Below are 144,179 nucleotides of genomic sequence, written 5' to 3' on the forward strand. Positions count from 1 at the left end.
GATCAGGCCAGATGGGAGGAGGCAGACCAGAAGAGTCTGAGGAACATAGTGAGGTTGAAAAAAGACACCAGTCCAACCTATGATGTGTGTGTTTATGTCAATAGTACATCATATACCTCTGTATGTTGTGGTCAATAAGATTCCCGCCCATCTAATAGTTTTTTGAAACTATCGATGCTCCTCGCTGCTACCACAGCTTGTAGAAGAGAATTCCACATCCTTACCGCTCTGACGGTATATGGAACCTTTTACGCAGTTTAAGGTTAAACCAATTTGCTTCTAATTTTAGCAAATAGCCACAAGTTCTTTTATATTCCATTTTACTGAGTAGTTTGTTGCCTATGCTAGGGTCACCAGTACGGTATTTGTACATTGATATCATATCCCCTCTCAAGCGAGAATAAGTTCAATGCTTGCAGTCTTTCCTCATACGCGAGATCCTCCACTCCTTTTATTAGCTTTGTTGCCCTTCTCTGAACTCTCTCCAGTTGCAGCACATCCTTCCTGAGGACCGGTGCTCAGAACTGGACGGCATACTCCAGATGCGGCCGGATGAGAGTCTTGTAGAGTGGAAGAATTATTGTTTTATCTCTGGAGTGAAGCCCCTTTTTAATACATGCTAATATTCTGTTGGCTTTTCTTGCAGCAGCTTCACATTGCATGCCATTGCTGAGCTTGTCTACTAGGAGCAGGTCCTTTTCCATCCTAGATTCCCCCAAAGGCTCTCCCCCTAGTGAGTAACTTGCATTCGTATTTCTGGCACCCAAATGCATTACCTTACATTTTTCAACATTAAACCTCGTTTGCCATGTAGATGACCACCCCATTATTTTGTTCAGGTCCTCTACACAGGATGTGGAAATCTTACAAGAAGTTATTGCCCTGCTTAATTTAGTATAATCTGCAAATACTGAGATTGTAAATTTATCCACTCCTCTAGGTTTTTTATGAATAAATTAAATAGGAATGGTCCCAGGACAAATCCTTGGGGGACCCCACTTTCCATACCAGGCCATTTTGATTACTCCCCATTCATCACCACCCGTTGGACTCTCTCCTGCAGCCAGCTTTTAATCCAGGTACTCACTCTATGGTCCATACCTATGTACATAAGTTTGTACAGTAAGTGTTTGTGGGGAACTGTAACAAATGCCTTTGCAAAATCCAGATACACCACATCCACAGGCCTTCCTTTATCTAGATGGCAGCTCACTTCTTCATAGAAGGTTAATAGATTGGCAGGAGCGATTTTTCATGAATCCATTGATTTGTAATGTGTTGTATATAGAGTTGAGCGAACACCTGAATGTCCGGGTTCGGTGGGCCCGGCCGACTTGAAAAAAAAGTCTGGGTTTGTGACCCGGACTTAACCCAAATTTGACCCCGATCCCGAACCCCATTGAAGTCAATGGTGACACGAACTTTTGAGCACTAAAATGGCTCTAAAAAAAAACATGGAAAGGGCTAGAGGGCTGCAAATGGCAGCAAAATCTTGTTAAGAGCATGGCAAGTGCTCTGCAAACAAATGTGGATAGGGAAATAACCATTTGCCCCTTAAATTGGTGCTTTTTGAATAGCAGATTAGAACAGCAGTGTCTAAACGCTGTATGTCACAGTAAAGTATGAATGAAAAACTGAAAAATAATTTTCCCCTTAAATTGGTGCTTTTTGAATAGCAAAATAGAACACAGCAGTGTCTAAACGCTGTATGTCACAGTAAAGTATGAATAAATAAAACTTTTTTTTTTTTTTAAATCCAGATTAAGCAGACACATATGCACTGAGCTTGCATTAAATGGCCGCTGCACGCCGCCCACCTAACAGACTGATAAAAGTTTTTTTTCTCCCTCCTCCTCAATGGGCTCAGGTCAGGGCAAAAAGAATGTGCACTGCACCCCCACACTACAAAATCGATGTAGATCGTTGTCTAATAAAAGAAGATTCTTCTGTCCTGTGTCCTATTCTTTCCCTGAAAGCAATCTCCAGCCTGCCCCTACAATAATCTCCTATCTCTCCCTTAAATCAGCAGCATCAGGAACCTCTCCCTACAGTAGTTAGAGCAGAGTGACGTGCGGCGCTATGTGACTCCAACTTATATAGAGGCTGGGTCACATGCTGCACTGGCCAATCACAGCCATGCCATTAGTAGGCATGGCTGTGATGGCTTCTAAAGGCACACTAGTTAAATGCTTGTTGATTGGCTGCCCTGCAGCTGTTCAAACCGCACCATTAAAACCTCGCCAAAACATGAAATAAATTACCGAACAACGGACTGTATCCCGAATATACAGTAAAATGTTCGGGTCCGGTACGATCCCAAACAATACAGTCCGTGTTCGCTCAACCCTAGAGTTGTATATAGTCCCTTATCCTCCCCTCCAATATCTTACAGACTATTAATGTTAGGCTAACCAGCCTGTAGTTCCTAGGGATATATCTTGGCCATTTTTTTAAATATTGGTACCACGTTAGCTTTTCTTTTTCCAATCAGCTGGTACCATTCCCGTCAGTGGACTATCCATAAAAATTAGGAACAATGGTCTTGCTGTCACCTGGCTGAGTTCTTTTAGGACCCTCAGGTGTCAGCCATCCGGTCCTGGTGACTTATTTATGTTAAGTTTTTCAAGTCTAGTTCTGAATCTGTCTTCTGTTAATCATGAGGGTGCTTCCTGTGACATGTTATTACCTTTAACATTAGAAGCTGGGATAATGTAGCCCCCCCCCCCCCCCCCAAATCTTTTGAGGATTGAGGAGAATTTATTTAGCGCCTTCTCTCTGTCCTTTATAGCCAGATTCCCTTTGTCATTCTTTATGGGGGGCAATGTGTTCTGGCCTCACTTTCTTACTATTTATATACTTAACCACTTAAGCCCCGGAAGATTTTACCCCCTTCCTGACCAGACCCCTTTTTTCAACTTGGCACTTTGTGATTTAACTGACAATTGCACGGTCATGCAATGCTGTACCCAAACGAAATTTACGTCCTTTTTTCCCCGCAAACAGAGCTTTCTTTTAGTGGTATTTGATCACCTCTGTGCTTTTTATTTTTTGGGATATTAATAAAAAAAGAGCAAAAATTTTGAGAAAAAAATGACATTTTCAACTTTGTCTTGAAATGTCAAGATACCACAAACCCCCTACCCCCCCCCCCCCCAAATGACCCCATTTTGGAAAGTAAACACCCCAAGCTGTTTGCTGAGAGGCATGGTAAGTCCATGGAATATTTTATATTTTGCTACAAGATTTAGGAAAATTAGTTTTTTTTAACACAACGTTGTCACTAAAAGATACATTTCTCACACATGACATGGGTACATGTGGAATGACACCCCAAAATACATTCTGCTGCTTCTCCTGAGTATGGGGATACCCCATGTGTGAGAATTTTTGGGAGCCTAGCTGTGTACGGAACCCCAAAAATCAATTACCGTCTTCAGGTTTTCTAATGGCGTAAATTTTTGATTTTACTCCTCACTACCCATCACAGTTTCGGAGGCCCTGAAATTTCAAGATAGCACAAAACCCCCCCCCCAAATGACCCCATTTTAGAAAGTAGACACCCCAAGCTATTTGCTGAGAGGCATGGTGAGTCCATGGATTATTTTATATTTTGCCACAAGTTCCAGGAAATATATATATATATATATTTTTTTTTTTTTACACAAAGCTGTCACTAAATGATATATTGCTCACACATGCCATGGGTATATGTGAAATTACATCCCAAAATACATTCTGCTGCTTCTCCGGAGTACAGGGACACCCCATGTGTGAGACTTTTTTGCAGTCTAGCCGAGTACAGGACCCCGAAAACCAATCCCCACTTTCAGGCTTTCCAAGGGCGTAAATTGTTGATTTCACTCCTGACTACCTATCACAGTTTCGGAGGCCATGAAATGCCAAGACAGCACAAACCCCCCCCCCCAAATGACCCCTTTTCTGAAACTGGACACCCTAAGCTATTTGCAGAGAGGCATGTTGAGTGTTTTGCAGATCTCACTTTTTGTCACAAAGTTTTGGAAATTGAAAAAAAGAGGGAAAAAAAATGAGTTTTCCTGTTTTTTCTTAATTTTTCCAAAAAAGAAAATGAGAGCTGCAAAATACTCACCATGCCTCTCAGCAAATAGATTGGAGTGTCTACTTTGCAAAATGGGGTCATTTGGGGGGGTTTTGTGCCATCTTGGCATTTCATGCCCTTCAAAAGTGTGATAGGTAGTAAGGAATGAGATCAACAACTTACGCCCTTAGAAAGCCAGAAGGTGCGGATTGGTTTTCCGGGTCCTGTACGCAGCTAGACTGCCAAAAAGTCTCACACATGGGGTATCCCCTGTACTCAGGAGAAGCAGCAGAATGTATTTTGGGGTGTCATTTCACATATACCCTTGGCATGTGTGAGCATTTACTGACAACTTTGTGTAAAAAAACAAAAAAAAAAAATTTTTCCCGAAACTTGTGGCAAAATATAAACTATTCCATGGACTCATCATGCCTCTCAGCTAATAGCTTGAAATTTCAGGGCCTCTGAAACTGTGACAGGTAGTGCAGTGGTAAAATCAGCAATTTACGCAATTAGAAAACCTGAAGATGGGGATTGGTTTTCGGGGTCCCGTACACAGCTAGGCTCCCAAAAAGTCTCACACATGTGGTATCCCTGTACTCAGGAGAAGCAGCAGAATCTATTTTGGGGTGTCATTTCACCTATACCCATGGCATGTGTGAGCAATATATCATTTAGTGACAACTTTGTGTAAAAAAAAAAAAAAAAAAAAACAAATTGTCATCTTTCCAAAACTTAGGGCAAAATAACGGAATTTTTGTAAAATCTTACCCAACGAAGGATGCTGGCCACTTCCATGGCCGCCAGGACACTCTTGGTGCCCCCCTGGTGATTGACGTAAGCCACGGCCGTGGCATTGTCCGACTGGATCCGCACTGGGCTGCCCCAGAGCTGCTCGGTCCAGTCAATCAGACAAAGTCTGATCGCTCTCAGTTCCAATACATTTATCGGTAACCTGGATTCTTCCAGGGACCAGAGCCCCTGAGCAGATCGTCTGCCGAGAACCCCACCCCACCCGGATAGACTGGCATCCGTGGTGACAATCGTCCAATAGATTGGAAGAAATGACTTCCCCCTGACTGAGCATTGGTGACCGAAGCCACCAAACCAGAGATTCCCTGGTCCGTTCGCTCAGCCGGATCCGATTGTCCAGGGAATCGGGATTCCGGTTCCATTTGAGAAGAATCTCTTTTTGAAGAATCCGGGTATGAGACTGGGCAAACGGTACTGCCTCGAAGGAGGCCACCATCAGTCCCAGAACCCTCATGCATGTTGGCAGGAAAGGCCAGTTGACGGTCAATAATAACTGAGTCGTCGACTGAATCTTCCGGAGTTTCTCCGGCGGGAGAAACACTTTTGCCAAGGATGTATCCAGAGTTAGGCCCAGATAGTTCAGTCTCCTGGTGGGGACAAGGGATGATTTCTGCCGTTTCACCAGCCACCCGAACTCTTCCAAAGAGATCATAGTGATCTCCAAGTTTAGCAACAGAGCCTGTGGAGACTCTGCACGGAGTAGAGGGGTCGTCTAGGTAGCCTAGAACCTGAAATGCCCCGCTGTCGCAACAGTGCCAAAACTGGGGCCAAGACCTTTGTGAAGACCCGGGGAGCAGAGGTGAGACCAAAGGGTAACGCCGCAAACTGATAATGGTTCTCTCCCACGGAAAAGCGAAGAAAACGCTGATGTCCTGCGTAAATGGGAATGTGAAGATAGGCATCCTTGATGTCTATGGACGCCAGAAAATCCCCCTGATGCAGGGAGGCCACTACTGTGCGAATGGACTCCATCTTGAATTTTTGCACCTGGACAAAATGATTGAGTGCTCTCAAGTCCAGAATTGGACGTGCCTTGCCCTCTTTTCTGGGTATTGTGAATAGGTTCGAATAGAACCCCTGAAAACGTTCTGTCCAAGGAACGTGGACCACCACTCCTTGTTGCATTAAATCCGTCACTGCCCCCCGCAAAGCTTCTAGCGGTCTGGGGATAGTCGGATATTGGAAGGGAAGAACCGCACCGATGGAAGTGATCGAAATTCGATCTTGTATCCCGACCGTATGACCTCTTGAACCCATTTGTCTGGAATCCTGGAGAGCCATGGGTCCGGAAACTGGTGAAGACGTCCCCCCACCCCAGATATGGGTGGGGGCGTACCTTCAGGCTGTATTGGTCTTATCTTCAGGTCTGGCAGGGCCAGACCTTTGTTTACTCGACCAGCGCCCTTTGAAACCCCCTGGGGGGGCTTTGGAGGACTTCGCCTTATCGCCCGCCCCAGAGGAGCGAAAAAACTTCCTCTGAGCGGAAAAAGAAAGGTCCCCGTCTGCGACGAGGTCCTTTCCCCTTAGTAGTCTGTGGTAAAAAAGGTGCTCTTGCCACCAGTGATACCCTTGATGATCTCATCCAAGGTGGCACCAAACAGGCGATCCCCTTGAAAGGGGAGATTAGTCAAAGCTTTTTTGGAAGCTTGATCCGCCGACCAGCATTTTAACCACAGTATGCGCCGAAGGACCACCGCCAAGATTGATATGCGCCCCATTAATGGAGTGGCGTCCAGGGCAGCGTCACAGACAAACTGTAGCGCTTGTACCATCTGCTCCAGCAAGTCCGATACTGCCGGGGTGAGACTTCTCCCCTCAAGATCTCGGCGTAACAACTTGGTCCACTCTGTCAATGTTTGTGCAACCAGAGCAATGGTGAACACTGGCCTTAAGGCTGACCCTATCAGGGAAAATATAGAGCGGGATATAGATTCCGCTTTACGGTCCACCGGATCCCAAAAAGACGGAGCGTCCTCCACCGGGATAACAGTAGCTTTATTTAATCTGGAAATCGGTGAATCCACCGACGGTGGTACCGTCCATTTATTAAGGAGGGATTCTTCAAATGGATAGCGTCTAGCAATCCGTTAGGAAATACCAGGGGTTCGTTTTGGACAGACCCATTCTTCCTTAATTATATCTTGAAAACATTTGGGCAAAGGAAACACCTTTGCCATCTTGGTAGGCTTGCGAGTACCAAAAGCAATTTCAGTATCAACTGCTTCCGTAGGTATAAGCTCAAGTCTTAAAGTTTCCCTCACAGACACAATCAGTGCATCTACCAGCGCTTCATCTTGCGCTATAGCGGAGGGAGAAATGTCTTCCTCGCTATCCGAGTATATGGGATACGAGGCACTAGCCCCAGAAGAGGGACCTGCAGCCGCCGCGACAGGCTCAGAATCTGTATCTGAAGTGTCAGACGAAATAGGGGAAGGCGGGGGTCGCTTTTTAGCCCCCCGTCCCTGACAGGCCACCTCCACCCGGGATACAAAATACTCCAAAACCGCTGACAATGCATCAATAGTAAGTGGAGAACTGGAGGGTCCTGCGGCCACCTCGAGGGGATCAGGTGGGGATACATGTGTGGCAGGGTCCATGACAAATCCAGGAACACTTGCCAGCAAACAAGGATTGCAAAAAGAAAATACTTTTTTTTTTGTATGTAATCCCCCAGCGCAACAGCGCCCCTCAGTACCACCTGCTTCGGACCCCCACAGAGAGAGAGAGAGAGACCCCAAAGGCTCACCACCTGATGCACAGAAGCTTCTACCGAACTGCTCTCAGCGCTGTCCTTACAGAACAGGAAGTCTTGTGGATCGATTTACCCGGGTAAAGGAGGCGGCTCAGCCCCTTTACACGCCTTCCGGCACTCCCACCGCTACTCCTCGAGGTAGCTGGGTGTCCAAGATGGCCGCCGCCATACAGGAGACATTAGGCCAAGCCAAAATGGCGGCCCCGGAGAAGTATGGCAGCCCCGCGCGGCCTGCGGCAGTATGGCGGCTCCGTGATACAGCTGCATCGCTATTAGAGGACTCCCGTGCGATAGGTAGGTGCCTGATAGTATCACCCCTCTGCACGACTGTTTTAACAGTAACGCCAGCGGCGCCCTGTCTCCATCCCTGACCGCATCAGTCATGGATCCTTAGTCCCCTGGGAGCTCCAGTTTGTCTGCCAATGACTCTACTTGCTGAGCCACCTGGAATGCTATTTTTACAATGCAGACTTTCCTTGCAGTGACAGACTCGTATAGATTGTCAGCTCCCAAACCAAGCCTCCTGGAATGGTATACCTTACTCACCACTCACACTAGCAAGGGGGAGATCTGTGAAGTGTGTCACTGGATGGAGGGGAACCCCGGATCATGAGGGTCCGACCATCCACAGAGGGGCCCGCATCTATTCCCAAAACCCGACAGGGGGAGAGGGGGAACATTCTACTCACCATCCTCCCACGCACCCACTCCTAACAGAACCCCTCTCCACCGAGGTGGGGGGCTGTCGACCAATACGGACGCCGCGACTCAGTTTCCTGACTGGTCGTAGGCGACCTGGCGAGATGTTTAACTCGCGGGGCCAGTCCCCGTCCAGTGGGACTATGTCGCGGCCGACCCAGCGTGGAGATAGGGCCTGCACACGCTCGTAGGCTGGCTGGGGTGAGAAGTCATGAAATGCTCGTAGCTTCCGGTATCTTAGGCCATAGAGATGATTGGAGCCATTCTCATCTCCAATCAGCTCTATAGTTAGATAATTGAACCACCGGCTGCACTCTCGGGTTAACCGGTGGGACAGGAGAGCCCGAGAAAAACAACGGAAGGCCTGTGGGCTGAACGAAAAAAAAAAAGAGAACCTAACAGAAATCAGCACAGGAATATTGTGTAGTATTTCTCATCATTAACCGCCCAAACAGCCACCCACTGAATTTAATGATGGGTATACATGACAATATTCCACGTATACCTAAAAGGTATTTTAACTGCAGTGCTGAAATCAGCCTATCACCACAGCTGCTGCCAGCAAAGGTATCCATATATGCTAAGCGCAAACACTGTTTGTGTCAGAATATATAAAAATCAATGTGGCAGCCGACGAGTACCTGCAAGAGAAACAGGTTAACAAAAGAATGAAAAACAAAGTACAGTAAAAAGAGTAGAAGAACATAAAAAATGACTGACACGACAACTGTTTTTGGATTTTTGTTTTTGGAACATTTTTTTTTTGTGAACTGCGATTTTCCAGCTTGGGTCTCTCAAAATGTCGATAGCCATTCAACATCTTTCGAGAACCTGTAATTGTGTGCCCTACACTAATACTCTACTAGTGTATGGTAGCGCTCGAAACATTCCCCGATGCAGAGACCAGGTTGGTCAGGACATCTGGGACAATAATAGCGGGCGTCACGCCTAAATCCGCACCTGCTACAGACACGACATCTTCTTTGGGGGTAAGTTTGGGTAGGGGTACGCAGGAGGACATGTGGAAAAGGTCTCTCATGCAGCCGGCTCACTGCATCTGGAAGGGGAAGTTGGGCAGGCATGCCTCCTGGGTACAGGTAGGCAAGGATGATCTCTTCCTGGAATTCCTGGAAGCAAAAGGGGGTGTGGGATTGGATGTATTAGAAGAGGTGCTGAGTCGATTGTACCCTCATCCCTTAGCTAATAAAAAGCATGTACATGGAAAGGATCCCCCTAATTGGGACTATAGCGGGTAACGACACAGGTAAATATCAAAAAAGAATATTTATTTTGTATAAACAGTGTGTACAGAAATTGGCAAGAGAGCAAAATTATACACAATTGCACAATTGAAAAATGTTAAAAAACATAAACGACTCTTTTGCAATATCAGATTAAAAGTGACTATTCCAACATGGAGGAACCCGAGGTATGGTGCTGGAGACCCTACGCGTTTTAATATCAATCTTCCTCAGGGGTCTTTTTGACCGTGGTCCCAATTTTTTTATACACAATTGTTTTAACAATATTCTATGAAGGGATGAGAACAAAAGATTAGTTTTGCATTATAGTACACATTATATTCATTATCATCTAATATCCTTTAGATATCATTTATTATACATCACCATCCACATACCATGTATTTTTTGTCACTGAATCTGAAAGAGTCGTCTTGATTAAAAAATCGATCGTTTAGGCACCACCAGGGAGAGCATACCAGGAGATGTCCCGGAGAGCCACACTGAAAGTCCTGATCCCTCCCACTCAGTCCGAGGAGGAGAGTGTGGGCCGATCAGTGCTGGGTGTGAAGCTGAAAAGGAGACGGACAGAAGGGACAGACTGTCATAGCATCACACGGGGTCCATACCCAAGATGCACCAAATCCTCCAATTTGTAATTCTGAAAAAATTAGATCAAAATATGTGTAATGTTATATCTGTACTATTGAGAGTATGAGTCAGCAATATGTGACAGCAAAAATAGCTGTTTGTTATTAATTTTTTTGAAAGGATTTAAATTTTATACCTTCACATCTATTCACATTATTCCACAGCATGCATATCATGCATAGGTATATATGTCTAGCATTAGATATGATCTATATCAGAAAATGTTTCTAATATTGTTTCTAAAAGCACATATGCATTGAAATATATATCCACCTTTAATTGCTATATTTGAGGGAAAAGGTGGAGGGGAGGAGGCAAAATGGAAATGATCACACTTGCAATCTGATTTTCCAATAGGTGTGGTGTTTCCAAGGAGGAAGAAAAACCATCTGTTTTAAATACAAAAAATATATATATGTCTAATGAGGGAAGGTATTAACCAGTATCCCAATATGTCATAAACAGCAGGACAGAGCTACATGTAGTATTGCTGGTAATCAATATATTATTTATCTCCTTTAGATCGTCAAGCAAGTCACAAGTGTGTGTCCCTCTCCTCCCAGGTGGAGAGCCTTAATGCTACTGGGGAAACTAACCTTGTTTGTATGTGCCAGATAGTAATTGCAGAGTTGGAGCAGGTGTCTGTTGGAGGGTCCCCTGAGTGGGCGGTGCGGAGGGCGGCCCCACGGAGCGCAAACCAATCGGGGCCGAGTGCCATGACAAGTCTGTACAGCGTCCAGACTGTTGCCATGGCAACCCCGTTGTATACACTCCCGGGGTCTCGATCCGCATCACCCGCTCACCAACGCACAGAGGAGGGAGGAGGCGGTCGATTCGACCATCCCAACCCGCATTGCCATCCATCTCCAAAGGCAATGGATTGCCAGAGAATGGATGGCCTACGTGCGCCGGGCGATGCCAATGAGGAACGCCCACCCCGAAATCGCTCCGCCCCAGCTCCTCCCAGCGGACGTGATGTAAAGAAACAGTGCGGCGCCCCGAGGCATTCCCCTGCATACAAGTCCCAGAATGCATCTTACTTGCCAAACGATCTTCCAATCTATCTTTAAAAGAACACTAAAGGAGAGAGAAAAAGTACACAGAGTGGATATGGGGCATAAACACATTCGAGAACAGATCTCATAACATAGTTGTGACCTTGTATTAACTGTTATTTCACACATGTCCTTATTTGATTGTTTTATCATTATCTTATTGCTTACAAATCAAACATAGAATAGTTGGTATACATAAGGATATAACATTTAAATCATATTAGCTGTAGTATCACAAAAGCATCTATTGACAGACGTATAATTTTATACTAAAACATGTTAACAATGATTATGTATACATGTGATAGATTACACAGGCTTTCTACATATTTTCAGCTTTACCAAACAAGCTCAAGCACAAATGTCACTAGCCCTTCAAATAATATTTGTGCCGCTCTGTTGATTTTTTAATATCAAACAGTCAGCACAAAATTCTTTTATATGTTGTTGTATATATAAGACATATATTAGTACTATGCCAACTTCATGTCCCAAATGGCTTTTTTCTAAATCATTTGGGAGGTTATTTTAATAGCTTTATCTAAATTTAAACAGAGTTGTCATTCGGAACATTTGAAGTGATATGAGCTAGATTGCATATATCGACCATGACATCACAGCTTGAGCTTCTGGGTATTACATAGTTTGACCTATTCACCCATGGGTTTTCAGTAAGGGGAAAAGGGGAAGGGGAGAAACGGAAGATTATATGAAGGGATTTTTATGTCATTTTCCATTCTGATTTTCTCGACACAAAGCCTTCTAAGAAGGGTTTATATGAGATCTTCTCATTTAGGCCTGGGGGGGAGGTGGAGGTGAGGAGGGGAGAGATTTGATTTGTAAGCAATAAGATAATGATAAAACAATCAAATAAGGACATGTGTAAAATAACAGTTAATACAAGGTCACAACTATGTTATGAGATCTGTTCTCGAATGTGTTTATGCCCCATATCCACTCTGTGTACTTTTTCTCTCTCCTTTAGTGTTCTTTTAAAGATAGATTGGAAGATCGTTTGGCAAGTAAGATGCATTCTGGGACTTGTATGCGGGGGGATGCCTCGGGGCGCCGCACTGTTTCTTTACATCACGTCCGCTGGGAGGAGCTGGGGCAGAGCGATTTCGGGGTGGGCGTTCCTCATTGGCATCGCCCGGCGCACGTAGGCCATCCATTCTCTGGCAACCCATTGCCTTTGGAGATGGATGGCAATGCGGGTTGGGATGGTCGAATCGAACGCCTCCTCCCTTCTCTGTGCGTCGGTGAGCGGGTGATGCGGATCGAGACCCCGGGAGTGTATACAACGGGGTTGCCATGGCAACAGTCTGGACGCTGTACAGACTTGTCATGGCACTCGGCCCCGATTGGTTTGCGCTCCGTGGGGCCGCCCTCCGCACAGCCCACTCAGGGGACCCTCCAACAGACACCTGCTCCAACTCTGCAATTACTATCTGGCACATAAAAACAAGGTTAGTTTCCCCAGTAGCATTAAGGCTCTCCACCTGGGAGGAGAGGGACACACACTTGCGACTTGCTTGACGATCCAAAGGAGGTAAATAATATATTGATAAATTACCAACAATACTACATGTAGGTCTGTCCTGCTGTTTATGACATATTGGGATACTGGTTAATACTTTCCCTCATTAGACATATATATATTTTTTGTATTTAAAACAGATGGTTTTTCTTCCTCCTTGGAAACACCACACCTATTGGAAAATCAGATTGCAAGTGTGATCATTTCCATTTTGCCTCCTCCCCTCCACCTTTTCCCTCAAATATAGCAATTAAAGGTGGGTATATATTTCAATGCATATGTGCTTTTAGAAACAATATTAGAAACATTTTCTGATATAGATCATATCTAATACTAGACATATATACCTATGCATGAGATGCATGCTGTGGAATAATGTGAATAGATGTGAAGGTATAAAATTTAAATCCTTTCAAAAAAATCTAATAAACAGCTATTTTTGCTGTCACATATTGCTGACTCAAACTCTCAATAGTACAGATATAACATTACACATATTTTGATCTAATTTTTTCAGAATCGCAAATTGGAGGATTTGGTGCATCTTGGGTATGGACCCCGTGTGATGCTATGACGGTCTGTCCCTTCCGTCCGTCTCCTTTTCAGCTTCACACCCAGCACTGATCGGCCCACACTCTCCTCCTCGGACTGAGTGGGAGGGATCAGGACGTTCAGTGTGACTGTCCTTGACATCTCCTGGTATGCTCTCCCTGGTGGTGCCTAAACGATCGATTTTTTAATCAAGACGACTCTTTCAGATTCAGTGACAAAAAATACATGGTATGTGGATGGTGATATATAATAAATGATATCTAAAGGATATTAGATAATGAATATAATGTGTACTATAATGCAAAACTAATCTTTTGTTCTCATCCCTTCATAGAATATTGTTAAAACAATTGTGTATAAAAAATTGGGACCACGGTCAAAAAGACCCCTGAGGAAGATTGATATTGAAACGCGTAGGGTCTCCAGCACCATACCTCAGGTTCCTCCATGTTGGAATAGTCACTTTTAATCTGATATTGCAAAAGAGTCGTTTATGTTTTTTAACATTTTTCAATTGTGCAATTGTGTATAATTTTGCTCTCTTGCCAATTTCTGTACACACTGTTTATACAAAATAAATATTCTTTTTTGATATTTACCTGTGTCGTTACCCGCTATAGTCCCAATTAGGGGGATCCTTTCCATGTACAGGAATTCCTGGAAGGATCCAGTTCGTCCTGACGTCCTGTATAGGACAAAGGTGTTCAGCATAGCCAATTGGAATAAATAAACAGACACTTTTTTGGACCAGAGTCTGGCTTTACGGGCAACTAAATACGGCGCCAAAAGCTGGTAGTTAAGGTCCACCCCTCCCATATTAAAGAGGAAGTAAACCCTCATCTGACACTTTTACCTATAGGTAAGCCTATGATAAAGCTTACCTATAGGTACTGTAAATATCTCCTAAACATGTAGCGTTTAGGAGATATTTACCTTACATGCAGCCAGTGACGTCACTGGCGCATGCGCTCTGAAGAACGGCCTCTGAAGAACGTCACCGCGGCTCCGGCCAATCAGATGGCTGGATGCCGCGATCCCAGAAGACGGGCAACTGTACATGTCGCCCGTCAGAGGTGAGCGGACGGCACGGCGGGGGCTCGTTCTAAGGTAAGCATACTAGCTCATTATGTGTTTCTCTTTCAGCTTGTAAAAAAAAAAAAAAAAATTTAACAGTTTACAACCTCTTTAAGGTTGTAGTCGTGGACACAGAGGTTTCTCCATAACGCCAGTTGCCGTAGGAATTTGGATCGTCGTGTCTGCATGAAGGGAGGACAGAACGAAAACATCCTGTGTATCCCTCCACTTCACTGCAAGCAATTTGTCCGTTTTCAAGCAGGCTCTCTCCCCCTTGACTAAGACGGGAATCTACAAGCTGTTGGGGGAAGCCCCGGCGATTAGGTTGCACAGTGCCACATGCGCCAATTTGTAATCAGAGGAGATGACTAAATAGTGGCACGCTATTGTAAAAGTTGTCCACGTACAAATGGTACCCCTTTCCGGATAAGGGTGACACCCAAGTCCCAAACTATCTTGCCGCTGCTCCCTATGTAGTCTGGGCAGTTGGGGGGCTCCCTCATAGACCCGGAAACTAACTGTATAACCTGTGGCCCTGTCACACAGTTTATACAGCTTGACCCCGTACTTGGCACACATGCTGGGGAGGTACTGTTTCATAGCAAGGCGGCCAGTAAATTTAATCAGGGACTAGTCAACGCAGACAACTTGTTCGGGGGTGAACAAGGCTGCAAACCGCTGATTGAAGTGGTCTATGAGGGGCCGAATTTTGTGGAGCCGATCATATGCAGGGTCTCCCCGAGAACGACAGATTTCATTGTCGTTGAAATGCATAAATCCCAGAATTTGCTCGTATCTCGCCCTGGACATGAGGCAGAGTACATGCGCATATAGTGAAGTGGGCTAGTGGACCAAAATAGCCGCAATTCACTCTGTTTGCTTATGCCCATGTTGAGGGAAAGGCCCAGAAAGATTTTAAAATCGGAAACAGTTATTGATTTCCAGCTGCAAAGGGCGAATTTGGGTTGGCGGAGATGAATTGTTGTGCGTATAAATTTGATTGATCCACAATAGATCTGAAAAAATCTTCCGTGAATAACAGCTCAAAAAAGTTCAGGGGCATAAAACCAGCTATCTCCACGTGGATTCCAAGTTGGGCAGTGAATGGGGGAAGTACTGGCGCTGTAGAATCAGTGGCTGCGGGCCACTACTCGTGCTAGCCACCGCACCAGCTTCAACTGCACTTATGGGACTCGCCACGTCACCAAGTGTTACTGCAGTGCTGGTTGTACTAGGTCCATGGTGTACTAGGCCGCTGGTGCTTGCCAGGTCACCAGAAGGATGAGCTGCCATAGTACCAACACTCTGCTCCATACGAGCACCCTGCGATTCCTGCATCTCAACAACTCCAGAATGGGGTCGGGTACGCCTGGGTCTAACAGGGACCCATCAGTCGTCGGAGCTATCTGTCAGGGAGCCGCTGCCGTCATCAGGTTCGTATACTGACCCCGATTCTGCCAATGAGGCTTCCCAATCGCTCTCATCTGACATGGCCAGTATACTAAAAGCCTCTGCACTACTGTACAAACGTTTAGACATTTTGGTAACTAAATTTACCGGCACAGTAGTGTGACTACTAGGTAATAAAAGAACCTGGTTGTCGAGGACTATTTCAAGCGCTACCAAAAAAAACTGCTAATGCAGTTTTATCAGGCCTGACTCTGCTAACACAGCGGTTTTGTGTGTTGTGTTTTTTTTGTAAGTGACAGTAATCTATTGATTACTACACTTGCCTGGGTGGGGTGGGCTGAGCAGAGGGGTTAAACGCAGGTGCTGGCAGGAATCAGTGCTGATCGTGCAAAAACTGCGTTTTGGGAACCCTAAACTATGGGGACGCTAGTATAGTTCTGATCAAATCAGATATTGATCTGTTCAAACACTATACTAGTAATGGAAGTGTATATGCGTGCGTGTGTGGTAATCAAGGGGTTATTTCTAACTATGTGCCAGGGATCTGCGCTATTTTAGACTGACACTAACACTAGCTAATGTCACTTGTGTCACTAATAATAGTGATCAGAAAAAAAACTGTACACTATAAAAGTGACACTGACAGGGCAATGAAAGTGTTAACTGGGGGTGATGGGGGGGGGGGGTCAGGGGGTTAAATCTTTATTGGGGGGGTGGCGGGGACCCTAAACCTTTGGGTTAGAAACTAACTCGGTAGCGCAAACTCAAGTCACAATCACACTAATACAAAATACAGTAAAACACTATATTAAGTGTGTATTTGTGTGCAATGTGACAGGGGGGAAGGGGATAACTGGATGTGATCAGGGGGTTAAATCTTTACAGTGTGTGTGGTGACAGGGGGTGTAGGGGTGATCAGGGGGGTAAATATTTATTGGGGGGGGGGGTGGCAGGGACCTAAAACCTACTTGGGATAGAAACTAAGTCGCTAGCGCCAAGTCAAGTCACAATCGCACTAATACAAAATACAGAAAAAAAGCGCTACACCTGGTCACAAATCACACTTATACAGGCATATAAGAAAATGCTATATGCTGTATACAGTGTGTGTGTTGTGACAGGGGGTGTAGGGGTTAACTGGGGGGGGGGCACGATCGGGGGTTAAATGTGCCTATCTAAGTGTACGAGTGTGCTTGGTGCAGTACTTACAGTTAGATGTGCTCTCCTCTCGAGATGAATCCAAAGGATCATGGGAGGGGAGGGCACATCTTTTCTGAGCCTGCGTTTACATTACACAGGCTCAGCATGGAATCTGAAAGGGCAGGACCGATCAACAGGTCCAGGCCAAAAATCATTGGCCTGGACCTGATGACTGATTGGGTTCAGAACCAATCAAGCCATCGGCGGTGGGGGCGCGCGCACCAGACCGGGCGGGAAGTAGCGACGTAGACCTACATCACTTTGCCTGGCCGGGGCTGACTGCCGACGTAGATCGTCGTGCGGCGGTTGTGAAGTGGTTAAAGAATTTCTGGGGGGGGTTCTTTTTTACTCTCATTCGCTATGTGCCTTTCCTGTTCTATTTTAGCTGCCCTGATTTCATGCTTACATTTCTTATTGCATTCTTTGTAATTTTGGAATTCTGCCACTGACGCCCTCAGCCTTGTATTTTTGGAAAGCCTTTCTTTAGTTTTTATATGCATTTTTACGTTGGAGTTTAGCCACCCAGGGTTTATTTTTAGCTCTTTTAAAAACTTTTACCCTGTTGGAATACACTGGCCAATACCTTTATTCAGTATGTTCTTAAAGCACTTTATTTTTCACATTTAATATCGTTTAGCATAGAGCACAGTTCAGTGTCCTTGTAATACCCTTGAGTTTCCTATTTCCATGATTTATACTGAAACTAATTGACCTATGGTCACTGTTTCCTAAGCTGCCCCGTATTTCTACATCCACAATCAGGACAACGCGGATGATTTGCTGATGGTGGCTGAATTGGAGTGGACTTTCATCTAAGCATTTTCTTAAGACCAGGAGGACAAGGGATCATCTTCTGGGACTCTCTTTCCAGACTGCCAAGCACATTGCTAACCCTGCTCAAATGAATAATGCAGCCTTCCAGGGACAATAAATAGTCTGACTGCCCAGAAAATACAGGGGCCGAAAAGCATTTTTTTCCCCCTCTCATTTACAATACAGGAGGAATATTTCCCCCTTTCCTGGACACAAAGGCTTTAAAAAGCTGTTTAAGTTTTTTATTTTTCCCTTTTCTGGGCACAGTGAACAGGTTCAAATAGAAAGCTTATTTTTTCTCTTACGTCCTCTGACAGACGCTGCCCTTCCAAGTGTTCTTCACTATTGGGATGTCCCAAAAGCAGGGCAGGTGTGAGGGGTGGGACAAGATGTAATCAACAGAACGGTAACGTGCCAACAAGGCCAGAACAAAAACGTGGCCAACAGGGCAACAAAAGCTCAACCAACAGGAGCTAACCCCAAAACAACAAATTCACCCCGGGAAAACATGTCTCTTCAACAAACGGCAGCGCTCAAAACTCTGCGGCCAAAAGGAAGCATCGGAGGATGCCATCATGTCAATCTTGTAGAATTTTGTAAAAAAGTATGCACAAGACGACCAGGTCGCCGCTTTGCACACCTGAGCCAATGAAGCCTGATGGCGAAAAGCCCAAGAGGCACTCACAGCTCTAGTAGAATGTGCCCTCACAGGGAAAGGAGGCACCTGACCCTTAAGTGAATAGGCCTGAACAATAGTCTGTCTGAGTCATATTGCAATGGTTGCAGCGGACGCAGCAGAACCCTTCCGAGGTCCCTCAGGAAGGACAAACAGGGCATCCAAAGAATGCAAGGCAAATTCCTTGGGATGCCTAGGCTTCGCACAAAGTGAAGGCAAAACAATATCTTCATTGAGGTCAAAGGCAGACACCACCTTAGGGAGAAAAGACTGGTTGGGTTGCAGAACAACCTTATCCCCATGAACGACCAGGTAAGGCTAACGGCAGGACAGAGCCGCCAATTCAGACCCTGTGTGGGCAGAGGTGATAGCCACCAGAAAGGCAACTTTCTGGGACAACACAGGCAGAGGAATTTCTCTGATATTTTCAAAGGGAGGTCGTTGCAAAACGGACAAAAACCAAATTCAAATTCCACGGAGGCAAATGGGCCTTCCATGGGGGAGCCAGATGACGCACTCCTTGAATTAAAGGTGTGAATCAAGGAATTAGTCGCCAAGGGACACTGGAAGAAAATGGCCAAGGCCTACACCTGACCTTTAATCGTGCCAAACGTTGTTCCACACCTTGCTGCAAAAAAGCCAAACACCCTTGCCACCGAAAAGGAGCAAGGATGCAACCCCTGTGACTCACACCAGGCAATGTAGGCCTTCCAGATACAATGATAAATCTTTCTGGGAGGTAGCCTTCCAAGCTCTCTGCAAGGTAGGAACAGCAGCATCAGAGACCTCTGTCTCTCAACACCTGGCCTTCAACCGCCATGCAGTTAAAGCCAGAGGCCGTAAAGCAGGATGGAAGATCGGCCCGAGACAGCAGATCTCTCAGAGGTAGCCGCCAGGGAGGCTTGACGATGTCTGCGTACCAAGACCGAAGAGGCCAGTCTGGGGCCACCAGAATCACTTGCACCTGTTCCAACACTAACCTGCGGAGGAACCTGGACAACAGTTGAATCAGGGGAAAGGCATAAATCAGCTGATACCGGTGCCAAGGCACAACCAACGCATCCGTGGCATCTGCCAGAGGATCTCGAGCTCTGGCCATGAACCAGACTACCTTCTTGTTGAGACGAGACGCAAACAGATCCACGTCCGGAGTCCCCCACCGGGCACACAGGAGCCAAAACGCCTCGGGATGCAGGGACCATTCCCCCTGATCCAAGGACTGACGACTTAGATAGTCCGCCTGCCAGTTCTCCACTCCGGGAATGTGAACAGCAGAGATAGCTGGAACGTGTGGCTCGGCCCAAGACAGAATCTTGGCCGCCCTGGTGCCCCCTTGGTGATTGATGTAAGCCACTGCAGCAGCATTGGCGGTTTGAAACCAAACTGGGCGACCGCGCAACTGAGTCGCCCAATGAAGCAGGCACAGTTTTATCGCCCTGAGCTCCAGAACATTTATCGGCAGGGAGAATTCCTCCAATGACCACGTCCCCTGGGCACAAAGAGTGTCCAGTACTCCACCCCAGCCCGTCAGGCTGGCATCTGCGGTGAAGACCGTCCACAACAGGGGCAGAAAAGACCTGCCCTGGTTCAGAGTGGGTGACAGAAGCCACCAAGAAATCTCCGTCCTCGCGAGACGGCTCAAACACACCATCCTGTCCAAGGATAGGGGATTCTTGTCCCATTTGGCAACAATTTGCTTGCACAGTCCTTGTGTGAAACTGGGCTAATGGTATTGCCTCGAAAGCCGAAACCATCAGCCCCAGGGACCTCATGCAGTTCCGCAGGGAGGAGAGATCGATGTACCCGAGGGACCTGATCTCGCCCTGCAAGGTCTGGAGTTTGGTCCTGGTTTTTCTCCCGGAGGACATTCTCCGATACTGCAGTGCCGACTTTTGGAAGTTGATGGTCTACCCGAACTCGTGGAGCGCCTGACCCGTGATTGTCAGATCGCCCGACAGAGTGGCACACGAGCGCGCCATCAACAAGAAATCGTCCAGATAACTGAGGACTGCAATCCCCTTCTTGCGCAGCAGAACCAGCACTGGGGGCCAAAACCTTGGTGAAGACCCTGGGAGCCAAAGCTAGACCAAAGGGTAATGCCACAAATCGAAAGTGCTCCTCCGCCACTGGAAAACGGAGATACCGCTGTTGACCTTTGTAGATAGGGATGTGCAGATACGCATCCTTCAAAATCGATGGAGGCCAGAAAATCCCCTTGACTTAAAGCGGAGTTCCAGCCTAAACACGCACTCACCTGTCCCACGGTCCAGCGATGCACCGTCTTCTCCCTCTCTGCTCTGCGGCGCTGGCATCACTAATGTGGGCACCCGGCTGTGACAATTTGCGGCTTCACAGCCAGGTGCGAGTTGCGCTACGCGTCGCGATTGGCCGGCAACTTTCTGGGATCTCTGACATGTCCCAGAAGATTGCAGGGAGGGAGGGAGGGGGAGAGGAGAACTTCCGCTCAGGGCGCCCCGAGCAGAAGTGGGAGCGGGTACCTGTCAAAACTAGGTACCTGCCCCCCCCCCACAAAAAATGACAAGCCAAATGTGGCATGTCAGGGGGTTAGAACTACCTAAAGCGAAGTTCCACTTTTGGGTGGAACTGCGCTTTAAAGGCGTCACCACCGACCGGATGGATTCCATCCGGAACTTCTGCACCCACACAAAGCAGTTCAGGGACTTGAGGTCCAGGATCAGACAAACCTTGCCCTCCTTCCTGGGCACTGTGAACAGGTTTGAATAAAACCCGCAAAATCTCACCCGCTGCGGAACCGGGATAATAATGCCGTGGGCAAGAAGGTCTTGCACAGCTCCCCTGAGATCTGTTAAGTAATCAGGAGACAGACGGAGATATGATAGAAAGAACCTGTCTGCGGGGCGAGACCTGAAACGGGTGAGAACGTCCCTTCATGCGGAAGAAGACTGGGCCGTAGCACCGGACTGACCGGCCTTGGGCTTACCAGACCAGGACTTCTTGTTACCGCCGAGGGCTTTGAAGGACTTCCCTTTTTCCTGCGTCCCTGAGGCAAAAAGGGCCCCTGATAATCCTTGAAGGAAGGACCCCGCCGTGCGTGGGGTGTTCTACCCTTAGCGGTTTGGGGTAGGAGTACTTTTCCCCCTGTGATATCCTTGACAATCTCATCCAAGGATTCCCCAAAAAGGCATTCCCCCAAATAGAGGGTATCAGACACGGTCTTTTTTGAGGCATTGTCTGCCAACCAGCTCTTTAGCCACACCATGCGGCGGAGTGCAACTCCCACCGCAGACAATCTTGCGACCAGGGGAGGCTCATCCAGGGCCGCGTCACACAGGTACACCATGGCCTGAGCCATTTAGTCCATGAGCTCAAAGAAAGTTGGAGGAACTGACACCAAATTGCGCATAAGCACCTTAATCCACTCTGTAACCGTCTGAGAAACCAGCACGGAAGCGAACACAGGCTTGAGGAGTGAGCCCGCCACCAAGTAAATGTGGCGGGAAAGTGACTCCATGCGCCTATCCATGGGGTCCTTAAACACCAGGGAGTCTTCCACAGGCACCACCGTGGATTTATTTAACCTGGAGACAGTGTGGTCCACTCTAGGTGACACCATCCAGTGATTGGAAACCGGATCCGCAAAGGGGTAACGGCGTTGAAAACGCCTAGGCACCGCCAGCACGTGCTTCACGCGACGCCACTGTTCATTCACGATATCGTGAAACTCCTCCGGGCAGGGGAAACCTGACCTGACTTCTGGGCTTTGCAGGATCTGAAGGAAACCCGCTTACCTGACTGGGTGGGCTCATCATCAATGTTCAAAGTCTCCCTAATGGTTCGAACAAGTGTTTCAACTAAAGCGCGTTCCCTCTCTACAGCGGAGGATGACTCCTCCTCCTCCCCATCTTCAGTGTGCGGACAGGGAACCCTCAGGGAAGCGCAGTGTCCGTGGCAACCAAATCAGGCTCTGAATCAGAAGACAGAGGGCATCGGCCCTTTTTGATTATCTAGTGACATCATAAGATCCACTTTTGGACGCCAAAGTTTCAATGGCTGCAGATAAGGAAGCTAGGGAAGGTGATCTGGATGTCCCGGATGCACAAAAAATATCTCTGGGGAAATTGTCACCCTGGGACTCCATTTGGCAAATTTACAAAAAAGGAACACTGGCCCTTTAAATCAGCGATTGCAGTCCACACTGAGATCCCGCACTGCCGTCGGAGACCCCCTTTATAACATGAGAACAACTGTGCAAGCAAGTGCCTTAAGGAATAATGCCTAAAGCAATAAAAAAACCTTATAGTGCTAAAGAGATAGAAAAACAGACCACTCTCCACGATTCCTCTGCAGCAACTAAAAGATGGATGAAGTTACTTAATCCACTAGAGGCCGAACAGTGCCCTGAGCCACACAAAACATGGATGCCAATAGAAGTATATGGAGAAAAGCACAGGGAAAATTGCCACCGCCCTTCCAATGCGGCTGCCCACATCCAAGATGGCACCAAAAGCATGTTGGACAAAAAATGGCTGCTGCCCATACTGTGATGCAGCCAGGCTTGCCCTCACCCAAAATGGCGGCCGACAGTCAGGAGCCCAGGAACGCGCTGGCCACCGCTAGGACGCCCCCCAGGACAAGGTAATATCCCCACCCCCACGCAGCGGGCGCCACCAGAGTGCCCCAGAAGGAGCAGGGAGGCAGAGACCGTCCAGACCAGACACCAGAGACACAGCTCTGACATCCCCATGGAGTGGGCCCACATCACCCCCCCCCCCCCCCCCCCCAGATGACTGTCCCAGGGACACGGGGGGTGGCATCACTCACCATACCACGGACTCCGCTCCGATACAGGTCACCTCCCACCCCGAGTGGGGGAGAAGTCAGCCAAGAGGGGACGCTGCAACACAGGGCGTTCCAGGGTTGATGCATCCCTCCAGAAGATCCCCCTGACTAGTTAGCGTTAGTAAGAAAAAAAAAACATTTTTCAAAGAAAAAATAAAACTGAGACCGGAGTCCCAGCAGGGTATCCTAGGTCCTACTCCTGAGCTAGGTAGCAAGAAACTTTATAGTAGATCCGAGGTCTGAGGGTAATGTCTCGAGGGACAGCCCTAAGGTGTGTCCAAGTAAAAGCTTTTAATGAAGTTTTCACTACCTAGCCTGCTCCTGCAGATGGGGCCATTACGCAATAGTGAAGAACACTTGGAAGGGTTGCGTCTTGTCAGGGGACGCAAGAGAAAAAATGTTTGGGAGCAGAAAAAGGAGGGACCCTGCTTAGCACGGGGCGTCTTACCCTTGGAGGATTGAGGAAGAGTACTCTTCCCACCAGTCAGTCCTTTGATGACCTCATCCAATGAGTCAGCAAACAACCTGTCTCCCAAAAAGGGGAGATCAGCTAAGGCCTTTTTAGAAGCTTGGTCAGCCGACCAGTTCTTCAACCAAACCATGCGCCTTAAAACAATACCCACGGCCAAAAACCCTGGCAACCAGGGAAGCCGCATCCATAGACGCATCACACAGGAACACCAGAGCCTGGATCACCTGGTCCAACAGTTCCAGAGGAACAGTCTCGGGTTCCAAAGACTCCCGCAACCCCCTAATCCATTCTGTCACTGTCTGTGAAACAGGTCTCAAAATGGAACCCGCCAGCACATGATCCATCAAAACTGGGGAATCCTCCACAGGCACAAGGGTAGATTTGTTCAATCTGAAAAAAGTATGGTCCACTCTAGGTGGCACCGTCCAAAAGGATAATCGGCGTTTAAAGCGTTTTAGCACCACTAACATGCGCTGTCATTAGTCATTCACGATAATCGTGAAAGGTGTCAGGACAAGGGAAAACCTTGCCAGATTTCTGTGACTTATGCCCCATACACACGTGCAGATTATCTGCAGACTTTTGTCTGCAGACTTACCTTTTCTATGTAGTGCAAGGGCCTGCCGGATTGCATACAAATTGAAAATGTTTAGGTTTGACCTCATATTATATGGTTTTGGTAAGTCTGCAGACAAAAGTCTGCAGATAATCTGCACGTGTGTATGGGGCATTAGGGATGCGGTTGGCTTTTGGCTCCCAGCCAACGTTGGCTCATCAGCCAATTTTAAAGTATCCCACACTGAAATAATCAGGGATTCCACTAAAGCGTGTTTCTGCGCCGCAGCTGAAGAAAACAGGTCCTCTTCACCATCTGACTACGAGGACAGCGACCCCTCAGGTGGTGCGTCCGGGGAGACCCCATCAGCCTCTGAATCAAAGGACACCTCTATAGGAGAAGGCAGCGTAATCGGCTATCAACCTTTTTCATGACTAAATCAACTTTAGTCACCAGGCTTTCCAGTGCAGCTGAAAATGAGGCCAGCGACTGCGATCCGGACTGTCCGGGAGTCGCACAAAGTGGCTCTGAGGGTGATTTTCCAGCTAGGGACTCCATTATGCAAATTGTAAAAAAATGGAGTACTATCGCTTTAAGAGCCAAGCGCAGCGTTCTGCAGGGGACCCCTTTAACCCAAACTGATATCAAAAGTATAGGTATACGCCCGCAGGGACCCCCAATTACGTTACCACCTCAGACACTCTTCCTCCTGAATTCATCCCAGCATGAGAGAAAAGCAGGAAGTGACCTCTGCACTGCAGCAGGAAATTACCACACAGGAAGTGATGTTGCCTGATAGGGAAGTACTGCCGAGTATAGCACCAGGGCTACACAAAGCTGGACGCCCATACAAAGTAATAGGAAGCTGCAGGGAAACTGGCTGCCCCATACAAGTCTATGGGGGAAAAATGCTTTGCCCACACTTAAGATGGCGGCGCCCATGGCTTACCATGCGGCTAGGGACCGACACATGCAGGCCTCAGGAACAACAGGGACCAGCAAGCCCAAGGTACCATCCCCCCCCGAAAGAGTGCCAGAGCAACAGGGAAGGACATCGGACAGACCAGAGGGATCTCTTGGGAGGAACAAATCCCATTATCCCCAGGGGAGGGCCCACATCCCCCCCAAGGCCAGCAGGGGCAAAGGGGGGTACATTTACTCACCATACCATGGACCGGGTGGGTGGGCTCCACTCTGGGCAGACTGCCTCCCACCCGAAGTGGGGGTGCTGCCAGCCGATGGGTATGCTGCGACTCAGGGCGTTCCAGGTTGATGCATCCCAGCGAGGCATACGCTCACTGGCTCGTCCCCCTCCGGACCAGGGGGCTCAGTCGTGGCTAGGCCTAGGCCGGGAACTATAACCGGCTCACGCTCGTAGGCCAGACTGGGGGGGACCATAAGGATCTAGAGTATCCAGTACGAAGCCCCAGCCGGCATCGTTGCTTGTACATTACCAGGAAATTTCTTCCCTGAACACTAGCTAGAAAGTGAGTAAAGAGAAATAAAAGAAAATATTCTGAAAAGAATAACCTGAGACCAGGGTCCCAGCAAGAAACCTAGGTCCTGCTCCTCTAGGCAGAAACAAACTGATGTGCTGAGTCATGCAGTGGGGGGTTTATGCAGAGAGGGACAGCCTCCCGGGGCGTGTATATTTAATTTTATTAATGCCTAGACTACTCCTGATGGGAGGAGCATAAACCCACTCAGTTCATGGAAATGAGGCTGCGTCTGTCGACGGATGATAGAGAAAAGTGGCAATACAAATTAGGTTTATTTCAAGATATGATAGCCATCTACAGCATTTAGGTATTGACTATTTTTTTTAATCCATTTGATGGAATCTTGAGTTTTAAAAAAGTTAAGCACTTGTATTAAAAAAATAAATAAATAAATAAAAAAAAAAAAGGTTTGGGATTCTAAAATTTCAGAACACCAGTATACAGTGAAAAAATAAATGTACACATCTGTTATCAAAAGCAGTTTAACTTCATTTCTATACTATCACATGGCTCATAACAAATAACTAGTATACTCTGAACAGTGCTTTGGTGAACAAGATTTTTTTTTAATAAACATCACCCAGTGGTTCAAATTACATCAATAAATTTTACAATTAAAAAAAAAAAAGAAGAATAATCTCAAAGAAAATGAGTAACCAGAGACAATTTACAATGTCATAAAATGTATTTGGCGTTTTTTTTTAACAAGTGCATACAAATACAGCTAAAAGCATATCTGTTTTTCCAAGTGCTCTAAAAAGCATCTCAAGTCACAGCCTACACTGAACAGTCACTGTCACTGTATAAGAACAAACACTTGCAATATAACATTAAGAATACCTTTCTGATCAGTACATACCTTTTGTTTTCAGGAAAGGAACAAAAAAAAAAAAAAAAAAATCAAAAAAAAAAAAAAACAAAGAAAAAAAACAACAAAGAAAAAAAAAACCAAAAAAAAAAAAAAACACATTGTATTCAGAAATTAAGAAGTATACAGCGATGTTTAAGCAGTCTATACGTTGTGTGTGTAAATATATATTTTCTACATATCACACACACAAACACACTGTAAGAGGTTTAGTAAGATTATGGTGGCTATAAAGCAAAAATAAAAAAAAAATTGTACAGTCAAGAGTCCCTCTCCTTTTTCACTTTGACATCCCCAGCAAGAATTGTTGCAATTTCTCCCTGCATGAATGCCCATGGTACATTTGATCCCACCAGGGGACATTTTTCCCCACTTGGACAATACACTTCACCTGATGAACCTTGTTGTTTAATACTTTGCCTTGAACATGGAAAGCAAAATTTGTGAGAAGGTACTGAAGGGCACTGCACAAAATGTGTGTCCTCAAGACGCTCATGGCATAGAGTGCAACACAGTGGTATACTGTTTGGTATGGAAGAATCAGGAATGCTTTGGGGGTGCACTTGTTCCATTCCTGTATGGGAAGATGTTCCACCACCAGGAAGTTGGCTTGGAACTTCCCTTGGAGCCATTCTTCTTTGGTTCATAGAGGAAGGTGAAGGTGGACTGGTGCTGTTTCTCCTAGTTGTAGAGTGAACCTGGTTGGCATCTTTAGAGGCATGGCTGCCACCAGCATTATCAGCCACTAATATTAAGGCAGCCATTGGAGACTGGCCATTTTGTGCAGCTTCAGGTGGTGTGGTGCGGTTGGAATGAGGAGAAACTGTTGCAGGTGAGGATATGAATGAAGAACCAGTCATTGTAGTAATCTTAAGACTATCTGCTGCTGGTAACCAGGACTGTCCTTCACCATTCATTTTAACAGAACCTCCTTCTTCAGGCTCAGGAGAGGTCTTTCGCTTCCGAGCTGCACGGGCACCTGTGGGGAAAAACAAGCGATTAGAATTTAAATACTATACTTGAAATGGTTTAAATCCATTTGGTATACACATACATAGAGACAGACAAAATCTAAAATCCAGGAGTTAGTTAGGCATTTTTATTTAAAGAACAAATGTCCACATTTCTAAAGGACCTTCATAGCAATCCTTTACTGACCTCTGTAGCAGCTGAGCAGCATGCACTGTGAAGTAACTCATCCTTAAAGTTGCATATACAGCAGGTCAGCTCATTTTGCCATTCCTTTGCTCTCAGTAAACCTGAACTGTGTTTACATCAGCGACAGAATGCCAAATCCGAAAATTGGACACTAACAAATTTCACTGCTTTGAGAGAACATCGAGGATGAAAAGTTCCACATTGTCAGCAGCTACAAAATCAGTGAAGGATTGTTTAGAATATGTACATATGTTAATGTCCAAAATCTGGGCACAGGTTTGATAGACACCATGGTCAAAGGTATATCAGTAGCGTTTCCATAGGTGTCCATGGTTTTTAACTGTTAAGCTTATTTCCGGTTACGCTATAAAACTAAATGTAAGGGAACACATGGAAAAAAGTGTACTACACTGGTTTATGGAGACAGTCAATTCCATGAAAGAACAAAACAATTGTATTCGGAATATCTAGTGTCACCATTAGGCCTCCGACTCTTAAGAGTCTAAATAGATTACAAAAAGAAAAATCTTTTTTTTTTTTAACACACAAGTTACCAAGAGGTGAACTTACACTTTGTCAATGAACATCAGAGAAATGGATTTTACAGTAAGTCAAAGACCCCATTTATCTGTGGTAGGTTTGCTTCAGACACAGCTCCTTATGCTCTTGACCATTGGGTTATACTGCCCCCTACAGGAGTAGGACACTAGGCAGACAAAAAATACACCTATGGGGCAGTCCCAGGGAGTATACTCCCACTCTCTGCTATAGGTATTCAGTTTTGTTACAAGCAGTGTCAGAAGAAAAGAAACCCAACTCCATAGAGGGGCGGGTGCTGAGTCTGTCAATGATCAGAGAAATGGATATTAGAGAAAGTCAAAGATCCCATTTTCTCTTTCGTTCAATGACGGACACAGCTCCTTATCTTGACCATTGGGATGTCCGAAAGCAGTGTCAAACGTGAGGGGTGGGAACAAGAAAAAATTCCCCAATGTTAAATCGTAGCCAACCAGGTAACATGGAGCTCAACCATAAACAACTGGAGCCCACCTAAAAAAATACACACTCAAAGAGGACCAGGTCCTAAACAGCAGCCTGCAAAACCTTGCGGCTGAAGGAAGCATCTGTAAATGCCAACACATCCACCACCTTATAAAACTTTGTGAACATGTGCATAAAAACGACAAGTTGGCCTCCTTTAAAACCTGCATCACTGACACCTGATGACAGAAGGCCCTGGAGGCACTAAGTGCCTGGGTACAGTGCACCTTAACAGGTAAAGGAGGAACCTGACCCTTAATGGAATAAGCCTGAACCAGTCTGTCTGAGCCATCTGGAAATGGTCACAGCAGAGGGTTCATCCGTGAGGAAAAATAGCGAGTCTGACTTTCTAAAAGACTCCATAGCTGCCAGGTACACCCTTATTGCCCGAACCATATCCAGGGAATGCAAATCAATTTCCTTGAGATGTTTAGACCTGGGACACAGGGAAGGAAACACTGTCTTCATTCAAATGAAAAGACAACCTTTAGAAGGAACAACGGACATGGACAAAGAACCACCTTATCCTTTTGAACCACCAGGTATAGTGGACAAGACAGCTTCGCCAGCTCCTGACACCCTGCACGCAGAAGCAATAGCCACCATAAAGGCCACATTCTGGGATAACTTAACCACTTTACCGCTAAGTACTGTAATAGTACTGCGGCAAAGTGGCTCGTTCCCGTCTGACGACGTAGACCTACGTCGTCAGACTCCTCCCCTGTAGGCGGCGCTCCCGCTGTTTTCATTCACAGCGGGAGTCGGGCCAGGGGAGGAGCAGCGGCGATCGCCGCTGCTCTGCCCCGATCGTCGGGGATTTAGTGTGGAGATCCGCCCGCCTGTGTAAACACAAGCGGGCAGATCTCCTCAGTGACAGGGAGTGACAGATCGGACTGTTCAGCATAAAAAAAAAAAAAAAAAAAAAAAATCGCAGATCGCCGCCATTACGCGTAAAAAAAAAAAAAAAAAAAAAAAACACCAAAAATGACAAAAATCTTTCCCTTTGTTAGTAAACGCAATAACTTTTGCGCAAACCAATCAAAATACGCTTATTGTGATTTTTTTTACCAAACATAGGTAGCAGAAAACAAATTGCCCAAAAATTTAAAAAAAAATGGTTTACATCTTTTTTGGGGGGAATTTCATATAAAAAAAAAAAAAAAAAGTGAAAAATATTGTTATTTTCTCAAAATAAACGCTCTTTTTTTGTTTATAGCGCAAAAAGTAAAAATCGCACAGGTGATCAAATACCACCAAAAGAAAGCTCTGTTTGTGGGAAAAAAAAAAGGATGTCAATTTCGTTTGGGTACGGCGTCGCACGACCGCGCAATTGTCAGTTAAAGTCGCACAGCGCCGAATCGCAAAAAGTGGCCCAGACGTAAGACAGCAAAATGCTCTAGTGGTAAAGTGGTTAAGCAGGGGAACCTCCTGAATATTTCCAAAGAGAGGCTTCTGGAGAACAGTCAACACTAAATTGAGGTCCCACAGCAGCAACGGAGACTGCACTGGAGGAACCAAGTGTCTCACTCTTTGGATAAGAGAGGTACACACCAAGGAATGTGTGGCCAACGGACGTTGAAAGTAAACCACCAAGGCTTGTTGTTGATGGTACTAAAGGCCAGACGCTGCTCAACCCCTTGGAGGAATGCCAAGATTCAAGTCACCGAAAAGGGAGCGAGGGTGAACCCTGAGGAATTCACACCAACCAATGTACAACTTTCAAGTGCGATGGTAAATCTAGCCTAGAAGTATATTTTCTAGCTTTTAACAGCGTAGGAATCACTCTTTCAGACAACCCTCTATCCTTCAGCACCTGTCTTTCAACAGCCAAACCAAGCAACTGTAAAGCAGGATGGAAGATTGGCCCTTGGGACAGCAGATCTTCCCCCGAGAGGAAATCTCTACAAAGAGCATCTTCAACCAGCCCTACCAGATCAGCGTACAAAGACCGGCAAGGCCAGTCTGGAGCCACTAGGATGACCAGAATTCCTTCTGCCTCGATCCTGTGCAGGAGTCTCGGTAGAAGCTTTAGAGGAGGAAAGGCATAAATCAGACAGTGCCGACTCCAAGGAGCCACCAATGCGTCTGTTAGAGGATCCCGAGACCGTGCCACAAACCTCTGCACTTTCCTGCCGAGATGAGAGGTCAACAGATCCATCTCAGGAGTACCCCACCAGAGACCCAACAATAAAAACGCCTCAAGATGAAGTGACCATTCCCCGTGGCCCAACGCCTGTCGACTGTGGTAATCCGCCTGCCAATTTTCCACCCCTGGAATGTGTACAGCAGAGAGGGCTGGAACAATTTGTTCTGCCCACTTTAGAATACCGGCTACTTTCTGAGCTGCCAGGACACTTCTTGTGCCCCCTTGGTGATTGACAGACCACAGCCATAGCATTGTCTGATTGAATCCGTAGCAGACACCCATGGAGATGACTTGTTCAATGATCCAGACAAACTGATCGCTCGGAGCTCCAGTACATTGATCGGTAGGCTTGGACTCTCCAAAATCCAGACCCCCCCCCCCCCCCCCCCCGAGTACACTCTGTGCCGAGGACGCCTCCCCACCTGGACAGGCTGGCATCTGTGGTGACAACCGTCCCGTACAGGGTAAGAAATTTATTATTTTCCCTGACGAAGTGCAGGGGAACGAAGCCACCAAACCATGGACCTCCTCATACTCCGGCTCAACACGATCAAATTGTTTAGAGCAGTGTTTCTCAACTCTGGTCCTCAGGGCACACTAACAGGCCAGATTTTAAGTATTACCTTGGAGAGATGCAGACTAGAATACTGCAATCACTGAGCAGCAAATTATATCAGCTGTGATGCATTTCAGTTTTCTTGTAAACCTGGCCTGTTAAGTGTGCCCTGGGGACTGGAGTTGAGAAACACTGGTCTAGAGACTGGAGGATCCTTGTTCCATTTCACCAGAATCTCCTTTTGCAGAGATCTCACGTGGAACTGTGCAAATGGAACCGCCTCGTAGGTGGTAGACACCATCAGGCCCAGCACCTGCATGCAAGTCTGAAGAGATGACCGTCTGCTGGATAGCAGAAGCTGAATTGCCTGAATTGAATTTTCCTGAGGAAGAAACACTCCGGCTGAGGCCATGTCCAGTGTCAGACCCAGATAGTCCAGACTTGTGGACGGAATCCGAACAGACTTCTGAAGATTCAGAATCCAACCGAACTCCTTCAGAGTTCGCAGAGTAATCTCCAAGAGCAGTCGAAGACTCTGCTCGCAAAAGCAGATCATCCAGATACCCCAGTACCGCTATCTTCTGCTGACGCAGCAATGCTAGCACCAGGGGCCAATACTTTTGTGAATACCCGAGGAGCAACCAAAGAGTAACACCACAAACTGATAATGCTCCTCGCCCACGGCAAAGTGGAGGAAGCGCTGGTGGGTCGTGGAAAATTGGAATGTGAAGGTAGGGGTCCTTGATGTTGATGGAGGCAAGGAAGCCCCCCTAATGTAAGGACGTCACTAAATCCATTCGGAACTTCTGTACCCACACAAAACAGTTTAGCGCCTTGAGGTCCAGAATGGGACGCACCTTGCCTTCCTTTCTGGGAACTGTAAACAGGTTTGAGTAAAAAACCTTGAAAATGTCGGAACCAAAACAATCACCCCTTGAAGTAACTGCTGTGATAGAAGGCCTTCTATCAGTGTAAATGTAGACTGCTCCACCATACACAGACTTCCATTTATTGATGGGGGAGAGGGAGAGCCGGGACCCCAGGAACATAGACATACACACACACAGGTTACGCTTTGCCAGAGGGACAAGGCTTTCCTAATAGATCAAGGGATGAACACATGGAGCAGCCACCAGAGACATCACTAGTCCCATGTGGGAAGGACAAGTATATTTCCAAGTGAATACTTGGACATCGAACTGAGCGTGTGAGCAAGTAGACTCATCCTATTCAACCAAAAGTTTTCAGGTGAGACGGAAGGAGTATACCTCATAGCCTTAGAAATTTGGGATCTGGTAACAAGCCCCTTTGTATAAAGGTGTGGGAATTGATCACTCCTATTCTGGCTTGTCACAAGAGGTTCTCCCTGAATTAGTTTCTGCCTTTCTACATGCCCTTTACACTGCATTTGCTGGTAAGAAGCAAACCTGTGAGGTGGTGGGAAACTGTCACATCCTATGTTGGATCACTCTTTGCCTTTTTTCAGCACCAGTTTATTTCATCGTTTTTCATGTTTATCACACTTCGCACATTTGGACTTTGAGTTGAATTTTTGAGACCATTTGTACCACTCCCAATTGGGAATTTATATCACTAAGATATACACTTTTGTTTTAGTCAATATGTAGATTATTGTATTATAAATAGGTGTGTTTTCCATCACATTCATTTGTCCATGATAATTTACCTATAGCGCACCATATAGTTAAGTTTTTATCTGCCTAGTGTTCTATCAATGGTTAAGATAAGGAGCTGTGTCCGTCAATGAACAAAACAGAAATGTAAAATTTCCCAAAAACCTCTCTGCAAAAGGCAACTAAACAGTCACCTACCTATACACCTACCCATTAAAATAGTAATTGTCCTTTCACAGGGAAACTTAATTTTGCAATATTGCTTTTATGTACCTACAAGTCTATAAACAGATAACCATTTGAGTAGTCAATGTCTATATTTGCAAATGTGTTCGTCACATTCTTTCATAACATTAAAAGCTTCCTTACTTAAAAGTCCTGAGTTTGAATAGGTCAATGTCTGCAGATTCACTTCTGTGCAAATAACTTAGTCATTCCTATAAAGTCCATGTCAACACACTAGGAATAACGGAATTTTTGTAAAAACTTACCGTAAAATTTCTTTCTCTGAGTCCTCCGACAGTCGCCGCCCACTCACAAGTCTTCACCAATGGGTATTGACCTTTGCTACGTAGGAGTAGCTAGGCAACAAGAATTGTTAATACAAAGCTTTTAACATAGACACACCCCTAGGGGCTGTCCCCTCAGTCAATACCTCCCTGCACCAGCATTCCCAACTCAGTTTGGTAGCATAGCAGTAAGAGTACACAAAAACCCCAAAAGAGGGGCAGGGGGCGGCGACTGTAGGAGGACTCGGAGAAAGGAATTTTACGGTAAGATTTTACAAAAATTCAGTTTTCTCTTACGTCCTCCGACAGTCGCCGCCCACTCACAAGTCTTCACCAATGGGATGTCCCAAAGCAGTGTAGACATGAGGGGTGGGAGACGCAACCGTAGAAAGGCAACGCAGTACCCACATCAGAGAAAGGAACCTTACCACAGTAAGAGAACCAACTGGGCAACAGGAAAAAACGTGCTCAACAGGAGCAACAACCCAGGAAAAACAAGTAACCCAGGGGTAAAAACACCCCAACAACCAAGGGCCCATGAAAACAAGGGTCCCTAGGAGGAGACTGCCGCACTGAGAACTTTACGGCCAAAGGAGGCATCAGCCGATGCCTGAACATCCACCTTATAGAACTTTGAGAAGGTGTGAACGGATGACCAAGTCGCCGCCATACACACCTGGGCCACAGAAGCCTGATGACGGTAAGCCCAAGACGTACTCAAAGACCTGGTAGAGTGCGCTTTCACAGGGAAGGGAGTAACCTTCCCCTTCAAGGCATAGGCTTGTTCAATGATCTGTCTGATCCATTTGGCGATGGTCGCAGCCGACGCCGCCATGCCCTTTCGAGGTCCCTCAGGAAGGACAAAGAGGGAATCCAACTTGCGAAAAGATTTAGTGGACGACAGATAAACTCTGATCGCCCGGACAACATCCAAGGAATGTAAGGCAACCTCCTTTGGATGCTTAGGCTTCGCGCAGAGCGAAGGCAAGACAATGTCCTCATTCAGGTGAAATTCCGATATCCTTTTCGGAAGAAAAGATGGGTTAGGCCGCAGGACCACCTTATCCTTGTGGACCACCAGGTAGGGAGAATTGCAGGACAAAGCTGCCAGCTCCAACACCCTGCGAGCCGAAGTGATTGCCACCAAAAAGGCAACCTTCTTGGACAACAGAGACGAGATCTCCATGATCTTTTCAAAGGGAGCCTGTTGCAACACGGACAGAACCAAGTTCAAGTCCCATGGAGGTAAAGGGTCCCTCCTAGGAGGGGCCAAAATGTCGCACCCAAAGGTGAACAAAGCTAACCAATGAATTAGACGCCACAGGGCGTTGGAAAAGAACGGCCAGCGCAGAAATCTGACCCTTAATCGTGGCCAACGCCAAACGCTGGTCCACGCCCGTTTGAAGAAAAGCCAACACTCTCGACACCGAGTATGAGCGAGGGGAATACCCCCTGGACTCACACCAGGCAAAATACACTTTCCAAGTACGGTAGTAAATCTTCCCCGAAGAGGCTTTCCTAGCCTTGATCAAAGTGGGAATGACCTCAGGTGAGAGACCCCTATCCTTCAGGACCTGGCTTTCAACAGCCAGGCCGTTAAAGCCAGCGACTGTAAAGCAGGATGGAATATCGGCCCTTGAGACAGGAGATCTTCTCAAAGTGACAGATGCCACGGAGCGTCGACCGCCAGATTTACGAGGTCTGCATACCAGGACCGGCGAGGCCAGTCCGGTGCCACCAGAATCACCGTGTGCGGTTCCGAGGCTAACCTGCGAAGAAGCCTGGACAGCAGCTGAATCGGTGGAAAGGCATACATCAGACGATACTGATGCCAGGGCGCCACTAACGCATCTGAGGCGTCTGCCCGAACCTTTCCACATTGTTGTTCAGAAGAGACGCGAACAGGTCCACATCTGAGAAACCCCACTTCGCGCACAACATCTGGAAGACATCCGGGTGAAGGGACCATTCTCCCTGGTCCAGGGTCTGGCGACTCAGATAATCCGCCTGCCAGTTCTCCACCCCCGGAATGTGAACTGCCGTTATCGCCGGGACGTGCGTCTCGGCCCAAGACAAAATGTCGGCTACTTCCCGAGCCGCTCGGGCACTCCTGGTGCCCCCTTGGTGGTTGATGTAAACCACCGCGGTGGCATTGTTCATCTGAACCCGAACCGGACGGCCCCGAAGCCGGTCCGTCCATCTCAGAAGGCTTTATCGCTCTCAATTCCAGAATGTTGATCGGGAGGGAGGACTCCTCCTCCGACCAAGTTCCCTGGGCGGACAGAACGCCCAGAACACCACCCCAGTCCGACAGGCTGGCATCCGTGGTGAGCACCGTCCACGATAATGGACGAAAAAGACTTGCCCCCCCGACACCGCCGAGGACTGGAGCCACCACAGAAGATCCCTTCTGGTGTCGTGGCTCAACGAGATCAGCAGATCCAGGGATTGCGGCCGCCCGTCCCACTCGGTCAGAATCTCCGCCTGGAGACCCCGCGTGTGAAACTGGGCAAAAGGGATCGCCTCGGAAGACGAGACCATTAAACCTAGACATCTCATGCATGTCCGGAGAGACGATTGTCGGTTGTCCCTGAGGGACCTGACCTCGTCCTGAAGAGTCCGAAGCTTGTCCTCCGGCAGGAAGACCTTCGCTTGGACAGAGTCCAGAATCATTCCCAGGTAGGGAAGGCGAACCGAAGGACACAGTCGACTTCGGAATGTTTATGGTCCAACCGAACTCCTGCAGAGTCCGCATCGTGGTGGACAGGTCGGTCACCAGGCTCTGACTGGCGTTTGACCTTATCAGGATATCGTCCAGATACCCCAAGACAGCAATGCCCTGTGCTCGCAACAGGGCCAGAACCGGTGCCGGCACTTTGGTAAAAACCCGTGGAGCCGAAGCGAGACCGAAAGGTAACGTCACGAATTGGTAATGATCCTCCGCAATGGCGAATCGAAGGTATCTCTGGTGACCCTCGAAAATGGGGATGTGTAGGTACGCATCCTTCAGATCGATGGAGGCCATGAATTCCCCCGGACTCAGGGCAGCCACCACTGAGCGCAGGGATTCCATGCGAAACTTGCGAACCCGCACAAAGCGGTTCAGAGCTTTCAAGTCCAGAATCGGACGCACTTTGCCCTCCTTTCTGGGCACAGTGAACAGATTGGAGTAAAACCCCCGAAATCTGTCCCGATGAGGCACCGGAACCACCACCCCTGGGCCCGCAGGTCCCGCACCGCCAGGTGCAAATCCTGCAAGCCCACCGGAGACAGCTGAAGATTTGAGGGAAAAAATCTGCCCGCCGGCCGAGAGAGAAATTCGATCTTGTAACCAGATCGAACGATTTCCTGAACCCACCTGTCCCGAACGCGGGCCAGCCAAGGTTGTAGGAAACCGCGCAGACGTCCCCCCACCCCAGAAACGGGGGAGGGCGCCCCTTCAGGCGGAAGTGGTATGGGAAGTTAAACCGGACTTCTGCTTTCCTGCCCACGGCTTCTTCTGGGAGCCTTGGCCCTTGAAGGGCTTGCCCTTGGACTGCGACCGAAAGGCACGAAAGGACCCCTGAGAGGGCCTAGACGAGGAATTCCGCTTACCACGGAAAGACTTATGCTTGAAAGACTGGGGCAGGAGAGTACTCTTGCCCCCCGTAACCCCTTTTATCAGGGTATCCAAAGGCTCGCCAAAAAGGCGAGACCCCGCGTAGGGAAAATCCGCCAGCGTCTTGCGAGAAGATTGGTCGACCGACCAATTCTTCAGCCAAATCAGACGACGGTTCAGTACCGCCACGCTAGACAGGCGTGCAGCCAAGGGAGCTAAATTCAAGTCCGCATCGCACAAGTACATGACACCCTGATGGATCTGGTCCACCATAGCCAACGTGGTAGGCGGAGCGGAATCAGCCGCCAAGGTGCGCCTGAGCATCTTGGTCCAATCAGCAACAGCCTGTGCCGCCATAATGGAAGCAAAAATAGGCTTCAGCATAGAACCAGCCACCATATAGGCATGACGGGCAAGAGACTCTATTCTCCTGTCCGTAGGGTCCCGGAAAACCGGGGTATCCTCGGAAGGCACCGCAGTAGCTTTGTTCAAAACGGCTACCGCGTGATCCACCGGAGGCGCCACACACCAACGCTCGTCGGTGGCAGGTGCAAACGGATAAAGCAATTTAAACTTATTTGGCACAGTAAAGGGCTTCTTTAAATTGCGCCACTGTTCATTAACCGTATGGTGAAATTCAGCAGGACAGGGAAAAACCTGCGCTGATTTGCGAACCCTCTGTGTTCCAAAGGAAGACATCCTAGCAGGAGGAGTAGGCTCATCCTCCAGGTGCAAGGTGTCCTTTATGGAAGCAATCAGCTCATTCATGAGTGCAAGCTCTTCAGGCGAGCCAGGGGGAGAAACATCAACCCCCCTCCACTTCAGGCTCCCCCTCAGACCCCATAAGGTCCAAAGATGAGCGGGACCCCGAGAAGGGTACGCCAGCCACAGCAGCCACATCGCCCTCTGAATCAGAGGAAATGGATAACCTGGCCCTTTTTGCGGATCGTTCAGCCAGCAGCATCTGCACCTGAGACACCAAGGAAGCCACTACAGTGATCAGATCGGCCCCCTCGGGGGGTGCAGCAGCCCCCTGGTCCCCCACCAGGGCGGGGGGAAACTTGCTATCCTGAGAATCCATGCCCCAGTACAGAAAAGTATAAAGGAACTGGCCCTTTAATACCACGGTGAGCGCAGCCCACCGCACACTGCTGTATGCACTGACCCCGCAGGGATAGACAATACTGAGCAAGGAATGACAGGACAAGAAGGTAAAAACCTGGGGAGATCACACCAGACTGCTGCCACCGATCTCTGTTCCCAGAGAAAGAGGAAGTGATGCAATGCTGACCGACTGATATAGCCTATGGAAGGCTCCAGCAAAATGGCCGCTCGGCCGAGGAAAAAGGCTACAATAAAATGGCGCCGCCATGTGCATGATGAGTATCGCCCGCCAAAATGGCGGCGAATGGCGCCAAAACACGGCGCTGCATAGGGTCAAGGCCGGTCACAGTATACAGGCAAATAAAATGGCGGATCGCCACAGCGACCTCCGCACACACACATGTCTGCACACAAACTGCACCCAGAGCATAATAAACAGCAGAGCAGGATGGCCCCCGCAGCCCAGCCACACAGGGATCAGACAGGGAGCCCGCAGTTACACAGACATGGAGGGTAATACACAGCCACAGACTGACACCCATACAGAAGGTCCCCACACAGAAGGTGCTTACCGTACCAGATGGCGTGGGGAGCCGTCTCCAGCGACAAACCGCTATCAGGGCAGACAGGGAGTGCCGCAGCCAGGACGCTTGTGGACCGCAGTCATGGCATCCAGTGAGGTAGCCACCTCACAGGCAGCATCCCTGCAGCGAACAGGGATGGGTCGTTCAATGTGCCAGGGTAAAACCTAAGCTGAACGCTCGATGGTAGGCTGGGGATCCATCTGGCTCTCAGCCCTAGGATCAAGGGCGACCAGTCCGAGACCCAGCTCCGCATGATTCTTCATCAGAAGATCCCTAAACTAAGGCTGACAAAATAACAGCTAGCAAGGAAAAGAGAAAAATACTTGAAATAAAATCAAAGAAAGGGTAGAAGGCTGAGACTGAGCCCCAGCACAGGATAGCCAGCTACTCCTAAGCTAGGCAAAGTCAAACTGAGTTGGGAATGCTGGTGCAGGGAGGTATTGACTGAGGGGACAGCCCCTAGGGGTGTGTCTATGTTAAAAGCTTTGTATTAACAATTCTTGTTGCCTAGCTACTCCTGCGGAGCAAAGGTCAATACCCATTGGTGAAGACTTGTGAGTGGGCGGCGACTGTCGGAGGACGTAAGAGAAATGTAAAATTAAGGATTAGATGAGCAGCAGTCAGCAATGCTAGGGACTATGTAATGTAGGCCTGCACGATATTGGAAAAAAAATATATTGCGATATTTTTTTTTCAACAATATATATTGCGATATTGAGAGACAGGTACAGGGTTAATGTTACTGTAGGGATTCAGTGCACACTGCAGTCTTGTACCTTACACATTATAGGGTTAATGTTACTGTAGGGTAGGGAAGTAGTGCAGCCTTCTGATTGTACAAGGGACAGCCAGGGTTAATGTTACTGTAGGGATGAGATGAGTTTTGCAGCAGCCCTTCTTCTGATTGTATATATACTGCACTGGGAGTCCGGAACAGCCAGGGTTAATGTTACTGACACTGTAGGGAAGGATGCTGGGAGTGGATGGAAATCATATTGCAGCAGGGCATGCAGGCAGCAGCACAGCCTTCTGATTGTAATTGCAGATACAGGGCAGGCCAGGGTTAATAATGGTATACTCTCAGCGACAGTCAGCGTGCAATTGTGTGGATTATTCACAGTCTCTCACTCTCGGGACTCACAGTGGTGGTAGGAGGACTAGGAGCCGGTAGAAGAACACAGCCATACAGTGACTCACTCAACTTCTGTGCAGCCCCACGTTCAGTCTCCGCCCTGCAGCTAGTTTTCTTCAATGGCACAGCGAACCAATCACGCCGTGAGTAGCGGCACAGGGAACCAATCAGGTGTGCAGGCAGGCGTGATTGGTTAGCTGTGCAGCTGCTCACGGCGCACTGCTCACCGCTGAACGTGTGGGATGGATGTAAATCACTGAGTCCTCCCCCCGCCTCCCTGCCTAATGCTAAATATCGTGTCTTCGGCGATCTAAATATCGCCCATGCCCGCAGAACGATAGTCGATATCATATCGACTATCGTTCAGCCCTAATGTAATGTAAAGCATTCCTTGCAGAGTGTAGGGGTCAAGAGTGGGCACAACAACAAACTAGGGATCGACAGATTGGTGCAGCAGATATTCACTTTTTTTTTTTTTTAAGTACCTGTAACAATCTTGCCGATATGTCCAATATTGCTTCAAGTAGTTATATAGAGTGATGCCTGCAGCTGCAGGCACCACCTCAGTACCATTTTTTGTTTTAGAGCCACCGGTTGGCTATTAATACCAACCGATGCGGCTAAGCAGCCGCTCGACTGTTATTACAAGCAGCGGGAGGGGACATCCCTCCCATCCTACCACTCCACCCGGGTTGCTCGTCCCACCAAGAGGCCCGAGTGATCTGCCGGCTGGCCAAAGATCCGAACAAAGCCAGAATTGTCTCTTTGGTCTCCAATGTAGTAATCCGAAAGCGATGTCATGACATAACTTCCGGTTACTGAAGCCTTAAACGCACCAGATTTGAAAAAAAAATTACAGTATTCAAAACAGCCAAATTTGGCGTTTTGAATGCTTTTAAGTGCAGAGGAGGGGTTTGGGGTCTTATAGACCCCATTTCCCGCCATAAAAAGAGTACCTGTTACTGCCTATTACTGTCACAAGGGATGTTTACATTCCTTGTGACAGCAATAAAAGTAATCAAAAAAAGTAAAAGGACAGTGTAAAATAAAAATGCTAAATGTACAGAATATCGGAACCCAATATCGGCCTATCTGCCTGAAGGGTGGCCAGGGGAAAAAAAAAAAAAAGTATCGGGCTTCTGCACACTTGCGAATGAAGCAGACTATGATTTCCTATGGGAGACGCTGAGCATGTGCATTCAAATTCTTTGGTCGCCCATGGCGAGGCCTGTTTTTAGCGGAACCTGTCCTGTTAAACCACTGTATGGTCTTGGCCACCGTGCTGCAGTTTCAGGGTCTTGGCAATCTTCCTATAGCCTAAGCCATCTTTATGTAGAGCAACAATTCTTTTTTTCAGATCTCAGAGTTGAGTCTTTGCCATGAGGTGCCATGTTGAACTTCCAGTGACCAGTATGGGAGAGAGAGCGATAACACCAAATTTAACACACCTGCTCCCCATTCACACCTGAGACCTTGTAACACTAACGAGTCACATGACAACGGGGAGGGAAAATGGCTAAATGGGCCCAATTTGGACTTTTTTATTTAGGGGTGTACTCACTTTTGTTGCCCGCGGTTTAGAAATGAATGGCTGTGTGTTGTGCGCTGAAGGGACAGCAAAATTACACTGTTCTACAAGCTGTACACTCACTACTTTACAATGTAGCAAAGTGTAATTTCTTCAGTGTTTTCACATGAAAAAATATAAAAATATAAGGGTGTACTCACTTTTGTGAGATACTGTATATATATTTTTAGCAGAGACCTTAAGGCTACGTTCACATCTAGGCATTGCTATTTTACAGGCGTTTTTACAAACGTTTTACAGGTAAAACGCCTGTAAAAATGCTCTATATCGCCTTTCCAGCGTTTGCATTAAGTCTATGGGGCAAAAACGCCTGTAATCTGTCCAAAAAGAAGCTCATGGGGCGTTTTGCTTAAGGCGTCGGAACGCTCAGATGTGAACAGGGGCCATTGAAATGAATAGGATTGGTCTTGTTGGGCGTTTAGGCTGATCCTTAGAGCTGAAAAATGCCCCAAAACGCCTACATGTGCCTAGAGAATAAAACAGCAGTCGTTGAAATTTTTCACAACGATTTTGGGCAACTTTTTTGGGAGAAAATACACTAACGAATTAAAAAAAAAAAAAAAAATAATGTACTCCAATTTGTTTGTATAAGATGAGGTTACACCAAATGGATACATAACATTATGCGTTAAAATTTTGCATGCTCGTGGAATGGCGCCAAGCTACAGTACTTAATCTCCATAGCCGACACTTTAAACATTTCTATAGGTTACCAGTTCAGACGTTCGGGTTGATACCTCACATGTGTGGCCATGACCTACGTATGCGTTCACTACTGCACGTGGGGGCGGGGGTGGTTTAAATTTATTTTTTTAGTTAAATTTTTTTTGTCCACTGTCCCTTTAAAAAAAAAAAAAAAAAAAGTATGACAGGTCCTCTTTATGGAGAAATCTGGGGTTTCCCACCGCCAAGAAAATGTAAGCTGCAGAAATCACTTTAAAAAGTAATTAAAAAAAGGCTCAAACAATTAACAATACTGGAGAAGATGCTGCTCCAGATTACCTTTATTGGTTGGCTTATCCATGAGGGCCAGATATGACTTTCAATAAAAGGCAATATACAGTGCATCCAGAAAGTATTCACAGGACAGGACTTTGTTACAGCCTTACTCCAAAACAGATTAAATTCATTCATGTCCTCTAAATTCTACAAACCATACCCCATAGTGACAACATGAAAGAAGGTTTTTTTTTACATCTTTGCAAAATTTTTATTAATTTTTTTTAAAAAGCCCATGGACATAAGTATTCAAAGTGTTTGCTCAATACTTTGTTGAAGCACCTTGCTTCACTGTAGGGATGGTATTGGCCAGGTGATGAGCGGTGCCTGGTTTCCTCCAGACATGACACTTGCCATTCAGGCCAAAGAGTTCAATCTTTGTTTCATCACACCAGAGAATTTGGTTTCTCATGGTCAGAGTCCTTAGGGGGGTATTTTTGGAAACTCCAGCCGGGCTGTCATGTGCCTTTTACTGAGGAGTGGCTTCCGTCTGGCCACTGTACCATACAAGCCTGATTGGTGGAGTGCTGCAGAGATGGTTGTTCTGGAAGATTCTACTCCCTCCACAGAGAAATGCTGGAGCTCTGTTAGAGTGACCATCAAGTTCTTGGCATTTGCCAGCTGTCAGCTGAAAACAAGTCAGAGTGCAGAACGAACAGAACTCCTGTGATCCATAAGAGAAGCATAGCCAAAATAGCTTTGGCTATACTTCTTTAACCACTTAAGCCCCGGAAGATTTTACCCCCTTCCTGACCAGGGGGTATTTTGCGATTCGGCACTGCGTGACTTTAACGGACAATTGCGCGGTCGTGCGACGCTGTACCTAAACGAATTTGACGTCCTTTTTTTCCCACAAACAGAGCTTTCTTTTGGTGGTATTTGATCACCTGTGCGATTTTTTGATCATGTGCTATAAGCAAAAAAAGGAGCGTCAATTTTGCAAAAATAGCAATATTTTTCAAATTTTTTTATATAAAATTCACAAAAAAAAACGCAAAAAGCGTATTTTGATTGGTTTGCGCAAAAGTTATCGCGTTTACTAACAAAGGGAAAGATTTTTGTCATTTTTGTTGTTTTTTTTTAACGCGTAATGGCGGCGATCTGTGATTTTTTTTTGCGGGACTGAGACATTGGGGCGGACAGATCGGACCCTTGACTGACATTGTCACTTTTGGGGTTACCAGTGACATTTCTACAGTAATCAGTGCTATACATATGCACTGTTACTGTAAAATTACACCGGCAGTGAAGGGTTAACTTTTTTGAGAGGGAGGGGCTGTGTGTGTCCCTAGGGGCGTGATTCTGTGATTGGCTGTGGCTTGGGCTGTAGGAACAATGATCAACGGTCCTACATAGTAGAACCGTATGATCATTGTTTCTACACAGGGGAGAATGACAGGCGGCTTGTTTACACTAGCCGCCTGACTTTCTCCCTCTGCAGCGGCGATCGCACGCAGAGTGACCGGCGGACATCGGGTCCGCCGGTCACGCGCGCGCGGTCCGTGACCATGCGGGGGCGCGCACTCGCTCCCTAGACCCTCACAGGCTAGTGACGTACCCCTACGTCACTTTGCTTGTGAGGGGCTGACTGCCGACGTAAATCGTCGTTAGGCAGTCGGCAAGTGGTTAAAGTGCATCTAAACCCGAGAAAAAAAAACAAAAGAAAGTGTAATTTATGGCAACATACCAGCCTTTAAATTTGGTGTTTGTGTGAGTTTTCTGTATTCCCTTTTTTCCTAGTGATTCTACGTAGGCCTCTGCCTGACCATCCTATGGTGATGACAATGATATTTCACTGTACAGAATCTATGAATGAGCTGCAGTGTCAGCTTTAGACAAGGGTGTTCTGCAATTTTAGCAAGATCAATTATTTGATCAATTTTCTGTACTTGCAGTGTTTAACAAAAAATAAATAAAAACGGGGGGGAAGACTGCGCTGGAGAGTTTATTGATCTTTTTTGCCTTGGAATCAACTTAAACAGCCCATTTATTCTGGGTAACAAATCCAAACCAGTCCATTACAATGCACATGTAGTAAAAGATGTATGGCTCCACCCCCCCCAATTCTACTTATCTAGGTTGATGCATCAGTCCGATGCTCATCTGTCTCCCCGACACTGAGGCCTGAGCAATCGAACACCGTGGATCGCTCGGTTCTGACAACTCCCTGAACAGAGAGCTACTGTCAGCAGCTCAGTGCCCTGCCCCCTCCTCGCTCACTGGAGCGCTGAGCTGTGGAGGGTCGGGGAGCGGCCAGCTAAGACTCCCTGGCTTGCTGAGAGGCTGAGCCAGGTGTCAGTCCAAGCACCTGGCGGATCCTGGCTTCCATTGTCGCAATGAGTTGGTGCCTGGAATGACATCTCTGACATAAGCATAGAGCGGACTTCAGTCTGCTCTCTGCTGAAAACCGGTCACAGAAGTGCACAAAGAATTGCACTCCTGTGATCCATAGGAGAGGTAAAGCCAAACGAGCTTTGGCTGTACATCTCCATTAACTTTGACAGACTGTGCGGAAATAAAAACAGGGTGCATGTACTTTTTTTTGTGCTTGTGGTACACAGCCCATTCAAAATACATATGCAGCACTCCTTTGTATGAAAGAAAGTGAATGTCCCTTAAGGAAAAAGGGTCAATCCTCTTGATGTTTATACTCCAAATTTACCAAACTGTCCACGCCCTAAATTAAAATAGGCTTAAATTACAGTATAGCAACAACCATAACAAAAAACACCCTTTTAACAATTAAAGGCAAAGTTTATGTTAAAGAGGGAGGGGGGGGGGGGTGCACATTTTTGCAGAAGAGAAAAAAAAAAAAGTTTTTCCCCTACAGAGGTCTGCAAAGCATTGAACCTGTGATCAGTGAATCATGGATGCAATGTCAGGCTCCTGCACACTCTCCCTCCAGCTTCATGCTCGTACCTCGGTACAGGCTTTCAGCTAGAAAGCCGGATGAATTATGAATGGATTGTTAGCGTGCCATCAGCACACTCCGTGCACTGAGGACTACAAGCCCTTTGATGGGACTTTGTTTATTTGCAGATCCCTGTAAATGAATGACGCGGCTGTGAGGGCAGAGCCCATGTCAACATTAAAATGCGACAGCAGCTGCGAGAAGGTAGGCATATATCGCCGGAACATAGAGCGTATAACATGTTCCAAAAGGTCAGCTTAAATTGCCTATACATGGTTCAGTTTTTATTTCTCCCCCCCCCCCCCTTTTGTTTCTTAGCTCGCTGAAAGAAAAGAAATTAAACGGATTCCCCCATCCACACATTTGGTGTGGAGGCGGGAATCCTCCCCACAGTGTCATTGTATTCTGACAGTGGATAGACTACCCCTCCTTCCTGTCAGAATACAGTGCTGCAATGCCAAGTCAATTTTCCAGCAGATCATTGGTAAAAAGTCAGCCATACATGGATCGAAATTCAGAGAGTTTAACCACTTCAAAACCAGGCAAATTTTGACATTCCTCTCATACATGTAAAACTCCAAACACATATCTATCTATCTCTCCACACACACGTGTATATATATATATATATATATATATATATATATATATATATATATATATATATATATATATATATATATATATATATATATATATATATATATATATATATATATATATATATATATATACACACATACACATATACATACTTTTTTTTTTTTTAAAAGCAGAGGCCCTAGACTACAGAATAAAATGGTGGGTGCTGCAATTTTTTAGGTCACGCAGTATTTGAGCAGTTTTTTTTTTTTTTTTTTTTTTTTTAAAATGCACTTTTTTGGAAATAAACACACTTTAATGAATTTTAAATGCACAAAAAACACAATACCCAATTGTTTAATAAGATATAAAATGTTGTTATACAGAGTAAATCAGATAAGAAACAGGTCAGGTTTTAAAATGACATGCTCATGGTACAGCTACAAATCACGTAAATTATTTTATCCATAAAAAATTTATTTTATCCATATTAGTGGTTACCATTTAAGATTTACATAGGTGATCTGGTGCTAGAATTGTTCGCCATCTGCCGTTCACGGTGATAAATCACTGTTTACATATGACGCATGTGTTTGTCTATACAGTTTGGGAATCCACTGCGCCTTTTTTCCACTTCATTTTTCTTCTGTACCTTTCAATTTTTTTTTTTTTTTTTTTTTATAACAAGGAATGTACATATTCCTTGTGAAAATTAATCTATTAGGCCTCATGGTCGTTATCAAAACGCCAGTAGAAAGCTGTAGCTATAAAAAGGAGTTTTTCAGCTGCAGCATTTTTTTTTTTTTAAGGTTTGTTAGCAAAACTATACTCCCACAAAAGCTTATGGTTCAAAAAAATCTGAACACAGAAGAGCCGTGTTTTTTAGCTTTAATCAGAGTTAGCGCGTTTTTACAGCTGAAAAAATACTCTCAAAACCCACTAGTTCTGGGGTTTTTTTCCAGCCAGAAAAACGCCCCTGCCAAAAACTGCTGATAACAGCCTATGTGTGCATGGACACATACAGTGGGTACGGAAAGTATTCAGACCCCCATAAATTTTTCACTCTTTGTTATATTGCAGCCATTTGCTAAAATCATTTAAGTTCATTCTTCTTCCTCATGAATGTACACATAGCACCCCATACTGACAGAAAAACACAGAATTGTTGACATTGTTGCAGATTTATTAAAAAAGAAAAACTGAAATATCACATGGTCCTAAGTATTCAGACCCTTTGCTGTGACACTCATATATTTAACTCAGGTGCTTTCCATTTCTTCTGATCAACCTTGAGATGGTTCTACACCTTCATTTGAGTCCAGCTGTGTTTGATTATACTAATTGGACTTGATTAGGAAAGCCACACACCTGTCTATATAAGACCTTCCAGATCACAATGCATGTCAGAGCAAATGAGAATCATGAGGTCAAAAGGAACTGCCTGAAGAGCTCAGAGACAGAATTGTGGCAAGGCACAGATCTGGCCAAGGTTACAAAAAGATTTCTGCTGCACTTAAGGTTCCTAAGAGCACAGTGGCCTCCATAATCCTCAAATGGAAGACGTTTGGGACGACCAGAACCCTTCCTAGAGCTGGCTGTCCGGCCAAACTGAGCTATCGGGGGAGAAGAGCCTTGGTGAGAGAGGTAAAGAAGAACCCAAAGATCACTGTGGCTGAGCTCCAGAGATGCAGTCAGGAGAAAGTTGTAGAAAATCAACCATCACTGCAGCCCTCCACCAGTCGGGGCTTTATGGCAGAGTGGCCCGACGGAAGCCTCTCCTCAGTGTAAGACACATGAAAGCCTGCATGGAGTTTGCTAAAAAAAACACCTGAAGGACTCCCAAGATGGTGAGAAATAAGATTCTCTGGTCTGATGAGACCAAAATAGAACTTTTTGGCCTTAATTCTAAGCGGTATGTGTGGAGAAAACCAGGCACTGCTCATCACCTGTCCAATACAGTCCCAACAGTGAAGCATGGTGGTGGCAGCATCATGCTGTGGGGGTGTTTTTCAGCTGCAGGGACAGGACGACTGGTTGCAATCGAGGGAAAGATGAATGCGGCCAAGTACAGGGATATCCTGGACAAAAACCTTCTCCAGAGTGCTCTGGACCTCAGACTGGGCCGAAGGTTTACCTTCCAACAAGACAATGACCCTAAGCACACAGCTAAAATAACGAAGGAGTGGCTTCACAACAACTCCGTGACTGTTCTTGAATGGCCCAGCCAGAGCCCTGACTTAAACCCAATTGAGCATCTCTGGAGAGACCTAAAAATGGCTGTCCACCAACGTTTACCATCCAACCTGACAGAACTGGAGAGGATCTGCAAGGAGGAATGGCAGAGGATCCCCAAATCCAGGTGTGAAAGACTTGTTGCATCTTTCCCAAAAAGACTCCTGGCTGTATTAGATCAAAAGGGGGCTTCTACTAAATACTGAGCAAAGGGTCTGAATACTTAGGACCATGTGATATTTCAGTTTTTCTTTTTTAATAAATCTGCAACAATGTCAACAATTCTGTGTTTTTCTGTCAGTATGGGGTGCTATGTGTACATTCATGAGGAAGAAGAATGAACTTAAATTATTTTAGCAAATGGCTGCAATATAACAAAGAGTGAAAAATTTAAGTGGGTCTGAATACTTTCCGTACCCACTGTAGGTTAACATGCTGGGGAGTTTACTGGCTGCAGAAAAAAAAAAAAAAACATCTGAAGCTAAAAACAGCAGCTGTAAAAACGGCCATCGTGCCCTAGGCCTCATGCACACTGGATGTTTTTACAGCCGCTGCTTTTGACCTCAGCTGTCTCCTTTGCCCTTAAGGCCCATACACACAATAAGAAAATCGGATTTAAAATTGAATCCCAAAGATCTGTTGATTTTCAGATCGTTAGTATATTGCTTTTGACAGCAGATTACGAATTTTCGTACGACAAAAACTGGATGAGCAGGCTATACATTTTTTAATCGTATGTGAGCACAACGTCCGATTTTTATTTAATTTAGTGCAGTTTGTCGTCAAAAAAAGATCATAAGAGCAAGACTAGGCATGCTCAGAAACTAAAGAAAACATACAAAAACAATTCAACACATGAAATCACTTCCATGAAATCACTTCTGAAGTTGAATTCTGTCGTACGAGAATTTTCATATGAAAGTAACCTCTTCACTTTCCATATGAGACTAGCATGCAACAAAAAAACTAGAATACACGTCCGAAAATCTGATTGTGTGTACAAGACCTTAAAAGCTTTAAAATCATACCAAGATCAGTACTGAGCCATTGCTTTTTTCAAACCAGTGATGGTTTGTTTACAACCGGGGAAACCGGAAGTGGCATAATACTTGGTGCTTCCAGTTTCTTAAACCAGAGATGATCAGGGCGGTTCCAGTCTCTGATCAAGCTATATGGTTAGCTGGCGTAACCCCGGAAAGGACTTGTGCTTCGGGTTCTGGGGCAACATGGTGCTCTTGCCCCCCGTGACGCCTTTTACCAAGGTATCCCAACGCCTCGCCAAAAAGGCGAGAACCAGCATAGGGAAAATCAGCAACAGTTTTCCGTGATGTCTGGTCACGCGACCAGCTCTTCAGCCAGATCAGTCGACGGTTAAGCACCCCGACACTAGATAGGCGTGCTACCAAAGGGGCCTCATTTAAGGGGCCGCATCGCACAAATACATGACTCCTTGGTGAATTTGATCCACCATAGCCAGCCTGGCAGGTGGAACAGAATCAGACACAAGGTTGCTCCTAAGCACCTTAGTCCAATCAGCCACCGCCTGAGCCACCAGAACGGACACAAAAACAGGTTTGAGCAAGGAACCCGCCACTGTGTAGGAATGGCGGGCCAGAGACTCCAACCTCCTGTCCGTGGGATCCCGAAAAACCGGGGTCTCCTCAATAGGAATCAAGGTAGCCTTGTTCAAAACTGCCACAGTGTGATCCACCTGTGGAGGCACACACCATCGCGATACCGTAGCCGGTGCAAAGGGATAAAGTAACTTAAACCGACTAGGTACCATGAATGGACATTTTAAAGTGCGCCACAGTTCATTAATAGTGTAATGAAACTCAGCGGGGCAGGGAAAAACCTGCGCCGACTTGCGGGTCCTGTGTGTCCCAAATGAGGACACAATGCCCGGAGGACTGGGCTCATCCTCCAAACGTAGAGTTTCCTTTACAGAAACAATCAACTCATCCATGGTCGTGCGTTCTTCAGGTGACCCCGGGGGAGAATCATCAACCCCTCCACCTCCGCCTCCCCCTCAGACCCCAGCGGGTCTAAGTATGAGCGAGACCCTGAAAAGGGCAAACCCGCCGCAGCAGCCATATCACCATCTGAATCAGAGGAGAGAGAGAATCTGGGCCTCTTCCTAGCAGCACGTTCAGCCATCAGCACCTCCATTTGGACAAAAAGGACGCCACTACAGCGGTCAAATCAGGCATAACAGGGACCACAGCAGAACTGGGGTCCCCCACCAGGGCTGGAGGGAATTTGCTGTCCTGAGATTCCATTGCCCAAGGTGAAAATAACAGCGCAATAAAAAGGGTACTGTCCCTTTAAAACTGCTGCGGAGTGTGCAGCCCACCGCTATATGTACAGTGACAAAAGACCCCCCAATAGGAGAAGAAAACTGAGCCAGAAATGACAAAACAGAAGGTTATGGAAGAGAAAGTCTGCAGAGCCCCAGCGTGTTACCACCTAGATCGCTGCTTCAGAGGAAAAGGAAGTGAGGTCATGAGAGGCTGAACTATAAGCTGCAAATGACCCAGGGAAAATGGCTGCCCATAGAACTGAATGGGAGACTCAGGGAAAATGGCCGCCGACATGTGCATGGAACGATCGTTCTGCCACACGCAAGATGGCGCCGGATGGCCCCTAAACAGCATGTAAATCAGCCCACAGAGAAGCCAGACATGCTTGCCCACATTAAAGATGGCGGACGGCGCGGTTTTTCCCCGCTGCGGCCGCCACACACATCGTCTGCACCCCCAGTGAAAACACCTAAGTGACACAGGAAAAAAGGGGCTCCCACAAACACACAGCACCATAGCGCAGCGTATGTACAAAAGACCCCCGCAGGGATCACAGCAGGGAGTCCCACACCGGCACAGACATGGGGGACACACAGCAACACAGGACTGCCACCCCAGACAGAGGCCCCACACAGGACTTACCTGTACCAGATGGCGTGGGGAGCCTCTCAGAACGGAAAGCCGCTGTCCTCATCTGACAGGGAATGATGTTAGCCAAGGACATTACACTGCAGCACCGCAGATGTGTCCAGTGAAGTGGCCACCTCACGGCTGCATCCCTGCTGCGAGCAGGGATGGGTCGTTCATAATGCCAGGACAAACCACAGCTGAACGCTCGATGGCGGGCTGGGGGTCCCTCTGACCCTCTGCCCTGGAGAACCAGGGCGGTCAGTCCGATTCCCAGCTCCGCATGAATCCATCTTCATCCGAAGAACCGACTAAAAACCTAAAAGCTGACAAAATAAACAGCTAGTAAAGAAAAAAAAAAAACTGACATTTTCAAAGAAAATCAAATAAAAAAAAAAAAGATTAGAAAGGCTGAGACTGGAGCCCCAGCACAGGGTAACCTAACTACTCCTGACGCTAGGCAGAAAGAAACTGAGTTGGGAGTGGTCACTGCAGGGGGGTATTGACCAGATGGGACAGCCCCCATGGGTGTGTATATGCAAATGCCTTTGTTCTTTTGAAGAAGTCTTATGCCCAGCTACTCCTGCGGAGCGAAGTCAATACCCAATAGTGATGACTTAAGAGGAGCTTTTTTGGTGGTATCCAATTACCACTGGGTTTATTTTTATTTTTTTTGCTAAATAAAGTCAAACAAATAAAGAGGCCTTATGACCCATTACCCCTATACCCCCCCCCCCCCCCGCCCTGTCTAGCCCCACACTATGAAAAAGGTGAAGTCTGTACCTCTTCAATCAATTGTATAAAAACCTGTCCTCATTTTCTGCCTTTTGATCTGTTAAAAATATACAAGAGGGAGCCTTTTATATCAGTTTGAAAAGTACGGAGAGAAAAAAAAAAAAAAAATTGTAGGCTGTCTGTAGGCCTGCGGAATATAATCGCCGAATCGATGCATCGCGATGCGACCCTTCGCGATTCTGCATCGATTCGGGTTGACTGCACAATCGATTAGCTTGACGTCACTTCCGGGGGTGGGTGGCGCTGGCGCTTGATGAGAGTGGCCGCGGCGGCCGGGCTTGCGGAACATGGAGTTCCTCGTGGGAGAGGAGAGGAGGAGAGCGGAGCCTGCAGAGCAACCCGACCCGCAGACTGCCATCCCCCCAATGGACTGGCCGAGGAGGCCCTGCTTTCCGCCTGTACCGTGCACTGCACGATATCCGCTACGAGTCCGAGCTCCAAATGCCCGACATGAGGCTCCTCACCCAGGACCTGTCCGAGCCCTACTCCATACACCTACCGCTACTTCACCCACAACTGGCTGCAGCTCTGCTTCCTGGTAAGTCGGGGCACTACAGGGCCCAGCATTACTCCTTACCAGGGCCTGTTATACTACAACTAGGGGGACTACAGACTCTTTAGTCCCCCTAGTTGTAGTATAACAGGCCCTGGTAAGGAGGAATGCTGGGCTCTGTAGTCCCCCTAGTTGTAGTACAGTAGGCCCTGGTAAAGAGGAATGCTGGGCTCTGTAGTCCCCCTAGTTGTAGTACAGTAGGCCCTGGTAAGGAGGAATGCTGGGCTCTGTAGTGCCCCTAGCTGTAGTACAGTAGGCCCTGGTAAGGAGGAATGACGGGCTCTTTAGTCCCCCTAGTTGTAGTATAACAGGCCCTGGTAAGGAGGAATGCTGGGCTCTGTAGTCCCTAGTTGTAGTACAGTAGGCCCTGGTAAAGAGGAATTCTGGGCTCTGTAGTCCTCCTAGTTGTAGTACAGTAGGCCCTGGTAAGGAGGAATGCTGGGCTCTGTAGTCCCCCTAGCTGTAGTACAGTAGGCCCTGGTAAGGAGGAATGCTGGGCTCTGTAGTCCTCCTAGTTGTAGTACAGTAGGCCCTGGTAAGGAGGAATGCTGGGCTCTGTAGTCTCCCTAGTTGTAGTACAGTAGGCCCTGGTAAGGAGGAATGCCGGGCTCTGTACAGCATTCCTCCTTACCAGAGGGTGTTCTACTACAACTAGGGGCACTACAGAGCCCAGCATTCCTCTTTACCAGAGCATGCTATACTACAACTAGGGGCACTACAGAGCCCAGCATTCCTCCTTAGCAGGGCCTACGGTACTACAACTAGCATCAGGTAACTCTAACCTGATGCCCGTGCCTGCCATGATCGGTCTCAGCAGTGCGCAGCATGCCCCAGCCCGCCCGGGTTCCAGCTTCTCATAAGAGACGTCACGTGAGTAAATCAACTCTTCATTCATTCTGCATTGCAAGTGTCCTATAACAGCGATTCCAGACTTTAAAATTGGAATGGATCATTAAAGGAGAAGTGGGGGACCCTGCCTAGTGCCTTGTTTGCTCTAAAGGGAATATATGGGAGGACCCTATGTGGCCTGCTCTAAAGGGGGGATCTATGAGGGGACCTGCTCTACTAAAGGGGGGGGATCTATGGGGGACCTGCGCTACTAAACTAGGGGACTAGTTTAGTCCCTCAGACTTGATAAAGCGCATAGCGCGAAACATGTAGTCATGGCAACCATATCGCTTGTGGTCCACCCTGGTTCCTGGTACTTCCCCGCAAGTGGCGCCTGTCTGGCTGATGTCACCGCTACGGAACTACAGCAGAGTCCTTTCATCCTTACACCGGCTGGTTTCGGGCTTAGTGCACACACTGCTCAGCAGTCCTGGGAGACTGACCTCCTCGCACTCGTGTTGCTTGCTGCCAAGTGCCTGGTCTTGTTGGAGTGACTGTTTGCGAGGGGGGGGGGGGGGGTGCTGGGATTGGAATTTCCAACATCTTTTCTATATCTGTCTGTTGCCAACCATCCCGTTTATGGTTTTAATTTGTGGTGTGTTCTTAATGCTTCTAAAAACTTTCATTATGTAAGTATACATGGTTGCCACCAGATGCTGTGTTGGTTGCTATGAGAGTAGCAGCTCTACATAGTTCATTATGCATCTACTTGTTCTAAAATACAATTATTTTTTCTATAGAAGCAATCAGGCTATTACAAGACGTATGATACCCCTGAAGAAGGAATAATCAATTATTTCGAAACGTGTTGGGTCTGTCAGCCTCTGAGCTACATTTTTTCCCATCCTTGTGTTCTCCATACAAGATAATGGCTGATTAGGTTTTGCATTCATGTACCAGACATGTTTGTCTTTGCTGTATGAACTACGTTCTGTTTTTGAATATATACATGCTTTTACCAAATAAAATTCATATTTTTATACAAATTTCTAAACTTACTCTCTATACTCTACATGTAGGTTATTATAGTCCCAATCAGTGGGGAATTTGCTCTTTTCCAAAACTACAGGGATGACACCTACCTCTACTTCCAAACTATAACCCCCCCCCCCCCCCTTTTTCTTCTCTTTATACCTACAGTTATAATTACATGAGTATTTAATTGTAGTTCAGACAAGCAGTGTCACATCTGCACATTTGCATACACAACCAAATGAGCCCTTCAGCAGTGACATTTCAAATAAGTTATATTCATTGCAGTGGCAATGCTATAGGGTTAAGCACTGCAACCATGCACTACCCTCTTCAGTGCATACCAAAGCAATGCTGGGATGTGAATTGATAGCATTGTAAACAAATGTATTTTGCCTTGTCTATGCATTGGAAATCACAGCCAGTGTAGTTAAAACACATCTGCTGAGAATGAGTCTTCACAGATATGAAGGGGGGGGGGGGGGGGGATTTAAACAGCAGCTATCTGTGGTTCCACTGGGAAGATTCTCCATTAACCGGTTTGCCGACCGCCGCACGACTATATACTGCGGCGGTCAGCCCCGGCCAGGCAGAGTGACGTACCGGTACGTCACTTGCCTGTCACTTCCTTGTGAGCCAATAGCGGGCGAGCGCGCGTCCGCGGCCGCGGCAGCCACGGCTTGTTCACAGGGAAGTTAGTGCGTGTGACCGGTGGACCCGATGTCCGCCGATCACTCGCCGATCGCCGGTACAGAGGGAGAAAGTCAGGCGGCTGATGTAAACAAGCCGCCTGTCATTCTCCCCTGTGTAGAAACAGTGTTCAGACGGTTCTACTAGAGTGAAATCAACAGGTAAAACAGTTCTACACACCAGTTAAGCTTGGAAAGGTCCAGCAATGAAATCAAATCACTCTCTATTTCAGGGTTTTCACCATATAGAATATGTAAAAAAAAAAAAAATAAATAAAAACTTAGGATCACTGTCCTGCTCCACTACATTTGACCAAACAGCAGCTGACAAGACCTCGAAGAACAGAAAACTTTATTCCTTGCACCTTACTACCACCAAAACAGCCCACATATTAGCTTTTCAGCATGTCATTTTTGTCATAGATGACACTGGTGTTATGGAGGGTTACAGTTTAAATGCTGGACTTCTACAAATCAGTAGTTTAACATCCACAGAGAGAAGTCAGGGACTGGGAACATGAAAGTTCCACATTTGTCATCAACTGCTCTGCATTTTCACTGAATAGATTGAGCATTTTTGCAAAAAGCTTTTGCCCTTAGAGAAAAAAAAAAAAAAAAAACAAACACACACGTTAGAATCTGGAGCAGCTCTGCATGGCAGCCAATAGCTTTCATTTTCAAACAAGCCAACTACTACTGCACAGCTGCTGCAGGATTCTGACTTAAAGGAGAAGTTTCCTTTAAAATAAATAAATAAATGCACTTTTTTGGCAAGGAAAAAAAGAAAAAAAAAAAAAAAAAAAAAAAAAGGAGGCAGCCTGGAAGTGTTACACTCTGCAGGACACCTGCATGGCATCGCTGGTGCAAGCTGTCTGACCTGTACATTGTACAGCCAGGGAGTTTCACACTGACAGACTTGAACTACCACAGCACCATGGTAAATCATTGAACTACAAGTACAGACATTCTTTGCAGCTGTTAGCTTGTAGTATGTTTCAGACACAGAACTCTGAATGAATGACACGGCCACGCTGTTTTTAAAAAGTGACAGATAGCAGTATGGGGAGACGTTCCCCGTACTGTCACAGGGAGAGAGGGCCGTGGGGAGCAGATGCAGCAGTAGGAACGTTTCACCCCAATAACTCATCCTAAGTTACATGCTACAGTTTCCTTTAATGAGACATTGAGTCTAAAGACAGTGCATGTCTCCCCTGTGCTCCACTGAATGTAATGCAAATCTTACTGCATTACATTCTTTCCTAACCTTGATAGCCAGGGAAATCTTTAACATGGACCTGGAAGTGACATCACTTCCGAGTCAACAACTAGAAGGGGAGGAGAGCGGATGTGTGTCCACTCGCCTTCCCCTCTCTACCTGGCAGCACCCGCTATGCCACTCTCAGGCCCACAGCCGAGCCAACAATACATAGCGGGGGGCATGCAAGCAGCAGCCCAGGCGCCAGTAATGAAACTTCTTGTTGCCATAGCGACTTGGCGTCTGGGGTTTGTCAAGCCCTGGACATGCCTCTCCCTTCATAAAGATACTGCACAGTTTAATCTGCAGGTGCAGTATGTTAAGAAAAAGCTTCTGCTGTCTAAAACATTAGAGCAGGACTACAGTTTGTCATAAACTATAGGCAAAGGTCAGGTTTTTCCCCAACATTCTGAAGACTGATCAAAGTTAAAAATATGTAGTCACTGTAAATCTAACCATACATGGATCGAAATGTCCGCTTTTCGTTCAACCTTAAAGCAAAAAACACAAAAAGGAGTCTTCTTAATACAATAATGATCCAGAGCGCGCTACGGAACGCAAAGAATGGTTTAGAAACAAGGCAGACATCCCAAGTCTCCCGCAACTTGCGGGAGTCTCCCACCTTTTGGCACTGGCTCACGGACACCCGCAAGTGCCGTGCAATCTCCCGGCTGCCGCGGGAGACTTAGGATGTCTTCACCTCTCACAAGTACACACAGAACTCCCAGTGTAGTCACAAGCCTGCCGCCCATCCTCCCCTCTCTAGAAAACGCACACATACTGCGGTGAGCACTCTGAAGTCATCTCTGGACAGATACCGAAGCAAAACCACATTCAGCTTCCCCACGCCGAGCCGACTACCTGGCAGCGTGGAACGCACAAACTCACACATGCGTTCCATGCAGACTTCAAGACCCGAGGAGTCCTTACAGGGCGATAGTTAACATGACGTTAGTGCTAGTGTTAACCTTTACCTGAAACGTCCTAACGTACCATGACTGCCGTTGGTGATGTGAATAATATTATTATCTGGAAATATGGCGTGGTTGATTGAGGGCTATCTTCTTAGGGAAGGGTGAATGTGGTTTGCTGTTGGTATATGGCGCTGCCGAGTCCCTGACTGCCTAGGAGAAAACTGAAAAGTTTGAAGTGGGCGGGAACAGAGGGGAGAGGCAGAGAATCGCACAGCACCAGGTATAAGGAGGTCTGGGATTATTTCTCTTATTACACACTGATTATGGGGCAAGTATTAGTGCAATGGAGGGTCTATGCTAGGCCATGCTGGGACTTGTAGTACAGCCCACAGATGTCTGTAATATGAGAGTCATTGCAGACTGGGGCTCATTACTGGGCTGGTGGGGACATTTCTACAAGGGCTGATCACTGGCTAAGCTGTGCTCTGCGTGTTAATATTATCTTTAATTTTAATATCTCTCAGAAGAAGTAAACCTCGGTATACTGATTCCATTTAATTTGAGCATCCTATAGTTGTGTTAAATTGGTTGGGGGGGGGGGGGGTGGCACGGGAAGGGCGCGGCGGCGCGGAGTGCCACCTCCCTGAAATGAGTTTGTGCAGGAGGAAAAGGAGGACAGAAAACGCATACGCCATGGTTTGTTTTTTCTATTTTGCAACAATATGTCCCGAGATTAAGTGAAGTGAAGTCAAATTTAAAAAAAAAAGGATTTTCATAAAATGACTCGACAGTCATGTGAAAAATGGGTAACTTCAGTGGACATTTTTTATTTTTTTTTAACATTTGAACAGGGGAGCATTGGCTCTTTATTCAACAGTGAATACAGATTAAGGTGTTATAATGTGAATAAAAACAAAAGAAAATTTTGCCTTTTTGATCATTTATATAACAAAAATATCAGTTGTAACGGTGGCTGAGGAAATCTCCCTTTTAGCAGAAATTACTACTTTTACAAGATTTTGTATAATTGCCCATCAGTCTCGGATATTAAAATGTGTGACCACCTTGGTGTAAAATTTTGCTTCAGTTGCAAGATTGTGTGTTCCCATGCATGAGCTACCCATTTCAAAATCAACCCAACAAAGTTTCTATAGGAATCAAAGTTAAGAATTTGACTAAGGCTGTCCATAAGGGACTCAGAAAGGGGGAGGGGTGCCTGAAGGAGGGGAACCCGAGGGTCCAACTGCTCCAACGAGGGGCCCAAGCCCACCCCAAAACCCTCCAGGGGGAGACAGCTAATCACCATACCAGTCAGGCACCGCTTCAAACAGAACCCCTCTCCATCGAAATGGGGGGGGGGGGGGGGGGGGGAGAGGTCTGTCAGCCAGGTGGAACGCTGCGATTCGGGCCGACCTCACAAGGCGTTTAACTCACAGGCCAGCCCCATTCTAGTGGGGCTATGTCGCAGCCGACCTAGCGAGGAGATGAGGTCTACACGCGCGCTGGCCAAACTGGGGTGACCACTGGATCTAGATTCATCCAGCCCGTCGCCGTGTCTGGCAGTTGATTGTAGATCTCACAGGAAAAATCCAGGAGGAAAAAAAAAAAAAAAAAAAAATTTCTGCCTAAAAAATGTTGCCAGGACCAAAGATCCCAGCAAGGAACTAGGTCCTTATTCCTGACTAGGCAGAACAAACTTAGTTACTATAGTAGGGAGAGGGAGTATACCCCTGGGACTACCCAGAATTTTTTTCTGCCTAGTGTCCTACTCCTGTAGGGGTCAGTATAACCAATGGTTATGAATACAGGAGCTGTGTCCGTCAATGAACGAAAGAAATGCATAATACTATTATTATTTTTAATAATATTATTAAGAAATAGATGCAATGATGTGCAGTGGAAAAAATAAGGACACATTCTCCGAAGCCAGCATTGCCTCTAGGAGAAATGGCTTCTTGTAAGTGTTTTGCATAACCTGCCTATTCCTCCAGGAAAAATTCCTTCAGCTGCAAGAGGTTTGTGGGTTCATTTGCATGGACTGCCTATGACATTACCCCACAAAATTGCAATAGGATTCAAAGACCGACTGCAATCAAACCATTTCATAACCTTCCATTTCGTTTTGGACCATTCCTTTGTGCATTTGTAGGGGTGCTTCAGATCATTATCCTGTTAAAAAGACATCTACCCGATCTTCGTTTCATGGATTTGAAAGTGATGGCAAATATAGGAGTGTACTCTTTTTTTCCCCCTTGCTTGACAAGTCAAGACAAGTTAAATTTACAGATAAGGAGAATGAATGCCCCATGTCATATTTATGTGTCATTTAATCAAGTATACAAAATGTATCTATAGCCACTCTTTGAACAAAGATTTAGACCCCATTCACACTGGGGCGACGCTACTTGCCGGGGCGACCTCACAAGTCGCGGTGCGCAGCTCGCACCGCGACCCCGTCGGAGAGGCCGGCAAGGACTTCATATCATTGAAGTCAATGCGGGTCGCTCCAGGTCGCCCCAAAGAAGCTCCGGACCCTTTTTCCAAGTCGGAGCGATTTGTGTCGCTCCTATTAGAACGGGTCCACAGCTACTCTATGGCAGGCGACCTGTCAGGTGACCAGGTCGCCCCAGTGTGAACGGAGTCTTAAAGTTTACTGGATAAAACATGAGGAAAATTAGTCCACTTACACAATTGAGTAAACCTCCCAATGCCAACAAAGTTTTTGCCACAACTGGCACCTAAACAGATCACAATGCTGGGAGGTGCCTTTTACCCTTACAAAGGTTCAGCTTTCCATATCCAAAATTTGTCAAGGCTAAGGCCTCCAGAATCTATGGTTTACCAATAGAGTTCTATGTCACTTATACAGAGATCCTTGGCACCTGGCTTTATATGAACATATGCGACTTTTATACCATCTCGAGAGCTTATTCTTATCGCCAAGAAAAAAAAAAAAAAAGACCCTCCTGATCTGGCACCCAAGACCTATATCTTTACCACAAAAGGTTAACATGTTAGCGAAAATCCTTTCCCTCAGGCTTAATCAAGCTAAGCAAACCACACCCTGATCAAAACTTACTTTATGCCTGGTAAAAACCATCTCATTTAATGCAAGACCTTTGTTCATGAATTTACAAGCCCCTATGACATGGAGGGCACCAAGACCATGGCAAGTCTGGATGCAGCAAAGAATTGGAATCTGTAGAATGGGGCTACTTGTGGCAGTCGTTACACCGCTTTGGCTTAATTCTTAATTTGCAAAAGGATTTGCTAACCTTAAGGCACCTTTCACAAGGCTTTCCGATCAGGTCCGTCTGTCAGTTTTTTCAGGCGGACCCAACTGGATGCTCCATGTACCTCTATGGGGCAGCGGATGTCAGCGGTGATTTGTCCGCTGACACCCGCTGCTGAAAACAGGCAGTTGGTTTTCACCCCATCTTCCATAGAGAGGAGCGGCGATCTGACAGCTCCGTCTCTGCAAATAAGAGTAGACGGAGCCGTCATCCGCCTGCTCAGCGGATCGATCCAAGCTTAACAAAACGGAGTCCGCCAGGCGGAAAACCTGTGTAAAAGGACGCTAAAAGTATGTTACCCCAAAAAAAAAAAAAAAAAAATGGATCTTGTTCCTATAAAGCAGGTTATGTAGCACAGTATTTGTGGCGTGAAATGTGGCCCCCTGTACCATTCTAATCAATGCAACATTGACTTTGTGGCACCACATATTTACAAAAGTAGATCCTGCACTACTTTTGGCGACTTTGAGGGCAACGTCAATAGACATCTGTGCATGAACCTGCACAGATGTCTTCCAAGTTGCCCCAAAAGCCGGACTGAAATGCGGCTTTGAAATCGTGCAAGTTCAGGAAGTCACACGGTTTCAAAGCCATGTTCAATGTGAACAAGGGCTTATGATCAAAGCCTAATTGAACAAGCTGTATTTAGATGCAGATTGCTTACTGTGCACAGCTGCACCAGATTCTGTGTGCATTCATTTTAGTAAATTGCCGTGTGACCAAGCTCTAATGCCCTGTACACACGTGCAGATCGTCGGCCGAACGATCGGCCGTCTTTTGTTCCCGGGCTGTCATGTCTGTTGAAAAGTGCAAAAGACTGCACAAGAATTTTGTCCGCCGACTACAGCCGAATGCAGAAGTGATTTCATGTGATGGTTAACTTTCCCTGTGTTTTTTCTTTTCTGAGCATGCCCAGTCTTGCAAATCTGCTGTCTGTTGGCCGAATTCTGTATTGACTGGCGAACAATCGGCCGCTCTGGTGTCGGCATACAAAAATTTTAATGCTTGCACGACAGATTCTGTTCGGCCGAAAGTGCGCTGTCGGCTGTCGGAAGCATCATACTAACAAGCCTACAATCGGCCGATCGGTCGTCGGCCAAAGCTTTTCGGCCGACAATCTGCACGTGTGTACGGGCCTTTAGGAGTCAAAGCTCAAGATTTCAGGGCAGAACAGCACTGTCAGTCATCAAAAAAGGAATTAGGAACAAATTGGTTAACAAAACAGGTATTTTTAACCACTTCGCATAGAAGGCAATTTCTAATTTTTTTCTCTCCACACAAAAATCGGCCTCTTTGAAAAAGTTACCTAGTACACACAAACAAAATTCAATACCCATTTTTATTTTTTTTAAATATGTGGTCGTGCCAAGTAAATCCACTGTTCAAAAAAAAAAAAAAAAAAATGAGAGGAACACACTTTAATCAGAGTATTACATCAAGTCAATTAAAGCGGAGTTCCGGCCTCAGGGGTGAAATTTAGATAAAAATACCCCCGGGACAGTCATGGCTAGTACATTCCACAATGGATAGCCTCTGAACTGTCCCGAGTCGCACTTACCTTTTAGAAGAAATACTTACCTGGAAAATTTCTTCTCTAGCGCTGCCATCTCAGGTGTGGGCAGCTGAAGCCAGTGGGTCCTCTTCTCCCAGAATGCTCCTGCACCGGCCCTGTTCATCACTTCGGTGCGGGCGCGTCATCCCTCCACAGCTTCTGGGCATGCCAAGAAGCTGTTTAGCAGGGAATGACGCACCCGCATCGGAACTGACGAGCGGGGCCAGTGCAGGCGCATTGATTCCTGTGAGCGATGACGTTCAGCTCCCAGGAATCAATGCAAAGAGGAAGTGATGGCGCCGGCCGTGGCCGCAGAGGGAGGAAGGGAGTAGATTTTTTTCAATATCAAGGTAAGTAAACAAAAAAAAAATAAATCGTAAATATCCATTTATTTTTCAGGTGACCCAGAGCAAGCGGATGGCCCAAAATCGATTGTCGATTTTGAGGCTGGAACTCCGCTTTAAACTCCTGGGATATTGATCTGGCTAGTTAAGTAGAAGAGGGGGTTGTTAATCAGTTTCAACTGCTTTGGTGTTAATGAATTTAACAGGTGCACTAGATGGGCAACAATGAGAACCTCAAAAAAAATGAATGGTTTTACAGGCCACTGACATTTTTTTCCCTACGCATCTTTGACAGTTTTTCACTAGTTTTGCATTTGGCTAGGGTCAGTGTGTCACTACTGGTAGCATGATGCAATACTTGGACCCTATAGAGGTTGCACAGGCAGTCCAACTCCTCCAGGATGGAACATCAATACGTGCCATTGCCAGAAGGTTCACTGTGTCTCTCAGCACAGCAAGAGCATAGAGGAGATTCCAGCAGACAGGCAGTTACTCTAGGAGCGCTGGACAGGGACAAAGAAAGGTCCTAAAACCCATCAGGACTGGTATCTGCTCCTTTGTGCAAGAATGAATGAACAGGATAAGCACTGCCAGAGTCCTACAAAATGACCTCCAGCAGGCCACTGGTGTGAATGTCTCTGACCAAAACGATCAGAAACAAACTTCATGAGGGTGGTCTGAAGGCCCGACGTTCTCTAGTGGGCCCTGTGCTCACTGCCTGGCGCCATGGAGCTCGATTGGCATTTGCCATTGAACACCAGAAATGGCAGGTCCGCCACTGGCGCACTGTGCTTCTCACAGATGACCGCAGGTTCACCCTAGAGCACGTGACAGACGTGAAAGGGTCTGGAGAAGCGGTGGAGAACAATATGCTGCCTGTAACATTGGTCAGCATGAGCGGATTAGGGGGTGGGTCAGTGATTGTCTGGGGAGGCATATTGATGGAGGGACGCACAAGACCTCTACAGGCTAGACAATGGCACCTGGGCTACAGTATTGGGGATGAAGCCCTTGGATCCATTCAGACCCTATTCTAGTGCACTGGGTCCTGGGTACCTCCAGGTGCACGACAATGCCCGGCCTCATGTGGCGGATTAGGAAATTGAGGCCATTGAATGGCCCACACACTTGCCTGACATAAATCTAATAGAACACTTGTGGGATATTACGTTTCGGTCCAACAGATGTCGACAGGTTGCAACTCAAATCTGTTCAGGAGCTCAACGATGCCTTGAACCAGATCTGGAAGAAAATACTCAAGGGCACCATAGGTCGTCCCATGAGGAAGCTGCCCCAACGTTGTCAAGCATGCATAAAAGCATGTGGGGGCCATACAAACCATGGCCTCCAGGCTCTGAGGAAGAGGCACGGCCTCGAAACGCGTCAGCCCTCTGCTTCCAGTAAAGGACGTTGATCTTCTGGCAAGAGCCAGATGTATGGAATTGATGTGCCTGAATTTTACGATTGTTTGTGAGTAGCTGATTTTTATTTTTATCTAAATAAACTCGCTGAGGATAATGCGCTAGGCTGGTGCGCCCTTTTCTTTGCTTTGTATTTTCAGTGTTTGGTCGACCGCCCTGGTCGTAAGGGGCAGCAAAGCCTAGCCATCATGGATGCCTAATATTAGCACGAGTTCCGGGATTGAGGCAGCCTGAGGACCAGGTTCCGAGCGCAGGAAAAAAGGGGGTGCTATATAGCACTTATCTTCTTTTGGGGGCCATACAAACTACTGAGTACCATTTTGAGTTGCTGCAATGAAAGCAAAATGGACTAGCCTGCTGCATAATTTTTTACTTTGATTTTTGGGGTGTCTTTAAAATTCAGCCCTCTGTAGGTTAATATTCATTTAACAATGTGGCATTGAGATCTGATTCTATCAGTGTTCCTTTAATTTTAAGGAATTAGCATTCCTTTAATTTTTTGAGCTGTAATTTATACTATAAATACACACATACCGGAAGTGAAAAGACTTTTTTTGGTGAAAAATCAGCCACGACCATGTGCTACCTGCAGGATTTCTGAGAGAGTGAAAATTATCATCAGAAGAGTTGTCCAAGAACCAATGACCACTTGTTGAGAGCTTTAGAAAGACCTGGAAATAGCAGGTACATTTCTTTCACATAAAATAAGTAATGCACTCAACCACCATGGCCTGTATGCACACTCCACACGCAAGACTCCATTTCTGAAGAAAAAAAAAAAAAACGCATGTTGAAGTTAGTTTTAAGTTTGCTGCACAACATTTAGGCAAGCCTGTGAAATACTGGGAGAATATAGTCTGGTCAGATGAGACCAAAATTGAACTCCTTGGATGCTAGAATACACACACCATGTTTGGAGGTCAAATGGCACTGCACATCACCCCAAAAAACTATACCAAGAGTAAATGTTCGGTATGTGGAGAGCTTCATGGTGTGGGACTTTCAGCATACGGTACTGGCAAACTTCATGTCATGTAGGGATGAATAGAAAAATGTACCAAGACATTCTTGATAAAAATCAGCTGTCTTCTACAAGGACGATGAAGATGAGACAAGGGTGGACATTTCAGCAAGACAAAAACACAAAGCTAAGGAAACTCAATTGGTTTCAAAGAAGGAAAATGAAGCTACTAGAATGGCCAACCAACCTGACTTGAATCCAATAGAAAAACTATGGGGAAAAAAAAAAAACACACACTAAAAAGATCAAAGTTCATAGAAGAGGCCCATGGAACCTTCAAGATGCAAAGACTGTGTAGAATGATCCAAAAATCACACCTGAGCACTGCATGTGACTAGCTTCTCCATACGGGAGGCATCTTGAAGCAGTCATTGCCAACAAAGGATTTTGTATGAAGTATTACATTTAGGTTAGAGTGTCTAAGTACTTTATTCCTGTGTCATTCCATTTTATTACACATAAACGTAATTTCTGAACTTGTTTTGGTTTCATTGTACAGATGCAGCTCAAAAAATTAGAAAAATCAAAAAAAAAAAAGTTAAAAATTTCAGCAATTCAAATAAAAAAAAAAAAAAAAAGTGAAACTCATTAGATTCAACACACACACACACACACACTTCAAGCATTTATTTTTAAATTTTGATTATGGCTTACAGCTAGCGAAACCCCAAAATTCAGCATCTCAGAAAACTTGAATATTGTGAAAAAGTTAAATAATGTAGACTCATGGTGTCACGCTAATCACGACCTTACGGAGCACCGCTTTGTCCCTGTGAACCACCAGGTAAGGCGATCTACAGGACAACGCAGCCAGCTCTGAGACCCTGCGTGCAGAAGCGATGGCCACCAAGAAAGCCACTTTCTGTGAATAGTAGAGGAATTTCATGAATATTCTCAAAGGGCGGTCTTTAAAGAAGCGACAGTACCAGGTTAAGATCCCACAGAGGCACTAGGGACCGCACCGGAGGGGTCAAATGACGAACTCCCTGCACAAAGGTGTAAACCAAGGAATTTGTTGCCAACGGTCCTTGGAAGAAAATTGTGAAAGCTGAAAACTGGCCCTTAATGGTGCCCAGAGCCAAACGCTGATCTACATCTTTTTGTAGAAACTCCAACAGACTTGATATCAAAAAGGAGCGCAGGGGAACCCCCCCAAACCCCCCCATCTTTCACACAAAGTATTATATGATTTCCAAACTCAATGGTGAATCTTCCGAGAAGTAGATTTCCTAGCTTTTAACAGAGTAGGAATCTCCGATTCAGACAACCCCCTATCCTTCAGTATCTGGCTTTCAATAGCAAGGCCATTAAAGCCAGCGACCGTGAAGCAGGATGGAAGATTCATCCTTGAGACAGAAGATCTTCTCAGAGGAAGCCGCCAAGGGGCATAAGCTACCAGTCTTACCAGGCCTGCGTACCAGGACCGATGAGGCCAGTCTGGGCCACCAGAATAACTGGAATCCCTTCTACCTCGATGCTGCGCAGAAGTCTCGGCAGAAGTTGTATTGGAGGAAAAGCATAAATCAGACAATACCGGCCCCCAAGGGGCCACCTTGTCTGCCAGAGGATCCAGAGACCTCGCAAAAAATCTTGAAACCTTTCAGTTGAGACGTGAGGCCAACAGGTCCACATCAGGGGTCCTCCACCGGAGACACAGTTGCTGAAAATCTCCTGGGTGAATGGACCATTCGTCTGGACACAGTGCCTGATGACTGAGGTTGTTCGCCTGCCAATTTTCCACCCCTGGAATGTGCACAGCAGAGCGCTGGAAGAAGGCGTTCTGCCCACCTTAGAACACTTGGCCACTTTGGCCATCAATCACCCTTGGTGATTGATATATGCCACAGCCGTGGAGTTTTCTGACTGAATCCTTACCAGACACCCCTGCAGATGATCCATCCACTGGGACAGGCAAAGCCTGATCACTCAAATTTCCGGAGCCAAAACTTTTTTGAACACCCGAGGAGCTGAGGGGAGACCAAAGGGTAATGCCACGATTTGATAGTGCTCCTTGCCTATGGCAAAGCAAACGTTGATGCCCGATGTAGAACAGGACATGAAGGTAAGCGTCCTTGATGTCGATGGAGGCTAGAAAGTCCCCTTGATGAAGGGAAGCCACAACTGTGTGAATGGATTCCATTCTGAATTTCTGAACCCGAACAAAGTGGTTCAGGGCCTTGAGATCCCAGAATTGGACAAACCTTCCCCTCCTTCCTGGGGATCATTAAGAGGTTTGAATAAAACCCCTGAAAACGTTCTGACTCTGGAACTGGGACTATGACCCCTTGTAACAACAAATCCTGTACCACTCCTAGAAGGCCTTGAAGCTGATCTGTGGACAGATGCAAATTGGAAGGGAAGAACCTTGCCGGGGGCAAGGATCCAAACTTGATCTTGTAACTGGACCAAATCAACTCGGAATACCCCATTTGTCTTGGATAAACAAGGTCCATGGGTCCGGAAAGAAACAAAGAGGTCCCCCCCACCTCTAGTACCGGTGAGGGCATCCCTTCCAGCGGAGGAGGGCTTATCCGTGAGGCCAGAGGTGCCCGCCTTTGACTTCCCACCCCAGTGTCTCCTGGAAACCCCTGTGAAGTGGCGAGAGGATTTAGAACCTTTGTCCTGTGACCCTGTGGGACGAAAGGGTATGCTTGTGGGCCAAAAAAACAGGACCACGTTTGCGCCAAGGCACTCTGTTCTTAGAACCATGCACAAACAAAGTGCTCTTGCCTCCCGTGAGACCTTTTATGATCTCTTCCAAACAAGCGGTCCCCTTCAAAGGGACAATCCGTCAGAACCTTTTTTGGAAGCCAAAAATGCAGATGAACTTGTGTGCAAAAAACAATTGCTCTGGTAGCAAACTGGTTATTCTGGTAATGCAACATCAATCTTGTGACATAACGAGACACACTGAAACATGCACATTGAGACATCTAACATGAGATTGCAGTTTGTTTCATAACTTCTTGCTCTAGTACAAGCACTGTTCAAATACAACATTCCCATGATCACTTCCTAGGAATGCATGTGAAGTTAACAATAGAGCCATCACAAACACTTGAAAAAGTGTCAGTCAGTATTGTAGGTGACCCAGTTGCCTGACCATATCACATCAAAGAGACCATAGAAAATTGTCCAGCACCAAAAATGTTTGGATTTCAGCATGTTTTATTAAAAAGGAATTGTAAAGTCTCAAGGTTTTTCACCTTACTGCATTCTATGCATTAGGGCAGGGCTTGACAAAATGTGCTTTGAATATAGGAGCCAGTATATAAAAAAAAAAAAAAAAAAAAAAAAAAAAGTTAGGAGTCGGGTGCCGCCCCCCCTCCATTTATTGGCTGTTGGGCTTTAAATTTCCCACCCAAACATCTTAGGACCCTGGGCAAAGTAATGCACTGGAGCCCCTATAAGCCTGCCATAATTGATGCACCTACTCAAGAATTACAACCCGCTACTACTGAACGCAACCCATTCAAATAAAAGGGTCCATGCTACAGCATTTACGTGGCCATATCGCCTCCTTACTGCCTGTCAATTGTCTCTGAAAATAAATCTGTGCGGATTGCTTTTTAGAGGAGGAGCGGCAGTCTTTTTTAATCAGAGACTCATAGCAGAGGGAGCATTCGTGCAATTGTCAAGGGGAGAGGTGATGTTTAAATTCACCAATTTTCCAGCCTCTAATGTGCATGTACTCCAATTTGTCACCTGTCCTGCACACCTTAACATACACACAGAAAGCGTGTGTGCGCATTAGTGGGTGGAGTATAGACGGGGGCTGATGGAGCAGGCACAGCAGAGTTCGGGTAGATCATAAGGAGGCAGGGCAAAATCATTGGCTTCTTCAGCAAACTGGACTGTTCACTCTGAATAGTCTGTGTACTTAAATGGACAAAAAAAAAAAAAAGAAATAAAAAATAAAAGCAGTCAGTCAGTCTTATGTAGTCAGCAGGATAGACAAAATCCAGACTGATCTATAAGGCTCCTTTCACACACACACACGGAGTCCGTCAGGCGGACTCAGTTTTTCTCAGCGGGGGATTGATCCACCGATCCTCTGCCGAGCAGGCGGATGGCAGCTCCGTCTCCGCGCTGTGTGCGGAGACACAGCTGTCAGGTCCCCATTCTTCTCTATGGGGGAATTGGATGGGAACGGACTGTCTGTCCGGTCTGATCCGATCCGCCAGACCGATGGAAAATAGGGTTTCCATCCGTCCGGGTTTGACAGATCGGATGTCAGCGGACATGTCTCCGCTGACATCCGATGCCCCATAGAGATGCATGGGGCGTCCGTTCAGATCCGCCAAAAAAACGATAGGCGGATCTGAACAGACTCCCTGTGTGAAAGGCGCCTAAATCAGAAACTACACTTTTCTTCATATGTCAGAAGGCAGCATTAGCCATATAGTCCCAGGTAGCTATGAAGGGTTAACCAGATATACAAGCAGGCACAAATGCCATTCATACCAGAAGCCAAAGCCTGCAGATGTTAAGCTGTGAAGAGTTAATCATTTAACCATTTATGTAAGTAGCACTTTAAATGAGCACAGTCCTCCCCTAGCATCCAAGGAGAGGGTTAATTGCCAGAGAGTCCGATGCAGATAACAGGGGTGAAGGAGAAACAAAAAAAAAAAAAAAAAAAAAAAAAAAAAAAGCAGCATGAGGTTTGCAAGGAGAGACAGATTGTAAGGATTGGTAGTCTCAGCACCTCCAGGATATATGCAACTACTGTATTTTTAGACTGGCTTTTTGCACAAACCCACCCAACAACACTCCTGGCTCTTCCTTTGGCAAGTGCCCCCTTAGCAAGCTGCTTGCTATGGGAGCACTTGTAAGAACTTGATCCCGAGCCGCAATGCCTGCATCCATAGATACAGACAGCACGGCTTGGCTGTGCCTCTGTACTGTCAGACAAGAGCTGTTGCACTTGAGCACAGTGAAGGATTGAGAACAGGTTCAGGCGTTATAGGGATTGTGGGGGGGGGGGGGGGGGAGAGAGAGAGAGAATCTTGATCACAGAAAGTGTTTTACCTTAATGCAGAGCATGTATTCCAGGCTAAAATACTTTAGAACCACCACATTCCACAAGAATTATCACTAAAGCGCTTTTACATGAGATCATTTTCCCATTCCTGCATGCACTTTACAATCCAGCTGGCAGAAAATGTGACTTAATGTGCACCTCTGCCTAGACTATGAATAGCCTTTTCTTGACTGCAATTTGAATATTTAGGTTTCCTGTCAATATGCCCATGCAGGACACATTTATAATGTGCTTACAAAAGGCCAGCAACTACCACTTCCAGCATTTGCCAGCTGTCAGGTCCCCATTGAAGATCAGGAATCAGAGTAGATCCTCCTCATGTGATCATTATGTCACCTCTAACATAGAAACCATTAGATTGCATGCAGGCTGGAGGCAATGGTGAGCAAATCCTCAGCATGGAACAGGGGATTAAAGAGATTGTGGAAAGCTGCATGATAAGAAATGAAGTCCAAGTTACTGCATGTTTTATATAGTGCTAATTTGCACTATTTTTAAGTGCAGCTGTGAAGATATTTTAAACCATTGTGTTTTTTTTTCTGCTTTCGGTTTATAAGGTGATGTGCTAAATAGGGGAGTCAATTTAAGGAGCCTGTCACCTGGGATCTTGCTTTGCTGGAAATTATTCTACTATAATGGATAAACTAGTTTGGGGGGGGGGGGGGGGGCTTTTGTCTGTCTTGAAGGAGGCTGATGAGAGGGTGAGTGAAATTCCCCTATTGCTGGTGGAGGTGTGTTAAGTTTTAGGACCAGTTCACACTAGGAACCGCACAATGCCAGTCATTTTGAATGGGCTCAAATCACAAATTAGGAAACTCACTACAACCAGAATACAGGGTACTTCGGTATTATGCAATGTGATGCAGGCAAACCCAGTGCAACCAGCATTTAGGGTGTCGATAACATTGACACCTACTGCAGATTTCAAATGCAGTGCATTTTCAATGCAGCGCAGGAAACGTGCATGAAAGCGAGATTTTCACATGGTTTGGTGTGAATAGGGGCCTTATGATGAAGAAATACGGCACTATGAAAAATCTTTAACAATGTTAAAAGATAGATATACACTTTTTCTGAATGGTAAATGTTTCTTGCACGGTTATTCTTTCATTTGTTATTATTAAAGTGGAGTTCCACCCTAATTTTATACTTACCTCCATCTTCTCGCTCCGGGTCACCTGAAAAACAAATGGATAATCGCATTTTTTTTTTTTTACTTCCCTCGTATAGAAGAAAATATACTTACCTTACTTCCTTCCTCCTCAGCGGCCACGGGCTGTTGTCACTTCCTGGCTTTGCAATGATTCCTGGGAGCTGAACGTCATCGCTCCCAGGAATCATTGCGCCTGCACCGGCCCAGTTCCGGTGCAGGCGCGTCATTCCCTTCTAAACAGCTTCTGGGCATGCCCAGAAGCTGTGGAGGGATGACGCGCGCGCAGCGGAAGTGACGTCGGGGCCGGTGCAGTGCATCGTGGGACCGAAGAGGACGCAGAAGAGGTTCGCGCTGGCTTCAAGCTGCCCACACCTGAGATGGCAGCGCTGGACAATACTTTTTCAAGGTAAGTATTTGTCCTAAAAGGTAAGTGCAACCCGGGACAGATCAGAGGCTAGCCATTGTGGAATGTACTAGCCCTGACTGTCCCGGGGGTATTTTTATTAAAAAAACTATTCCCAGGGTGGAACTTCGCTTTAAAAATTCATAAGCGCTGTCCGTTTATATTTTGGTAGGCTGGAGACTATTTTTTGGTGTGCAAATTAATTATAGGCTTACTGTTACATTAACTGACCACGCAAGAAGTCTGCAATCCAAATATTCATCCCTTGGCACATACTGCCCTAAACGTTCACTGCCCTGGTGCAGAAGAGGTCAGCTTCTCATGATTTGGCAGACTGCCAGCAACATAGCTGGACTGGGCATCTGTGCACTCCACCCACAACTAAACATCAGACATGGTTAACCACTTAAGGACTGGGCCTATTTTCTGACACTTCTTGGTTAAAATCAGTTTTTTGCTCGAAAACTACTTAGAACCCCTAAAACAAAAAACACACACCAACCCAATTCCAAAAAGAGTTGGGACACTGAACAAATTGTGAGTGAAAAAGGAATAGACTAATTTACACATCTCATAAACTTATATTTTATTCACAATATAATATAGATAACATATCAAATGTTGAAAGTGAGACATTTTGAAATGTCATGCCAAATATTGGCTCATTTTGGATTTCATGAGAGCTACCCATTTCAAAAAAGTTGGGATAGGGAGCAATAAGAAGCCAGAAAAGTTAAATGTACATATAAGGAACAGCTGGAGGACCAATTTGCAACTTATTAGGTCAATTGGCAACATGATTGGGTATAAAAAGAGCCCCTCAGAAGTCAAGCTGGGCAGAGGATCACCAATTCCTCCAATGCTGCGGCGAAAAATAGTGGAGCGATATCAGAAAGGAGTTTCTCAGAGAAAAATTGCAGAGTTTGAAGTTATCATCATCTACAGTGCATAATATCATCCAAAGATTCAGAGAATCTGGAACAATCTTTGTGCGTAAGGGTCAAGGCCGGAAAACCATACAGAATGCCCGTGATCTTCGGGCCCTTAGACGGCACTGCATCACATACAGGAATGCTACTGTAATGGAAATCACAACATGGGCTCAGGAATACTTCCAGAAAACATTGTCGGTGATCACAATCCACCGTGCCAACTATATGCCAAAAAAGTCATATCTAAACATGATCCAGAAGCGCAGGCATTTTCTCTGGGCCAAGGCTCATTTAAAATGAACTGTGACAAAGTGGAAAACTGTTCTGTGGTCAGACGAATGAAAATTTGAAGTTCTATGTGAAAAAAATGGGACGCCATGTCATCCGGACTAAAGAGGACAAGGACAGCCCAAGTTGTTATCAGCGCTCAGTTCAGAAGCCTGCATCTCTTATGGTATGGGGTTGCATGAGTGCGTGACGCACGGGCAGCTTACACATCTGGAAAGGCACCATCAATGCTGAAAGGTATATCCAATTTCTAGAACAACATATGCTCCCATCCAGACGTCGTCTCTTGCAGGGAAGACCTTGCATTTTCCAACATGACAATGCCAGACCATATACTGCAACAATTACAACATCATGGCTACATAGAAGAAGGATCCGGGTACTGAAATGGCCAGTCTGCAGTCCAGATCTTTCACTCATAGAAAACATTTGGCGCATCATAAAGAGGAAGACGCGACCTAAGACAGTTGAGAACTAGAAGCCTGTATTAGACAAGAATGGGACAACATTCCTATTCCTAAACTTGAGCAACCTTTCTTATCAGTCCCCAGACGTTTGCAGACTGTTATAGAAGAGGGGATGCCACACAGTGGTAAACATGGCTCTGTCCCACTTTTTTGAGATGTGTTGATGCCATGAAATTTAAAATAAACGTATTTTTCCCTTAAAATGATACATTTTCTCAGTTTAAACATTTGATATGTCATCTATGTTGTATTCTGAATAAACTATTGAAATTTGAAACTTCCACATCATTGCATTCTGTTTTTATTCACAATTTGTTCTGTCCCAACTTTTTTGGAAATCGGGTTTGTATATAGACATACACATACTTTTTTAGCAGATACCCTGGAGAATAAAATGGAGATTGTTGCAATATTTTTATCACACCGTACATGCGCAGCGGTCTTACAAACGTAATTTTTTTTTTTAATACACTTTTTTGAATTGAAAAATAAGAAAAAAAACAGTACAGTAAAGTTAGCCCAATTTTTTTCTAGAATGTGAAAGATAATGTTATGCCGAGTAAATAGATACCCAACATGTCATGCTTCAAAACTGTGGAATGGCGACAAACAATGGTACTTCATAATCTCCATAGGCGACACTTTAAAAATTTCTACAGGTTACCAGTTTAGATTGAGGCCCCGTTCACACTGGGGCGATGCTACTTTGCCAGGCGACCTCATAGGTCGCGGCGCGCTGCTCGCCCCGCGACCTCGGAGCGGCCGGGACGGACTTCATAACATTGAAGTCTATGCAGGTCGCTCCGGGTCGCCCCAAAGAAGCTCCGGACCCTTTTTCTAAGTCGGAGCGACTTGTGTCGCTCCTATTAGAACGGGTCCGCAGCTTCTCTATGGAAGGCGACCTACGGCGACCTGTCAGGCGACCAGGTCGCCTGACAGGTCGCCCCAGTGTGAACGGGGGCTTACAGAGGACACTGTTTACATATGTGGGAGAGACTTGCGTATGTGTTCGCTTCTGCGCGCGAGCTAACAGGGACAAGGCTCTTTAACTTTTTTTTTCCTATTTATTTTCTCTTTTATTTTTACACTGTCCGTTTTAAAAAAAAAAAAATTTTGATCACTTTAATTCCTATTACAAGGAATGTAAACATCCCTTGTAATAGAAATAAGCAGGACAGGTCCTCTTAATGTGAGATCTGGGGTCAAAAAGACCTCAGATCTCACATCCACATAAAGGCAGTTGGGAATAGAGATGTGCGGGTTTTCGGTAATGCGATAAATGGTGGTAATGAATAATACCGTGTTATCGTGGGCAATTTAAAATACCGCGTTAGATAAAAGTATCTAAACCAGGAGTTCCCAAACGCGTGCTGCATTCCAGTGGGTCGCCGTCAGGCCTCCCTCATTATGCCTGCGGCTCACTGACACCCGCAAGCGCAGCCCGATATACCGGCTGGATTTGTCAGCCGTCAGTGAACCTGTCAGTCAAGAATTGAGCGGCGCCACTGCTTCCATCCTGTAAAGTTCGGCTCCTCCTGTCACAGTCAGATTCAGTAATATTGCACTATGACAGAAGGAGCCATGACACGATTTGCTAAACAGCGGGCCACTGCACTCTGACACCTGCAGCTATCCTGTCAGTCGGGAGTCCCCTGCCTGGAATCAATCCTTCCACATGCTGATGAGAGGTGGGGGATGGATGGGACCAGCATGTGATTGTGAAGAACACACGTGACAAACACAAAGGTAACCGAAGATGGGTCCCCCTGTACCCTTCAACACCTCTACCTATGTAGCCAAGCCACCTCTTGTTCATGCCATGCTTCCATCGTGCCTTGTATCCTTCATGACATGAAGGATGAGACAAGGCATGGAGACAAGACATGGAGGAGAAGGCATGATGCCCCCTTAATGACCAGGTCATCGGATCGGAGCCGAGTGCCAGGACCAATCACCAGGTAGGCCTGACACTGCTTGATGGCTTATTTTAGGCCTGGTTCACATGTATGCAGGTTGGCGACCCACATTTGCACAGGCATAGCAGCCCATTGATTTGAATAGTCTGCTATGCCTGCGTTTTCCGCAGAAAAAAGGTGCATGCAGAATTTAAAAAAAATGCAGTGGCCGTGAAATCCATCCTTCTTTTGCACCATGTGAATTACCTGCAGTTCCTGCACAGGCAAACTGTTTTTAAATGCTGGGCCCACGTATATATAAAAATGCAGAGCAGGAACTGCAGGTAAGTCACATGGTGCAATAGCAGGATGGATTTCAAGGCCACTGCATTTTTTTTATACCGTATATCATGGCAAAACCTTAATTAATTGTAGCATGGAAATTGGATACCGTCACATGCCTAGTTGGGAGGAAGGGACGTATGACGTCGCTTCAGTCCTTTCAAGGTCATACAGTCGAGTGGAGGCCATCTTGTCCTCACTCGACTTCCTGCCTGGGAGGAGAAAGGTCTGGATCGTTTTCCCGCCTACCGAAGGCTACGGTAGGCGGGAAAAAACGACCAGGAAACGGAGGGAGGGGGGCACCTCTCTCGCCGCCCATAAAAGGTGATCCCGCGGCAAACCCCCTGCTGGGACCACCTTTATGTTAAAGCGGACCAACCGTCATTTACAAAAAATACCGGGGTTAGAGCAGCTATCTGCTGCCATAACCCCGGAATTTAACACCCAAGTACTGACGTATACCGTATTTAAAATGGGTGGTCGAGAAGTGGTTAATCATACACCCATGGGAGGGCTGTGTTGCCTACATAAAGTGTTCTGTGCATCTGAATGCAGGCAGTCCCATTCATGTGAACTGGGATGCAGCTGCTACTCCCAATTCCCTGAATGCAGACAGTGTGCAATCAGTGAGCTGCACGCAAATGTCAAAATTCTGGTGTCCCCCACCTGACATGAATAGGAATGCCTGCACGTGAATTCAGGAAACACCTGTGCATCCTGGGTCAAAAATTGTTGGCTTTGGATAGAGTTGTTCGGGGTAAGTACCACTAAATTATTTTTTGCTGTCTGTGTCCCAGTTAGGAACATTCACACCCTTTGTCCTGGTGACCCCAGAACTAAAGCAAGAAAAAGCCAAAATCTTGAGCTGTCAAACCGGAATGGAGAGGTAATCCACCAATGGGAACCCCTGCTCTGCTGATTGTTTCTACAGAAAAGATTTTCATCCGCCCTGTGTACATGAGCCCTTATTGTAGTTTTGGTGGGTGCATGGAGGAGGGGTTTGTCACAAAAGAATAGAAGTGGCTGAATATGGTAACAATTAAAGCAAAATAGTGTGTATGATTTTTTGAGTGTGGGGGGGGGGGGGGGTAACGCTAACTGAACAGAGCTGCAAGAATATCACTTCATTCAGTGGTAAGCTTTCAAATTATGTCAGCCAAAAAAAAAAATTACACACGCAGAAGTGAAAGTAGCAATAATTCTTTCACCAAGCAAGCTCTACTCCTTGCAGCATTAGTCATCACTAAAAATGATTAATGACTAGGTCTGAAGGCACCACCCACATACCTCGGTATTTTTAACCATAGAGAAGCACTACTGTTTTCATTAAGTCAGGCATGGCAAACTGGCATTTTAGGGCTTCATACAATAGAAAGAAAAAAGAAAAATATATAAAATGAATGAGTCCTTTAGGCTGCTCGAATGACCACATTTCACAATAAAGGCATACATGCACAGCTCCAAAAAAAAATTAAAAGAACACTTTTTAATCACAGTATAGCATCAAGTCAAACTCCTAAGATATTGATCTGGTCAGTAAGTAGCAGAGGGGGCTGTTAGTTTGAGATGCTTTGGCGTTAACTTAACAGGGGCACTAGATGGGCAACAATGAGAACCTCCAAAACCTGAATGGTTTTACAAGTGGAAACCACTGCCATTTGTTTCCCCTGCTGATGTTTTTCACTAGTATTGCATTTTGCTAAGGTCAGTGTCACTACTGGTAGCATTAGGTGATACCTGGACCCTATAGAGGTTGCACAGGCAGTCTAACTGGCACATCAATATGTGCCATTGCCAAAAAGTTTGCTGCATCTCCCAGCACAATCTCAAGAGCATGGAGGAGATTCCAGGAGACAGCGAGTTACTCTAGGAGAGCTGGATAGGGCCATAGGTGGTCCTTAACTCATCAGCAGAACCTGTATCTGCTCCTTTGTGCAAGGAGGATGGATGAGCACTGCCAGAGCCCTACAAAATGGCCTCCAGCAGGCCACGTGTGGATGTCTCTGCCCAATCAAAACCACTTCATGAAGAAAGCCTGAGGGTAAGATGTCCTCTAGTGGGCAATGTGCTTACTGCCCGGCAGCATGGTGCTTGATTGGCATTTGCCATTAAACACCAGAACTGCCAGCTCCGCCACTGGCACCCTGTGCTTTTTTCAGATGAGAGCAGGTTTACCTCGAGTATGTGACATAAGTGAAAGGGTCTGGAGAAGTCGTGGAGAAGGTTATGCTGCCTGTAACATTCAGCATGACCGGTTTTGGTGGTGGGTCAATGATGGTCTGGGAAGGCATATCCACTTGCCTGAAGTGATACCGTTCCATCTGGCATACGATCTCGGAGGTCACGTGCGTGGTCAAGCCCGGCGTGACCATGTGACCTCCAAGATCGGCACTGTAATGCCGAACGGAGCGGTATCACTCAGGTATCACTTATGGCAAGTGGTGAGATATACTGATCTGCCAATGTGGAATTGCTTAGATCTTTAATTTGTACATATGTGAGTGGCATATTCAACAACATATGTAAATGGAATTATCCTATGTGACATTTTACCCTTACATGAGCAATATTTGGAATATCGGCCAGTTCCGGGGGCCGATACATATATATCAGCAAACGTTAACATCGGCCTTGCCGATATATATATATATATATATATATATTACATAAATAATGAATCAGTGTCCCTTTGTGTATTCTTATGTTCCAAGCACTCACCTTTGGTCGCATACTGCCCTAAAAATGCAAGTACTGCTAGGTGCACCATCCACTAGCTGTCAGCCTGCTGAAGTCTCATGCACTGGGGCTTAACACCCAGTGCGCATGAGGCCTAAGCTAGCCATAAACTAGGAGAATTTAGTTCACATTTTTGTTTTGATTGTTCTTGTTCTGTTCTCAGCTGCATTACAGCCGGGGGGGGGGGGGGGGGGGGGGGCAGCAACGCACAGAGCTTCCCAGTGAATTGGCTGTGCATGAGGCGAGTCTCAGTCTGATAATTGGAGGAGAGCACACAGTTCCCAGCATAGCTAGAGAACTGACCACGTTGTGCTCTCCTGCTTGGTGTCACGGTGTGGCCAGTTTTTATTATTAGGAAAGCAGAGGGACTGGCAGGATCACCAGGGATTTCACATAAAAGGAAGCAAAACAAAGGAAACCGGATACTTTCATACAAGTTATTGGTACAGCAGGCACAAATCAGGAATATGAAGTGTTGGGGGGGGGGGGGGGGGTAAACAAAATGCTTTAAATACAAAAACTTTAAAAAGTACGTTGGGGCAGAATTCATCAAGCCATCAAATGTACTAAGAATTTTCCTACAAATATTCATACGAAAATCTAATACATGAACAGCTTTAGCCTCTTAGCGGTCAATGGAACTAGTGTCTGCATTGGAAGATTTACCCTGCTGTTCCAGTGACATTTTCTCTCACTTTGAGGCTAAGTGACAATAGACCTCTGGCTAAAAGCGTGAAGTTCCCAGCAGGACACATACAGCAATACAAACCTGGCAAAGGTTCTACCCATCACTCCCACTTTACCCAAAGTCAAAACGTTAGGCTTTAGATTTTATATTTTTTTATTTTCCAGGGCTCGATAAACCCAGGGGCCAGGTTGCAATGGTGACCAGAAATGGTGTCCTAGTGCCTAGTCTTGTCAGCCCATTCCCAAGCGTGAGCAATTACTACTGCCCGATGCTACAAACATGAAGCCCCATGGTTGTCGCCCGCAAAGTTGGCTAGTTCTGGAAGGGCCTCTATTAATGTCCTTTCAGAATCCCACCTCCAGCGGACACAGCTGATAACAGATTAAAGGGCCAATCACAGTGGCCCTTTACCATGTGATCAGCTGTGTCCAATCGCAACTGATCACACTTTAAACCAGGGCTCGACAATCCCCAGGCGCCAGGTCGCTTTTGCGACTAGAATTAGCGACCTGGCGCCTGGGGTGCCCTGCAGAAGGTGTCCTGTCATTTTTGCACGGAGTGCACGGACTTCCGCGCCGTCTGAAAATTGAGGCCCCGGCTTTTCGGCCTACTTGAGATGAGAGGCTTCCAATGGGGAACTGGCGCCCTCTTGTGGTGGCCGGGAGTAGTGACTGTTGTAATGACTGTTTCCACTGCCTGTTTGTTCTCAATGCATTACCATCTCCCTGTCCAGTTAGTTACCTTTGACAGGGAGTGTGGTTATTATTATTAATTTAATTTATTTTTTAAATGTAAAAAAATTAATTATATATATATATATATATATCTTTTTTTTTTCCTCATCGCCATGCCACAGTCGAAGGCCCCTTCCACACGGGCTGTCTGATCAGGTCCGCCTGTCAGTTTTTCAGGCAGACCTGATCGGACCCTTCATTCTCCTCTATGGAGCAGTAATCTGCCGCCATCTGATCCTGTCCGCCAAAAACAGACGGATGGTGGTTCTATTTTCTATCCATCCCGTGGATCGGATCAGATGGCATCGGATGGAAAGAGACAGACAGTCTGTTTTCATCCAATTGCACTATAGAGGAGAGTGGGGTTCTAGTCGTATTTATGTGTAAATTTAGTATCCGTTTTATTAAATAAAGCTTGGTTGTTAGTTTAAAAAAAAAAAAAAACTGGCTCCTAGATTTCAGGAAAATTTGTCAAGCCCTGCTTTAAACAGACTTGACGGTTATCAGCAGTACTTTCCTTATACACCGTCACGGCGTGAGGAAAGGAGAACCAGTAACAGGCAATTCTGGCAGACACGTTTACACCAATAATCAGTGAAGGGGGAAAATTAAACAATTTTTTAACCAAAATAATTTTCTTCAAAAAAAAAATTCAGTCTCGTTTTTCAAAATTAAAAATCCCAGTAGTGATTAAATATCACCAAAAGAAAGCGCTGTCTCAAAGCGATAAAAAGGTTATATGGGTACAGTGTTGCATGACCGCCCGATTGTCAAAGTCCAACAGCACTGAAAGCTGGCCTTGGCAGGAAGGGGGTGAAAGTGCCCAGTAGGCAAGTGAACAAATAAAAAAAAAAACCCTTTCTGGTCAGTTTACAGCTATGGGAATCAGACTTTAGTGTTGTAACCTTGCAAGCGACACCATTTTAGCAGTTTATTAAAATTATTTAAAGCTTAACAGGCAGCGCAATTTTTGTTCAGTTCAGGTTATTCCTCATTTGTCCCAAGAAACAAATATATTTACAAAGCTTCTAATGCCCATGTCAAGAGAATACCTTAAAGAAACGGAGGTCATCACAGGATATCAGACAGCCGGTCAATAGAGCAGATGGGGGTGTTTCTAGTGACGTGTGCCTAGTGGAAAACTGCATCTCCCAGGATTCCTACATCTGCATTAATCAATGTGGAAAGATTCCATGGGTGTGTTTTGGGTGGGGACAAAGGACTGATTTTGCCAGAGAAGAAACCATCTTCTGTACAATACCTACCTGCACATCAGACGAACACCGCAGGGGAGCATATCTGCTCCTGCTAATAACCGGCTGTGGGCAGGTCATGTGACCAGCTGCAGTGAGGTTGCACTTACTTCTTCCTTCTGTAAAATCCATTCAGGTTATGAGACCAGGAGCAGTTTCTCCTTAAGCCTAATACACCTCACCATTTTTATTTATTGCTTCCAAACCAGTAGGTTTCACGACAAAAAAAAAAAAAAAAAACTGACAGCTTCGGTTGGAGCTGCTGCACTAACAATCCGATGTTAGTACAACGATCGCCCCTGCTTTTTTACTGTGTTCCCCAATAGTTTCCCAGCATGTACGTCTAACAAAAGCCAGGCAAGTAGTCGGCTTTGTTGGACCAGCTGCCATACACATGGCCGAATGTTGGCCGGTTTTTATTGAACCGACCGATGTCTCCAGCCATTCAGCCCTTGTGTACTACGCTTAAGGCAGAACACAGCAGCCCTGAGTCACACAAACTGCAACCAAGCAACAGCAGGCATCAGGGCCATGTTTAGAGGGCAAAGGTAGAAGAACTCAATTTAAAAAGCACAGCAGTTTTAAATCCCAACTCCAGCCAATTTTAACAATTATCCCTTGCAGTGGGGTTGCACCCTTAATGCAAGGGTTGTCTAGGGGAGAGGAGAAAAACCATTCTACCTACCTGGTCCTACACTCCCCTGGCAGAGGATGCTCCCACAGTGGACTGTCCCTCTGTCATCTCATCCACTGCAGGGTTATGGATCAGGACCATAGACTGCTTGAGAGTGGGGGGTGGGGTGGAAGCTGTGGGTAATGGTCTAGCTGCAGGGAGGTATAGAGTATTGGCTATTGTCAATACCATATTCCTCTTGGCTAGTGAAACCGCTATATCGTGTAGTACAAGTGTACACTGACAGCAGACACTAGCCAATTTACTTTTTGCCCGTTTCATTCCATAAAATGCAAAGCAGTTTTCTGCTGTCCTAATCCATATTTGTTGCAACACTTAAGCAGCTACCAAGATCGTTCTAGAAGAGGATTACTCTAAAATTACAGAAGGTTACCCTAACATTCCATATTCCTGATATGCGTCTCTTGTACAATGTACTGGTGGTAAAAAGTATCCTGTTGGCTTTGCACTGCTTCAATTGTGTGAAATACCTGGGGATCCTACCATTCCTCCTGCGCTCCTTTTTTACACTGAGCACGCTAGGCATGACAGAACATCCATCCCAGTCTTGTCAGGTATTTGGCTGCGTTGGAGAACAGCCTGCACGTCCTCCAATGATAGAACTTGGGCCGATTGCCCCGCCAGTTACTCGGAAGATTAGTCTACGGCTGTTTCTCCAAGCCCTTTATACAGCTGAGAACAAATAGATATTTTTCATGTGGCTCAAATAACACATCAAAAACTTAACATGGGTGCATTATTGATCTGTTCTTGCAGCGTTTTTAATGCATTTCAACAGGGAGGTGTGTTTTTTTTTAACTGACCAAAAATGCCGCAAGCAGGATTTCTAACACATTGGAAGTGCAACGGACCAGTGTGAAGACATACATAAGAGTTTTGAAGGAATGCTTTTTTCATAAGCTTTTCTTGCACTAAAGGCACCACTAATGACCGACAAAAAATGCATAATTGTTTAATTTCATGTTAGTAATTAAAAAGTTGTGTGTGTGCGCACATATATACATTATATATGTGTGTAAAAAAATTATATATATATATATTTTTTTTTTAAACTAATTTTCACATGCATCCTGAAATTTCGGTTTGGTCACCAACGTGTTAATTTAGTTCACCTCTAGTTACTATGCACAGCGGTCACAGATTTGGTCTGCATGTATTCAAAATAACGAGCCACCTTAAAAAGGAGTACAGCCAACGCTCCTTTGGCTGTATATCTATAGATCACAGAAGTGGTTTGTTCCGACTCCTGTGACCTCTGCAGCCTGCTCTCTGCTGAAAACAGGTCACAGACATCAGTCCCGGCACCGCGACAATGGAAGTCGTGATCCGCCAGGTGCCTGGACTGACACCCAGCTCAGCCTTGCAGCGAGCCGCTGAGAGCCTGAGCCGGCCGATTTGCCCCCTTCACAGTCCAGCGTTGCAAGTGAGCGAGGTGGGGGGCAGGGCAGAGCGCTGCTGACAGTCAGCAGCTCTCTACTTAAGGAGCTGCGAGAACCAAGCGATCGGCGCTGTTCGATCGCTCAGTTCTCAGTGTAGAGGTGCATCATCGGATCGATTCTGCATCCACGCAAGAATAACACTGGAAAAACACAAACCCATACGTCCCTTTTAAGAGGAGGCTCACCTTCCAAAAAAAAAAAAAAATGCTTTATAGGTGCAATCTGGGGCTCCTGCAGACTGTAGCTATCTGCCGGTACAGGCAGGCAGCATCAATGAACTACTAGAATGCTCACCAGCACCCTGAAACCACCAGCTGCAAAGGCTGCTGGTACTTTTAGTTCATTCCCGGAAGTCTGAATGAATGATGCGGCTGTGGGGGGTGGAGCCCCGGGAGAAGACTATCTTTTCAAACTGACAGCAGGCGTGGGGGAGAAGATCCCCAGAACACTCACAATTATAATGGGAATCAGAGAAAGGCTGCAGGAGGAGAAGTTACATGTTCCACCTTAAAAACAGGTGAAACATGCAACATGTTCCTAAAAGTGAAATATTTTAAGAAACTATAAACTTATGAAAAAAAAAAAAAAAAAAAAAAAAAACACACACACACACACACACACACACACACACAACTCAATCAGCACAAAAATCGTTGGCTTAAATATACAAGAAAAACTACTTGCTCACTTTAAATGAAGTGTCTTCAATTCATGATATCCTGGACCAAGGTATAGTAGAACGCCAGATTTCAATTATCTTTAAAATAGTTGATGTCCCAAACTATTTCTGTTACTAAACCATGTGGTCACTTGTGTGCGCAGTAATGGCCCAGAGTAGCATTAGCTACATACAGTATACAGTGCAAGCAACTATTTGCTGCGGGAATAGCAGAGTTAGGCTGAGTGCCCGTCTGCCATTCGGGACAACCCTTGTACTTTTATCAATGAATACAAAAGCTTCTCCTGATAGGACGAGAGGGAAATTATGACATTCACCCACCTCTCCAACTCAGCCAGAGGGAGTCTTGTATTTATTGAAAGTACAAGGCTTCTCCTGAATGGCAAACGACTCTCTAATTCCAACAGTAGACATTAAGTTGCCTGTACTTCTACTGAAGACAGAACCGCATACTGTACGTAACCAATACTACTTCAGTCCATTACAACGTACACAGTGGTTGAAACATTTAATAGAACCACTTAAAGCAAAGTCTAGAATTCCACTTTAAAAAGTAAACCCAAAACCAAAAATGTAATACATGGCAGCATACTAGTCCTTGGTGTAGTGGTTGCATTTGCTCTATTTTCTCCTGCTAATAACACTTCATTTCTCTGGGTGGCTACCTCATTCTAGTACCTACCTATGGAGGGAGTCCTGGTTATCACCCAAGTCTGCTCTACTAATATGAGCCAAAGCATATCATATTCTCCATCACAGGGTAGTCAATGGAAAATAGCTAGAAAGGCAGATATCTATGCAATTCACAAAAAGGGAAACTGCATTTCTGCATATCCATTATACAATTTCTGTACAAATCTTTAGAATCATAACTATAGTGCAAGGGCCTGCCTGAAGGAAAAAGAAGTTGTTCAGGTTTGAAGGAAAATTGTACAATAAGATTGTATACAGTATGGCCATCTTTAGGATCACCATACAATCTAATAGGTGCATATCCAACCTGTGCTTGCCCTTACATTACATAGTTGGTAGACCTAAAGATAGAATAATCTGATTGTACAAACTCCTTTAGACTTCCCAAACTATATATAGGACGACAAACCTAAGCAAAATATCATTTTGTATTGATGTATCAAACATTGATCAAGCAAGGTGACAAGGACTTGGCCATGCGACAGATAGTGATGAAGTAGATCGCCCCATGTCAAAGGATTGTAGGTGAAAAAATAAGGGAAGGAGTTTTGGGGTCTACACGTTTGATCCTTGCAATGTTTTTGTATCCTAGTGAATCACTTAGGCTACGTTCCCATGTGGGCGTAGCGGATCGCGGGCATAATCACTGCGATTGCGCCCCTGCGATCCGGAAATCATTGCAAATCGCGGGACGTCTGTGCATTGCCCGTGATTTGCAATGGCACCCCAAACGCTGTGCGATGTTGCCGCGATTTCCGCCTGACGAATCACGGTAACATTGCGCAAACAAAATCGCGGGACGCATGACGCCCCAAAGAAGCTCTTGTACCTTTTTTGGGCATCATGCGTCCCGCAATTTTGTTTGCACGATGTTACCGTGATTCGTCAGGCGGAAATAGCTGCAACATCGCACAGCGTTTGGGGTGCCATTGCAAATCACAGGCAACGCACAGACGGCCTGCGATTTTCAATGATTTCCGGATCGTGGTGATTCTGCCCGCGATCCGATATGCTAACCCATGTGAACGTAGCCTTATGTTTGATGAAGGTCAGTCATCTCCAAACTGACCATTTGCGTGCTTTTATCCAGCCCTTGGGCACGATTCCTCCCACTGCCAGCAACAGTGTGGTATAGTTCCTGCCACCGACACCCACATCGATAGGGCGCTACCCCCTTTCCACCGACACCAACAGCGATAGGGCACTACCCCCTTTCCACCGACACCCACAGCGATAGGGCGCTACCCCCTTTCCACCGACACCCACAGCGATAGGGCGCTACCCCCTTTCCGCCGACACCCACAGCGATAGGGCGCTACCCCCTTTCCGCCGACACCCACAGCGATAGGGCGCTACCCCCTTTCCGCCGACACCCACAGCGATAGGGCGCTACCCCCTTTCCGCCGACACCCACAGCGATAGGGCGCTACCCCCTTTCCGCCGACACCCACAGCGATAGGGCGCTACCCCCTTTCCGCCGACACCCACAGCGATAGGGCGCTACCCCCTTTCCGCCGACCCCCACAGCGATTGGGCGCTACCCCCTTTCCGCCGACCCCCACAGCGATAGGGCGCTACCCCCTTTCCGCCGACCCCCACAGCGATAGGGCGCTACCCCCTTTCCGCCGACCCCCACAGCGATAGGGCGCTACCCCCTTTCCGCCGACACCCACAGCGATAGGGCGCTACCCCTTTTCCACCGACACCCACAGCGATAGGGTGCTACCCCCTTTCCACCGACACCCACAGCGATAGGGTGCTACCCCCTTTCCACTGACACCCACAGCGATTGGGGGCCACCCCCTTTCCACCCACAGCTATAGGGTGCCACACTCTTTCCACTGACACCCACAGCGATAGGGCGCTACCCCCTTTCCACTGACACCCACAGCAATAGGGCGCCACCCCCTTTCCACTGACACCCACAGCAATAGGGCGCCACCCCCTTTCCACTGACACCCACAGCAATAGGGCGCCACCCCCTTTCCACCGACACCCACGGCGAGGATGAACAGTTTACTCCCGTTGATGCCAGGACAGGCTCTACCACTGGCCACATTGCAGCCCCCCTAAAGTTTGAAGGACAGTAAACTGGCCCTTTTAGAAAGTTTGGAGACCCCCGATCAAGATATGAGCACTTAAGCCATCAATCTCCTTTGTATGTTAGACCTTTCCCCACCACAACCAATGATTTTGTGTTGATAGAATCCATCACTATCTGTCACTCATTGCATGGCTGTGCCAGTTCGATTAGGGGATTTGGGCAGGAAACAGGTATGGTGATGACAAATAAGAGGATTGCACAGCGTGTGCTTAGCCTTCCAATGAGTGGAATAACACGTTGCACAGTCCCTCCATGCTGGTAGGATGTCCTTACATGGGGCTCTTCTTCATCCCACCCACTTCAAGCCTCTGCTTCTAGAAGAAGGGTTGCACCCTGAAATCCCCCCCCCCCCCCTGTGTACCCAGCCAGGAATGGTGGAAAAACAGCAGTCCGTACCGGATTTGGATGAGGGGTTGCCAGCCTCGAAGCCCAATGCCCTCCCTGTTGCTGGGTCCTTCTTGAATTTGGTGTCGAAGGGCGAGTGGTTGTGCTGCATGGCCATCAAGGTGTCCCGCACCGTCTTCGGCTTACTGATCCATTCCTCCGGCCTCCCTTTATGGTTGTCTCCTAGGTCAGAGTAACTATCCGCCCGGTGCTTCTCCTTAGAATCATGCTCAGTGCTGGACACCGATCCGGGCCTCTTATCCCCGGATGTAGAGGCAATGCCCATAGGAGGAGGCCGTGCCCCGTTCATGAGGGCACCCAGAGAAGCGGGCACAGCGTTAGTCCTGCGAGGATTGGGGCTCTGACGATTCAGCTCCGGCGGTTCCTCAGGTTTAGGGAAACCATTAGGAAGAAGAATGCCATTAACCGGCCGGCCGACGCTATAATCCGAGGCCAGGCGGGGCGGCGGCCTTTCTCCTACCAGAGGATAGCGGTCCAAGCATTGCTGAGAGGCCCTAGAAACCCCTTCCGGCCCCCCCACAGGGTGTCCAATCTGCGCCATCTCCTTCACACTAAGCTGAGGCTTCACTGAGGAGGATGAGGAGCTCTGAGGCCCAGGAGACCTCCCCTCCTGGAAGCCATGAGCCCGCTTCAGGTGCCGGGCCGTCTCTATGACGAACTCAATACGATCCGCTCCTTCGTAATTCACACAGCCCCGACATACGGGCTCTGTAAAGTCCCAAATCATCGCCCATGGCATGCGGGGCAGGTCACACAGGTAACACGACTGTCTCCGGGAGGCGGCTATGGTGGCGGATGACATAGCAATAAAGAGCAAGCCGCACTATGCCGAGAACGAGGGGGGAGGGGAGGAGAACACACTCAGCCCTGGGGAAATAGGCGGCAGCGCCCTCCGCCTAGGCTGCTCTTCGGTCCGGCTTCAGTCATGTACACTACGCCCTGGAACCCGGGACAATTATTCTCTATCCACGGCTTCTCTCGCTTTCCTCAGCTGCACCGCTCTCAGGAGGGAGGGAGAAGGGGAGGAGTGATAAAAAAAAAGGGGGAAGGGATGCGCCTTTTCTATTGGCTGCGGCTTCAGTCACCAGAGGAGCCCCCCTCACTAGACGGCTGCCAAAAGCTCACAACAACTCCAAGTTTAACCCCATCCTACGCCGAGCAACAAACCGTCCGGCCGTAAGCCAAAGTCTTGCATCGCGGTAAAACGGGCTCACTTTTTCTTTTCCCGCCTCCCTGACAAGCCTTGCTGGCAAAGCGATGACGTCACGGCCGAGCCAACCGTTGTGATTCCAGTTCTCTATTTACTTGATTCTTCGACAGTCCCCGTCCAGCCACCACCGCCTCCCTTCTGCGCAGGCGCAGTAACTGTCATTGAGCGCACACGCCCACGTTTCCTCGCTCGTTCCCCTCCTCCTCCTCAATTCTTTGAACTGCTGCCAAGACAACAAACAAGAGCTGCTGCTGCAGAAGAACCACTGACTCAGACGGTTACTATGCCTTGCTGTAAGGGAGAGGAGGGGGGAGGGAAAGATTATGTGCGTGTGATGCAAACAGAGGCCTTCACACGATTAAAGAGAAACTCCTGCTTTGGAGATGGAGCCATGAATGAGTCCTCAGGGGATAGGGGACGGTGATGGATAACCTTATTGCTGTCTCAGGCATTGTAATCCAGATTATTCACTTTTCCCAGGCGATGATGATGATGTAAATGTCACTGACTTGACGGTTTTACCCCCCCCCCCCCACTTAAAGAGGAAGCAAACGCTTCCTGTTTTTTCCCCTGCAAAGTAAATGCATAATGTGCTAGTATACATCGCATACTAGCACATTATGTGGCACTTACCTGCAACGAAGCCTGCGTTGTCCCAGCTGGCGGCCGCATCCACCTTCACCTGTCTTCCTTCCGGGTCTGCGGCTGTATTACTGGCCTGAGCCAAATTATGTCACTCCCACGCATGTGAGCAGGAGCCGCCGGTCACGGCACAGGGCTCCGAAGAAATGGCGCGGGCGGCCGTTTCTTCAGAGCACATGCGCCGGTGACGTCATGGGCTGCATACAATGTAAATATCTCCTAAACGGTGCAAGTTTAGGAGATATTTACAGTACCTATATGTAAGCCTTATTAAAGGCCTACTGTACCTAGAGGTAAAAAAAAGTTCTAAAGGTGGGTTTACAACCACTTTAAGGACCAGGCCTATTCCTGACACTTGTTAAAATCTTTTTTTTTTTTTTTTTGCTAGAAATCACTTGGAACCCCCAAACATTATATATATATATATATATACACAGGGAGTGCAGAATTATTAGGCAAATGAGTATTTTTGAGGATTAATTTTATTATTGAACAACAACCATGTTCTCAATGAACCCAAAAAACTCAATATCAAAGCTGACTATTTTTGGAAGTAGTTTTAGCTATTTTAGGGGGATATCTGTGTGTGCAGGTGACTATTACTGTGCATAATTATTAGGCAACTTAACAAAAATCAAATATACAGTACAGTGTACCCATTTCAATTATTTATTTTTACCAGTGAAACCAATATAACATCTCAACATTCACAAATATACATTTCTGACATTCAAAAACAAAACAAAAACAAATCAGTGACCAATATAGCCACCTTTCTTTGCAAGGACACTCAAAAGCCTGCCATCCATGGATTCTGTCAGTGTTTTGATCTGTTCACCATCAACATTGCGTGCAGCAGCAACCACAGCCTCCCAGACACTGTTCAGAAAGGTGTACTATTTTCCCTCCTTGTAAATCTCACATTTGATGATGAACCACAGGTTCTCAATGGGGTTCAGATCAGGTAAACAAGGAGGCCATGTCATTAGCTTTTCTTCTTTTATACCCGTTCTTGCCAGCCACGCTGTGGAGTACTTGGACACGTGTGATGGAGCATTGTCCTGCATGAAAATCATGTTTTTCTTGAAGGATGCAGACTTCTTCCTGTACCACTGCTTGAAGAAGGTGTCTTCCAGAAACTGGCAGTAGGACTGGGAGTTGAGCTTGACTCCATCCTCAACCCGAAAAGGCCCCACAAGCTCATCTTTGCTGATACCAGCCCAAACCAGTACTCCACCTCCACCTTGCTGGCGTCTGAGTCGGACTGGAGCTCTCTGCCCTTTACCAATCCAGCCACGGGCCCATCCATCTGGCCCATCAAGACTCACTCTCATTTCATCAGTCCATAAAACCTTTGAAAAATCAGTCTTGAGATATTTCTTGGCCCAGTCTTGACGATTTAGCTTGTGTGTCTTGTTCAGTGGTGGTCGTCTTTCAGCCTTTCTTACCTTGGCCATGTCTGAGTATTGCACACCTTGTGTTCTGATCACGCTTCAGAAGCTTTGCAATTTTAAGAGTGCTGCATCCCTCTGCAAGATATCTCACTATTTTTGACTTTTCTGAGCCTGTCAAGTCCTTCTTTTGACCCATTTTGCCCAAGGAAAGGAAGTTGCCTAATAATTATGCACACCTGATATAGGGTGTTGATGTCATTAGACCACACCCCTTCTCATTACAGAGATGTACATCACCTAATATGCTTAATTGGTAGTAGGCTTTCGAGCCTATACAGCTTGGAGTAAGACAACATGCATAAAGAGGATGATGTGGTCAAAATACTCATTTGCCTAATAATTCTGCACTCCCTGTGTGTGTGTGTGTGTATATATATATATATATATATATATATATATATATATATACTTTTTTTTTTAACAGAGACCGTAGAGAATAAAATGGAGATCATTGCAATACTTTGTCACACTGTATTTGCACAGTGGTCTTACAAACGCAATTGTTTTGTTAAAAATACACTTTTTTGAATAAAAAAAAAAAACAGTAAAGTTAGCCCAATAATTTTCTATAATGTGAAAGAGAATGTTACACTGAGTAAATAGACATCCAACTTCAAAATTGCACACGCTCATTGAATTGCGACAAACATTGGTACTTAAAAATCTCCATAGGCGGCTCTTTAAAAATTTCTACAGGATACTAGTTTAGAGTTACAGAGGAGGTCTAGTGCTAAAATTATTGCTCTCACTCTAATGATCGTGGCAATACCGCACATGTGTGGTCTGAACGGTCGGCTTTCCGTCGGTAATGACCGATGCGGCTCGGGAGCCGCTCGATCGTTACCCGGGTGAGCGGGAGGGGACGTCCCCGTCCCCCCCCTCCCGCCGCCTTCCGTGACTTTGCCCGGGCCTCCCATCCCCCAGGGAGACCCGAGCATCCAGCCGACGCGTCCGCCGGCTGGATGGAGTCCTGATCTAAGCTGGAAGCAGCTTCAATCGGGTCTCCGATGACGTAACCCGGAGGCGGCGTCCATGATGTCACTTCTGGGTTACTCTGCTGCAAAAGGCGCAAAATTTAAAAAACTACTGTATGCAAAAATGACGTGTAGTGGAGGGGTTTGGGGTCTTTTTGACCCTCGATCCCTCCATAAAGAGTACCTGTCACTGCATATTGGTGTCACAAGGGATGTTTACATTGCTTGTGACAGCAATAAAAGTGATCAGATTTTTTTTTTTCTTAAAAACCTGTAATAAAGTTAAAAAATAAAATAAAAAGGAAAAAAAAAAATTTTAGCTGCCCCTTCACCTTTCGCTCGCGCACGAAAGAAAACATATACGGGAAGTCGAGACGCGAATGAAATCGCTGTTCAAACCACACATGTGAGGTATCACCGTGATCGCCAGAGCGTGAGCAATAATTTAAAAAAAAAAAAAGAGCTACACTCTAACTCTAAACTGGTAACCGTTAAAAAAATTTAAAGCGTCGCCTATTGAGATTTCTATTGACCGTAGTTTGTTGCCATTCCACGGGTGTGTGCAATTTTAAACCGTAACATGTTGGGTATCTATTTACTCGGCGTAACATCATCTTTCACAATATACAAAAAATGGGCTAACTTTACTGTTCAGTATTTTTTAAATGCAGGGAAATGTGATTTTTCGTAATTTTTCCCAAAAAAATGGCGTTTTAAAGACCGCTGCGCAAATACCGCGTGACAAAAAATATTGCAATGACCGACATTTTATTCTCCAGAGTCTTTGCTAAAAAAATATATATAATGTTTGGGGGTTCTAGGTAGCTTTCTAGGAAAAAATACTGATTTTAACTTGTAAGCAAAAAGTGTCCGAAATAGGCCTGGGGCTTAAGTGGTTAATTGACCTTTTATTTTTACACTGTGCCTTTAAAAAAAACAATTCTCACTTTTATTCTTATTACAAGGAATTTAAACATCCCTTGTAAAAGAAACAAGCAGGACAGACAGGTCCTCTTTAATGTGAGATCTGGGGTCAAAAAGACCTCAGCTCTCACATCTACCCTTAAATGCAAAAAAAAAACAAAAAACCGACGGCTCCGATAAGTGAAGAAAAAGACAGGGAAGCAGCGGGAGGAAAGAGGGCCGTGTAAGAAAATATAGGTGTTATGGCAACTACCTGCTGCCATAACACCGGTATTTACTGTCAAAATACCAATGTAAAAACTGTGGCATGCGGTCTGAAAGTGGTTAATGATCAGGTCATTTTTTTTGCGATACGACACTGCGTTACTTTACCGGACAATTGCGCGGTCGTGCAATGCTGTACCCAAATAAAATTGATGGCCTTTTTTTTTCCACAAATAGAGCTTTCTTTTGCTGATATTTGATCACCTCTTCGTTTTTTTTTTTTTTATTGCACTATAAACAAAAAAAGCGACAATTCTGAAAAAACAAATATATATATTTTTTACTTTCTGCTGTAAAACAATAAAAAAATTACAAAATCAATTTTTTTCATCATTTTAGGCCAATTTGTATTCTGCCAAATATTTTTTGTAAAAAAATTCCCAATAAATGTATATTGATTGGATTGCACAAAAGTTATCGTGTCTACAAACTATGGGATAGATTTATGGCATTTTTATTTATTTATTAATGTTTTTACTTGTAATGGTGATCAGCGATTTTTTTAGAGGGACTGAGACATTGCGACGAACAGATCGTACACCTAACTGACACTTTTGGGGGGACCAGTGACGTTACTACAGTAATCGGTGCTAAAAATATGCACTGTTACTGTACTAATGACACTGGCAGGGAAGGGGTTAACACCAAGGGCGATCAAAGGGTTAAGTGTGTCCCTAGGGGGGGTGATTTCTATTTGTGCGGGATGGACTCACTAGATGAACACAGAGACCTAAATAGCAGGAACACAGGATCCCAGTGTTCATGTGACAAAACGGCGGTCTGCCTTGTTTACATAGTCAGACAGCCATTCTGTCTCTATGGGGAGCGATCGCAGGTGGCCAGCAGACATCGCATCCGCCAGACCGGCTGATTGGCTCCCCTTCTGGCCAATCAGCGCGTGTGTACCCCTGCCTCCTCTGGCTATTACACAAAACAATGTACAGGTGCTTCGTTTCCAGTAATAGAGCCGACCTGCTGCAGTGTATGTGTGGCGGCTGGTCAGCAAGTGGTTAAACTAGTTGTAAACAGCAGACATGAAATATGAACTAAACATATCCCTCTATAGTATGTACTTTTCTCAATTAAGGGCACTAAGTGTCATTTCCGTCTGCTGCTTCATTCCTCTGCTATCTGGATAAATAATTTCTGACAACTTTTCCTGACACCAGGGGGGGAAAAGGTGACAGGGGAGGAAGTTCTAGATGTTTGACAGCCTCAGCTCTGTTCCTGCATAGAGAAGGGGGGGGGGGTGTCCCTTCCCTTCAAGCAACTCTCAGACCTCTCTTCACTGAACTCTGCAGAGTGCAACTTCAGATCTCTGCCCCTTTTTTCTGACAGCATAGACAAGCTTTAACCACTTTAAGACCGGAAGGATTTGCCCCCTTCCTGACCAGGCCCTATTTTGCGATTCGGCACTGCGTTACTTTAATGGACAATTGCGCGGTCGTGTGATGCTGTATCAACAAAAAAATTAATGTCCCTTTTCCCCACAAATAGAGCTTTCTTTTGGTGGTATTTGATCACCTGTGCGATTTTTATTTTTTGCGCTATAACCCCCTTATTAAAAATGATGAAAAATGCATCAAAACCATACCCATGATTGCAGTTTTGGAGTGTACTAAACACTAGGGATGATCGAATGGTTCGGGTCGACCATCGGTTCGACCCGAACATTGGCTGTTCGAGGTTCGGCCGAATTCCGAACTTTTTGCTGAAAAAGTTCGGAATTCGGGCAACCAGAACCGACCAAAATGCAATGGGACAGGAAATGGGCTTTAAAAGCCAGTGATTGGACCAGAACCATCAGTAAAAACCAATTGAGGGGACAGGAGAATGCTAGGAATGTGATTGGAGTGACTAGGGGGTCCAGAGGCCAATCATTAGTGAATACGCCCCCAGTATATAAGATAGCCCCGCCAAATCTCTAGCATTTTAATACAGGGCTGTGGAAGAGAGTGGAAGCAGTTCTGTTACTTCTGCTTCAAAGTGTCATTTAGCAATTATTAGTGTGAGGAGAGGGATATCTAGTGTAGTTAGGGTACTATTTTCCACTATAGTTAGATTTAATAATCTAGTTTCTGTAGGGAAAGTGTTAAGTGTAAGGGGACCGTAGTGTAGTGTAGGATTAACTGACTCTGACTACTATGGCAGGGTGACCAAACCCTTCCATTTCAGGGTGACCGCTATAGAGAAAAGTTTGGTTCTCTTAGAACACTTCCAGAACAGAATGGTGGCTTCTCCCCTGTCACCCAGCTTTTTGTTGCAGGCGTTTATAGGGCTTTTTTGAGGACATGTTTGGAGTCAGGCATGACATCTGAACTTCTGTATAGGGGTATATATACACACACATGTATGTATATATACACCTACACATACATAGGTATGAAAGTAGCAGAACACTATGCTTGCGCTAATGAAATAATTAACAGGCATATGTCTCCGCTCCTATCACACCTATATATGTGTATGTGTAAAATACATATAAGTGTGTGTGTATATATACCCCTATACAGAATTTCAGATGTTTTGCAAAACATCTGAACTTCTGTGTAGGGATATATATACACACACACTTATATGTATATATACACATACACACATATAGGTGTGATAGGAGCGGAGACATATTGGTGTTAATTATTTCATTAGCGCAAGCATAGTGTTCTGCTATTTTCACACCTATATGTGTGTAGGTGTATATATACATACATGTGTGTGTATATATACCCCTATACAGAAGTTCAGATCTCATGCCTGCCTCCAAAGACGCCCAAAAAAAACGCCCAGGTGTGTTATTGCAGGCTTTTTTTGGGCATTTTTTGGGGGTCTTTGGAGGCAGGCATGACATCTGAACTTCTGTATAGGGGTATATATACACACACATGTATGCATGTATACACCTACACACATATAGGTGTGAAAATAGCAGAACACTATGCTTGCGCTAATGAAATAATTAACACCAATATGTCTCTGCTCCTATCACACCTATATATGTGTATGAGTAAAATACATATAAGTGTGTGTGTATATATACCCCTATACAGAAGTTCAGATGTTTTGCCTGCCTCCAAAGACCCCAAAAAAATGCCCAAAAAAAAACCCTGCAATAACACACCTGGGCGTTTTTTTTTTGGCGCAGGCGTTTTTTTGGGCATTTTTTGGGGGTCTTTGGAGGCAGGCAAAACATCTGAACTTCTGTGTAGGGGTATATATACACGCACACTTATATGTATATATACACATACACATATATAGGTGTGATAGGAGCGGAGACATATTGGTGTTAATTATTTCATTAGCGCAAGCATAGTGTTCTGCTATTTTCACACCTATATGTGTGTAGGTGTATATATACATACATGTGTGTGTGTATATATACCCCTATACAGAAGTTCAGATGTCATGCCTGCCTCCAAAGACCCCCAAAAAATGCCCAAAAAAACGCTTGCTACAAAACCGGCAAGGTGTGAAAATAGCGGAGCCATATCCCTGTTCTATAAGTGTTCTAATACAAACTATCTTTTTTTTTTCTGGTTCTGGACATGCTACAGAGCTGAAACTTCACAGGTACACTTTTTAGACCCCCCAGACACTAAATCCAAAGAAATCTCTTTTTTTCACTAATTTTTTCAATAATTGGCTCTATATCAAAAATGACAATTTTTAAGAACTTTTTTTTGTGCGATTAATAGTCCCTGGGGCATGACCCAGAACCCTAGGCACTTTTTAGGGGCATTTATTGGGTTTTAGGGCTTCAAAATGATGTTTTTTGATTACCGAAGTTCGGGTCCCATTGATTTCAATGGGGTTCTGAAATCCGGGCCGAACTTTTGGGAAGTTCGGGTGTTCTGGTCGAACCGAACTTTTGAAAAGTTCTATCATCCCTACTCAACACTATATTACTGTGTGCAATGTCCCATAGACACGTGCATCTCATTTCAGATCAGTTAAAAAAACAGCATTGTTTACCCCCGTGTGCTACACTGTTAGTTTTTTGTTAGTTTGCTAACAGTTGTAACTAACACTGTTAGTTACATGCATCCCTGTGCAGCAGTTCCATTGATGTCAATGGGAACACAGCAGCTGCATAGGCACCGATGCTGCTCCCAATCTGACATCCGTTCATGGCCGCAGACGCACACTGTCCCTTTATGCCTTCAGAGCCAAATATACATCCAGAAACAATGTTTTATAGCACAGATACAGCCTAATATTATAGAGCCATTACTTCCAAAAGGCATACAGCAGTTTAGGCTAGTTGGCCATCATCAATGCAATGTATGGAAACCACAACTTTTATGGAGTAGGGCTTATGGAATACAAATTATTTAAAGTGATTGTAAAGGCAGAAGGTTTTTTATCTTAATGCATATTATGTATTAAGAAAAAACCTTCTTTGCGCAGCAACTCCCCAATACTACCTGAGCCCATCTCTATCCAATGATGTTGTAGGAGAGATTTGGCCTTCTGGGATTCTCTCTTCTGATTGGCTGAGACATAGCAGCGGTGTCATTGGCTCCCACTGCTGTCAATTAAAGTCAGCCATGAGGAGAGAGAACCTCGGCTCTGTGTCTGAATGGACACACATAGCAGTGGCTTGGCTCGGGTGCCCCCAAAGCAAGCTGCTTGCTGTGGGGGCACTCGACAAGAGGAAGGAGCCAGGAGAGCCAAAGAGGGACCCGAGAAGAGAAGGATCTGGGCTGCTCTGTGCAAACCCACTTCACGGAGCAGATAAGTATATGTCTGCTATTTCTAAATTTTAAACAAAATGAGACTTTATAGTCACTATATTTCTCTCGTTGATTAATAACAACTCGGGTTATACTGCCCTCTACAGGAGTAGGACTAGACAGGAAAGAAAACGTTCTGGCCACACCCTAGGGGCAGTCCCAGAGGGTATATCCTCTCACTTCCTGCTACAGCAAATCAGTTTTTTTCTGTCTAGTTAGGAGTAAGGACCTAGATGCCTTGCTGGGATCTTCGGTCCTGGCAGGATTTTTTTTCTTAGAAAGATTTTTTAGACAGCTCTTTTCTCCAGTTTCCTGTGAGATCTTCAAGCAAGTAAGCTGGAACTGGGCGACGGGCTGGATGTTGAGATCCAGTGGTCACCCCAGTTCAGCCTACGAGCGCGTGCAGGCCATAGCTCCGCGCTGGGTCGGCCGCGACATAGTCCCACTGGACAGGGACTGACCCTGCGAGTTAAACGTCTCGCCTGGACGCCAATGACCAACAGAGTCACGGCATCCATATTGGTCGACAGCCCCCCCACCCCGGTGGAGAGGGGTTTTGTCAGGAGTTGGCGCCCGCCTGGTTCCGGTATGGTGAGTAGTATGTTCCCCCTCTCCCCCTGTCGGGTTTGTGGTGGATGCGGGCCCCTCTCTGGGATGGTAGGATGGATCTCCCCTCTATCCTATAATAAGTCACAGATCCCCCAATTTGAGTGTGATTTTTGTGAAAAATAACCAGGAGGCTTGGTTTGGGAGCTGACGATCTAAAGTCATTGTAAGTCTGTAAGGATGACTGAAGTCAGTGGCAGCACTAAAAGGGGCGTTACTATTGAAGTAAAAGGTATCCTACCTGTCAGAGGTACACAGGCTGATGCCTATGCCTGAGTACTGCAGTCCAGATCGCCATTCCTCCAGCTTCCACGGGCTGCACAGCACTGTTTTGTGGCATCTCCCGACGACCCACGGACCGCATACGGCCCGCCAGGGTCCTGTACCGTCGGCCAGGCTTATCACCATCCAGGGTGAAGTTTGTGGGGCCGATGCACTCCCGCAGGCCGCTAGGCCGAATACAGCATCCCGCAGGCCGCTGCTAGCCGCCGCTATCCTAACAGGCCGCCGCCATTGTCTTGCAGATCACACGAGGCCGCCATATTGGCGTAGCCTCGTGTCTCTAGCATGGGGGCGGCCATGTTTGAGGTGACCAAACACCTCGTGGAGCCAGGGCGAGGCGCCGGAAGGCGTGTTAAGGGGCGGAGCCGCCTCCTTTACCCAGGAAAAAGGGCCAAAGACTTCCTGTCTGTAACAGGACAGCACTGAGCAGGCTGATAGAAAACTTCTGTGCATCAGGGATGAGCCTTGGGGTCTCTCTCTCTCTGTGGGGTCCAAAAAGGCAGGTAACACTGAGGGGCGCTGTTGCGCTGGGGGATTACAAAAAAAAAAAAAAAAGTTTTTTACTTTGTCATTTTTTTTTTTTGTCGCTGGCAAATGTCTTGTATAATCATTGACCCTGCCGCATATGTATCCCTACCTGATCCCCTCAAGGTGGCCGCAGGACCCTCCAGTACCCCACTTGTTTTAATGCATTTTCGGGTTTTGGAGTCTTTGGTATCCCGGGTGGAGGTGGCCTGTCAGGGATGGGGGTCAAGAAGCAACCCCCGCCTACCCCTATTTTTTATCTGATACTTCAGATACGGATTCGGAGCTGGTCAATGCAGCTGCAGGTCCTTCTTATGGGGCTGTTGTCTCAGGTAATGTCTCCTCAGCAGTGAGGAGAACGTTTCTGCCTCCGCCATAGCACTAGAGTGGTGGATGCACTAGTTGTGTCCGTCCGGGAAACCTTTAGTCTTGAGGTTACACCGGCAGAGGTAGCTGAGACTGAGATTCCTTTTTGGTACTTGTTAGCCTACCAAAAAGGGCGAAGGATTTTCCTTTACCCAAATGGGGTCGTTTTGAAACGAACCCCTGCTATTTCCAAACGCATGGCTAGGCGCTATCCGTTTGAGGAATCCCTCTTTAAAGGATAGACGGTACCACCTGTAGTGGACTCACCGATTTCCAAATAAAGCCACCGTTATCCCGTTGGAGGACGCTGCGTCCTTTAGGGATCCGGTGGATCGAAAAAGTGGAAGCGGAATCCCGCGTCATTTTTTCCCTGATAGGGTCAACCCTTAGGCCAGTGGTTGCCATTTAGTTTGGTTGAGATTATAAAGGATCTCACTAGGGGCAAGAGCACGGTCTTGCCACAGACTGTTAGGATAAAAGGACCTATTAACGAGGACCTTCCTTTTCTGCTCATAAAGAGTTTGTTCGTTCCGCGAGGGCGGGCGATAAGGCGAAACCCTCCAAACCCCCTTCAGAGGGTTTTCAAAGGGCGCTGGTCGGCTAAACAAAAAGTCCGGCTCAGCCAAGCCTGAAGAATACAGCCTGATGCGCCCCTACCCATCTCTGGGGTGGGGGGATGTCTTCACCGGTTTCCGGATCCATGGCTTGCCAGAACCCCGGACTAAGGGGTTCGCGAGGTCATACGGTCAGGATACAGGATCGAGTTTTCGATCACTTCCACCGGTGCGATTCTTCCCTTCTAACATTGAACGGTTTCAGGGGTTCTATTCGAACCTGTTCACAATGCCCAGGAAAGAGGGCAAGGTGCTTCCAATTTCTGGACTTGGAGAAAGATGGAGTCCATCCGAACAGTGGTGGCCTCCCTGCATCAGGGGGATTTCCTGGCGTCCATAGACATTTAGGATGCCTATCTTTATATCCCCATCATCGCAGGACATCAGCGTTTTCTTCGCTTTCCCAAAGATCATCCCTGGTTCCCACCAGGAGACTGAACTATCTGGGCCTAATGTTGGATACATCCTGGGCAAGAGAGTTTCTCCTAGCGGAGAAACTCCAGAAGGTTCAGTCAACGATTCGGATGTTGCTGTCCGTCAATTGGCTGGGACTGATGGTGGCCTTCTTAGAGGCAGTACCGTATACCCAGTCTCATACCCGAATTCTCCTGAAGGAGATTCTTTTCTAATGGAATCAGAATTCCGATTCCCTGGACAATCGGATCCGGTTGAGCGAGCGGACCAGGGAGTCTCCGATGCTCAACCAGGGGAAGTCATTCCTTCCGATAGTATCCAGGTTACCAATAAGGGTATCGGAACTGAGAGCGATCAGATTTTGTCTGATTTACTGGACCGAGCAGCTCTAGAGCAGCCCGATTCCGATCCAATCGCACAATGCCACGGTCGTGACTTATGTCAAGAAAGGGGCACTTAGAGTGTCCTGGTGGCCATCGAAACGACTAGCATCTTTCGTTGGACGGAACGGTTTGTTCCGGATCTCCCCGCAGTGTTCACTCCGGGGGTGGGAAATCGGCAGGGAGATTATTTCAGCCATCAGATTCTGGATCAAGGGGTATGGCCTCTTCATCCAGAGGTTTTTCACTAGCTGTCCCTTCATTGGGGCACCCCGGATGTGGATCTGTTGGCACCTTGGCTCAACAGGAAGGTGCGGAGGTTTGTAGCTCGCACCCGCGATCCTCTAGCGGACGCAGCAGAAACGCTGATCGCCCCGTGGGGGCAGTATCCGCTACGGCATGCCTTCCATCCTCTCAAGTTACTGCGGGAACTTCTTCACAGGATAGAGATGGAGGGAATTCCAGTTATTCTGGAAATTCCGGACTGACCTCGTCGAGCCTGGTACGCCGACTTGGTGAGGCTAGTCGCGGACGCTCCTTGGAGACTTCCTCTCAGGGAGGATTTGCGGTCTCAGGGACCGATCTTCCATCTTGCTTTACAATCGCTGGCTTAATGGCCTGGCCATTGAGACCCAGGTACTGAAGGACAAGGGAGTGTCATCTTCAGTTATTCCTACCTCTAGTTAAAGCAATGAAAGCGACTTCTAGCACATGGAAGTCGTATATTGCGTGGTGTGAATCTCTTGGATTTCCCCCACATACCTATTCGGTGACCCGAATCTTGGTCTGTCTGCAACAAGGGGTTGAGCAGAAACTGTCCTTGAGCACTATCAAGGGTCAGGTTTCAGCGTTAGCAATCTTCTTTCAGAAACCTTTGGCTAATCATTCCTTGGTGCGGAATTTCATCCAGGGGGTGCGACATCTGGCTCCGCCAGTGCGTGCACCCTTACCGCCTGGGATCTTAAATTAGTGTGGTCGGTTCTTCAGAAACTTCTCTTTGAAGATATTAGGGAGATTCCCTTGCTTACATTATCCCAGAAGGTGGCCTTCTTGGTGGCCATTACTTCTGCACGCAGGGTGTCAGAACTGGCCGCATTATCTTGTCGTTCCCCATATCTGGTGGTTCATAGGGATAAGGTGGTTCTTCTTCCGAATCCATCCTTTCTTCCTAAAGTGGTTTTCAGAGTTTTCATCTGAATAAAAATATTGTGTTACCTTCCCCGTGTCCTAAGACTAGCCATCCTTGGGAGTTTGCATTACACTCCTTGGATGGGGTTCAGACAATCAGGGTACACTTGACTACTACGAACTTGTTTCGTAAGACGGACTCACTTTTTGTGATCACGGATAGCCCTAGAAGGGGGTTGCCTGTGTCTGCCGCGACCATATCTAGATGGACCAGTCAGACGGTGGTACAGGCTTATTCTATTAAGGGTCGGAATCCTCCGTTCCCTGTTAAGGCGCACTCTACTCAGGCGCCTAGTGTTTCCTGGGTCTTCCGCCATCAGGCGTCAGCGATCCAGGTTTTCAAGGCGATGACTTGATCGTCGGTTCATACCTTTACATCATTTTATAAAGTTGATGTGATGGCATCGTCAGATGCCTCTTTTGGCCGCAAGGTTCTGCAGGCCGCAATCTGAGGAGACTGTTGGTCTACCTCAAGGGTTTGTTGGGTTTTTCACTTAGGTCTCATCTTTTTGCTCGATGAGTCCTTAATGCTTCTGGTTGGCTCCGGTTGGGCCTTCTGGATTTTGATTTCTGTTATCCCACCCCTCATTTGTGGTACTGCTTTGGGACGTCCCGAGTTGTTATTAATCAACGAGGACTACGTCTGTCAATGAGCGACAGAAAAATGGATTTTTGTAAAATCTTACCGTAAAATCCTTTTCTCTTAAGCTCATTGACAGACGTAGTACCTGCCCCTCTGGTTTTGAGTTGGGTTGGGTTAAATTCTCTAAACACTGCTTTGTGACATAACTGATTTGCTGTAGCAGGAAGTGAGAGGATAAACCCTCTGGGACTGCCCCTAGGGTGTGGCCAGAACGTTTTCTTTCCTGTCTAGTCCTACTCCTGTAGAGGGCAGTATAACCCGAGTTGTTATTAATCAACGAGGACTACGTCTGTCAATGAGCTTAAGAGAAAAGGATTTTACGGTAAGATTTTACAAAAATCCATTTTTTCTACCCAAAGTTAATAGTTGTGCTCTTTTTTTTTTTAGGCCAAATTGGCTGCAGGCTGTGTCAGTCATTGCCCCGCAGCACACACTAAAAAAGGGGCGGGATGCCAGTGACATTAGTGCCCTTAGGATACATTCACATGGGAGCGCTCTGCTTTGTTCAGTAGGGGATCCTTGAGCAGATTCCCTGCTGAATCTTGAGAAGAACTAGATGGGTGTCAGTTTTGTGACATCTGTGCCGATTGTTTTTTGTTTGTTTTTTTGCTGCCTGGATTTTGACAGGGGACTGTTGTCAACATACAGTATGTTTGGATCTACAGGCTGGGGGATGCAGACAGATTTGTGTCCATTTACCTCAGGATTCTAGCATATTAGACTCTAAATCAGGGGTGGGGAACCTATGTCCCGGGGGCCATATGCGGCCCTCGAAATGATTTGGTCCGGCCCCCCGTGTAGCTGAGTCTGTGTCTCTCAGCTGATCTGTCAGAATGGAGCCGATGCTTCCTGTATAGTTCCGGCTCCGTTCTGACAGTCTGAGTGAGTCACAGCCGGAGTGATATCAAATGCACTCAGCCTGTGACCAATACAGGAAACATCCCCTCTTCCTCCAGTGCGGAGCCGCTGCTAGCCAGCATTTCCCTCCAGCAGCACACACAGCAGTACCAGCCAGAACCAGCAGTACTCACAGCAGTAACAGCCAGAGCCAGCAGTGCCAGCCAGAGCCAGCAGTACTCACAGTAGTACCAGCCAGAGCCAGCAGTACCAGCCAGAACCAGCTGTACTAGCCAGAGCCAGCAGTACTCACTGCAGTACCAGCCAGGACCAGCAGTACTCACAGCAGTAGAAGCCAGAGCCAGCATTACCCACAGCAGTACCAGCCAGAGCCAGCAGTACCAGCCAGAACCAGCAGTACTCACAGCAGTACCAGCCAGAACCAGCAGTACCCACAGCGGTACCAGCCAGAGCCAGCAGTATTCACAACAGTACCAGCCAGAACCAACAGTACCAGCCAGAGCCAGCAGTACTCACAGCAGTACTAGCCAGAGCCAGCAGTACCCACAGCAGAACCAACAGCAGTACCAGCCAGAGCCACCAGTACCCACAACAGTACCAGCCAGCAGTACCCACAGCAGAACCAGCCAGCAGTACCAGCCTGAGTCAGCAGTACCCACAGCAATACCAGCCAGCAGTACCCACAGCAGTATCAGCCAGCAGTACCCACAGCAGTACTAGCCAGTAGTACCAGCCTGAGCCAGCAGTACCCACAGCACAGAACCAGCCAGCTATACCCACCAGCAGTACCCGCCAGCAATACTTTTCAAAACTTACCACCACAAGGAGTCGACTGCGCTCCAGACTGACCGACGCAAACCTGGAAGACCAGTTGCGTGTAGCAACATCATCAATACCAGCTAACATCACACACCTCACCAAAGAGAAGCAGTTGCAGCTATCACATTAGGTGTGAGTTAATTAAATGTTTTACCAAATATAACAGGCACATTTTTAAGTTGATAATTTTGCACGGCCCCCGAATGATTTTATAAATACCCAAATGGCCCTTGGCAGAAAAAAGGTTCCCCACCCCTGCTCTAAATGTACTATAACACATTGGTTCGTGATGTACATTTGGACAAAGGGGAATAAAATAATGATTTGCATGGCTCTGCCCACTATCCTAAAATGATGAATAAACCATTTTATTTATTTATCTATTTTGGATCTGTAATGAAATTGAGACATGCAAATAGCTTATAGTATCTTACAAAAGTGAGTACACCCCTCACATTTTTGTAAATATTTTATTATATCTTTTCATGTGACAACACTAAAGAAATTACACTTTGCTACAATGTAGTCGTGAGTGCACAGCTTGTATAACAGTGTCATTTTGCTATAATAAAACAAACCTTAGTGCTGCGTTAAATAATATCATATAAAACAATGAAAAACTAATGAATAATAACAACTGCTAAAACGTCAGTTGTGACAAGTGTGTGCTATACTATAAATAACATGCAAATTATTAATACTTGTGATATAATCAGATGCTTCTTTAAAAACATAAAGTCCACAACTATGCAAATTTTGTGTTAATATATTGTGATGATCCTTCCCGCCACCGACATCCGTGTTGGATAGGGTGCTCACTTTTCCTTCTCCTTACGTGCAGTTAAATGAGCACATCCATGTGCCACCATGATGAGTGCTCCCCTCCTTATAGTTGGGTTCTCACCTCAAATTATTTGACCTCGCAACTAAGCTCAGTCTTAATAACACCTTTTTTGCCTCTCCCCGGGCTGGGGATGAGCATCCAGTTAGCCCCAATACGTACAGCTTGTCTTCTCACTCCACTCCTCCACAGCACCGTTGGAATGCCACATAAGAAGAAATAATTCAATAGTGCTTATACCCTTAAAAGCATATCTTTATTAAAAACCATAGTATGGGTACTCACATTTTGCTGGTGCTTCCAGTGCACCAGTCTAAACATAAAATATCCTCCTACAGCAGTTTCGTTCGTGCCTGCAAGCCATCAGTCTACACTCCTGGGAGCTGGTTCTGCCTAGCCGCCGGGTGCCGTCACTGTCCTTGCCCCTCCACTACGCGTATCGACACAGGGTCACGTGTCTTCATCAGGGAGATATTCTAATAGAATAGTTGGCATTCATGGTTCCCTCAATGAACTGTAGCTCCCTAGTCCCGGCAGAACTCATGCAGCCCCAGACCATGACACTCCCACTACCATGCTTGACTCTAGGCAAGGCACACTTGTCTTTGTACTCCTCTCCTGGTTGCCGCCACACATGCTTGACACCATGTGAACCAAATAAGTTTATCTTGGTCTATCAGACCACAGGACATGGTTCCAGTAATCCATGTCCTTTGTCTGCTTGTCTTCAGCAAAATGTTTGCAGGCTTTCTTGTGCATCATCTTTAGAGGAGGCTTCCTTCTGGGAAGACAGCCATGCAGAGCAATACGATGCGGCTTATGGTCTGAGCACTGACAGGCTGACCCACCCACCCCTTCAACCTCTGCAGCAGTGATGGAAGCACTCATACATCTTTTTCCCAAAAACAACCTCTGGATATGACGCTGAGAACATGCACTTAACTTCTGTGGTCGACCATAGTGAGGCCTGTTCTGAGTGGAACCTGTCCTGTTAAACCACTGTATGGTCTTGGCCACCATGCTGCAGCTAAGTTTCAGGGTCTTGGCAATCTTCTTATAGCCTAGGCCATCTTTATGGAGCAACAATTCTTTTTTTCAGATCCTCAGAGAGTTCTTTGCCATGAGGGGCCATTTTAACCACTTTACAACCGGAGGATTTTGCTGTCTTCCGTCCAGGCCACTTTTTGCGATTCGGCGCTGTGCGACTTCAACTGACAATTGCGCGGTCGTGCGACGCCGTACCCAAACGAAATTTACGTCCTTTTTCTCCCACAAACAGAGCTTTCTTTTGGTGGTATTTGATCACCTGTGCGATTTTTACTTTTTGCGCTATAAACAAAAAAAGAGCGTTTATTTTGAAAAAATAACAATATTTTTCACATTTTTTTATATGAAATTCCCCCCAAAAAAGATGTAAAAACCAATTTTTTTAAAAGTTTTTTGCCAATTTGTTTTATGCTACATATGTTTGGTAAAAAAAATCGCAATAAGCGTATTTTGATTGGTTTGCGCAAAAGTTATTGCGTTTACTAACAAAGGGAAAGATTTCTGTCATTTTTGGTGTTTTTTTTTTAACGCGTAATGGCGGCGATCTGCGATTTTTTTTGCGGGACTGCGACATTGCGGCGGACAGACCGGACCCCTGACTGACATTTTTGACACTTTTGGGGGTACCAGTGACATTACTGCAGTAATCAGTGCTATATATATGCACTGTTACTGTAAAAATGACACTGGCAGGGAAGGGGTTAATTTTATTGGAGAGGGAGGGGTTAATGTATGCCTGGTGCTTACTGACGTGTAGGGGGGGAGGTGACTATGTGATTCATGGACAGATCGGATGTCCAGCTATGCTGAACAGTCCGATCTGTCACTCCCTGTCACTATGGAGATCCGCCCGCTGTGTTTACACACAGCGGGCGGATCTCCAGACTCGATCCCCGACGATCGGGTAAGAGCAGCGGCGATCGCCGCTGCTCCTCCCCTGGCCCGACTCCCGCTGTGAATGAAAACAGCGGGAGCGAGCCTCCGGCGGCGCGCAAGCGCCGCCCAGAAGGGGAGGAGTCCAGTCACGTTAATACTACGTGACTGGACGGGAACGAGCCACTCTGCCGCAGTAGTATTCCCGTAAGCGGTAGTAAAGTGGTTAAACTTCCAGTGACCGAAAGAATAGGTTTTTGGATCTGAACTGGATAGAAAAGGTAGTTTCTGCCACCATCCCAGGGTTATAGTATGTCGGTCTGTGGTGCCTCAAGTCAAGTATGGGATTTTAAGGGCAGGAGTAAACAAGTACACAATAATAGTACAATTTAAATAAAAAGTAGAATTTATTCCATGTTAAGGTTGTATACATAACACAAGTGAGTTAATGGGTACAGTCCCATAGTGATAGTGAAGAAGAATAGTAAGTTGTGTTGAACGTGAATTGAGTGACTTTAAAGAAACAATTAGTAATTGGTCCTGTTCTACTGTTCCTCATATCCAAGATTAGGAATGATTGCAGAGAACGGGCTTGATCGGTATTTCCGACATGTTTCGGCCTGTAGCGGCCTTTATCAAGGATTTTTACCGATTCTAAGGTAGATGAAAAAAATGTCAGTGGTAACAGTATATGGCTGTAATCAACATAATTTGTTCATAAAAAAATGTGGTGTTACATACATATTTTTTGTCCAATTCCTAAAATATTGTTTTTCCGGAATGTCTCCGGGAGCTGCAGGAACAGTGCTGTATTGGATGAGAGGATATATATTAAGGTTTGCCAAATTTTTGCAAATTGGGAGTACTAAATATAAAAGAAAATTAGTATTTTTACTTATTGGGCCACGCTTTTTTGGGTCCAAGATGCAATGTGGTCAGGATAGGTGAGAGTCCACATCGATAAGGGTCCTCTATAATAAAATATAAAATAGTACTTGTAATGAGTAATACATCATGGGTTCCGAGATGTGCAAGTTTGGAAGTAGGGTGCAGTAAGTAGTTAGACTTGGTCAGAAGATATGTGATAATCTTCTCTGAGTCTATACTTACATTTGCTTGATGCGTGGTTCGATAAGGTATCACAGCACGTAGTCTCCAGGTCCTCTCCTCCCTTGGTCCGGGAGAGACTGAGGACTCGGAGATGTTCCCCGGCCTTTTAAAGGCTGTCGCGCATGGGCAGTAGTGCGCTGCGTGACGCCAATGAGCGGCGTGCGTGGTCAGGTGGGGGGTGCGCCTGCGCGATGCGGAAGCTGCATCCCTTGTGACCGTGCGGACGTGCCCAGACGGCCGCCGACACGGAGTAAAAGCTGAGATCCCCAATGGGGATGATGGAAGGTCTGAGACCGACCAATCGGCTTTAGAATGCCCCGATCCAGAGAGGATTCGGGTCTTACCGTGCCGGGAGTTCCCGGAGTATGCTGGAAAAACAAAAAGGAAAATGGATTGAACAGTCTTATATTGAGGTGATACTTTACTTGAAAGTAATCACCTTGAAGTACAATAGCATAATAAGAACATTGTATATCAGTATAATTTAGGACATAAATTATAAATAGAGGATGCAGCAATGTAGTGGTGGAATGGGAGACACAGTTGTGGGAGAGTCTGGATTGGGTTTGGGGGAAAAAATCGAAGTCAGGCATATGCCAATTGTGTAGCAAGGTTTTAAAAGATTTTTAAAAAAGATTGGATGGTAAGTGGTGATCAATTTGGACAATTTGAGCAATCTGAACGATTGGTAAAAGTATGTAGTTGGTGGAGGGGAGGGTATCAATGGTATGTGATAGTTTTTCTGGTAGGTGAGGGGGAAGTGGTAGGGGAGAGAAAAAAAGGGGGGGGGAGGGGGGGGTTAATTTTTATGGGATTTAGTCTTTTTTTCCGGATGAGAAGCCTGGGAGAAAGGGGCGGAAGCTTTGTGCTTCGTTTAATCCTGGTGGAATGGTAGCTTTGAGATATGTAATCCATCGCATTTCTAATTGTAGCAATGTTTTGTTCCAATCACCACCGCGTAGGGGGATGTGAATCCTGTCCAGTGCCATAAAGTTGATCTTTGGTATTTTGTAGTTATGGTCGTCTCTCACGTGTCTACCTAGTGGTACATAGAAGTTGCCAACCTGCATGGTTTGAAGATGTTGATTGACCCTTTTCCCAAACTCTTGTCGGGTCTTTCCTACATAGAAAGACCCGCATTCACAAGTCATCAGGTATACTATTCCTCTCGTTTTGCAGTTGCAGAAATGTTTCGGTTGGTATGGTTCTCCATTAGGTAGGATGGTATTGGTTGTTTTGCGGATGACATAGCATTGGGCACAGCTCCCACAAGGGTAGGTGCCTTTGTTTTTACATGGATCTTTTGTAGATCCTTCCTGAAATTCGCTGCGTACTAGTTTCTGTTGTAGGGAACCTGCCTTTCTAAAGGTGATGAGTGGGCGTTGTGGTAAAAGCTTGGAGGTGCTTGGTTCTTCCATAAGAATCGGACAATTTTTTGTGAGAATTTTTCTGACTTCTTGATGTTCATTGGTGAATCTAGTAATGATACGGGTGTCCGGTCCCGTTTTGGTTGGTTCCTTGTTTTTGAAGAGGAGTGTTTCTCTGTCAAAATTGTTGGCACGATTGAATGCTTTGCGTAGTGATGTTTTTGTGTAGCCTCTCTTTAAAAGTCGGGAGGTTAGTGCATCAGCTTCCAATTGAAATTTGGCTGGATCGGTGCAGTTTCTTTTTAATCTTAGGTATTGACTGTAGGGTATGGAGTGAATGAGGGGTGGTGGGTGAAAGCTGGAGGCATGGAGGATGGAGTTGCCTGCTGTGTCCTTTCTGTAGAGGGTGGTGGAGATTTTTCCGGTGGGTTCTTTATATATTAGGGTGTCAAGGAAAGGTATTTGTTGCTTGTTGTAAGTCATTGTAAAAAACATGTTATATTCGTTTTGGTTCATCCTGTTTAGTAATTGGGGTATCATATGTTCGGGCCCGTTCCATATAATCAGTATGTCATCAATATACCTTTGCCATGTGAGGATCCTGTCCGTATAAATGGTATTGTCTTCATTAGATAGGAACTCTTGTTCCCATGAGCCTAGATAGACGTTGGCGTAGGAGGGGGCGCAGCTGGTTCCCATCGCCACCCCACAGGTTTGAATGTAGTAGTTGCCTCCAAAGGTGGAAACGTTGTAGTTCAGTATATATTGTAACATGTCAAGGATAAAAGAATTGAAGTTTTGGTCACGTTCACTGAGGCTGCAAAGTGTTTATTCCACTGTTTGTATCCCTAAGCAATAACATCAAATTTAACACCCCATTCACACCTGAGACCTTGTAACAGTAATAACTCAGATAACACTGGGAGGGAATATCGCTAATTGGGCCCAATTTGGATATTTTCACTTAGGAGTGTTCTCACTTTTGTTGCCTGCAGTTTAGACATTAAGGGCTGTGTGTTGAGTTATTTTGAGGGGACAGAAAATTTACACTGTTATACAAGCTGTACACTCACTGCTTTACATTGTAAAGTGTCCTTTCTTCAGTGTTGTCACATGAAAAGATAGAATAAAATATTTACAAAAATGTGAGGGGTGTACTCACTTTTGTGAGATATTGTATATTTTAAGAAGGCTTTACTGTGTTTTTTACTTGTTTCTCACTGCCTTTATGTTTATGTGTTTGCCAGCGAGAATCAGTCAAATTTGAGCCAGGATCTGAAAATCAAAGGAGTGGGACTAAAAATGCTCAGCTGAACAGTGACTGCAGCCAAACAGATGAAATCATTCTTCAGGTATTCTAACAGGCATGAGAACAGTGGCTGTCAGAATACAATAGACAGCATGTGAGATTCCTCAATCTATACTGTCTATGGATTGGGGAATTTATTGATTTCTCTTGTTCAATCCCCGGGGAAAATTCCTAACATGTACACAACAGACACACACACAGTGCCAGGGCAAAGACTCAACACATCCAATCAATGCCAATATACAAACCCCTCATCACTTTCTAATTGTGCATCAGTTCAGACCGATAATCTGTCGCAGTTGAATTCCCATTATTCTAGGTGCAGGGGTGGCAAATAAAAAAACAGTTGCAAAGACTCTACTAAATGAAAGCCAGCCTTATTTGCGCCTAATTATTGCAATAATTTGCTTAGTAAGGCTGTGTTCACACATATGCGAATTGGATGTGGGTATCACCGCATCCAATTTGCATGACAGGCAAGTGTGACCGGCTCTCAATTGAGCCAGTTTGGGTCCGGTTCAGGTACGAATATAGGCAAAAATTCAGACCTAAATCGCAGCTGAACATGAGCCTAGTCACAAACCCAGCCTTAATGTGCCCCACAGAACCAGAAAACACACTGTTGGTTTAGACACATGTAGCACTGTCCCTGTAGGGCTTGCTGTATTATGACTTCTTGGGCCTTCTCTGATTACCTGCAGAAAGTCACTGTGGGACCGTTCACACATCCATCCTTACTCCCAATGGCTCGTTGCTCAATAAACAGTCAAGGGGTTTTGGTATTTATTGTGGAACTTGGATGGGAGAAGGGAATAGTGGGAGACTCCAACTTGAACTATTTCACAGTTGATCAGGACAACTCTTACTTGGCCTCACCAGGTTACATGTGGAAGCAGTCACACTGCTTTAACTATACTGCCACTTGTATGGATAGGGTTAAGTCTTCTTGCTCTCTCCAGCAACAGACTTGACAAACTACATTATATTCAGGACACTCTCTAGCATCCACTTTACTGACATCTGTCCACTGACTCTTCTAGCTGAAGGAATGGCCCTCTCGGGACAGGCCCCAAGTCACAGATCTGCCAGACTCACTGTATTCAGAATAAGATCCTTTCCAGTATCTCCCTTCTAGTTAGCTCTGCAGGACCTCCGGGTTCAGTTCCTTTCTAACACTCCGGCCCTCAGGCTGCATGGCAACCTCTTCAGGGGAGGGGTAGCCGCCCCCTCCTTCCGGGACCCTGCTCTCCAGCTGAAAAGACCCTGAGCACATGTGCCCTTGGCATTTATACAGTATCCCAGCATGCACTGAGGCATATTCTTCTGCCAATCACCAGGGCTGTACTAAACGCATGTGCACTCATTTGTCAGGTTTCCTCCCACTGTCCAATATGCCTCCCTATTGGACCAGTGTGAAACACTTCAGGCAAACTGAGCTGCACCTGAGCACCATGACCAGACCTCACAAGCAGATCCTGCTCTCTGGTAGGCAGAGAACAATATAGATTTACCTGCAATCTCTCTGGTAAGCAGAAAAGATCCAAAAATATACTCTTTCTCTCTCTCTAGCACCTACCTAGGAGGGTGCTACACACAAAAAGAAGACACTCAGACACAGCACATAGAAAGATGATACATAACGCAACAAACAGGCAAAGCACAGTCAGAACACACACATATACTTTATAATACCAATTACTAATGTTGTGGTGAGCATTAATAAAAGATAGGGGTGACCACACAGTGGGATTTTTATTTCTGCTCTCAGCATTGCACTGACATTCTTCTTTCATGGTAATGAATTGATGTTCAAACGTGTTACGATTCCTTTTTGAATGCCTGCTAGGTGACAACAAGGATCTTGCAAATTATGGTGGTTTGGTTGGTGTACAAGCATAATATCTGCTCAGCATAATACAGGTGATGAGGACAATCCTCTGAAAAACCTGCATAAATAATAAACACATAATGGCATCATGTAATACACAGCTATATGGAGTCACACACAAGTTTTAAAAATACAGAGAGACAGTGGAGCAATCACTGATAAGCTGTGTGCTGATAAAGCCATGTTACTGAGTTTACACGGACAACCGACAGGTGGTAAAAACAGGTGTTTGAGCAACGGTTTTACTGTCCCCCAAATACTCACCTAAAGCCTACAAATCATCTAGAGGGGGCTGTTCACATGCATCAGTCCATGACAAGTTTAACGCTGCATGTCAGACTTGCGCATGCAATCCAATAGGAATGCACCACAACCAAAAATGCCAAGAAATTGAAAATTTTTTTTTCAGGAAAAAAACCCCCAGACATTAAGCAGACAGCAATATCACCTGAAATTCTGACATCGGCCTCATAGCTGCACCTCTCAAAAGTGATTCACCTTGGGTTACTTTTCAGAAAATAAACAACCTGCAAAAACAGAAAAAAAAGGACAAATTGCTACTTACTCTTATACCTCTATGTGGGACCTAATAGTAGGTATATTTTTTGGATGGTTATGTATGTATTTTTTAATGTACCTTTTAAAGTGCCCATTCACACTTTTTAGAGGTGCAATGTAATGCATTAGTGAAATAAACTCCTTTAAGACGTGTTAATATGGAAATCTTGGAGCTCCTTCCTGCAGTAAGAAGAAAGCTCAAAGAAGCCCACAGAGAGGGAGAACCTGCTGAAGTCCCAAATAAATGTACTGTACATTGTAAGTAGCCAGTAGGTGGCTGCCTGCCAGACTTAACCTATAGCGAAATCATCAAATTTGAATGAATTAACCCTTTAAAGCTGAATTCAAGGTATGATCTTTCAGCATGGAACAATGTAAGTATGCATATCTTTAACTGATAGGGAAGCTGACAATTACATTAGTAGTACCACAGGGGGTGGCTCACTTGGCACTGCCACGGTTCACAGTATGCCTTTTATTTTTTAAAATGAATGCAAGGCATTCTCTGATTGGACCAGGTTGGGATTGTGACATCACCACCTTTTCTTTCCACCTGTCTTGTACTGATTGCCTCTAACAAGCCTGATAAAACTGTATGCAAGTTGGCAAAAATGCCTCTTCGATTTTGCTTTCCTTAGAGGAACTTTAAGTGATTGCAAAGTCTCATTTTTTTTTCAATAAAAATAACAAACATGTTATACTTACCTGCTCTGTGCAGTTGGTTATGCACAGAGCAGCCCGGAGCCTCCTCTTCTCAGGTCCCTTTTCGACTCTCCTGGCCCCTCCCTCCATTTGAGTGCCCCCACTGCAAGCTGCTTGCTGTGGGGGCACCCGAGCCGAGGCACAGCTCCGTGTATCCATTCAGACACGGAGCTGCGATTTGGCCCCACCCCTCTCTCTCCTCATTGGCTAACTGACTTTGACAGCAGCGGGAGCCAATGGTGCCGCTGCTCTACCTTAGCCAATGAGGATGGAAGTCCCAGACAGCTGAGACAGTCGTGGACATCGCTGGATCGAAAGGGGGTTCAGGTAAGCATTAAGGAGGGGGGGGTGAGGGGGGCTGCTGCACACAGAAGGCGTTTTTATCTTAATTCATAGAATACATTAAGGTAAAAAAACCTTCTGACTTTACAACCACTTTCAGTCCCCTTACTGCTGGTCTCACGCCCCCTTACTGGCACCACCATCTTTAATGGTCTATTGCATGTGGAACCTGAAAGGCACATGTATAGACCATGCGGAAGTCCTGTACCTACTTGTGTGGGACAAAACCTTTCAGCATGTCTATGCACGCGTATATTGAGCGCAACGTCATTTGTGCCTAGGCGAGAAAGCATCAAAAAGATATAAAAAGCAATGAAAACACCAGTGGTGGGAGAGGTTGGGTGCTGAAGCCAGATGCAAACAGTTTATTTTTTGAGGTGGTGGTCTGTTCAAATCTGTGCTATAAACCTACACTTATGGATGCAGTTTGCCTCTGGAGGCGTATAAGAGATATATAAACCTGAAGATCTGTACATTTTTAGAATGCAATACTGTGCTTTTGTAGATTGAATTTTGGTTAACATTGCCTTCTTCAGTGTAACCTGACAGATTGTACTTTAACCTTGAACAAGGAGCATGTGTACTCATGCTTTATTTAAACTGCATAACATTTCGAAGTGCAGAAAGGTTAGGGTGTGTGGATCTCCTTTCTATGTTAATGGAGGAAAAGTGGTTAATAATTAGTGAAGTATGCTGAGGAAAGCCAAGTACTTCCAGAAATCTCCTTCTCTGTCTTTGTGCTCTTCATACTCAGGCGTATTCCGCCCTCTCCCATAGGGCATTTGTGTTACTATTACTTGTTTCTTTTTTAAAACTGTTTCCCAGCTATTAATTCTCTCTCTCTGTTTCTCTCTCACACATGGCTTTTACAAAGCTGAAAATATACTAGTGTTGTTTTTTCCCTTCTGTATGCTTTTATAATGGTGCTGAATCACTTTGCCAAAGACGCTTGAGTTAGCAGGAAAACAGCAAGGTCAAAAGCACAGAGCACTTCAACCAGTTTTCAGAACACTTTACAAATCTTAACATATAGTTTGCACATACAGATTTTACAAAAATAATATACATTACCACAAACCAAATCCATTTAGTAGTTATTTTAATTTAAAAGCAGAAAGAATGCTCTTCATACAAAGTACAATTTTCATCTACAGTGTGTCAAGTTTTGTGATCATTGAGTGTGTGGGAGTCAAAAGCATGCATTTCTGGGTAAAGAAAACTAGCACAATCTACTACAAAAGGTGCTCAGAGAAATAAGAGTACATTAGCCAAATATTAGCTATTTATTGTCAGAGCAGGGAACATATATATGTCTTGTAGATTTTCAAACAAAAATTTGTACACAAAATTGTAAAAAAAATTAATAATTAAAAAAAAAATTAAAATACACTGTTAAAAATGTGTTCATTTGAGAAAATTCCTGCTCCTCTGAATTTTCTCATCGTTGCGATTGAAAGCGAACACCCATTTGACCCCAACACTTCGAAAATTAAACAAATGTTCTTAGGACAAGAAAAAAAAATTAGCAAAATTATAGCCCCTTAAAGCATTCCTCAATGCTACCTGATATATTTTTTCTGGCCAATCACTAAAATTTTTTATACAAACATAAGAGATATATATATATATATTGTAAAAGGATTAGCTCGGTAGCGGGTGTGGATGACCCCTTTGGGGGTGTTCGCCACACAGGGAGATAGCCGAGGAGTGGTTGAAAAACAACAGTTTATGGTTTATTCTTCCAATTTCTTCAAACAAGTGCATGCAGCAAAAACATCAAAAAATCAAAATAAAACACAAAATAAATCCTGGCCGCTGTGGGCGTCTACCTTCTCACACACAGGAACCTACCTAAGGAGTCTTCCCAACCTACTGTTGGGCAGACACTGCTGATCCTACAGCAGACACTCAAATGTCCATTTGTGTTTCCTTTACACAGAAAAAAGTTCAACACCTCACCTTTAGAAGTCTCTCATCTGACTGCTCTCCCCAGCTCACACAGCCTCAGGAGACAGCAATCAATAGACTCCCTTTGGACAAATTATAGAGGTCTTAATTGCCTCATTCTGAACAGCTGAAAGTTTTTCAACTTCCGTACACCTTCCTGCCTACCTCTGCAGCCGACACCTGATAGTAAATGGTGAATTGTCTAAACCAAGCAGAAATGTATCTCCCGTCTGTGACAACACCCATAGATTTACCTGACTTCCTGTCACAATATATATATATATATAGCACTGTCCCCATAGGGCTTGTTGTATGATGACTTATTGAGCCTCCTCTGATTACCAGCAGTCACTTAGGGCAGTGGTCCTCAACCCTGGCCTACAGGGCCCACTAACAGGCCAGATTTGCAAGATAACAGAAATACATCCCAGGTGATATCATTTGCTGCTCAGTGATTGCAGTACTCTAGTCTGCATCTCCCCAAGGTAATACCCAAAATCTGGCCTGTTAGTGGGCCCTGTAGGCCAGGGTTGAGGACCACTGACTTAGGGTACAGTTCACACATTCAGGCTTACTTCCAATGGCTCGTTGCTCAATAAACAGTCCAAGGGTATTGGTTTTTAGTATTTATTGTTGAACTTGGATGGGTGGGAGAAGGTAATAGTGAGATACTCCGACTAGAACTATGTACATTGGATTAGGATAACTCTCACTTAGCCTCACCAGGTTGCTCGTGGAAGCAGTTACAGTGCTTAAACCATACTGCCACATGTATCGAAAGGGTTAAGTCTCCTTGCTCTTTCTCCAGCAATAGACTTGGTGATCTACATTCTCTTCAGGATACTCACTAGCATCCCCTTTACTCACACCCGTCCACTTACTCTTCTAGCTGCAGGGGTGGCTCCCCTCAGGTCAAGCCCCTTGACACAGATCTGTACTCATTGTATTGCAGAATCAGATCCTCCAGTGTCTTCCCTCTGTCTGCTCCACAGGACCTCTGGGTTCAGTTTCTCTCTAGCTCTTTAGGCCCTCAGGTCAACTAACTGAGGCCGCATGGTACCTCTACAGAGGAGGAGGCAGCCGCCCCCTCCCTTCGGGACTCCACTATCCGAAAGACCCAAGCACATGTGCTCCTGACATTTATACAGTATCTTAGCATGCACCATGGCACTTTCCTCTGCCAAGTCACCAGGGCTGTATTAAACGCCTGTGCACTCATTTGTCAGGTTTCCTCCCACCGTCCAATATGCCTTCCTATTGGACCAGTGTGAAACACTGCAGACGAACTGAGTTGCACCTGAGCACATTGAGCAGACCTCACTAGCAGATCCTGCTCTCTGGTAGGCAGAGAACAATATAGATTTACCTGCAATCCCTCTGATAAGCAGACAGGATTCAAAACTATGCTCTCTCTCTAGCACCTACCTAGGAGGGTGCTACATCCTCCCCTCCTGCCAAACTGAGCCATGACATCAATGGCTCTGGGCCCTTTCCCCATACAAAAATACCTGTACAAAATTTACAAGGAGTATCCCACAAACTTGGAAAAGAGGAAATAACACATGTACAGGGCCATTGGACATACCCCATATGTGGCCAGTGTATACAATAAATGAAGTGAAAAAATATATGTCCCTGCTGTACAATATTTACACATAGGGAGGTACCGGTTGCATATGAACCAATGCACCACCCACCAAACAAAAATCTGTCTGACAGATGAAGATAAAACATCCTAACTGACTAAACTACAAATAGCAAATTTTACATATGTACAAATATAGACAGTGGATGGCCTTTCTAAGGCCAAAAGGTCCTCTGTAAGCCTGCAAAGGAAAGGATAAGTACATAGCAATTTAAGCATCCTACCTACTTATGGTGAGACTGCCCTCTCCGTAGAGGCAAACTTCTCACCCACAAAATCTCTGACGCTAACATTCCTGTAGAGATCTCCAACACTGCCAGCCCCCTAAGGGTACACTTGACTCGTCACTTTGTTGTGCACCTGTAATAGACAAAACAGAACAATTTCTGACAATCTAACAAACTAACACATTATCACAGATTCCATCTGGGAACCATTTTTGATTAGCAATAGGCACAGTCCCTCTCAGATACCAGGGCACTGACTCTTTGCTATTCTAGTCAGACCCACAAGTTAGGATGAAGAAAATACGGAGTCCACCCGACTGGTGTTTAGAGTGTCCTTCTGTAACGCCAAGGCAACACATCTTCTCCTGGCAGCAAGCTATTCTTGCTGGAGCCTGAGCAAAGCTTGCCTTACTTGTGAGTCTCTGTAAGAACTCTTCAAGGGATCCTTCACTCTGGCATCCCTCTCTCTGAAGAGGCAAGGACCCGCTACCCTTTTCTCACAAGGTAGCAACTCGCACAAAGTTTCCTTTCAGCATTACTCTGGCCCATTGGATCAAAGGATCTTTGCAAAGTGTCCTTTAAACAAAGTATCTTCACAAAGTGTCCTTTCTCAGCACTCCTTTTTGCAACAATAGTGGTCCAAGGCAAAGAAGATCCTCATAAAGGGTCCTTTATTAGGATGTCTCTGTAAACTAGGGGGTTTGCCCCTCCAGGTAGCAGCCCCTGGCTTTAACAAGAGAAGTCCTTTGCGGCCAAAGTTCTTCTCTCAAATGAAGAAACTGTAGCAGTTTCGCTGATCCCAATCTTCTTTTGCAAGGATAGAAGGGAAGGAGATTTGGGAACAGGGCCTCCAGCCCTAACAGCAACTTTAGAGTCAAAGGGACTCTTCAGGCACACCAGCCCCTTTGTAACACTTTTCAGTCAATACATCACACTCTTCAGGCTAACTAGCCCCTTGGTAACTCAACTGTCCCATAGGAACAAGAACTCGGCACACCTCAGTAGTAATGGTCAGGATGAGGTATGCTGACGATATTGCCTTCAGGACTCAGGATGGCCCAGTTTGGCCTTTTCCATCTGGACGGTTGACCTCTACTCTGTCAATGTAGATGGACTGCCCAGATTCCAATTCGCCTTGATTGACAGGAAGGTGTCCTACAAATAAGGTTTGGATGGGTCCTAAACTGCTTTTTCACACCAGGCCCCTCTCTTGCTCTCGATTTCCTAAATTATCCCCCTTGGAGCATATGGATAATCGTATTCGTACTCCATGGCCACCTTCCTTTGGACAAGGCGTTGAAAGTGTGAGAACCTGGGAAGCTTTTGCCTGTCTCCTCTCCCAGGTGGAGTCTACAGGGTCTCCACTTTCTTAATCAGACTGGAGTAGGCATCGTTCTGTGCCCGAGCCCGGGCAAAGGGCAAGATGGGGATAGATCTGGGACCCTAGTGGCATTGGCCTCACAGAACCCCAAGTTCCTTGCGCACTGCAAGCAAACAACTGCTGCCTCTGTTTCTTCACTAAACAAACTGGAACTCATAGGGCTTCTCCTCTCCTCAGTTCCCCAGTCCCATTCAGTCTCCACTTGTGACCTCCAGTCATCGATTCCCTCTTCTAGGGACACACAACGATGCTGGAAACTGGGTGACCCTACATTTATGGCCTGGGCCTCCCCCTCACTGGGCAAACTGGAAGCCTTCAACTTTTGGGCCCATTGACTCCCCTCTGCCTCTGTAAAAGCGGGCATGTTAGTTGTTGCGACTGTCACTAATGCATCTTGCGGCCGCTGCTCGGCCCTCACAACTTGCGTGCACTGCACCCCTGAGATGTGGCTCTCCCTGGTTTTGCAGATAGTAGTGTAGGTTTGCATCACTGGTCCCAGCCCCAGCAGTACTTTTGGCACTCTCCATCCTCTTTCAACAGGAATAGCCACTCTAGGTGTCAGTAATACATGAGTGGTTCCTGCTTCCCAGTTCACATACAGTCTTCTGGGCTGGCAATCACTTAGTTCTATCTGCAACAACATTTCGCCACATGGACATATTCAGGCATCTGCTACATACAAGTCCTAGATGCTCCGTGTCCCCTCTGTTGCACAAGCCCAGACTTCCTTTGTGCACTAACCTCAGGGTCAAACTCAGTCCGCTCCACAGGTTCTCCGCCAACACGTGGCATAGTCCCTGCGCTCCGGCTCACTCTGGCATTCGCCATCTTGCTCCTCCACACATGTGTCTGCTCCTAAGCTACACCCGATGGTGGAAGTGACGGCTCAGCTCCCTTCCTCCATTCAGGCTGGCGGATGGCGACTCAGCCCAAGGCCCCAGACTAGCCGACTCTCTGGCAGTGGCTCTTCCTGTAGGGCAGATCTCTTTGGCGCACTCTCTCCCGCGCGGGGCAGTAACCCCTTCGCTGCTGCCATAACGCTGCCCAGCCTGCATGAATAGTCCTGCAATGCAGATTGTGTTCCCTGGCACAGATACTACACATACATCTGCCTTCTGTCCGTACTTGAGCTTCAGTTGCACTTTCCCATTCACAGGCCAACCAAACTCCCTCGCTGCTGTTAGAAATTGTCCCGCTGTAACCGATTGCACCGCAAACATGTTCCTGCACAGCACATGTACAGACACAACCCCTGATGCGCCAAACCCGCGTCCCGGGTCACTGCTTTCTTAACCATAACTTGAAAGCACGCTTGCACAGGTTACTGTAAAGCAGACACGATTTTCTCCTACAATACAGCACACCTTTTCTCCATCAACACTCCAGCACTTTACTTGAGAAGATATAATGTTTCCTAAGTAAATGTCCAGTCATCGCTGATAGCAACCACTGCAGTGACCATGAATTGTTAGCACACTTGCACTGATCACTGTAGAGCAGGCATTACTTTCTCCATCCACACCCCAGCACTTTACTTAAAAAGTCATAGTGTTTCTTAGGTAAATGTCTGGTCGTTGCCGATAGGAACCACTGCCGTGACCATTACTTGGAAGCACACTTGCACTGATTACTGTAGAGCAGACATTACTTTCTCCACTGACACTCCAGTACTTTGTTTGATAAGACATAGTGTTACTTGGGCAAATACTCGGCAGTTTGCCAGTAGCAACCGCTGCTGTAACTCAGAGGAAATCCCGGACGACACCCCCAAATGTAGCACTGTCCCCATAGGGCTTGTTGTATGATGACTAATTGGGCCTCCTCTGATTACCAGCAAATAGTCACTTAGGGTGCAGTTCACACATTCATCCTTATTCCCAATGGCTCATTGCTCAATAAACAGTCCAGGGGTATTGGTTTTTAGTACTTATTCTGGAACTTGGATGGGAGAATTAGGACAACTTTCACTTGGCCTCACCAGGTTGCTTGTGGAAGCAGTCACAGTGCTTAACCACTTGCCTACAGTGCACTTTCATCCCCTTCCTGCCCAGACCGATTTTCAGCTTTCAGCGCTCTCACACTTTGACTGAGAATTACTCAGTCATGCAACACTGTACCCATACAAAAATTGTGTCCTTTTTTTCACACAAATAGAGCTTTCTTTTGATGGTATTTGATCAATACTGGGTTTTTTATTTTTTGTGCTATAAATAAAAAAAGACTGAAAATATCGTGAAAAAACGCATTTTTCTTTGTTTCTGTCATAAAATTTTGCAAATTAGTAATTTTTCTTCACAAATTTTGGCCAAAATTTATACTGCTACTTATCTTTGGTAAAAAAACCCAAATAAGTGTATATTATTTGGTCTTTGTGAAAGTTATAGAGTCCACAAGTTATGGTGCTATTCATTGAAAATTGATCACACTTGATCACACCTGATGTACTGAAGGCCTATCTCATTTCTTGAGACACTAAAAGGTCAGGAAAGTACAAATACCCCCCAAATGACCCCTTTTTGGAAAGTTAACATTCCAAGGTATTTAATAAGGGGCATGATGAGTTTTTTGAAGTTGTCATTTTTTCCCACAATGCTTTGCAAAATGAAGATTTTTTTTTTTTTATTTTTTTTTTTTTACAAATTGCCGTATTAACAGGTTATTTCTCTCACACAGCACATGTATACTTGCAACTACACCCCAAAACACATTCTACTACTCCGCCTGAGTATGGCGATACCACATGTGTGAGACTTTTTCACAGCCTGGCCACATACAGAGGCCTAACATCCGAGTAGCAGCGTCCGGCATTCTAGGAGCACAAATTACACATATCATTTCCTGACAACCTATCGCACTTTTGAAGGCCCTGGAGCACCAGGACAATGGAAACCCCCATAAAATGACCCCATTTTGGAAAGCAAACAGCCCAACGTATAATTTTTGAGGCATAATGAGTCTTTTGAATATGTCATTTTTTTCCACAAGTTTTTGGAAAATGTGGAAAGAAAATGAAAACACATTTTTTTTACACAAAGCTGTCCATTTATGCAATATTTCTAACACATCGCATGTACATAGCAAAACTTGCACCCCAAAATACATTCTGCTATTCCTCCTGAGTATGGCGATACCACATGTGTAACACTTTTTCACAGCCTGGCCACATACATAGGCCTCACATCCAAGTAGCGCTTTACACAAAGTTGTCCATTTATCCACTTTAAGACTGGGCCTATTTTTGACACTTGGTGTTTACAAGCTAAAATCATTTTTTTTGCTAGAAAACTACTTTGAACCCCCAAACATTATATATTTTTTTTAGCAGAGACCCTAGAGAATAAAATGGAGATCGTTGCAATATTTTTTATCACACCATATTTGCGCAGCAGTCTTCCAAATGCGATTTTTTTGAAAAAAATTCACTTTTTTGAACTAAAAAATAAGAAAACAGTAAATTTAGCCCAATTTTTTTCCATAATGTGAAAGATAATGTTACGCCGAGTAATTAGATACCCAACATGTCATGCTTCAAAATTGCGCATGCTCACAGAATGGCGCCAAACATTGGTACTTAAAAATCCCCATAGGCAACATTTTAAAAATTTCTGCAGGTTACTAGCTTAGAGTTACAGAGGAGGTCTAGGGCTCAAATTATTGCACTCGCTCTAACGATCGTGGCGATACCTCACATGTATGGTTTGAACACCGTTTACATATGTGGGCGGGACTTGCGTATGCGTTTGCTTCTGCGCGCGAGCTAACGGGGACAGGGCGCTTTAATTTTTTTTTTTTTTTTTTTTTCCTATTTATTTTTTTTATTATTTTTTTATTTTTACACAGTTTAAAAAAAAAAAAATGTTTTGATCATTTTTATTCCTATTACAAGGAATGTAAACATCCCTTGTAATAGAAATAGGCATGACAGGTCCTCTTTATTGTGAGATCTGGGGTCAAAAAGACCTCACACCTCACAACTACACTAAAAAAGAAAAAAAAAAAAAAAAAAATTGTTGAAAGAGGAAAAAAAAAAAGCAAAAAAAAAAAGCGGCCCTTTAAACCGGTTGCTAGGCAACGTCTTTTGACGTAGCTCCGGTCCTCCAAGACCATAGAGTTGAGTGAGGGCCATCTTGCCCTCACTCGACTTCCTGTCTCTGAGGATCCGGGACCGGATAGTTTTCCCCGCTGCCGGCGGGTCCGGTAAGCTGGGAAAACGTCTGGGACGCGGCAGGAGGGGGGGGGCACCTCTTCCCCTGCACCGTAAGGGTAATTCCGCGGTGAATCCGCCACTGGGACCACCCTTATCTGAAAGCCGACCGCCCGCCGTTTCAAAAAATACCGGGGTTATGGGGGCTATCTGCTGCCATAACCCCAGTATTTAGCTTTTAATGGCCGACGCATATTGTCGTTAGGCGGTCAGTAAGTGATTGCATGTATATGGCAAACAGGTGACGATGACTGATGGGGTGACAGGTGACGATGACTGATGGGGTGACAGGTGACGATGATTGATGAGGTGACAGGTGATGATGATTGATGAGGTGACAGGTGACGATGATTGATGGGGTGACAGGTGACGATGATTGATGAGGTGACAGGTGATGATGATTGATGGGGTGACAGGTGACGATGATTGATGGGGTGACAGATGACAGTCACTGACGGGGTGACATGTGACGATGATTGATGGGGTGACAAGTGACGATCACTGATGGGGTGTCAAGTGACGATGACTGATGGGGTGACAGGTGACGATGACTGATTGGGTGACAGGTGACGGTGATTGATGGGGTGACAGGTGACGGGCGATGGTCACTGATGGGTGACAGGTGACGGGCGATGGTGCACGGCGGTACTGATGGCAGTCTCTGGTGACCGGTGAACTTTAGGCTATGTTCACATGTGAGCGTAGCGATCACGGGCAGAATCACTGCGATTCTGCCCGTGATCCAGAAATCATTGCAAATTGCGGGGCGCCTGTGCGTTGTCCGTGATTTGCAATAGCACCCCAAACGCTGTGCGATGTTGCCGCCATTTCCGCCTGCCGAATCGCGGTAACATCGCGCAAACAACCCATGACGCCCCAAAGAAACTCTTGTACCTTTTTTGGGCGTCATGCGATGTTTGCGTGATGTTACCGCGATTCGGCAGGCGGAAATGGCGGCAACATCGCACAGCGTTTGGGGTGCTATTGCAAATCAGGGGCAATGCACAGGCGTCCCGCGATTTGCAATGATTTCCGGATCGCGGGCAGAATCGCAGTGATTCTGCCCGCGATCGCTGCGCTCACATGTGAACGTTATGGGTGTCAATTTCTGGGCACTGATGAGGTGACTGTTGGGTGACAGGTGACATTGGGGGGGGCTGAGGACTGTGTGGGGACCTTTATTAGTGTGACTTTTACTTTGTTACATGTGTACAGAGCAGTAACTCACTATTTCTAGCTCTTCTCCCCTCACACTGGAAACTGTATGAGGGGAGCAGAGCTAGTAACACTGAGTTACTGCTCTTTGTTTACATTTTGTGATCGGCTGTGAATGGATTCACAGCCGATCACATAGTAAACAGTCACTGTCAGTGACTGTTTACTACCGCCGGTGACAGCTGTGTTCCTACGGAACACAGTGCCACCGACACGACCGCGCTGCGCGCTCCCGTTCGCGCATGCGCGGTCATCTGGTGGGCGCCTTCATTGTGATCGGCTGTGTCATTGGAACACAGCCGATTACGTGGGAAACAGCCACGCCCATTGGCTGTTTCCCCCCTGCCGGTGACGGGGGGTGTCCCGGGGACACCCCGACACCGGCAGTGCAGGGCGGCGCGCACGCGATCGCGCGCCTGCCCTGCTTAAAGTGCCGCCGTCATATGACGGCGGCCCAGGATAATGGTCGCTCCGCTCCGCCGTCATATGACGGCGGGCGGGCGGCAAGCGGTTAAACCTTACTGCCACATGTATGGAAAGGGTTAAGCAGTGGCGGCTGGTGCTCAAAATTCTTTTTTGGGGGGGGGGGGGCGCAAACAGAAAAATGTAATAGGCATTGCTTTGCGGCAAAAAACGCTGTAAAAAATGACGTGACTTTGAGGTCGCAAAAGTGTGAAAGGGGCCTTTAGTAATTAAGGTATAGTGTGCCTCCTTTCAATGCAGAGAGACCAGCGTGCCCCCTTTCAATGCTGAGAGACCAGCGTGCCCCCTTTCAATGCACAGTGACCAGCGTGCCCCCTATTAATGCACAGTGACCAGCGTACCCCCTTTCAATGCACAGTGACCAGTGTACATGCCCCCTTCAATGCAGTGACCAGCGTACATGCCCCCTTCAATGCAGTGACCAGCGTACATGCCCCCTTCAATGCAGAGACTAGCATACATGCCCCCTTTCCTTGCAGAGATCAGCGTACATGCCCCCAATGCAGTGACCAGCGTACATGCCCTCAATGCAGTGACCAGCGTACATGCCCCCCAATGCAGTGACCAGCATACATGCCCCCAATGCAGTGACCAGCGTGCGTGCCCCCTTCAATGCAGTGACCAGCATACATGCCCCAATGTAGTGACCAGCATACATGCCCCCAATGCAGTGACCAGCATACATGCCCCCAATGCAGTGACCAGTATACATGCCCCCAATGCAGTGACCAGTATACATGCCCCCAATGCAGTGACCAGCATACATGCCCCCAATGCAGTGACCAGCATACATGCCCCCAATGCAGTGACCAGTATACATGCCCCCAATGCAGTGACCAGTATACATGTCCCCAATGCAGAGGTCCGCGTGCATGCCTCCAATGCAGTGACCAGTATACATGTCCCCAATGCAGAGATCAGCTTGCGTGCCTCCAATGCAGTGACCATTATACATGTCCCCAATGCAGTGACCAGGATACATGTCCCCAATGCAGAGATCAGCGTGCGTGCCTCCAATGCAGTGACCAGTATACATGTCCCCAATGCAGAGATCAGCGTGCATGCCTCCAATGCAGTGACCAGTATACATGTCCCCAATGCAGAGATCAGCGTGCGTGCCTCCAATGCAGTGACCAGTATACATGTCCCCAATGCAGAGATCAGCGCGCGTGCCCCCTTACTTACCTGGAGCAGCAGCGGCAGCGAACGGCTTCTCCTCAGTCCCCCGAACGGCTTCTCCTCCTCGGTCCTGGCGCGTCTCCTCCAGTCCCGCCTCCTCCTTGGCAAATGGCATGGGGTTTGCCTTGCGGCCAATCAGGAAGCGTGTATCGGACGTGGTATCCTGATTGGCCAGGAGGAGGATCGGTGTGACAATAGCGAATTTTCATTCGCTATTGTAACACAATGGGTGGGCTTGGGACGCACTGCTCTGCGCCCCGGGTCCACCCTTTGCATCGCCCTATTAGAGCCTCTGGCTCTAATCAGGTGATGGAAAAAAACCCCCATAGAACTTCATGCGTCCTGCACCCCTGCATGTAGATTAGGGGGCCGGCCACCACTGGGGTTAAGTCTCCTTGCTCTCGCTCTTCAGCAATAGACTTATCTAGAGTGCATTGCAAAAATATTCGGCCCTCTTGAACTTTTCAACCTTTTGCCACATTTCAGGCTTCAAACATAAAGATATAAAACTATAATTTTTTTTGAAGAATCAACAACAAGTGGGACACAATCAAGAAGTGGAACGAAATTTATTGGATATTTCAAACTTTAACAAATAAAAAACTGAAACATTGGGCGTGGAAAATTATTCAGCCCCTTTGCTTTCAGTGCAGCAAACTCTCTCCAGAAGTTCAGTGAGGATCTCTGAATGATCCAATGTTGACCTAAATGACTAATGATGATAAATAGAATACACCTGTGTGTAATCAAGTCTCCGTATAAATGCACCTGCACTGTGATAGTCTCAGAGGTCCGTTTAAAGCGCAGAGAGCATCATGAAGAACAAGGAACACACCAGGCAGGTCCGAGATACTGTTGTGGAGAAGTTTAAAGCCGGATTTGGATACAAAAAGATTTCCCAAGCTTTAAACATCCCAAGGAGCACTGTGCAAGCTATTATATTGAAATGGAAGGAGTATCAGACCACTGTAAATCTAGGAAGACCTGGCCGTCCCTCTAAACTTTCAGCTCATACAAGGAGAAGACTGATCAAAGATGCAGCCAAGAGGCCCATGATCACTCTGGATGAACTGCAGAGATCTACAGCTGAGGTGGGAGACTCTGTCCATAGGACAACAATCAGTCGTATACTGCACAAATCTGGCCTTTATGGAAGAGTGGCAAGAAGAAAGCCATTTCTTAAAGATATCCATAAAAAGTGTCGTTTAAAGTTTGCCACAAGCCACCTGGGAGACACACCAAACATGTGGAAGAAGGTGCTCTGGTCAGATGAAACCAAAATCAAACTTTTTGGCAACAATGCAAAACGTTATGTTTGGAGTAAAAGCAACACAGCTCATCACCCTGAACACACCATCCCCACTGTCAAACATGGTGGTGGCAGCATCATGGTTTTGGCCTGCTTTTCTTCAGCAGGGACAGGGAAGATGGTTAAAATTGATGGGAAGATGGATGGAGCCAAATACAGGACCATTCTGTAATAAAACCTGATAAAGTCTGCAAAAGACCTGAGACTGGGACGGAGATTTGTCTTCCAACAAGACAATGATCCAAAACAAAAACAAAAAAGCTCGAGCTTTTTTGCAAGGAGGAATGGGCAAAAATTTTAGTCTCTTGATGTGGAAAACTGATAGAGATATACCCCAAGTGACTTACAGCTGTAATGGCAGCAAAAGGTGGCGCTACAAAGTATTAACTTAAGGGGACTGAATAATTTTGAACGCCCAATTTTTCAGTTTTTTATTTGTTAAAAAAGTTTGAAATATCCAATAAATTTCGTTCCACTTCATGATTGTGTCCCGCTTGTTGTTGATTCTTCAAAAAAAAAAAAAATACAGTTTTATATCTTTATGTTTGTAGCATGAAATGTGGCAAAAGGTCGAAAAGTTCAAGGGGGCTGAATACTTTCGCAATGCACTGTACATTCTCTTCCGGATACTCACTAGCATCACCTTTACTTACACCCATCCATTGACTCTTCCATTGACCCTCAGGTCAGGCCCCTTTACATTGATCTGTGCTCACTGTACTGCAGAATCAGATCTTCCAGTTTCTCCCCTCTCAGTCAGCTCTTCAGGTCCCCTGGGTTCAGTTCCTCTCTAGCTCTTTAGGCCCTCAGGTTGACTACCTGAGGCAGCATGGCACCCCTACAGAGGAGGAGGCAGCCGCCCCCTCCCTCCGGGACTCTGCTATCCGGATGAAAGTCCCTGAGCACATGTGCTCCTGGCATTTATACAGTATCCCAGCATGCACCAAGGCACTTTCCTCTGCCAAATCACCAGGGCTGTATTAAACTCCTGTGCACTCATTGGTCAGGTTTCCTCCCACTGTCCAATATGCCTCCCTATTAAATCAGTAGGTCACTTCAGAAAAACTTGAGCTGCACCTGAGCACATTGAACAGAGCTCACCAGCAGATCCTGCTCTCTGGTAGGCAGAAAACAATATAGATTTACCTGTAATCTCTCTGGTAAGCAGACATGATTAAAAAACTATACTCTCTCTCTAGCACCTACCTAGGAGGGTGCTACACATACAATATCTCACAAAAGTGAGTACACCCCTCACATTTTTGTAAATATGTTATTTTATCTTTTATGTGACAACACTGAAGAAATTATACTTTGCTACAATGTAAAGTAGTGAGTGTACAACTTGTATAACATTGTAAATTTGCTGTCACCTCAAAATTACTCAATACACAGCCATTAATGTCTAAACCGCTGGCAACACAAGTGAGTACACCCCTAAGTTATAATTTCCAAATGGGGCCAAAGTGTCAATATTTTGTGTGGCCACCAATATTTTCCAGCACTGCCTTAACCCTCTTGAGCATGGAGTTCACCAGAGCTTTACAGTTTGCCACTGGATTCCTCTTCCACTCCTCCATAACGACATCAAGGAGCTGGTGGATGTTAGAGACCTTTTACTCCTCCACTTTCTGTTTGAGGATGCCCCACAGATGCTCAATAGGGTTTAGGTCTGGAGACATGCTTGGCCAGTCCATCACCTTTACCCTCAGCTTTTTTAGCAAGGCAGTGGTCGTCTTGGAGGTATGTTTGGGGTCGTTATGTTGGAATACTGCCCTGTGGCCCAGTCTCCGAAAGGGAGGGGATCATGCTGTGCTTCAGTATGTCACAGTACATGTCAATGCACAACAAAATAAGGGCAATTACCCGTCCAATAAGTCACCGTTTAGAGGGCGAGGTAGGGGTAGAGGTAGAGGTAAATCACGCCCAGAAATCAGGGACAGAATTACCAATCTCAATACGGATATCAAAACCGCGATTGGTCCCCACACCAGAGAGGTGAGAATTCTCCTTATCGATGCTCCAATTATTATTATAATGTCCCTATACGTAACCAATTTTTTTCCTTTGAAGGATAACCAACATCCTAGAGAAAGACAGTCAGAAAACCAGTCCGGGTCTAGGTCCCCTTCTGCAAATAACTCCCATGAATCTAGAATTATTGAATTAGATGAACAACCCTCCCAGAGTCAGTCTAATCAGAGCTACCCTGGATGGGGTTTTTACAAGGCCAAGCAAGGCCTAAAACATCCGTTAGAACCACAAGACGGGTTAGAGGAGGGAGGAGGATACAATCTAAGAGGAAGAAAAAAAACGTAGGCGGTACCGGTATCTTCAATCTGAGCCATAGTGTACTAACAGATCCTCGATAAGGGACTTAAATTTGCACCCCCTAAATGTATAAACAAATTCCAGACATATATGGATGTCCATAAATTTGTCAGAAAAATTAACATTCAAAAATATATGTTGAGTAATCCGGTCAAGGAGAATAGGATTATTTCCACACAATTTAAGCATTCTAGTTTATCAAATGCATCACTATTCAATCCACCAGGCTCTTTAGCACCATCTCTCAAAGTTTTTCGAGATGTTGTTCTGAGAGATTTGAATGATATTCAAATACGGAAAAACAGGTTGAATAAAGATCTCGCCACAGGCCTAGATTCCTTATGCAACAATAAGGATCTGGTGATTAGACCGGCGGATAAAGTGGGGGGGTATATTTGTGCTTGATAGATGTGACTATATGGCAGAAATGCAGCGCATTCTGAGTGACAGGCACACCTATACCCCCTTACCACGAGATTCATTTTTCCAATATAAAAAGGAGTTGGAGACAATAGTTTCAAAGAGTTTTTCTTTAAATATCCTCAATAAAAAAGAAAGAGCTTTTTTGGTGCCCAGGTGTCCACGGACACCTATTATATACTATTTGCCTAAGATACATAAGAGTCTGACTTCCCCCCCGGGTCGTCCCATAGTCAGTGGCATCGACTCTGTGACGTCCCGTGTAGGGAAGTACTTTGACTCTTTTCTTCAGCCATTGGTCCAACTTACCCCTTCCTACATTAAGGATACCAGGCATGTAATCAATTTGTTGTCTAACCTGGTTCCTATTGATGGGTTGTGGATGGTGACTTGCGGACGTCACATCCTTGTATACTATAATTCCCCACAATTTAGGACTGGAAGCAGTAAAACTCTTTCTAGATAGAGACTCAGAGGTTCCTGATCTTCAGATTGAATTTGTTATGGAACTTCTACAGTTCGATACCAAGTCAAATTATTTTTGGTTCAATGACCAATTCTTTCGCCAAGACAGAGGAGTCGCTATGGGGGCCAAGTATGCCCCCAGCCTGGCTAATCTGTTTATGGCCTAGTGGGAGGAGGACGTCATCTATGGTTGTAACCAACCTCAGATAATGCTCTGGGCGAGGTACATTGATGACGTCCTCCTCCTCTGGAATGGGACCAAAACAGATCTTTTATGGAACATTTAAATCATAACACTAGTAGGGATATCTATCTAACCTTTGAGGCAAGCCAAAATACCATCAATTTTTTGGATTTGACTATTGCAATTAACTGCAACAGGTTTGTTACTACAACATATTTCAAATCCACGGACAGGAATTTGTACATTCCTATTGACAGTTGCCACCATGATCCATGGCTTCGAGCTGTCCCGAAGGGACAGTATATTAGATTTAAGAGGAACTGTACGGATCACAAGTATTTTATTTCCCAGTCACAAGTTCTCACTAAGATTTGTTGACAAGGGGTATGATAGCTCCTTTTTAGCTGATACCTTGAGAACTGTTGACTCTGTGGATAGGTCTGTTTTACTACAGACCAAGACACAGTCTAATAATACCAATTCCTCTTTTACCTCACCTTTTGTCACCTGATTTTCCACCCAATATAAAAGTATTTAGCAAATAATAGAAAGACACAGGCACATTTTAAAAAATGATCACACGCTTAATAAGGCCTTACCAGAAAAACCTAAAGTTGTTGTACCAGGTGAGGAGTACAAAGACAAGTGTGTCTTGCCTACAGTCAAGCATGGTGGTGGGAGTGTCATAGTCTGGGGCTCAATGAGTGCTGCCAGCACTTGGGAACTACAGTTCATTGAGGGAATCAGGAATGCCAACATGTACTGTGACCAGGGCCGGCGTTAGGGGGGGCAACCTGGGCAACTGCCCAGAGTCCCGAATGTCCAGGGGCCCCGTGTCACTGTCAGCAGCGGGCTCACTATTACCCGGCCCGCTCCCCTCTAACCCGCTTCCCAAGCCCGGGCGGCAGCGCAGCCGCAGCCTCTCTTCTTTCTCCTCCACGATCTATCCAGACAGTCCCGGGCGGCGGGCCTGCTGTATCACTGGTTGCTATGCTAGGGCCGCTTAGCGTCTAGCAACCAGTGACGTCATATGCCCGGGCCGGCCCGCCGCCCCAGCATTCAGAGAGTGGAGGAGGAACTTATTCCTCCGCGTCCGCCGCCGCAAGTAAACAGTGTTGGGGCGGGCTGGCGCTCCACCCCCACCTACTCCAGCGGCGCGCTGTGCATTGGAGGAGCCCCTGAGAAGAAAGAAAGAAGAAGACCGCGTGACGTGCCTCGGTGGTGCCTGGCCTGAAGAGAAGAGGAGAACAAGAAGAAGTACTGTGCCCTGCCCCTGAAGAAACTGGCATCTGGTCTGGTCTGCTGCTTCACTGCTTCAGGTAAGGTACATTGACAAAGAAAATGACAATAACAATTTTATTGAAGCTCACTCACTCAGCCAGGCCTCACTGCCTCAGCCGCCCTCAGGCCTCAGCGACACCTGACCGACCCCACAGTGCCCTCTGCCCACCACAGCACCTGCCCGCCTGCCACCACAGGGCCTGCCCGCCTGCCACCACAGGGCCTGCCCGCCTGCCAACACAGGCTGCGCCTGCCCGCCTGCCACCACAGTGCCTGCGGCAGGCGCTGTGGTGGCAGGCGGGCAGGCTCAGCCTGTGTTGGCAGGCGGGCAGGCGCTGTGGTGGCAGGCGGGCAGGCGCTGTAGTGGCAGGTGCTGTGGTGGCAGGCGGGCAGGTCCTGTGGTGGCAGGCGGGCAGGCGCTGTGGTGGCAGGCGCTGTAGTGGCAGGCGCTGTGGTGGCAGGCGCTGTGGTAGCAGGCGCTGTGGTTGCAGGCGCTGTGGTAGCAGGTGCTGTGGTGGCAGGCGGGCAGGCCCTGTGGTGGCAGGCCGCAGGCGGCCTGCCACCACAGGGCCTGCCTGCCTGCCACCACAGCGCCTGCCCGCCTGCCACCACAGCGCCTGCCACTACAGCGCCTGCCCGCCTGACACCACAGCGCCTGCTACCACAGCGCCTGCCCACCTGCTACCACAAGGCCTGCCTGCCTGCCACCACAAGGCCTGCCCACCTGCCACCACAGGGCCTGCCCGCCTGCCACTACAGCGCCTGCCACCACAGGGCCTGCCCGCCTGCCACCACAGTGCCTGCCCCTGCCTGCCACCCAGCTGCACACAGGCCCAGCACATTATAGGAGAGTAGCAGCCAGTGGCGGCTGGTGTGTTGGGGGTGCAGGGGAGCTGCCCCCCCCTATCCATGCGTCCGGCCCCCTAATCTACATGCGGGGCACCGGACGCATGGGGTTCAATGGGGTTTTTTTTCTGAAGCACCTGATTAGAGCCAGAGGCTCTAATAGGCTTTAGAAAAGGGTGGGTCCGGGGCGCAGAGCACTGCGCCCTAGCCCACCCATTTGTGTGACAATTGTGTGAATATTCGCCATTGTCACACGAATCCTCCTCCTGGCCAATCAGGAAGCGGCCCGAGACCTGTTTCCTGATTGGCCGAAAGGCAAACCCATGCCACGCTGGTCACTCTACATTTATGGGGGCACACTGATCACTCTGCATTTATTGGGGCCGGGCCAGTACCACATTAAAAAAAAAAAATGTATTTATGCCTAGCTACCTATGATATGACCAAATGCATATGGCTACCTTAGACTCAGCTAGAAGCACACAATGTGCTGTGCAGCTGTGGCAGGCAAGCAGGGCACTGTGTTGGCGCTGAGGGTGACTGAGCTTGAACTGGAATTTTTTCAAAATTGACGCTGTTTTTTCATTATTATTTTTTTAATGTGGCACTGCCCCCCCTACTTTTAGTTTATCTGTATAGCGCTCTAGGTAATATTATATAGCAAAAAGTGAGAAATACTACTGTTTTTTTTCCTTTTTTTTCAAAATTGACGCTCTTTTTTCATTTATAGCACAATCGAAAAATCGCATCGGTTTTTCCTGAAGGGAGAAAGTGGCACCTCGGCCTCAAGTTCAAGGTCAGCCGCCCTCAGCGACAACACAGTGCCCTGCCTGCCTGCCACAGCTGCACAGCACATTGTGTGCTTCAAGGTGAGTCTAAGGTAGCCATATGTATTTGGTCATAGGTAGCTAGGCATACATACATTTTTTTTTATTTTTCATGTGGTACTGGTAAAATGGTACCTGCCTTTTTAGTGAATAGAAATCTCTCCCGGTTACAATTCATCTCTCTCTCTCTCTCTCTCTCTCTCTCTCTCTCTCTCCCTCTTTTCTCCCTCTCTCCCCCTCCCTCTCTCTCTCTCCTTTCTCTCTCTCTCTCCTTTCTCTCTCTCTCCTTTCTCTCTCTCTCTCTCGCTCTCTCTCCTTTCTCTCTCTCTCTCTCTCTCTCTCTCTCTCTCTCCCTCCCTCTCTGCCCCTCCTTTCTCTCCTTTCTCTCTCCTTTCTCTCTCTCTCTCTCTATATATATATATCCTTTCTCTCTCTCTCTCTCTCCTTTTGTTAAGTTAATATTTATGTTCCAAGATTTGTTTTGTGCTACAACTATTTGATTTACATGCACTTTACAGAATTGTCAGTTATTCATAGTTGCATTGATTTTGTTATATTTTATTTATTCTATTTAATGTTATATAATTAAAGCATATTTTCATGTAGTTGTATGTTTTATTTGGCTAAATTGATTAAATGCGCCTATATTTTTGGTAGAATATAAAAAAATTTGGGGCCCCACTTTTAGGTTTGCCCAGGGCCACACTAAGTCTAAAACCTGCCCTGACTGTGACATACTGTAGCAGAGCATGATCCCCTCCCTTCGAAGACTGGGCTGCAGGACAGTATTCCAACATGATAACGACCCAAACACACCTCCCAAGACAACCACTACCTTGCTAAAGAAGCTGAGGGTAAAGGTGATGGACTTGCCAAGCATGTCTCCAGACCTAAGCCCTATTGAGCATCTGTGGGGCATCCTCAAATGGAAGGTGGAGGAGCGCAAGGTCTCTAACAGCCACTAGCTCCGTGATGTCGTCATGAAGGAGTGGAAGAGGACTCCAATGGCAACCTGTGAAGCTTTGGTGAACTCTTTGCCCAAGAGGGTTAACGCAGTGCTGGAAAATAATGGTGGCCACACAAAACATTGACACTTTGCCTCCAGTTTGGACATTTTCAGTTAAGGGTGTACTCACTTTTGTTGCCAGTGGTTTAGACATTAATGGCTGTGGTGTGTTGAGTTATTTTGAGGGGAAAGCAAATTTTACACTGTTATACAAGCTGTACACTCCCTACTTTACATTGTAGCAAAGTGTAATTTCTTCAGTGTTGTCTCACGAAAAGATATAACAAAATATTTACAAAAATGTGAGGGATGTACTCACTTTTGTGAGATACTGTGTGTGTGTGTGTGTGTGTGTGTGTGTGTGTGTGTGTGTGTGTATACAGTGGGTACGGAAAGTATTCAGACCCCCTGGACAAAAACCTTCTCCAGAGTTCTCTGGACCTCAGACTGGGCCGAAGGTTTACCTTCCAACAAGACAATGACCCTAAGCACACAGCTAAAATAACGAAGGAGTGGCTTCACAACAACTCCGTGACTGTTCTTGAATGGCCCAGCCAGAGCCCTGACTTAAACCCAATTGAGCATCTCTGGAGAGACCTAAAAATGGCTGTCCACCAACGTTTACCATCCAACCTGACAGAACTAGAGAGGATCTGCAAGGAGGAATGGCAGAGGATCCCCAAATCCAGATGTGAAAGACTTGTTGCATCTTTCACAAAAAGACTCCTGGCTGTATTAGATCAAAAGAGGGCTTCTACTAAATACTGAGCAAAGGGTCTGAATACTTAGGACCATGTGATATTTCAGTTTTTCTTTTTTAATAAATCTGCAACAATGTCAACAATTCTGTGTTTTTCTGTCAGTATGGGGTGCTATGTGTACATTCATGAGGAAGAAGAATGAACTTAAATGATTTTAGCAAATGGCTGCAATATAACAAAGAGTGAAAAATTTAAGGGGGTCTGAATACTTTCCGTACCCACTGTATATATACAGTATACACACAGTATCTCACAAAAGTGAGTACACCCCTCACATTTTTGTAAATATCTTTTTATATCTTTTCATGTGACAACACTAAAGAAATTACACTTTACTACAATGTGAAATAGTGAGACACCCAGGCAGCAGGCAAGTGATGATGCAATCAGAGTGTATAAGAGGCAGCAGTCTGCACATGTCCAAGATGGCTGCCAACAGGAGGGTAAGGTAAGACCTTGACAGTATCCTACCCTCAGCAGCCCCTCCTCCGCGGAGCAAAAAACAGTTTCTGAGGAAAGCAAGCATGGAAAGCATGGAGAAGGGCAGGAGCATGAACATAAGCAGAGGGAACCCAGGAGCGCTCCTCAGGACCATAACTCTTCCAGTGCACCAGGTTTTGAACCTGACCTCGGAACAGACGAGAATCCAAGATGCTGCTAGCCTCTTACTCCTCATGATTGCCCACCGGAATGGAACGAGGGTGTAACACTCCTGCTTTTTTGTTATAGGCTGGATTTACAGCTGCAAAATCTCCACTCAGTAGTCATGTAGAGATGTGTTGAATACCAGATCCAACTCTCCAGGACTCATCACCGTGGGCCTGTCAGCTTCAACATACAGATATATACACACTCAATGAGATGTTCCTGGAGTGATAGGATGTATATGATAGTATGAATGTGATGTGCTCAAGGGACAGGTGTGAACAGTGACAAGGATGGTAAGCACTTGATAGGTTTGTACAGGAGAGTTCAAGATGGTATTTAGGAATGCAGATAGGTTAGTATCGAGTATGCTAACAGGTGGTGAGGACAGCAGATGACAAATACAGGATAGACTAACCCAGTGCAAGGATAGATAGTAGTAGACAGGAGAGCTAGCAATCTATGCAGCAGTGCAGATGATAGATGGTAGTAGTCTCAAGAGCTAGCAATCTATGCAACAGTGCAGATGATAGGATAGTATGGATAGGTAGTAACAGTCCTTAATGCAATAGTAGTAGTGTAAGTTATGGAGGTTTCCCCTGCGGGGTACTTATCACTATAGTATAGTAGTAGAAGGGTCCGGTGATGAGGAAGTGATCCAGTAGCGAGATACAGGGATCAGTAGCGAGGTTCGGGTCTGAGGAAGTGATCCTGGTAGCGAGATACAGGGATCTGTAGCGAGGTTCCACAGCGAGACACGCTTGTAAGCATAGATGCAAGGCAGGTTGAACGAACATGTGAGCGAGAACGCCGGCGGTTGAAATAGCCGCTCTGCGGCGCTCAGTGATGACAGCATCGGTCTTAAAGGTGTATGCGCACCTACCAGAAGAGAATGGTGGGACGCATACACGGAATGGAAAGTGGAATAAGGGTACCAGAGGTACCAGAACATTACAGTACCCCCCCCTTAAGGCCGGCTCCGGAAGGCCTCTAGAACTGTTTTTTCCGGGTATTTCGAGTGAAAATTGCGAATCAGTCTAGGGGCATGTATATCAGAGGTATCCAGCCAGGTGTCGTCTTGGGGCCCATAGTTCTTCCATCGTACTAGATATTGGAGTCTTCTTCTGTGGATACGAGAATCCAGAATCTCCTTTATCTCATATTTTTCTCCGCCTTCAACTTGTACAGGAGGTGGAGGTGGGATGGTAGGCCTTATTCCTTGGTTAGGAACATGTGGCTTCAATAGCGACACATGGAAGATGGGATAGATCTTGAGATCTGCCGGTAAGGTGAGCTGTACTGCAGCTTTTCCAATTAGTTTCCTGATTGGGAAGGGTCCCAAGAATAAAGGCCCAAGCTTTTTGCTAGGGATCTTTAATCTTAAATTTTTTGTTGATAGCCAAACGAGGTCCCCAATAACATAACATAATAATATAGGAGAAGGTCTTCTACGAAGGTCGTAGTACCTTTTTTGTTGACTATGAGCGTGTGATATGGTAGTATTGAGTAAACCCAAAGAGTCTTTTATTTGGGTAAGGTAATCCGAGGCTACTGGGTTACTCGATGGCAGGATGCGTGGTGGAAGAAGAGTGGGATGAAACCCATAGTTCAAGTAGAACGGACTTTGCTTCGTAGTACTGTGGGTTGCGTTGTTGTAAGCAAATTCCGCTAGAGGAAGGAGATCCACCCAATCATCCTGCAGGTATGATGTGTAGCAGCGTAGATATTGCTCAATGCACTGGTTGACTCTTTCAGTCTGTCCGTTGGTCTGAGGATGGTAGGGAGAAGTGAGCTTTCGCTCAATGCGTAAAATTTGACAAAGTGCTTGCCAAAATTTAGAGATAAATTGTGAACCACGGACGGACAAAAGAGTCTTTGGAATTCCATGCAACTTGAACACATGTTTCATCAGTAGTTCCGCTGTTTGTTTGGATGAAGGTAGTCTACGGATAGCGATGAAATGTGCCATCTTTGTCAAGTGGTCCACTGACACTAGGATGGTATTAAATCCTTTGGAAGGTGGTAGTTCTACTATGAAATCTAAGGACACAACTTCCCATGGAACCTGGGGTATTGGTAGACTACAAAGTAGTCCAGATGGTTTTGTAGTATCAATTTTGGACCTTGCACAGATGTCACATGAAGAAACAAATTTTTGTACAGACGTCTTCATATCAGGCCACCAAAACTGCCTGGTGAGCAAATTAAAGGTTTTCGTCATACCCATATGTCCTGCCATGGGTACATCATGCGATAACTCCAAGATCTTGGTGCGCATAGTAGGGGGTATGTAAAGTTTGTCATTGTAATAGAGGAAGCCTTCTGCATCAGTACTTAGTTGTGGTGGAGGTGAATCCATTCCTATACTGTGCAAAATCTCTTCCTTCAAGGATCGGACAACACCAATAATGCGTTCATAGGGTATTATGGGAATGGAAGGGATTTCGGCGCAGTTATCTTCGGTTAGTCGTAATAGCGCATCCGCTTTTTTATTTTTGTCTGCAGGCGTATAGGTCACTAAGAAATTAAATCTTAAAAATAATAATGACCATCGTACCTGCCGGTGGGAAAGAGTCTTGTTAGTCTGGAGATATTGAAGGTTTTTATGATCTGTATATATGAGTATTGGTAACTGGGTACCTTCGAGCAGATGTCGCCAATTCTCCAGTGCCAATTTTATGGCAAGCAACTCCTTTTCACCCACTGGGTAATTCACCTCTGGGCTGCTTAGTGATTTTGAAAAGAAAGCAACTGGGTGGAGTGATGAAGTGTTTGTTGGTCGTTGGGAGAGAACTGCTCCTACTGCCATATTTGACGCATCTACCTCTAGAATATATTGGAGGGATGGGTCTGGATGGCATAGTATGGGAGCAGAAGTGAAGCTTGATTTTAACAAGCAGAAAGCTTGATTTGCTTCTTCTGACCATTTGAATGTTTTTTTTATACTTGTCAGTTGTGTGAGAGGTCTCACAATGGCGGAAAAGTTCTTGATGAACTTCCTATAGAAGTTCGAGAATCCTCGGAATCGCTGTAGGGCCTTACGAGTTGTTGGTATAGGCCAGTCTAGAATACAGGATATCTTACTCATATCCATCTTAATTCCAGTTTTGGATATGAAGTATCCTAGAAATAATATTTCCTCTTTATGAAATAGGCATTTTTTTAATTTCACATATAGACTGTGTGAGAGCAGTCTGGACAACACAAGTCTTACATGTTTTATGTGTTAAGGCATAGATCGAGAATAGATAAGTATATCGTCTAGGTATACTACAACACAGACATCAAGTAAGTCTCTAAAGATGTCGTTTATGAATCTTTGGAAAGCTGCGGGAGCATTACATAGCCCGAATGGCATCACAAGGTATTCGAATAGTCCGTATCTGGTTCTGAATGCTGTTTTCCACTCATCCCCGTCACGGATTCGGATTAGGTTGTATGCCCCTTTCAGGTCTAATTTGGTGAAATAAGTAGCCCCACGCACTTGTTCAATAAGTTCAGGGATAAGCGGCAAAGGATAGCGATCCTTTATCGTAATCGTGTTTAATTGCCTATAATCGATAATAGGCCTGAGACTGGAATCCTTATTGCGGACAAAGAAAAGTCCTGCAGCAGTGGAAAAAGTAGAGGGTCTAATGAACCCTTTTGTCAAATTCTCATCCAAGTATTCCTTGAGATGAGAAAGTTCATCCTGTGAAAGGGGATAAACATGACCGAAAGGCAATTTGCTGTTAGGGAGTAGATCAATAGTGCAATCGTAATCCCTATGGGGAGGCAACACTTGAGCATTTTTCTCAAGGAACACTTCGGACAGATCTTGATAGCATAGTGGTGCAATTTCATCTGACACCACAGACAGAATCTTCCCATAAGATGGGAGGTTACACGTATTCTCACAATAGTGAGAAGGGAAAACCAAAGTCAGTTTTTTCCAATCTATGATTGGTTGGTATGTGTGTAACCAGGGAAGTCCCAAAATAATAGGAAAATGGGGTGAGGATAGTATATCAAAAGTGATGGTCTCCACATGTGACTCGTTGGTAGTGGCAAGGAGTGCCTGTGTCTGGTTGGTGATTGGACCAGAAGACAGTGGAATACCATTAATGAAACTAACAGAAACAGGCTTAGATTTTGAAATAATAGGTATTTTATTTAAGGTAACAAAGCGTGTATCAATATAGTTTCCACAAGATCCAGTGTCGACCATAGCCTTGGTGGTGATCCTAGTTTGGTCCCACTGTAATATTAAATGAACAAAAAGATAGGGGTTAGAAAAGGAAGTCGTTAATCCTCCTAGCAAGACATGTGAACACTCACCCTCTTTTTTGCGAACAAGGGGACAGGTGCTTATCAAATGATCCGGGGATGCGCAATACATGCAGAGATTTCTGGATGTTCTTCTAGCTCGTTCAGTAGTCGTTAAAGGTGGGCGTATGGTTCCTACATCCATGGGAGTAGGGTCAAGGGCCGAAATCCGAGAAGGACTAGACAATGGCATTCCCATCTTTTCAGCCCTTCTTTCTCGCAGTCGTCTGTCGATGTTGATACTAAGTTGTATCAAGGCCTCCAAGGTGCCAGGTAAATCCGCTCGGGCGAGCTCGTCTTTAACAGCTTCCGATAACCCGAGTCTGAATTGAGTTCGCAAAGATGCATCATTCCACCCTGAATCAAGGGTCCATCTTTTGAACTCAGATACAAAGTCTTCTACAGGTCTCCTTCCTTGTTTCAAGGCCCTCAACTGCATATCAGCAGTACTCTGCCTATTGGGGTCATCGTATAAGCTGGTGAGTTCCGCTAGGAATAAAGAATAGGTGTTGAGAATCTGATCATTATTCTCAAAGAGAGAGTCTGCCCAGGCCCGTGGATCACCCGTCAAGTATGAAATAACGGTACAGACTTTTATTTGATCAGTGGGGTATGTACGAGGCTTTAACAAAAAAAGCAATTGACATGCGTTTTTGAATTCCCGAAATTTTTTCCGGTTGCCTGTAAACACTAGAGGGGGGTTTATTTTAGGTTCAGGAGGCTGAACAGCAGTAAGCCGTGAGAGCTGGGTTACCTGCTGTGTTAAAGTCTGATTCTTTTCTTGTACGTCAGTCAGAGCAAGTATTAACGCTTTTACTTGTTGTGTTAATTGTGTCACTTGAGTGGGTAATTCTGCTGAATCCATTTTTAAGGTTCGTTCAATCTGTAACGCTCCTGCGTTTTTGTTATAGGCTGGATTTACAGCTGCAAAATCTCCACTCAGTAGTCATGTAGAGATGTGTTGAATACCAGATCCAACTCTCCAGGACTCATCACCGTGGGCCTGTCAGCTTCAACATACAGATATATACACACTCAATGAGATGTTCCTGGAGTGATAGGATGTATATGATAGTATGAAGGTGATGTGCTGAAGGGACAGGTGTGAACAGTGACAAGGATGGTAAGCACTTGATAGGTTTGTACAGGAGAGTTCAAGATGGTATTTAGGAATGCAGATAGGTTAGGATCGAGTATGCTAACAGGTGGTGAGGACAGCAGATGACAAATACAGGATAGACTAACCCAGTGCAAGGATAGATAGTAGTAGACAGGAGAGCTAGCAATCTATGCAGCAGTGCAGATGATAGATGGTAGTAGTCTCAAGAGCTAGCAATCTATGTAACAGTGCAGATGATAGGATAGTATGGATAGGTAGTAACAGTCCTTAATGCAATAGTAGTAGTGTAAGTTATGGAGGTTTCCCCTGCGGGGTACTTATCACTATAGTATAGTAGTAGAAGGGTCCGGTGATGAGGAAGTGATTCAGTAGCGAGATACAGGGATTAGTAGCGAGGTTCGGGTCTGAGGAAGTGATCCTGGTAGCGAGATACAGGGATCTGTAGCGAGGTTCCACAGCGAGACACGCTTGTAAGCATAGATGCAAGGCAGGTTGAACGAACATGTGAGTGAGAACGCCGGCGGTTGAAATAGCCGCTCTGCGGCGCTCAGTGATGACAGCATCGGTCTTAAAGGTGTATGCGCACCTACCAGAAGAGAATGGTGGGACGCATACACGGAATGGAAAGCGGAATAAGGGTACCAGAGGTACCAGAACATTACAGAGGGCAAGTAAGTGAAGAAGTATAGCGAAACCAGTGACTTCAATAGTGACACGTGAAAGACATTGGAGATACACATGCCAGGGGGAAGACCTAGGGCATAGGCCACCAGGTTCACCTTACAGAGTATACGTAAAAGCCCAACAAAAACGGGGGGCCGGTTTTGGAGTGGGCAGCCTGAGGATGAGATTACGAGTCAACAACCACACCCTTTCCCTGACCTGGTATGAAGAAGCAGGTAAATGTCTCCCGGTCTGCCTGGAGCTTCTGATGCTGTGCAGAGACACAAAGACTCTTGAATCTGCACCCAAGAGGAACGGAGGGCATAAAGATGATCCTCCACAGCCAGAATGTCCTGTGGCGAAAACAACACGGGGAACCCAAAATTGGCCATGAATGGAGACATTCCGGAAGACGAGTTGATGGCAGAGTTCCTGGTAAACTTTGCAGAGGGTAGCAGATCAACCCAATTGTCCTGATGGTCAGAGATAAAGCAGCAGAGAAATTGCTCCAGAGCTTGGTTGGAATGCTCAGCGGCACCATTAGACTGCGGATGTTAGTCTGAGAAGAAGGAGATTTGAATACCCACCTCGAAGCAAAAGGCACTCCAGAACCTAGAGACAAACTGGCTCCCAAGGTCGGAGACGATGTCCTTAGGTAACCCGTGTAAATGGACCTCCCTGGCAAACACCGAAGCAAATTTCTGAGCGGTAGGCAGCCTCTTAAATGGAACACAGTGGCACATTGTGGAGATCCGGTCGACAACCATGAGGATAACTGTGTACCCTCGAGACACGCGAAGTTCCACAATAAAATCCATGGCCAGGTGAGACCAGGGACGCTTCACATTGGGAATGGGATGCAGAAGGCCCAAGGGAAAGGTGCCGAGGAGATTTGTTATGGTCACAGACTGAACAAACAACCACATACGCAGCAATATCAGTACAGAGAGATGGCGACCAGAACTGACAGGAAATAGCCCAGGACATATGGTTCTTACCAGGATGACCAGTAGTCTTGGAATTGTGGTACGTGCGCAACAGTCTGATGCGCAACCCCTCAGGTACAAAGCATTTGCCAGTAGGTCTTTCTGTTGGAGCATCAGGTTGGGCAGCCAAGATTTGTTCCCCAAGAGGAGAGGTTAAGTTTGTGGATGGCAGCCAGGATATGATCTGAAGGTATGATCGGTGTCATCACGGAGTCCTCCATGGACAACTCAAAATACTGGCGAGACAAGGCATCAGCCTTGACATTCTTGGAGCTGGGCAAATAGGAGACCTCATAGTTAAAACGAGACAAGAATAAGGCTCATCTGGTCTGACGGGGTGTGAGCCTCTTGGCCTTCAAGAGATATGTCAGATTCTTCTGATCGGTGAGAATGAGAACTGGAACCACAGAACCTTCGAGCAAATGTCTCCACTCTTTGAGAGCCAGGATAATGGCCAAGAGCTCTCTGTCTCCAATCTCGTAATTGCATTCAGCTGGAGACAGCTTCTTGGACTAGAACCCACAAGGAAAAAAGAGTCCATTAGGTGTCCACGCTGAGACAGGAGGGCGCCTATTCCTGTCTCGGACGCATCCACCTCTAGGACAAAGGGCAAACCAGGATTGGGATGAGACAGAATGGGAGCTAAAGAGAAAGCAGACTTGAGGGTCTCAAAAGATTGGATGGCAGCAGACGGCCAATTGTGGGAATCGCTGCCCCTCTTGGTCA

At 46.0% G+C, this 144,179-nt stretch overlaps 1 protein-coding gene across 1 annotated transcript; it reads right to left on the reverse strand.

The window, feature by feature from the left end:
• Positions 1–26,821: 26,821 nt before the first annotated feature.
• Positions 26,822–87,927, reverse strand: IRF2BP2 (interferon regulatory factor 2 binding protein 2). The gene is made up of 2 exons (XM_082251595.1): positions 87,082–87,927; positions 26,822–27,725 (listed from the first exon to the last, which is right to left on the reverse strand). The coding sequence occupies exons 1-2, from the start codon at positions 87,890–87,892 to the stop codon at positions 27,007–27,009; spliced, it is 1,530 nt and encodes a 509-aa protein (XP_082107721.1). The 5' UTR covers positions 87,893–87,927; the 3' UTR covers positions 26,822–27,006.
• Positions 87,928–144,179: the final 56,252 nt, after the last annotated feature.

Source organism: Pelophylax lessonae (genome assembly GCF_965119305.1).
Source record: "Pelophylax lessonae genome assembly, chromosome: 3".
Lineage (NCBI taxonomy): Eukaryota > Metazoa > Chordata > Amphibia > Anura > Ranidae > Pelophylax > Pelophylax lessonae.

Coding starts and splice junctions, on each gene's coding strand:
- IRF2BP2 (XM_082251595.1), bottom strand. CDS start 87,892: ATGTCATCCGCCACCATAGCCGCCTCCCGGAGACAGTCGTGTTACCTG. Junction 27,726..87,081: donor CAACCCCTCATCCAAATCCG/GTACGGACTGCT, acceptor TTTTCCCCACAG/GTGCCCGTGCAGCTCGGAAG.